The 144,179-nt window shown below is 36.9% G+C and overlaps 1 long non-coding RNA gene across 1 annotated transcript; it reads left to right on the top strand.

Annotated features, from left to right (window-relative positions):
- The first annotated feature begins 31,627 nt into the window (after positions 1-31,627).
- Positions 31,628-138,918, top strand: LOC132346040 (uncharacterized). The gene is made up of 3 exons (XR_009495760.1): positions 31,628-31,912; positions 121,345-121,427; positions 138,719-138,918. It is a non-coding gene; the product is annotated as an uncharacterized lncRNA (long non-coding RNA).
- Positions 138,919-144,179: the final 5,261 nt, after the last annotated feature.

The following is a 144,179-nucleotide window of genomic DNA, read 5'->3' as shown; positions in this document are numbered from 1 at the left end:
TTTCTCTACCATAGATTCTGTCACCAACCTATTTTATGGCAAACCCTTTTTTTAAAAAGAAAAGAAAATGCTCTCCAGCAACCTGAACGGTGTGGAGCTAGACAGAGATGAAACGTGGTGATGAATAACGATTTAGCCGACGATCCCAGGGACAGCATAGAAGGAGGTCACTAGGAGACACAGAGTCAATTTAGAAAATCGGAGTCCAGAAAGGAAGAAAAAATATTGGAAAATAGGATTTACAGTTGTTTTCCAAGAGGCAAGGTCCTAGGAACAATTTTAAGGTCTAACTCTGCTTTTTTTCTTTTGGTCCAGAATGACTTGTAACTGTGCCACATGTATGCATACAGAATCTTAAAGGCATTACTCTAATCTGCACCTGATCTAGGAAATTAACTATAGATGAATTTAAGTCGTATTTTATAGTCATATACCTTGATTAGACTTGTATGGAAGTCTTGTTTCCTTGACTGAAATAATATAAAACATCAGTTTTTATTATTAGACTGGAAGATATTCCAATTTAATCAGGCACACAATTAGTAAATTTTTATATGATAAAGGTCTACAAATAACTAGTATTACCCAGGTTATTATTAAATAAAAGGTAAATAATTATTTATTATATTAATAAGAATAGTTTCTTCATGTTTCTCTACATATTTGTGGAATATATTGTTGTAAAATATATTTTATTAATTATTTTTATTTAATAATGCTAAACATTAATTTCAGAAAAAGATATTATTTGGATGAACTCATGTTTAGGAGAAGAAAAACATCTCACCCTAGGGCACAGTGATATGCACATTACTTTTTTAAGATTTCCAGTAAAGAAATGAGCTTGTTTTAAAATACAAGGTAAGGACGCAGAATTCTGTGTTGCTTGCAATTCCTTTGCCGTGGCTCTCATTCACATATGTTATGGTGCCTTCACTTGATTAATGTTCTCCTTTTATAGAACTGATAGAGACCTCAAACACACACTGAAAAATACAAACAAAACCGTTCACTGAAACAAAGCAACACATTTAGAAATGCCACAGATAGAATTTCCACAGAACAGAGCATACAAATAAATAACCTGTACATTCATATATAAGGCTTCTTAAATTATATATTTATGACAATTATGGAAAATTCTATATTTATCTTACAACTTGATACAAAATGGTAGCTTAAGAGTCAGAAGGTCTAGTTAGTAATGGATGTGTCATTTGTGGACAACTGTGGGAAGATTACTTTGTATTTGTGAACCTTCAGAGAGTAGGTATTAAGCTAAATCCTTTCAACAAGCTTGTGCTAAGAGACTTGTGATCTGGGGTTATACATGTATACAGTGGTTTCTTTGGTTATATGAGTTCTTTGCACGTACTGTCTGTTTAGGAGTAAAATTCCCCTGAGGTTAGAGACTTCAAGTTTCTTATAATGCACCTTAAAAAGGTTAATATCCTTTTGAAAAATAAATAATTTTGAAAAAAATCATTTTTAATCCATAGTTTCAAACTGCGATGCTAAAACATTTCTTTTTTTGAAGGCTAAACTGATATCTACTATCAGTTTCTGTGATTTGCTTCCATCAGAGAGCAGCCTGACATGGATAATTGTATAATTCTTCATTTTTTATGCTTGTATGTCACCTGAAAAATTAAGGAAACTGTAGCATGTTCATGGAGGTTCTCTTCATGTCTACAAGGCCAATAGGCAATACTTCTCTTGTCCTAAATTAATAAGAATTTAATTGGATTATATTTCTCAATACATCTGCACCAATCTGTTCAGTTCAGTTTGGTCTCTCAGTCATGTCCAGCTCTTTGCGACCCCATGGACTGAAGCATGCCAAGCTTCCCTGTCCATCACCAACTCCTGAAGCTTACTCAAACTCATATCCATTTGAATTGGTGAAGCCATCCAACCATCTCATCCTCTGTTGACCCTTTTTCTCCTCTTACGTTCAATCTTTCCCAATTTCATGGTCTTTTCCAATGAGTCAGTTCTTTGCACAAGGTGACCAAAGGATTGGAGTCAGCTTCAGCATCAGTCCTTCCAATGAATATTCAGGACTGGTTTCCTTTAGGATGGACTGGTTGGATCTCCTTGCAGTCCAAGGGACTCTCAAGAGTCTTCTCCAACACCACAGTTCAAAAGCATCAATTCTTCAGCGCTCAGCTTTCTTTATAGTCCAACTTTCACATCCATACATGACTACTGGAAAAACCATAACTTTGACCAGACGGACCTTTATTGACAAAGTAATGTCTCTGCTTTTTAATATGCTGTCTAAATTGGTCATAACTTTTCTTCTAAGGAGCAAGAATCTTTTAATTTCATGGCTGGAGCCACCATATGCAGTGATTTTGGACATTCCAAAAAATAAAGTCTGTCACTGTTTCCACTGTTTCCCCATCTATTTGCCATAAAGTGATGGGACCAGATGCCATGATCTTTGTTTTCTGAATGTTGAGTTGTAAACCAGGCTGTTTAGTTTTTCTTTGCTTTCTGCCATATGGGTGGTATCATCCAGCTTGCGCTTCATCCAGCCTGGCATTTCAAATGATATACTATACATATAAGTTAAATAAGCAGGGTGACAATATACAAGCATGACATACTCCTTCCCTGATTTGGAACCAGTCTGTTGTTCCATGTCTGGTTCTAACTGTCCTAGTGCACCAATACTGTATGAGTATAAAATACATATGTTTTATGTCCATAAATGGGCTTCCCTTGTGGCTCAGACTGTAAAGCGTCTGCCTGCAATGTGGGAGACTTGGGTTCGATTCCTGGGTCAAGAAGATCCCCTGGAGAAGGAAACAGCAATCCACTCTAGCACTCTTGCCTGGAAAATCCCATGGACGGAGGAGCCTGATAGGCTACAATCCATGGGGTCGCAAAGAGTCGGACACGACTGAGTGACTTCACTTTCATGGCTATAAATATACGTGTGGGTCTATAGCAACAAATCTATAACTACATGTGTAACTGTGCAACCCCATGAACTGCAGCATGCCAGGCTTCCCTGTCCTTCACTGTCTCCCAGAGTTGGCTCAGACTCATGTCCACTGAGTCATTGATGCCATCCAACCATCTCATCCCGTGTTGCCTTCTTCTCCTCTTGCCCTCAGTCTTTCTCAGCATCAGGGTCTTTTCCAAAGAGTTGTCTCATTGTATCAGTTGAACAGATTACTGTAGCTTCAGCTTCAGCATCAGTTCTTCCAATGAGTATTCAGGGTTGATTTCCTTTATGATTGACTGGTTTGATATCCTTGCTCTTCTAGGGACTCTCAAGTGTCTATATGTATTATCAGTTCAGTTCAGTTCAGTCGCTCAGTCATGTACAACTCTTCGCGACACCATGAATCGCAGCATGCCAGGCCTCCCTGTCCATCACCAACTCCCGGAGTTCACTCAGACCCACATCCATTGAGTCAGTGATGCCATCCAGCCATCTCATCCTCTGTCATCCCCTTCTCCTCCTGCCCCAATCCCTCCCAGCACCAGAGTCTTTTCCAATGAGTCAACTCTTCGCATGAGGTGGCCAAAGTACTGGAGTTTCAGCTTCAGCATCATTCCTTCCAAAGAAATCCCAGGGCTGATCTCCTTCAGAATGGACTGGTTGGATCTTCTTGCAGTCCAAGGGACTCTCAAGTCTTCTCCAACACCACAGTTCAAAAGCATCAATTCTTCAGTGTTCAGCCTTCTTCACAGTCCAACTCTCACATCCATGCATGACCACAGGAAAAACCATAGCCTTGACTAGACGAACCTTTCTTGGCAAAGTAATGTCTCTGCTTTTGAATATGCTATCTAGGTTGGTCATAACTTTCCTTCCAAGGAGTAAGCGTCTTTTAATTTCATGGCTGCAGTCACCATCTGCAGTGATTTTGGAGGCCCCCAAAATAAAGTCTGACACTGTTTCCACTGTTTCCCCATCTATTTCCCATGAAGTGATGGGACCGGATGCCATGATCTTCATTTTCTGAATGTTGAGTTTTAAGCCAACTTTTTCACTCTCCTCTTTCACTTTCATCAAGAGGCTTTTGAGTTCCTCTTCACTTTCTGCCATAAGGGTGGTATCATCTGCATATCTGAGGTTATTGATATTTCTCCTGGCAATCTTGATTCCAGCTTGTGTTTCTTCCATAATCCAGCATTTCTCATGATGTACTCTGCATATAAGTTAAATAAACAGGGTGACAATATACAGCCTTGACGAACTTCTTTTCCTATTTGGAACCAGTCTGTTGTTCCATGTCCAGTTCTAACTGTTGCTTCCTGACATGCATACAGATTACCTAAGAGGCAGGTCAGGTGGTCTGGTATTCCCATCTCTTTCAGAATTTTCCACAGTTTCTTGTGATCCACACAGTCAAAGGCTTTGGCATAGTCAATAAAGCAGAAATAGATGTTTTTCTGGAACTGTCTTGCTTTTTCCATGATCCAGCAGATGTTGGCAATTTGATCTCTGGTTCCTCTGCCTTTTCTAAAACCAGCTTGAACATCAGGAAGTTCACGGTTCACGTATTGCTGAAGGTATATGTATTATACCTAGTTATAAATAATATACATTTTAGGGATCCAGACATTCGTCAAGAAAACAGCATAAATGTATGTTGTTGAAGTCATATGATGCATTTAAATATATACCACTTTGATATAGTTATTATATGTAAATATTTTAAATAATCATATATCATAATTATTTAGGGATGTATAGGTTAATAATGTGGAAAAGGCAATGGCACCCCACTCCAGTACTGTTGCCTGGAAAATCCCATGGATGGAGGAGCCTGGTAGGCTGCAGCCCATGGGGTCACACAGAGTTGGACATGACTGAAGTGGCTTAGCAGCAGTAGCAGCAGGTTAATAATGAATCCCCCTGGAAGGTTTAGCTGTTTACTGAACATAAAAGATTATTAAATACACCAAAGATAAAATCTTCCGGTTTCTAAATGTTTGATTTACCTGAAAATATACCTTTAGTAGAAAATATCTTCAAATCTTGGACATAATTTCATCTGTTAAAATTATAATATCATACTTGTCCAAGAGTTACTGAAATGATTAAATTAGAATATCTATGTATAATACAAACAAATTGTTTGAGGAAACACTATAATAATAAAACAGTAAAGCTGTGTTGAGGGATATGTAAAACTATTTGATTTATTTGTTGTGTTTAGAATGACTCATCCTCTAACTATTTGAAATCATGTTTTCAGTTAGTTTCCTGAAGTAAAATACTTGAAATTTTTGTTTTAATTTAACTGTTAAATTAAAAAAAAAGCACTAAAAATATAACCTAAATTTTATTCAGTTGCCTTTTCACCCCAAATTAATCAGTTATTTGATGAATGTTTAAAGCATCTAGTCATAATTCCATTGGGTTATTTGATGAATGTTTAAAGCATCTAGTCATAATTCCATTGGGTTGTTTGTTCAGTTTCTGCTGAAAAGTAATCAAGAAATTTTTATTTCACATTTGTTCCTAGATGAGTAGACCCTGCAATTAAGCTGCCTTTAAAATCTGTAATATAATAGATGTTTTGTTAGAATATTAATGTATTTTATAAATGCAGTGTATTTTGATGTTGTTAAAATGTTACATTAGCCATTGTATCTAATTACAAAAAGATTTGGCTCTTGTGAAATGTATACATCTTGTAGAGTGTGATTAAAGGCTGTTATTTTTAGGGATGTAATTTGGGGAGCAATTTTCTATAAAACTGCTTAAATTGTTACTTTATAAATTTGAAATCATTTGGCACAATATTCATTTAACCAAATTACTGTTCTAAGAGCAATTCCACCTTCTAAATGGTTTTCAAAGAGTTAGTGAGTATGTGGCTCTCATTAACCTCTAGCATTTATGGCTTGAGTGATGGTTGTCCTTCTCTGCACAAGTCATATAGTTTACTTAACAATTCTTGGTTCTGGCCTTTATCTATAGCTCCAAAAGTTGCTAACATTGATTGAACTTCATTTATATACAGTTTTTTCAAGGAGAAAAACCAATTTTCAAGGTTAAGATTCAAGTCTTCTTTTAACCAACCAGTAAAGTAAAATGGATAATTCATTTATTCTTCCATTAAAATTATTAAGAGCCTACTATTTATAAGATATTAGCAGGTGAATCAAATTCAAGGACACAAAGTTTAAGACTTTATCTTTAAGCAAAGCAGATTAGGGGAGAGTTTCTTGCAAGATGGCAAGATTGGAAAAAAGCTTTAGGAATGCTCAAGTTATAGAAATTAACCAAATGTTATAGAGGAAATGGCTTTAAAACTATGTTTGTAAACCAAGCTACAGGGTTGAGAAACTTGAGGATTTGTTTAGCATTGACAATTTGTAATTGTGTGGTGTTCAAAAAATGAGAAAAACAGACATGTAATATGTCAGTAGGGGCAGAATACAGCAGGTGTTATTAAAAAAATAGAGAGAGAGAGACTACAGATATTCTTCAGCAAATAGTGGCTTAACATAGATGTGAGTAGCAGAAGAACATGAATAGAGGCCCTGGTGGCTCAGATGGTAAAGCATCTGTCTACAGTGCAGGAGACCTGGGTTCAATCCCTGGGTCGGGAAGCTGCCCTGGAGAAGGAAATGGCACCCCACTCCAGTACTATTGCCTGGAAAATCCCATGGAAGGAGGAGCCTGGTAGGCTACAGTCCATGGGTTTGCAAAGAGTCGGACATGACTGAGCAACTTCACTTCACCTCATTTTGGTATGTATAGAATACATTTGGAATAGAGAAAAATAGAAATGTAAGGAGACTGAAAAAGGAAGATGGCACTAAGAATAGGAAAAGTATTTTCAAGAGACACTGAAGAATTGATAGGACTTCAGTTCAGTTCAGTTCAGTTCAGTTGCTCAGTCATGTCCGACCCTTTGAGACCCCATGAATTGCAGCACACCAGGCCTCTTTGTCCGGAGAAGACAATGGCACCCCACTCCAGTACTCTTGCATGGAAAATCCCATGGATGGAGGAGCCTGGTAGGCTACAGTCCATGGGGTCACTAAGAGCCGAATAGGACTGAACGACTTCACTTTCACTTTCCACTTTCATGCATTAGAGAAGGAAATGACAACCCACTCCAGTGTTCTTGCCTGGAGAATCCCAGGGACGGGGGAGCCTGGTGGGCTGCCGTCTATGGGGTCGCACAGAGTCGGACCTGACTGAAGTGACTTAGCAGCAGCAGCAGCAGGCCCCCCTGTCCATCACCAACTCTTGGAGTTCACTCAAACTCATGTCCATCGAGTCAGTGATGCCATCCAGCCATCTCATCCTCTGTCCTCCCCTTCTCCTCTGGCCCCCAATCCCTCCCAGCATCAGAGTCTTTTCCAGTGAGTCAACTCTTTGAATCACGTGGCCAAAGTACTGGAGTTTCAGCTTTAGCATCATTCCTTCCAAAGAACACCCAAGACTGATCTCCTTTAAATGGACTGATTGGATCTCCTTGCAGTCCAAGGGACTCTCAAGAGTCTTCTCCAACACCACAGTTCAAAAGCATCAATTCTTCGGTGCTCAGCTTTCTTCACAGTCCAACTCTCACATCCATACATGACTACTGGAAAAACGATAGCCTTGACTAGACAGATCTTTGTTGACAAAGTAATGTCTCTGCTTTTTAATATGCTATCTAGGTTGGTCATAGCTTTCCTTCCAAGGAGTAAATGTCTTTTAATTTCATGGTTGCAGTCACCATCTGCAGTGATTTTGGAGCCCCAAAAGATAAAATCTGACACTGTTTCCCCATCTATTTCCCATGAAGTAATGGGACCAGATGCCATGATTTTAGTTTTCTGAATGTTGAGCTTTAAGCCAACCTTTTCACTGTCCTCTTTCACTTTCATCAAGAGGCTTTTTAGTTCCTCTTCACTTTCTGTCATAAGGGTGGTGTCATCTGCATATCTGAGGTTATTGATATTTCTCCTGGTAATCTTGATTCCAGCTTGTGCTTCTTCCAGCCCAGCACATCTCATGATGTACTCTGCATATAAGTTAAATAAGCAGGGTGACAATATACAGCCTTGAGGTACTCCTTTTCCTATTTGGAACCAGTCTGTTGTTCCATGTCCAGTTCTTACTCAGAAATTAGAAGTAAATGAAAAGGAAAGTCAAATTTTATTTGATTTTGACAATTTGATTATCAGGGTTTCTGGTCTTACTAATAGAGAGTGATATCATAGAAATAAATAGTTGTTAGGAGAAATATTTCACATCCTGAATATTTTGAATGTGACACCTGGGCACATATGCTACTATGAGACTGAAGAGAGGTATAGTGAAGCCTTTGAGAACTATCAGGGTTGAAAGCAAACTTGTGTGAGTGATTCTAATAGAGGAGGTTACATGGAATTATGAGATTGCTTGAATTCTTTGAGGGTTCTTGGAAAAACAAAATCAGTCCAGGAATAATTTCTGGGAAAACATAACAGGTGTTTAGAAGCAAAAATGCAACAGAAAATAAGAAAAATGAAAACAGAGAATTAGGACAGTGAAGAGAGAGCGTCTTTCCTCAAAAGAAGAAGGAAGAAGGTTTTGAGGACTCACCAAAGTTAAAAGGAAGGGCCAGAATGCACCATCTCCTTGCATTCATAAACAAAAAGACTAATTGTTGAGCAGGGAGAGTCCAGTCTCATTAAGAATCTTGTGGACATTTTGACTCTCTTCCTAGGAAAATATAAACTATACAAAAAATTATATTTCAGATGACTGATGAATCTTTAAAGTTTATCCAGAGCCTCTAACTTAAGGAAATGTTGCAAAAAAAAAATCTTTTGATAACAATTTCAACAAGTTTCAAAGCACAGGTTAAGTTTATATAATGGATTATGGTTTTGTTTAGTCGCTAAGTGGTGTCTGACTTTTTGCAACCTGAAGGACTGTAGCCCCACTTCCCTGCATCCCCCGCCAGGCTCTTCTGTCCATGGGATTTCCCAGGTAAGAACACTGCAGTGCATTGCTATTTTCTTCTTCAGAGAATCTTTCCATACCAGGGATTGAATTAATGTCTCCTGCATTGGCAGGTGGATTCTTTACTACTGAACTGCCAGGGAAGCCCCATGATTCCTTATAGACCTTTCTTTTCAGATTCTATCTCATTTACAATAACTTACTTTGTTTTCAATTTTCTCCTGATTTATGATTAATTTTAAGACTTACTATAAGGATAGAAGTGTGTATGAATGGAATGGCCAGTGGTTCTGCTTTACAGCCCTCAGTTCAGTACATCACTCAGTAATGTCCGACTCTTTGTGATCCCATGGACTGCAGCATTCCAGCTGTCCTGTCCATCACCAACTCCTGAAGCTTACTCAAACTCATGCCCATTTGAAACGGTGATGCCTTCCAACCATCTCATCCTCTTTTGACCCCTTCTCCTGCATTGATATTTCCCAGCATCAGAATCTTTTCCAGTGAGTCAGTTCTTCTCATCAGGTGGCCAAAGTATTGGAGTTTCAGCTTCAGCATCAGTCCTTCCAATGAACAACCAGGACTGATCTCCTTTAGGATGGACTGGTAGGATCTCCTTGCAGTCCAAGGGACTCTCAAGAGTCTTCTCCAGCACCACAGTTCAAAAGCATCAGTTCTTCTGCACTCAGCTTTCTTTATACTCTAACTTTCACATCCATATGTGACTATCGGAAAAACCAAAGCTTTGGCTAGACGGACCTTTGTTAGCAAAGTAATGTCTCTGATTTTTAATATGCTGTCTAGGTTGGTCATAACTTTTCTTCTAAGAAGCAAATGTGTTTTAATTTCATGGCTTCAGTCACCATCTGCAGTGATTTTAGAGCCCCCCAAAATAAAGTCTGTCACTGTTTCCCCATCTATTTCCCATGAAGTAATGGGAAAAGATGCCACGATCTTGGTTTTCTGAATGTTGGGTTGTAAGCCAGCTTTTTCACTTTCATGAAGAGGCTTTTTAGTTCTTCTTCACTTTCTGCCATAAGGGTGGTATCACCTGCCTATCTGAGGTTATTGATATTTGTCCCAGTCAAGCACAAGCTTGATTCCAGCTTGTGCTTCATCCAGCCTGGCATTTTGCATAATGTACTCTGCATATAAATTAAATAAGCAGGGTGACAATATACAAGGTTGATCTACTCCTTTCCCTATTTGGAACCAGTCTGTTGCTCCATGCTCAGTTCTAACTTCTTTCTTAACCTGCATGCAGATTTCTCAGGAGACAGGTTAGGTGATCTGGTTTTCACCTCTCTTTAAGAATTTTCCACAGTTTGTTGTGATCCACACAGTCAAAGGCTTTGGCATAGTCAATAAAGCAGAAGTAGATGTTTTTCTGGAACTCTCTTGCTTTTTTGATGACCCAAAGGCTGTTGGTAATTTGATCTCTGGTTTCTCTGCCTTTTCTAAATCCAGCTTAAACTTCTGGAAGTTCACTGTTCATGTGCTATTGAAGCCTGGCTTGGAGAATGTTGAGCATTACTATGTTAGTGTGTGAGATGAGATGCTTCCCAAGGCCCCACTTGATTTCACATTCCAGGATGTCTGACTCTAGGTGAGTTATCACACCATCATGATTATCTGGGTCATGAAGTTCTTTTCTGTATAGTTCTGTGTGTTCTTGCCACCTCTTCTTAATATCTTCTGCTTCTGTTAGGTCCTTACCATTTCTGTCCTTTATTGAGCTCATCTTTGCATGAAATGCTCCCTTGGTATCTCTAATTTTCTTGAAGAGATCTCTAGTCTTTCCCATTCTATTGTTTTCCTCTATTTCTTTGCATTGATCACTGAGGAATCTTATCTCTCCTTGCTATTCTTTGGAACTCTGCATTCAGATGGGTATATCCTTCCTTTTCTCCTTTGCCTTTAGTTTGTCTTCTTTTATCAGCTATTTGTAAGGCCTCCTCAGATAACCATTTTGCTTTTTTGCTCTTCTTTTTCTTGGGGATGGTCTTGATCACTGCCTCCTGTACAATGTCCCAAACCTCCATCCATAGTTCTTCAGGCACTCTGTCTATCAGATCTAATCCCTTGAATCTATTTGTCACTTCCACTGTATAATCGTAAGGGATTTGATTTAGGTCATACCTGGATGGTCTAGTGGTTTTCCCTACTTTCTTCAGTTTACGTCTGAATTTAGCAATAAAGAGTTCATGATCTAAGCCACAGTCAGCTCCCGGTCTTGTTTTTGCTGACTGTATAGAGTTTCTCCATATTTGGCCGCAAAGAATATAATTAATCTGATTTTGGTATTGACCATCTGGTGATGGCCTAATCCCAGGAAAATTTCATTCCTTAGCCAATCACTGCATGGTTAAAATAGATAGAAGGAAATAAGAACACTCTTAAATGGAAATTGCAGAAAATACTGTATATATAGTCCTCAAAGCTGTGGAGGTTTGTACCTTTGATAACATTTAAAAATGGACTCTGTCTTTTTTTTTCTTTCCTGCTCAGTATTATCCTCTTTTAAGGGAAAGCTTCTGAACTATCATCTTTAACAATTCATCCACCTCAGGGAAATTTCAAAAAAGAGTAAAACCCTGTAAGAAATATTTGTGTACAACTGAATGATTTATTAAGGAAGTGCTTCTAAATGAAATCTGTAATGGAGTGAGAAAAGCAGGCAAGAAGTGGAAGAGGCCTAGAAGCGATTTCAGGAAAAGTGCCAGACTCAGCTTGTTTCATCAAGGAACTCTGGACAATACATTAAACCTCAAAATCCACTCCAACTGGAGGCAGGGAGCAAAACTTGCTAATACTGCTTCATCTGCATAGTTGCTAGTGTTGAAAGGCTTGGGGAGGGAGGGTTAATAGTAATCTCCAAGGCATTTAGAGGTACCTTCAATGCAGGCAAAGCATTTGCAGTGTTCCTTGTGTACTGCTGATGATATTGTTGAAACGTTGATAATATTATCCAAAGAATATTGTGCCTGGTAATATTCTTTTCTCTGAAATAAAGTTTGATATTAATATAGTCACTGTAGCTTTGTTTACCTGAGGGTAAGCCAGATAGAAGCTCAATTGGTAAAGAATCCACCTGCAATGCAGGAGACCCTGGTTTGATTCCTGGGTTGGGAAGATTCCCTGGAGAAGGGATAGGCTACCCACTCCAGTAGTCTGACCTGGAGAATTTCATGGACTGAATGGTCCATGGGTTCACAAAGAGTTGGACACAACTGAGCGCCTTTCACTTTCACTTTTCAACCCAGATAGACATTTTTTATCCTTTTACAATTAACCTATATATATTTTTATATTTTAAATGGATTTCTTGAGAGTGACATATAGTTAGGTCTTGTGTTCTTTATTCAAACTGGCAATCTCTGTTTTTAATTGGGTCATTTGAACTGATTGCTTTAAGTATGATTATTGAGATGATTAGGTTTAAATATATTACCTTGCTAAATCTTTATATCTTCTATCATCTGTTCTACATTCCCTTTTCTACTCTTACTACCCCCTTTTTTATTTTTAATGATCTATTTTATCTCCTTTGTTAACTTCATAGCTATAATTCTTTGTATTGGTATTTTTGTGCTTACTGTAGAATTTCGTCTAGATCTTTAATTCATCACCATCTACTTTTAAATGACATAATAGTAATTCATTGTAAGGTGAATTTTAACTTTTAAGGTGACTGATGAATACAATCACCTGAATATTAATTTCTATGTTTGAGCTTTGTTTAGGGATGCAGGTTAGTTATTTGGGAACAGTGTGATCATTTTAGGGTTCTGATTTTTAAAATTTTGTGAAGTGAGATTGGAGCAGTATCTGTCTAGGCTTGGACTGCAAGGAGATCAAACCAGTCAACCCTAAAGGAAATTAATCCTTGATATTTATTGGAAGGACTGATGCTGAAGCTCTAATACTTTGGTCACCTGATGCAGAGAGTTGACTCATTAGAAAAGACCCTGCTGCTGGCAAAGATTGAAGGCAGGAGGAAAAGGGGATGACAGAGGACAGTGGATGAGATGGTTGGAAGGCATCGCTGACTCAATGGACGTGAGTTTGAGCAAACTCTGGGAGATGGTGAAGAACAGGGAAGTTCGGCTTGCTTCAGTCCATGGGGTCCCAAAGACTCAGACACGACTGAGTGACAGAACAACAAACTCTAGAGGCAAAGTTCATTTTTGGAATGTTGTGGTTTTCCAGCTGGCTACTGGGAAATATACTATTTTGAATCCCATTTGAGCAATGGATACTGTTTCATTTAAACCATTTGATAGCTTCTTTTCAGAAGAGTTTGTAAAATATCTATCTTTTAAATTAGTTGAGACTGTTTCTGAAGTATAATTGACCTATAATACTATATTAGTTCCTGTTTATACAATGTAATGATTCAATTTAATATTTCTATACATTTCAAAATAGTCACCACAGGTCTAGTTACAAATTGTCACCACACTAAAATACTACGTAACTATTGACTCTGTTCCTCACACTGTACATTTCATACTCATGCTTCACTTATATAGCAAATGGGCATTTGTATCTCTTAATATCCCTCACCTATTTCTCTCCTCTAGCACCCTCTCCCTGCTGGCAACCACCTGTTCATTTTCTGTATCTATGACTGTTTCTATTTTTTTATGTCCATTTGTTGTTTTTTTTTTTCAGATTTGACATATAAGTGAAATCATACAATATTTGTCTTTCTCTGAGATATTTCATTTAGCCTAGTATCCTCTAGGTCCATCCTTGATAACACAAATGACAATATTTTGGGTTTTTTATGGTTGATTAATATTCTATTATATATATATTTTATATATATCATATTTTCTTTATTCATTCATCTATTGATGAGCACTTAGGTTGCTTTTTATCATGGCTATAATAAGTAATGCCATAATGAACATAGGGGTGCATGTATCTTTTCAAAATGTATCACTGTCTTTGGCTAAATACCCAGGAGTGAAATTGATGGGTTAATGGTAGTTCAAGCAGAAAAACAAACTTATAGAAAAGGAGATAAGATCTCTGTTTACCAGAGATGGAAGGATGAGGGGATTGAATGAAGGAAGCAGAAAGATATACATTTCTACTTATAAGATAAATAAGTAGTAGGGATTTAATATATAACATGATAAATATAATTGCCACTGTTATATTTTTTTATGAAAGTTTAAGAGTAAATCCTAAGAGTTCTCATCACAAGGAAATATATTTTTTTCTGCCTTTAAATTTTGCATTATGGGCAGATTCTTTATACCATCTGAGCCTCTGGAGAAACCCATTATTTGATGATATATATGAGTCAAATCATTATGTTGTAAACTTTATACAGTGCTATACGTGAACTTCCTGATGTTCAAGCTGGTTTTAGAACAGGCAGAGGAACCAGAGATCTAACTGCCAACATCCACTGGATCATGGAAAAAGCAAGACAGTTCCAGAAAAACATCTATTTCTGCTTTATTGACTATGCCAAAGCCTTTGACTGTGTGGATCACAAGAAACTGTGGAAAATTCTGAAAGAGATGGGAATACCAGACCACCTGATCTGCCTCTTGAGAAATTTGTATGCAGGTCAGGAAGCAACAGTTAGAACTGGACATGGAACAATAGACTGGTTCCAAATAGGGAAAGGAGTTCGTCAAGGCTGTATATTGTCACCCTGTTTATTTAACTTATATGCAGAGTACATCATGAGAAACGCTGGACTGGAAGAAACACAAGCTGGAATCAAGATTGCCGGGAGAAATATCAATAACCTCAGATATGCAGATGATACCACCCTTATGGCAGAAAGTGAAGAGGAACTAAAAAGCCTCTTGATGAAAGTGAAAGTGGAGAGTGAAAAAGTTGGCTTAAAGCTCAACATTCAAAAAACGAAGATCATGGCATCCAGTCCCATGACTTCATGGGAAATAGATGGGGAAACAGTGGAAACAGTGTCAGACTTTATTTTTCTGGGCTCCAAAATCACTGCAGATGGTGACTGCAGCCATGAAATTAAAAGACGCTTACTCCTTGGAAGGAAAGTTATGACCAACCTAGATAGCATATTCAAAAGCAGAGACATTACTTTGCCAACAAAGGTTCATCTAGTCAAGGCTATGGTTTTTCCTGTGGTCATGTATGGATGTGAGAGTTGAACTGTGAAGAAGGCTGAGCGCCAAAGAATTGGCGCTTTTGAACTGTGATGTTGGAGAAGACTCTTGAGAGTCCCTTGGACTGCAAGGAGACTTGGAATGCAACTGCAAGTCCCTTGGAATGCAATCAGTCCATTCTGAAGGAGATCAGCCCTGGGATTTCTTTGGAAGGAATGATGCTAAAGCTGAAACTCCAGTACTTTGGTCACCTCATGTGAAGAATTGACTCATTGGAAAAGACTCTGGTGCTGGGAGGGATTGGGGGCAAGAGGAGAAGGGGACGACAGAGGATGAGATGGCTGGATGGCATCACTGACTCGATGGACGGGAGTCTGAGTGAACTCTGGGAGTTGGTGATGGACAGGGAGGCCTGGTGTGCTGCGATTCATGGGGTGGCAAAGAGTCGGACACGACTGAGCGACTGGTCTGATCTGATATATCAGTTATATCTCAATAAAACTTGAAGCAAACAAAAGAAAAAAATATTACCTGACATGTACTTTATAGCATGTATATTCAGTCTCGGTAAATGTTTCACATGCATTTGAACAGTGATTAGATTTTACAGATGTTGGCTATAGTAAATGGCAGGTTAGGAGAGATGGTAGACAATAATATTCACTTTTTAAATATTTTTATTTATTTATTTGACCATTTTGATCACCTTACAGTCCAAGGGACTATCAAGAGTCTTCTCCATTTGTGTTTTATTTAGAGTTTATAGTCCATTTGTATTTAATATAATTATTGATATCATTAGTTTTAAGTCTGCATCTTCTATATTCATTTTCTGTTTGTCCCACCTGTTCTTTTTTCTTCTGTTTTCACCTATCTGATTCTTTATATATTTTTATTATTAGGCTTGATTTAGCACTTTAGTATTACATTGTATTTTCTTTATTATCAGTATTGTTAATGATATTTTATTGCATTATATAAAATATTATAATCTAATTACTGTATCTATGTTTCTATTAAGTTACTAGCTCTACCAATCAGGCAGCTCAGATAGAAACCTCTTGTTCTTGGACTTTAGTTTTAACTTACCTCTGATCAGGGTACCAGGTCTACTTTTACATTACCAAATCTTTTAAATCCATCACCTCGTCTTTAAAATTAATCAGTATGACTGCCATTGTTCAGGATCATATCACCTTTTACCTAATGAAGTATAATAGCCTAACTAGTTTGTCTTCTTAGTTGCTAATTCCCAGTCTATCAATTTCAGATTAATTTTGAGATTCATGGTCTCATATAATGAAATGGGAGATCAAGTGACATGTGAGATCAAAGTACTTTAAAGATAAGGTTTTATATGGATATGTTTGTCCTGTGGATTTGTTCTATAATGGAGAAGCTACTGTGAGAAAAGAAGAATGGACAGAAAGAAAAATTAACTGGGGGAAAAGAAAGAGAATATTGAGGACTCTTTTCAGTGAGTGTAGGTATTATGTGTAAGGATTATGTATAAAATCAACAGTGGTGATGGAAACCAACGGCTAGTGAGTGGCTAGAGGATCTCTTAACTGTAGGAGGAAAAGAGGATGCTCCCTGGAGAAAATCATCTTCAGTTTATGTTCTTTCTTTGTGTCCTTAATCTGCTCAATTTCATGGTTATTTGCAGATACTAATCGCTCTAAATGGTTTAGTGGAAAGATAACTAGATGACTAAAGATGGGTGAATAAATGAGACACTTTTGTTTATGTTTCATTTCACTGGGACTAAGGCCTGACATTTCCCCCCTAGTGTGGCAAAGAAAATTAAGGTTTTCAAAGGAAAGCATTTCTGGAATGTTGAGAAATGTAGAGTCATTGCCATAAAGTGAAGAATATCAAAAATGCAAAAATTCCAGATTGGTAGAAAGAAATATTGAAATGGCTAAAGGCATCGTGAATGACATGACATTTACACAGTGGCTACGTAAATTTAAATGGTATGTCATAGAATTCAAGTAAGTTGGACTTGTATTTTCAAAGTGTTTTCTTTCAAAAATATTGTATGTCTGTTATGCTAATTGTAGAAATTAAAAGGTGATACTAGCAAATCTATTTTAATCTGAATTAATGTCTGGCAATCTTAAAGTTCCAAATTAAATTCAAATATATTCATGTTCCCTCAACATTGCAATGTTCTTACGATCTGATAGTATTCTAAAGCTTTGGATATGTTATGACATGTTATTCATACAAAATTAATTATTGAAAAAAATTGAAAGACTTATCAACTGGATACTTAATAAGCAATATCATCTGGGATTTCTGCTTAAAATAGAAGTAGACTTTTTTCTTAATTTATCTGTATATATGTAAAAGAAAAGAGAATTCCATGGACAGAGAAGTCTGGCAGGCTACAGTCCATGGGGTTGCAAAGAGTTGGACATGACTGAGAAACTAACAGAGAAAAGGAAAGAAAGTGAAATTCTCTCAGTTGTGTCCAACTCTGTGACGCCACAGACTGAACCGAATTCTCCAGGCCAGAATACTGGAGTGGGTAGCCATTCCCTTCTCCAGGGATCTTCCTAACCCTGGGATTGAACTCAGGTCTTCCCAACCCAGGCATCAAACCCAGGTCTCCCACATTTCCGGTGGAGTCCTTACCAGCTGAGCCACCAGGGAAGCCCAAGAATACTGGAGTGGGTAGCCTATCCCTTATGCAGCGGATCTTCCCCACCCAGGAATGGAACCTGGGTCTCTTGCATTGCAGGCAGATTCTTTACTAGCTGAGCTACCAGGGAAGCCCCTTTTGGTAAGGTTTTTTTTTTTTTTTTTAATGTTTCTTTCCCTGACTGTACCCTCTGTGAAAGTATAGTAATTGCCAATTGATTGCTACCCTGCTTTCAACAATGCTCTGGATTATAACTGCTTCACAGACTGACCCAATCAAATTAAAGGTTTTTAAACCAATACATCCTGAGGTAGATGTAAGAGCTTTTTTTTCTAAATCTAGGAGGGCCCTTTTCAAACTTCTCCTTCCCCTTTTCTACCTTCTCCTTCCCCTTTTCTACCTTCTCCTTCCCCTTTTCTGTCTGGCAAATTAGCTGATCCACAATTTAGCCACTGAGTCTATCAATTCCTCCCAATTGCCCTTTCACTCAATCTCCACTTCTTTTGAGAGCAACCTTAGGTTTCTTAACTACTTAGCAAAGAAAAAACCCTGTGTCACTTTATTAGGCTTATAGTTGGACTTCCCAGGTGGTGTTAGTGGTTAAAAAAACAAACAAACAAACAACCTGCCTGCCAGTGCAGGAGGTGTAAGAGACACAGGTTCAATCCCTGGGACAGGGAGATCCCTTGGAAGAGGAAATGGCAACCCACTCCAGTATTCTTGCCTGGAGAATCCCATGGATAGAGCAGCCTGGAGGGCTACAGTCCATAAGGTTGAAAAGAGTCAGACATGATTGAAGCGTCTTAGCACAGCATGCACAGTAACATTTTATTCAAAGAGCTTTAAAATATTTTTTTCTCATTGCTTTTGTCTTGCATTCCTTTCTCTTGTGGAATAGCCATTCCATCAAGATGACCACAAGAACACATCATCTGTGTAAACTTCACCTGATTCTCTCCCTTGGGTGAAAACTTTCTGGGCCATGTGAGGCCATACATTCATCATTCCTTTGAATTCCTTTAGTATTTATTATATATCACTCTGCATTGTTATTTCCCTTTGTGTCCATATTCTTAACTGCAACCCAAAGAGATTGGGAGTTATTTTCTGGCATGTTCTATGTTTTGAAGACTTTGCTTAAAAAAAAAAAAAAAAAAAAAATTACGTACTTTATAGTATATTTATTGGTTCCCGTCACCCTTTGACTAACCATTCCTATTTTTCTATTAATATCTTCTTTTGAAATCTACATCCCTTTGACTACTCTAACCCATTCACATTTATTTGTTTTTCTTCTCTAATTTCATAGCATTTTCCCTTACATTTATCAATATAGACTATCGTATTTCTAATTTTGAACTGTGGTGTTGGAGAGGACTCTTGAGAGTCACTTGGACTGCAAGGAGATCCAACCAGTCCATTCTGAAGGAGATCAGCCCTGGGAATTCTTTGGAAGGAATGATGCTAAAGCTGAAACTCCAGTACTTTGGCCACCTCATGCTAAGTTGACTCATTGGCAAAGACTCTGATGCTGGGAGGGATTGGGGGCAGGAGGAGAAGGGGACGCCAGAGGATGAGATGGCTGGATGGCATCACTGACTCGATGGATGTGAGTTTGAGTGAACTCTGGGAGTTGGTGATGGACAGGGAGGCCTGGCCTGCTGCGATTCATGGGATCGCAAAGAGTTGGACACGACTGAGCGACTGAACTGAATGTAAATTTACATGTCTGCCTCTATATATTTAAAGGCAAGTATCCTGTCTATCGGAGAAGGCAATGGCACCCCACTCCAGTACTCTTGCCTGGAAAATCCCATGGACAGAGGAGCCTGGTAGGCTGCAGTCCATGGGGTCGAAAAGAGTCAGACATGACTGAGCGACTTCACTTTCACTTTTCACTTTCATGCATTGGAGAAGGAAATGGCAACCCACTCCAGTGTTCTTGCCTGGAGAATCCCAGGGACGGGGGAGTCTGGTGGGCTGCAGTCCGTGGGGTCGAATAGAGTTCGACACGACTGAAGCAACTTAGCAGCAGCAGCAGCAGTATCCTGTCTATGATTTATTTTGCAACCATTCTGCATTCACTGAGAGTTTTCTCTGATGCCAGTTATCATCCTTTTCCCCAACAGATACCAGGGATTGAGAGAATCTTAAACAGTTAGTACATGTGTTGTAATAGATAAATGTATGAAAAATATTTTATTCAGAACAAATATTTACTGATATTGTTCATGTTCAATAAATATTTTATTATTTTCTTGGATTAATAATAAGTATAGAAGATTCATGTATATTTGCAATTTTAGGCACCATTTATCTGACCAGTTGCAGTAGTATGAATTTATGAAGAATAGACTTAGCTACTGAGTACCTACATTTCAGTTAACTTGTTGAAATTATTTGTAATATTTAGTTTTCACTTTCCCAGTATATAAAATGAGGCATTTGGTTAACTGAAAGCTGTTGATTTTGCACTAAACAAATCATGTCTTTCAAATGAGTCTGAGTGAGAAAATTAAATACATTTTTTCCATGAGATTTACACTTTTATGTGCAAGTCAGAACTGGCCTGCATAGCGGGTGAAATAATGCTACATGGTTCAGGCTCCTAGGCCCCCATGTTTCATAAATGTCTATAATATATCTCAAAAACATTGTACACACTGTGACAGAATCCAGAATCCAATAACTCTCTGCCTGGGAAAAGTAGTTTCCCTTTTTTGAAAAGCTTGTCTGTTTTGGTGAAATCATATAATCACTGGATGAATAAGAAATCTGAAATAAAGGCACAGGCATCCTTCCTTTATCCTGACCTTGCTTCTTAACTTATCAGAGTCACCTAGTTGGCCAGCCAGCATGCTCTTTTTTTTTGCCAAATTTATTTTTTAATCATTCGATGTGACAAAAAATTGCCATTAGTACCAGAATACTTAGACAGCAATAATGGTTTGCCACATTGAAAGGAAATGTCTCTAGAGCTTTGTCTGTGGGAGATCAGAGTCCTGTCAAAACATTCTATTCCGTTGGATTAATCTCTTAAATATGTTAGAATACTTCCATTTATAGAACTCTCTTGTGACTTATAAGCAGTGATATTCAGGTACTGACAAATGGATTGATAAAATCTTTCTGTGGCTTAACGATAGAAATAGAGCAAGACAAGCTAGGCTTTTTCTTTTTCTTTTTGCACTAGTTATACAGGAATACATTGGTCTTAAGGGGTCAAACCATTTCTCCTTTGAATTTATATGATTCTATGATTTGCCCTTCCATTCTGTGATGCTGAAAGAATTTTTTAAATATTAGGCAGTGATTTTTTTTTCTGATATAGGAATTTTTAAAACAAATATTGTATGAGATTGTGTTTATCTTATGCCTAGGACATTAGCATCTGGAGACACATACTGTTATATATTATATGAAAACCACTGCAAAAGGTATTATAGAAGATAATACACTTCATAATTCCACATAGCATCCGAAAAAATTCCAAGATACTTCTTGACTAACCACCTTTTATTGCAATTAACATAAGTAGTGCTCCTTTTCTTAAAATCTGTTTTTATAAATATTTTAACACAATTATATTAAGATTTTTCATTCAATATGGCAAAGATATTGGCTAACCTCCGTAATAAGACTATTAAAATTGTAGTAGAGAAATAAAATGACATTATTAAAGAGACTATGAGGACAGCAATTTAGCAAATCTTTAGATTTTATAATATGGAAGCGACTTTTGCTTCCATTCATTATTATTTCATTGGTAAAGGAATTGACCCCCATGAAAGAAAAAACACTGGAAAAAAATACCTGAAACAGCTGTTTAGATATTGGACAAAAGGCAAACAAATGGAAAGAATGGAAACAAAAGAGGCCATATCTACTCTTACCCTGGCTTCCTACCTGGAGGCACTTTTGGCAACACCACAGAGAAGGGGAAAAACCAAGCAGAACATAATAGTTGTAATGGAGTTAGGAGACTGAGATCAAAGTTCAGCCGGCCTGGGACACTGGAAGATTACTGAAAGTGAAAGTGAAGTCGCTCAGTTGTGTCTGACTCTTTGCGACCCCATGGACTGTAGCCCACCAGGCTCCTCCCTCCATGGGATTCTCCAGGCAAGAGTTCTGGAGTGGGCTGCCTCTGAGCCACCAGGGATGTAACAGTGAAAAATAGGAGCTTCTGAAATCTGCCTAGGGGCCTACTGGAGTCTGTTGCTAAGTAGTTTATGCATAGGGCGAAATTCCCAAAACACAAAGCAAACTATCAGTGACATAAAATGAAATCACTGAACAGTATATAATGTTAGGAAATATTTAATTTCTAATTAAGTGGAGAGAATTTGTTGAAACTTGGGGCATTCTGTAGATGCTCCAAAAGGGTTATATTTTCTAGGAGGACTAAACACTATATACTCAAGAAATACCCTAACAAAGCTGATGTATAAACCTCAAGAGATTAAGCTGCTCTACAGTTAACTTTATTCCAAAGCAATGATTGCTTTTCAAAAACAACAGAATCCAGACAACATCTATTATTCACAATATCCAACATGTTCAAAAAGAAGGAAACTCTTAACCTAGCAAAGGACACCTATGCTTTGCTATGCTAAGTCACTTCAGTCAGGTCCAACTCTGTGCGACCCCATAGACAGCAACCCACCAGGCTCCCCCATCCCTGGGATTCTCCAGGCAAGAACACTGGAGTGGGTTGCCATTTCCTTCTCCAATGCATGAAAGTGAAAAGTGAAAGTGAAGTTGCTCAGTCGTGTCCGACTCTTATCGACCCCATGGACTGCAGCCTACCAGGCTCCTCCATCCATGGGATTTTCCAGGCAAGAGTACTGGAGTGGGTTGCCATTGCCTTCTCCTAGAGGACATCTATTTTTTTTAAAAAAATACATCTAACCTTGTATATATATATCACTTTCCTGGTGGCTCAGATGGTAAAGCGTCTGTCTGCTGCTCCTGCTGCTGCTAAGTCACTTCAGTTGTGTCCGACTCTGTGCGACCCCATAGACAGCAGCCCACCAGGCTCCCCCGTCCCTGGGATTCTCCAGGCAAGAACGCTGGAGTGGGTTGCCATTTCCTTCTCCAATGCATGAAAGTGAAAAGTGAAAGTGAAGTCGCTCAGTCGTGTCCAACCCTCAGCGACCCCATGGACTGCAGCCTACCAGGCTCCTCTGACCATGGGATTTTCCAAGCAAGAGTACTGGAGTGCGGTGCCATTGCCTTCTCCAAAAGGACACCTATTTTTTTTTTTTTTTTAATACATCTAACCTTGTATATATATATATCACTTTCCTGGTGGCTCAGGTGGTAAAGTGTCTGTCTGCTGCTGCTGCTGCTAAGTCACTTCAGTCGTGTCTGACTCTGTGTGACCCCATAGATGGCAGCCCAGCAGACTCCCCCGTCCCTGGGATTCTCCAGGCAAGAACTCTGGAGTGGGTTGCCATTTCCTTCTCCAATGCGTGAAAGTGAAAAGTAAAAGTGAAGTCACTCAGTCGTGTCCAACCCTCAGCGACCCCATGGACTGCAGCCTACCAGGCTCCTCTGTCCATAGGATTTTCCAGGCAAGAGTACTGGAGTGGGGTGCCATTGCCTTCTCCAAAAGTGTCTGTCTACAATGCGGAGAGATCTGGGTTCTAGCCCTGGGTTGGGAAGATCCTCTGGAGAAGGAAATGGCAATCTACTCCAGTACTATAGCCTGCAAAATCCCATGGGCAGAGGATCCTGGTAGGCTACAGTCTATGGGGTTGCAAAGAGTCGGACAAGACTGAGCAACTTCACTTTCAACCTTGTATATGGGCTTCCTTGATAGCTCAGTTGGTAAAGAATCCACCTGCAATGCAGGAGACCCTCATTCAATTATGATGAAAGACTATTTCTTAATTTAGGGAACTTGACCAGGATGTCTGTTCTCACTATTTACAGACAATAATGTCTTGGGTTTTCCAGCTATTTTAATAAGGTGATATAACAATATAGAGAATAGAAAATAATTGATAAATTTGTTTTTATTTTCTTTTATTTATTTATTTATTTACTTTACAATATTGTATTGGTTTTGCCATACATCAACATGCATCGGCCATGGGTGTACATGTGTTCCCCATCCTGAACCCCACTCCCAACTCCTTCCCCATACCATCCCTCTGGGTCATCCCAGTGCACCAGCCCCCAGCTTCCTGTATCCTGCATCGAACCTGGACTGGTGATACGTTTCTTATATGATATTATACATGTTTTTATTTTCAAATACCAATGTCATTTATGCAGAAGAGCCTAAGGAATCTCCAAAAAGCTATTATAACTGGTAAAGGAATTTAGTAAGTAATAATAAAGATGTAGAGAAACTAGAGCCCTCATACAATGAAAATGAACATGTAAAATGAATCAATCCCTTTAGAAAATAATTTAGTAGTTTATTAAAATGTTAAACATATACTTAACATAAAATCCCCAAATTCCAGAACTAGGTAGTGACCACTTAGGACATATGAAAACATATGTACATATAAAGACTTTCTGCGAATAATTATAATGGTTTAATTGTAATAACTCCAAATGGAAACTATCTAAATATATATCAACTGGCGAATGAGTAAGCTAGATCCACATAATGAAATACTAATTAGAAATAAAAACTATTGATATATGTATGTATAATATATAATGTATATATATGATATATAATATATTTATATATAAATATACATATATGAGGGTCCTGGAGTCTCCAGCGGGGGCGGGGGTTGGTGGCGGCCCACTGCAGGGTTGGGGGCACTGAGTATAGCAATGCATGCATGGGACCTTTTGAAGGAGGTCACAGTTATCCTCATTACCTCCACCATAGTTTGGCCTCAGGTCAAATAATAGGGAGAGAACACAGCCCCAGCCATCAACATAAAATTGGACTAAAGATTTACTGAGCAGGGCCCTGCCCGTCAGAACAAGACCCGTTCCCCCTCAGTCTCCCCCATCAGGAAGCTTCCGTAAGCTTCTTATCCTTCTCATCAGAGGGCTGCTGCTGCTGCTGCTGCTAAGTCGCTTCAGTCGTGTCCAACTCTGTGCAACCCCATGGACTGCAGCATACCAGGCTCCTCCGTCCATGGGATTTTACAGGCAAGAGTACTGGAGTGGGTGCCATTGCCTTCTCTGTCATCAGAAGGCAGACAGACTGAAAACCACAATCACAGAAAACTAACCAATCTGATCACATGGACCACAGCCTTGGCTAACTCAGTGAAATTATGAGCCATGCCATGTAGGGCCACCCAAATGGATAGGTCATGGTGGAGAGTTCTGACAAAATGTGGTCCACTGGAGAAGGGAGTGGCAAACCACTTCAATATTCTTGCCTTGAGAACCCTATGAACAGTATGAAAAGGCAAAAAAATAGGACACTGAAAGATGAACTCCCCAGGTTGGTAGGTGCCCATGTGCTACTAGAGATCAGTGGAGAAATAACTCCAGAAAGAATGAAGAGATGGAGCCAAAGCAAACCAATAGCCAGCTGTGGATGTGACTAGTGATGGAAGTCAAGTCTGATGCTGTAAAGAGCGATATTGCATAGGAAACCGGAATGTTAGGTCCATGAATCAAAGCAAATTGAAAGTGGTCAAACAGGAGATGGCAAGAGTGAACATCAACATTTTAGGAATCTGCAAACTAAAATGGACTGGAATGGGTGAATTTAACTCAGATGACCATTATATCTACTACTGTGGGCAAGAATCCCTTAGAAGAAATGGAGTAGCCCTCATAGTCAACAAAAGAGTCTGAAATGCAGTACTTGGATGCAACCTCAAAAATGACAGAATGATCTCTGTTCATTTCAAAGGCAAACCATTCAATACCATGGTAATCTAAGTCTAGGCCCCAACCAGTAATGCTGAAGAAGCTGAAGTTGAACGGTTTTATGAAGACCTACAAGACCTTCTAGAACTAACACCCCAAAAAGATGTCCTTTTCATTATAGGGGACCAGAATGCAAAAGTAGGGAGTCAAGAAATACCTGGAGAAACAGGCAAATTTGTCCTTGGAGTACAGAATGAAGCAGGGCAAAGACTAATAGAGTTTTGCCAAGAGAATGCACTGGTCATAGCAAACACCTTCTTGTGACCACACAAGAGAAGGCATCACAGGACATTACAGGATGGTCAATACTGAAATCAGACTGACTATATCCTTTGTAGCCAAAGATGGAGAAGCTCTATACAGTCAGCAAAAACAAGACCAGGAGCTGACTGTAGCTCATTACATGAACTGCTTATTACCAAATTTAGACTTAAATGGAAGAAAGTAGGGAAAACCACTAGACCATTCAGGTATGACCTAAATCAAATCCCTAATGATTATACAGTGAAAGTGACAAATAGGTTCTGGGGATTAGATCTGATAGAGTGCTTGAAGAACTATGGATAAGGTTTGGGACATTGTATAGGAGGCAGTGATCAAGACAATCCCCATGAAAAAGAAATCCAAAAAGGCCAAATCACTGTCTGAAGAGCCTTTACAAATAGCTGTGAAAAGAAGAGAAGCAAAAGGGAAATGAGAAAAGGTAAAATATACACATCTGAATGCAGAGTTCCAAAGACTAGCAAGGAGATATAAGAAAGCCGTACTCAGTAATCAATGCAAAGAAATAGAGAAAAGCAACAAATGGGAAATACTAGAGGTCTCTTTAAGAAAATTAGAGATAACAGGAACATTTCATGCAAAGATGGGCACATAAAGGACAGAAATGGTATGGACCTAACAGAAGCAGAAGATATTAAGAAGAGGTGGCAAGAATACACAAAAGAACTATACAGAAAAGATCTTCATGACCCAGATAATCATGATGGTGTGATCAGTCACCTAGAGCCAGATATTCTGTAATGCAAAATCAAGTGGGCCTTAGGAAGCATCACTATGAACAAAGCTAGTGGATGTAATGGAATTCCAACTGAGTTATTTTAAATCCTAAAAGATGATGCTGTGAAAGTGATGCACTCAATATGCCAGAAAATTTGGAAAACTCAGCAGTGGCCACAGGACTGGAAAGGGTCAGTTTTCGTTCCAATCCCAAAAAAAGGCAATGCCAAAAATTGTTCAAACTACTGCACAGTTGCATTCATCTCACATGCTAGCAAAGTAATGCTCAAAATTCTCCAAGCCAGGCTTCAACAGTACATGAACCGTGAACTTCCAGATGTTCAAGTGGATTTAGAAAAGGTAGAGGAATGAAATCAAGTTGCCAGTATCCACCATATTATCAAAAAGGCAAGAGAGTTCCAGAAAAACATCTATTTCTGCTTTATTGACTGTGCCAAAGCCTGTGACTGTGTAGATCACAACAAACTGGAAAATTCTTAAAGAGATGGGAATACCACACCACCTGACCTGCCTCCTGAGAAATCTGTATGCAAGTCAGAAGCAACAGTTAGGACTGGAAATGGAACAACGGACTCGTTCCAAAAAGGAAAAGGCGTACGTCAAAGCTGTGTATTGTCACCCTGCTTATTTAACTTATTTGCACAGTACATCATGAGAAACGCAGGGCTGGAGGAAGCACAAGCTGGAATCAAGATTGGTGAGAGAAATATCAATAACCTCAGATATGCAGATGACACCACCCTTATGACAGAAAGTGAAGAGGAACTAAAAAGACTCTTGATGAAAGTGAAAGAGGAGAGTGAAAAGGTTGGCTTAAAGATCAACATTCAGAAAACTAAGATCGTGGCATCTGGTCCCACCACTTCACGGCAAATAGATGGGGAAATAGTGGCTGACTTTATTTTTTTGGGCTCCAAAATCACTGCAGATGGTGACCACAGCCATGAAATTAAAAGATGCTTACTCCTTGGAAGGAAATTTATGACCAACCTAGACAACATATTAAAAAGCAGAGACATTACTTTGTCAACAAAGGCCCATCTAGTCAAGGCTATGGTTTTCCAGTGGTCATGTATGGATGTGAGAGTTGGACTGTGAAGAAAGCTGAGCGCTGAAGTATTGATGCTTTTGAACTGCAGTGTTGAAGAAGACTCTTGAGAGTCCTTTAGACTGCAAGGAGATCCAACAAGTCCATCCTAAAGGAGATCAGTCCTGGTTGTTCATTGGAAGGACTGATGCTAAAGCTGAAACTCCAATACTTTGGCCACCTGATGCGAAGAGTTGACCCATTGGAAAAGACCCTGATGCTGGGAGGGATTGGGGGCAGGAGGAGAAGGGGACGACAGAGGATGAGTTGGCTGGATGGCATCACCGACTCGATTGACATGAGTTTGGGTAAACTCCAGGAGTTGGTGATGGACAGGGAGGCCTGAAATGCTGTGATTCATGGGGTTGCAAAGAGTTGGATACTACTGAGTGACTGAAATGAACTGAACTGATACCAAAGTAAAACATGTATTTCTGCTTTATTGACTATGCCAAAGCCTTTGACTGTGTGGATCACAATAAACTGTGGAAATTTCTGAAAGAGATGGGAATATCAGACCACCTGACCTGCCTTTTGAGAAACCTGTATGCAGGTCAGGAAGCAACAGTTAAAACTGGACATGGAACAACAGACTGTTTCCAAAAAGGAAAAGGAGTACATCAAGGGTGTATACTGTCACCCTGCTTATTTAACTTATATGCAGAGTACATCATGAGAAATGCTGGGCTGGATGAAGCAAAAGATGGAATCAAGATTGCCGGGAGAAATATCAGTAACCTCAGATATCCAGATGACATCACACTTATAGAAGAAAACGAAGAAGATCTAAAGAGCCTCTTGATAAAAGTGAAAGAGGAGTTGAAAAAGTTGACGTAAAGCTCAACATTCAGAAACCTAAATTCATGGCATCTGGTCCCATCAGTTCATGGCAAATAGATGGGGAAACAGTGGAAACAGTGTCTGACTTTATTTTGGGGGCTTCCAAAACCACTGCAGATTGTGATTGCAGCCATGAAATTAAAAGACACTAATTCTTTGGAAGCAAAGTTATGACCAACATAGACAGCATTTTAAAAAGCAGAAGCATTACTTTGCAAGCAAAAGTCCATCTAGTCAAGGCTTTGGTTATTCCAGTCGTCACATATGGATGTGAGAGTTGGACTACAAAGAAAGCTGAGCACTGAATAATTGATGCTTTTGAACTGTGGTGTTGGGGAAGACTCTTGAGAGTCCCTTCGACTGCAAGCAGATACAACCAGTCCTAGAGGAATCAGTCCTGCATGTTCATTGGAAGGACTGATGTTGAAGCTGAGACTCTAATACTTTGGCCACCTGATGCGAAGAGCTGACTCATTAGAAAAGGCCCTGATGCTGGGAAAGATTGAGGGCAGGAGGGAAGGGGACCACAGAGGATAAGATGGTTGGATGGCATCACCGAGTCAGTGGCACATGAGTTTGGGTGAACTCCAGGAGTTGGTGATGGACAGGGAGGCCTGGCATGCTGCGGTTCATGGGGTCACAAAGAGTCAGACACAACTGAGTGACTGAACTGAAGTGAACTGATACCAAAGTATAATACCATGAAATTTCAGGGTACCAAAGAAAATTTTTCCAAGAAGAGTTAGAATATCACTTCACAAAGTAGTCAAATAAATAACTTGAAATCTGACTCTTAGAATTTTTATTAGAAACTTGATGATAAAAGAAAATCATGGAGACAGACACTGCAAAAAAGCTTTTTGAACTTACCAATGTTACTTAACAATATCTTTAATTATATTATTAATAATGGAACTCTGAAAGCATATTTTTAATGCACTTTTCTAAGAAAGTTTCTTAAAGATGTTTTCCAGTTAAACTGAAATAAATAGAAACACATGAGCTTACTATTTTACAAATACTGCAACTCAAGTCTAGATATAAAGAAAAGAATTTGGCCTTGATTACAATAGTTAGCAAATATATGTCAAGAAGAATGTCTTTAAAGAAAAGGCTGATGAATTCCAAACATAATATAGAATGACTGCTGCTGCTACTGCTGCTAAGTCACTTCAGTCATGTCTGATTCTGTGCGACCCCATAGATGGCAGCCCACCAGGCTCCCCCACCCCTGGGATTCTCCAGGCAAGAACACTGGAGTGGGTTGCCATTTCCTTCTCCAATGTATGAAAGTGAAAAGTGAAAGTGAAGTCGCTCAGTTGTGTCTGACTCTTGGTGACACCATGGACTGCAGCCTACCAGGCTCCTCCGTCCATGGGATTTTATAGGCAAGTGTACTGGAGTGGGGTGCCATCGCCTTCTCTGATAGAATGACTAGTAATAGATAAAAACTGTAAAAAGAATAACTTAAGTCCATCAACAAGTGAATGGAAAAACTGTAGTATTGGTATATGTGCTCAGTAGCATCTGACTCTTTTTGATCCCATGGACTGTAGCCCGCCAGGCTTCTCTGTCCATGGAATTTTCCCTGAAGTGGGTTGTCATTTCCTATTCCAGGAGATCTTTCCAACCCAGGCATCGAATCCCTCTCTCTTGGGTCTTCTGCATTGAGAAGTGGATTCTTTAACATTAGCACCACCTGGGAATAATAAAGGAATTACTGTTTTTTGCAACAACATGGATGAATCTCAATCACTATGTTGAGAAAAAAGGAAGTAAAGTGCCAGGTTTACATATTTTGTAAAGTTTTCAAAAATGCACATTAGCCTACACAGAAAGAAAGCTAATCAGTGGTTTCTTGGAGATAGAAGTGAAAAAAGGTATAGTTTACAAAGTGGCATGATGGAATTTGGGAATGTCCTGGAAAGATCTGTTATCTTAATTGTGGTAATACTTGCACAGGTTTATACATATGTCAAAGTAGAAGCAATTGTGCACTTTTAACAAGCGAACTTTAATACATTTCAATTATAGCTCAAAGAAACTGTAAAAACAAAAAAAATAAAATCATATTTGAGTTGAGAATACACTTGACTAGCTTTTCTCTTCTCCAACATGTCCCTGATTACAAAAATCCACTTGGTTATTCAGTAAGATGTCAAAGCTCTGGTCCTATTGAGCATCAAGGAAAGATAAATGTGTCTTCTATTATGCAGGTATGGAAATATATTTTGTAAATAACTTTTTTAAATAAGAAAAAAATCAAACCTTTGTAGTATACTAAGCACATTGTAAATGTGTTAATTCTCCATCTCTTGTAACCACTTAAGGACAGCCATCTTTTGGAAGGATGATTTTTGAGGGATTTGTTTTTAAACTCTGTAAAACTTTTTTTTTTTTTTTTGCTTGAATTTGAGGTTAAACTTTTAGTAATAAATCAGAGACTATAAGTGCATACAAATTTTTTATGTGTCCTGATGTTTCAGTTATTTATTGCTCTGTAACAAATGGCCCTAAATTTTCTTGTGTAAATAATAATAATTATTTTACTCAAAAATTTCATCTTGGACAGGAGTCAGTGGAAGCAAATCATGTCATTTCACAAGGTGTCACTTAGGCCAGCTCAACTGCTGCAGACTGAAATCACATGAAGACTGTCCTGTTTACACTTTTGTGGTTGATTTTGGTAGTCCGCTCGGATCTCAGCTGAAGCCCTCGGTCAGAACATCCACATATGGCTGCTCTGTATCCTCATAGACCGTTAGCTGGTTTCCAGGAGCTACCATTCTGCAAAACCAGGTGGACGCTGCTAATTAGTTATCTCGTGCTATGTAAATACCTCCAAACTTAGTGGACTGAAACTACAACACGTTACCTCGCAGTTTCTTTGGGTCAGGAATCTGAACATATTTTAACAAAGTGTTAAACAGTGCTGTGTGAGAGTGTTTCACAGGCTATAACTCAGGTGTTAACTTGGGTTTTAGCCTTCCTAAGTTTGGGGAAATTAGCCAAGATGGTATGCTCAGGCACTCTCGCCCACGTTTTGCTAATAAAGACTAACAGCTGAGCTCGCTGGTAGCACTGCGCATGCGCGTCACAAGGTACTCGCTTGGTCACGGCCTGCTTTGTACTGTAGGCCTGTATGCGCCCCACCTGAGAAGCAGCAGCATTACTGCTGCGTCAGGGCTGTGTCTGTTCAGTCATCCGGGAGAGGAGAGAATATAGCGTGTCTACTGCGTCACCCGGGATAGAGGCTGTGCTTGGCTGCCGTGCCAGCCAGGAGAGAATAAATGTATCTGCAGTTCCTACATCTCCTCGAGTCTCCTTCCGGCCTTAGTTCGTGCCTTGCCTACCCTGGTGTCAGCGCACCGTGTGAACAGCAAGACAATTGGCCTTGGCGTCAGGGACAGGATCAGCAATAAACTAAGGTTTGATTGGACACATTTCGTTCTAAACTTGCTCACTAGGTTGTTGGCACAATTGTTTCTAATAGGCTGTTGGACTGAAGGCAGTTGTTTCCCACTGGCTGTTGGCCAAAAGTCATCCTCGGTTCTTCAGTATGTGAGCCTCTGCAACTCGGTAACGTGCTCCAGCAATGTGTGCCTGCTGAGCAGGCAGTAGAGAGAAAGTCCAGTAAGAGAGAAATCAGTCTTCATTCCCATTATCTCATGACCATTAGGAATTCCTTTCTGAAAATAAGTATGATTATCAGTATCTTAAATATGAAGAAGAGAACGTTAGGAAATATTTGAGGATAAAATAGAAGACTTAAAAAAATATCTATTATTTTTCAGATTCTTTTCCATTATAGGCTATTATAAGATATTGAATAATGTTTTATATATGGTAGTATATATGTGTTAATACCAAATTTCAAATTTATCCCTCCCCCACCTGTTCCATTTAGTAACCATTAGTTTGTTTTCTATGTCTGTGAATCTATTTCTGTTTTGTAAACAAGTTCATTAGTATGATATTTTTAGATTCTGCATATAAGTGATACCATATGATATTCATCTTTGTCTGACTTCACTTACTGTGAAAATCTCTAGGCCTATCTATGTTGCTGCAAACGGCAGTATTTCATTCTCTTCTATGGCTTAGTGATATTCCATGTGAATAACATCATGTTTTCTTTATCCATTCATATGTTGATGGACATTTAGGTTGCTTTCATATCTTGACTATTATAAATAGTGCTATTGTAAACATTGGAGTGCATGTATCTTCTTAAATCAGTTTGCATCTTTTCCAGATATATGCTCACAAGTGGGATTGCTGGATCATATGGCAACTCTATTTTTAAAGGAAACTCCCTACTGTTCTCCATAGTGGTTGTACCAATTTACATTCTGACCAACAGTATAGGAGGGTTCCCTTTTCTCAGCACCTTCTCCAGAATTTATTGTAGACTTTTTAATCATGGCCATTCTGACCAATGTGAGCTGATTCCACATTTTCGTTCTGATTTACATTTTTCTTATAATTAGAGGCATTGAGCAATTTCTCATGTACCTCTTGGCCATCTATATGTCTTTTTTGGAGAAATGTCTGTTTAGATATTCTATTTTTGATTAGTTTGTTTGTTCTTTTGTTATTGATCTGTATGAGCTGTTTATATATTTTGAAAATTAAGCCCCTATTGGTCACATCATTTGCAAATATTTTCACCCATTTTGTAGATTGTCTTTTGTTTTGTTTATGGTTTCCTTTTGTATACAAAAGCTTGTGAGTTTATGTCCCATTTGTTTATTTGTGCTTTTATTTCTTTTGCCTTAGGAAACTGACCTATGAAACTACTGGTATGATTTCTATCAGAGAATGTTTTGCCTATGTTCTCTTATAGGAGTTTTATGGTGTCATGTCTTATACTTAACTCTTCGATGCGTTTTTAGTTTATTTCTATATATGGTGTGTGGACCTGTTCTAACTTCATTGATACATGTGTGGCTGTCCAACTTTCCCAACACCACTTGCTGAAGAGACTGTCTTTTCTCCTTTGTGCATTCTTGTATTCTTTGTAAAAGATTAACTGACCATTAATCTTGTGTGAACATATTTCTGGGCTGTCTGTTCTGTTCCATTGATCCACATCTTTTGTGTGTGCACCAAGACCATGCTGTTCTCCTTACTATAGCTTTGTAGTATTATCTGCAGTCTGGACGTGTTATGCCTCCAGCTTTGGCTTTTTTCTCTCAGGATTGCTGTGTCAATTTGGGGTCTTCTGTGGTTCCATATACATTTTAGAATTATTTGTTTGAGTTTTGTGAAAAATGTCATGGGTAAATTGATAGAGATTGCATTAAACCTGAGGAGAAGGTAATGGCACCCCACTCCAGTACTCTTGCCTGGAAAATCCCATGGACGGAGGAGCCTGGTGCACTACAGTCCATGGGGTCGCTAAGAGTCAGACACGACTGAGTAACTTCACTTTCACTTTTCACTTTCCTGCATTGGAGAAGGAAATGGCAACCCACTCCAGTGTTCTTGCCTGGAGAATCCCAGGGATGGGGAAGCCCGGTGGGCTGCCATCTATGGGGTCGCACAGAATCGGACACGACTGAAGTGACTTAGCAGCAACTAAACTTTGCTTTGAGTAGTATGGCCATTTTGACAATGTTAATTTTTCCAATGCAAGAACGTGGATTATCTTTCCATTTCTTTGAATCATCTTCAACTTCCTTTATTCATATTTTATAGTTTTCAGCATATGCCTTTCACCTCCTTGGGCAGGTTTATTTCAAAGTATTTTATTTTTTTTATACAATTTTAAGAGTTTTTTGTTTAACTTTCTCTTTTTGATATTTAATTGTTTAGTCTAAAGAAATGCACCCAATTTATATATGTTAATCTTGTATCCAGCTACCTTGCTGAATTTACCAATTCCAGTAGCTTTTGCATGGAGACTTTAGGGTTTTCTGTATATAGTATTATGTCATGTGCATGAAGTTTTACCTCTTTCCTTTCCATTTCAATACCTTTTATTTCTTTTTCTTTAAAAAAAAAAAAGTGGAGTATAGTTGCTTTACAATATTCTGTTATTTTCTGCTGTACAGCAAAGTGAATCAACTATACATATAGCCCCTCTTTTTTGTATTTCCTTCCCCCTTACATCACCAAAGAGCAGTGAGTAGAGTTCCCTGTGGTATACAATAGGTTCTCATTAGTTATCTATCTTATACATAGTAGTATGTATATGTCAATCCTAATTTCCCCATTCATCCTGCCTCCCTGTCTCTGTTCCGCTTGGTGTCCGTATGTCTGTTCTCTATGTCTGTACCTCTGTTTCTGCTTTGCAAATAGGTTCATCGCTACCATTTTTCTAGATTCCATATATATATATATATATATATATATATGTTAATATGCGGTATTTGTTTTACTCTTTCTGACTTACTTCACTCTATATGAGTCTCTCAGTCCATGTGTATCTCTGTAAATGGCACGATTTTGTTCCTTTTTATGGCTGAGTAATATCTCATTGCATACATGTACCACATCTTTATTTGTTCCTCTGTTGATCATTCTTATCTGATTGCTGTGGTTAGGACTCCCAATACTATGTTAATTAGGAGTGTTGAGGGTGGGTATTCTTGTCTTGCTCCAGACTTTAGTGGGAAGGCTTTCAGCTTTTTATTGTTGAGTATTATGTTGTCTCTGAATTTGTCATAAATACCTTATATTATTATGTATGTCCCCTCTGTACCTTTTTGGTAAGAGTTTTTATCATGACTAAATGTTGAATTTGATCAAATACTTTTTCTGCATCTGTTGAGATGATCATGAGTTTCTTTGTCTTTTCTGTTGCTGATGTTGTATATTACATCACATGTTGGGCCATCCTTAAAACCCTGGGATGAATACAACTTGCTTATGGTATATGATCCTTTTTATGTATTGTTAGATCTGGTTTGCTAATATTTTGTTAAGGATTTTTGCATCTATATTCATCAAATATGTTATCCTGTAGTTTTATTTTTTGGTAGTCTCTTTATCTGGTTTTAGTATCAGGTTGATAGTGGCTTCATAGATTAACTTTGGAAGTTTTCCCTATGGAAGACCCTTTAAATTTGCCAGGTCTAAGGTAAAGAAATGACTGATAAACTTCCTGTCCTTGAAGACCTAATAATCTCACACTTCGTAATGAGAAACTCAGATACTAGAATTTTTTAAAGAGAGAGCAACAAAATGAAACTGAGGAGAAGGAGTAAGATACAAAAACAAAAGTGCAGAAAGATGGAGAAATGTGGAGAGGAGACTCAGCTCTTGAGAGAGTCTTGTTCCACATTATTATCCCTTACATGGTCAATGTACCAGATGTTATAGATCCACACAAAACTCATCAATTGTGCTCTTAGCTTTGCCCCCACCAAAAAAAAATCATGGATTGAAATTAACATTCCAGTTTTATGAACTGAGTCTAGAAGCATAAAATACTTTAGTGAATACTAGCTGTAAAGAAAGCTGTGCTACACTGAGGTTTAATATCATCTCCCTACACATCAGTTCAATTCCGTTCAGTCACTCAGTCGTGTCCGACTCTTTGCAACCCCATGAATCACAGCACGCCAGGCCTCCCTGTCCATCACCAACTCCCAGAGTTCACTCAGACTCCCGTCCATCGAGTCAGTGATGCCATCCAGCCATCTCATCCTCTGTCGTCCCCTTTTCCTCCTGCCCTCAATCCCTCCCAGCATCAGAGTCTTTTCCAATGAGTCAACTCTTTGCATGAGGTGGCCAAAGTACTGGAGTTTCAGCTTTAGCATCATTCCTTCCAAAGAAATCCCAGGGCTGATCTCCTTCAGAATGGACTGGTTGGATCTCCTTGCAGTCCAAGTGACTCTCAAGAGTCTTCTCCAACACCACAGTTCAAAAGCATCAATTCTTCGGTGCTCAGCCTTCTTCAGTCCAACTCTCACATCCTTACATGACCACAGGAAAAACCATCACCTAACAAGCACACACATACATTAACCCAGAATTTGTACTGCTAAATCTTTACTTAGGAGAAATAAAAATTTATGTTCATACAAAAAATATGTATATTTATAGATATTTCATTCATAATTGCCTCAAATTGGAAATAATGAAAATGTGCTTTAATTGGTGAATGAACAAACTGTGGTAAATTCTTACCATAGAAAAATCATATGGCGATTAGAAGGAGCAAACTGCAATAATTGCATGAACTCAAATGGCATATTCCAAGGGAAAGAAATCAGATTCAAATAGCTATATGCTTTCTATCTTGTCTGACTGTATGGTTTGTAGGACCCAGTGCAAAATGGAAATATGGAGCCTATTGTTCACAGAGTTAAGACTTTCTGTACAATTACAGTAGAGCAGTAAACCAAGCACAGAGCCTTCTAAGTATGGGGTCCTGTACGACCGCCTTAGTCAGAATCCCTTGAATCTGGCACTGACTATTTCATTTCATTATTATGACATTCTCAAAAGGCACATTTTCAGGAAAGAAAGAAGATCAGTTGCTGTCAGGGACTAGAGTGAAAGGGAGGAGTTCACTACAAAGAACATAAGGGAATTCACGAGGATGATCAGACTGCCCTCTGTCTTGCTAAGCATGGTGGCTACAAAATTATATGTGTATGTCAAAATTTATAGAACTGGCCACTAAAAAAGGAAAATTTTTTCTATGTAAATAATATAAATCTGACTTTTAAAAACCTGCATATATAAAAAGAGTGTATGTTAACATTTTATTGAATAATTCCAGAGAAATATGCTCATGCTTATGAACATCATACAACTCAAAGAAACAAACTATAATGGAAAGATCAGGGATAATGAGCTGGGTTGAATATCATCTTGGCTTTTTACTAGCAGGATGAAATAACTTCTGTCATTTAACCTCTTCGAGTCACAATTTCATTATCTCTAAAATCAGATGGCAATAAGGATCATCAAACTTACAGGAGGCTTATAAGGATCAAATAAAATAATACATGTAAAAATATTTTTCAAAACTGTGATACTGAAGCATTTTCAAACCAGCAGTGGTAATAAAAGCACAAACTTAATACCGTCTTTTTTCCCACAGATTTATTGTGTCATTCATGGTGCACAGCACTCATTCAGAAAAGACAATCAATCACAAATTCACCTTAGCAGTGTCCTATAGAGATGTAACTTAATATATAACACATTTGAAACCTGGAGAGAATTACTTGTTTTCACAGTCAGAGGGATACAGTGTTGGGGAAGAATCGATTTTCTACCTGGAGAACTGTATTACTCGAAGTAGGGAGTATTTTCCTCTATAAGGCTAAAATGAATGTACAAAGCAATATCATTCTCCTTTATTTTTAAATGTCATTGTCTAATTTTGACAGGTTTGGAAAGCTTCAAGTAGTATAAATAGTGTGACTAAACAACGTGCTAAGTTGCTTCGGTCATGTCCTCCTCTGTGACCCCATGGACTATAGGCTGCTAGGCTCCTCTGTCCATGGGATTCTCCAGGCATGAGTACTGGAGTGGGTTGCCATTTCCTTCTCCAGGGGATCTTCCTGACCCAGGGATTGAACAAGTATTTCTTACATATCCTGTATTAGCAGGCAGGTTCTTTACCACTAGGTAAAGGAGAAGGCAATGGCACCCTACTCCAGCACTCTTGCCTGGAAAATCCCATGGACGGAGGAGCCTGGTGGGCCGCAGTCCATGGGGTTGCTAAGAGTCGGACACGACTGAGCGACTTCACTTTCACTTTTCACTTTCATGCACTGGAGAAGGAAATGTCAACCCACTCCAGTGTTCTTGCCTGGAGAATCCCAGAGACGGGGGAGCCTCGTGGGCTGCCATCTATGGGGTCACACAGAGTCGGACACAACTGAAGCGACTTAGCAAAGACTAAACAATAATTGATTATAAATGTATACAAGGATTAAATAGTTAAAATTTGCACAGTTGATACAATTCTTGAGATACTTTTCAAGAAATGTAACTGGATACATAATAACAAGTGTAAATACTGCAAATATGCAGCTTAACAATTATTATATTGGAAATTTTCTAACTAGACCTATGACTTATATACTTTTAACTTGGAAGAGGAAAAGAGCTGAGTTCTGAGTTGCTTTATGTCCCCTTTGTGCCTGATAATGTAATTTCCATATAGCACCTTATCACACTGCAATATAAGTGGTTTATTTAGTACATATTGATAACTGTCTGGTGTATGAACTGATCATTGCAGGGTATGAGCCTTGTTTATTTGCTTTTCAGCCATAATACCTTTCCTAAAACATTGTATTCGTATAATGATTTTTGCTTTCACAGTAAGGAAAACCTGGTATAATGACGTTGGCAAAGTGGCAAATTGGATAGGGTGCTGACTCGTGCCAAAATACTGTTATAACTCTGTTTTCTTATTAGATATGCAACATTGGTTATGAGATTTAACCTTTGTTGAGTCCCTGTTTTCTGAACAATTCAGTGCCAAGAAAAATACTTGACTTGCAGCAATCTCTGAGTAAATATCAAGTACTTTCCCTAACACATCATGATAGACTACTTCACAGAAGTGATAAAATGGTCAAGTATAATAATGGATGTGAAATACAAAAATACTTTTTTTTGAATGTAAAGCTCTATTCCCAGATGGAAAGAGAGAAAGACTATTAGCCTCTTGAGAAAAAAAGGCCTTGACCACTAACACAACTTCTGTTACTAACCAGCTAAATTACCTTGGATAAGCTTTATACTATCTCTGGGTTTTTACTATAAAATAAAGTGTTCTAAATTTAGTTCTAATTTCTGAAATATTTGCTCCAATTAAAAAAGCTAAATACACATTTTATATAATGCTATTTGCCTCTATTTGAAAATATACAACTGGACACTTAACTAGAAAATTCAAGATTAGTGAAATATAAAGTGCTTCAGAGATTCCATTTTCAAACATATTCAAATTTTGCTATAGTATACCAACAAATGATTTTGTGGCATTAAACCATTTTGATTCTTTTAGCATATGATAAAGTAACACAGATTTTGTTATGTTTTAGTTTTAGTTAAAAAAAAAAAAATGCATGGTGCTGAAAGAGAAATATACCAAGAAAACTGTTTTGTTGCTGTTGTTGCATATGGGTTTTCATCTTTTTGTTATTGTTGGTGATATTGACAGTTTGTTCATATGTTTGTTTTTTCATTCTTCTGTTGATGTTACAGGATTGGTATTTTTGTCTCAACTATATTATAGAATTCATTAAAGCTGGATCATGGGTTATATATATATTTCAAATCTCCACACCAGCTAGACAGTGTCTTACACTTAGTAGTTGCTTAACAGATGTGCATAGGTTTATGGATTCAACTCTGATGTCAGTGCAATTAATCATACTTTTTTGAATATTGATCCATGATTAGGTTCAGATAAAGGACAGGCTAGACAACAAACTCCTTAAATTTCACTGTGGAATTTAAAAACAAACTGCTTCAAATTATTTGAGATTATAATGAGCTATAATCAATTATAGTTATTCATTGTTGGACATCTAGGTCTATTATACAGTCCAGTGTAAGTGTAATTGTCTTATTATAATGATACAAAGAGAACTTCATAGAGATAAGACTAATGCATCTTCCCTAGACAATTACAGCCTTTTGTCCATTAGCCAGAATGAAGTAAGCTCTGTTTCCATCAGTCACAGCTTCTGACTCTGAAAGAGTGAGGGGGAAGGGGAGAACAAGATCTGATGCTCATGAGTAATTCCATTTGTCCCTTCTTTGGCTGGGCTCCAGTACCTAAGAGAAGGAAAAACTCATTGTGAATTGTGTCCTTTGTACTTCGTAATCAATTACACTTTACTGATAATAATGTCTTGCTTTTGCCTGAGACTTAGTGACCAATTACCTTCTATAAGTGATCTTTGCCACATGGAAGCCCTCATTTTGGGTACCTTAATTAACTTTCCAAGGACTTATAATCTGACTTAATCAGTTTATGTGATTCTTTAAAATTGCACAGTCAGTATCATCTCATTTCATTAATTTGGCTTAATTATTACACTTGCTACTTAGAAATTTTAGATTAATGTTAACTGAACCGAGGGACTTAGATTCTTTTCACTATCATTTCAGTTTGTTCATATAATCTTAAATAAAACTTAAATTTGCCCAATGTTAATAAAATGTTCAAACTTCCAATGTCATTAGCATCTAGAGTAGTTATTAAAAACAAGTTGATTTCAGAAAATGCCTTCTACGCATTTATAAATTGTCTTGAGTAACTGATTTTTGATAATAACCATGAATTAAAACATTGCACAGTGAAATGCATAAGAACATACTTTTAAGAACAGGCCGTTCACACTTTGGAGTATCAGGGCAAAGGCTTTGCTGGCTTATAGTAATACAAATGTCCAGATTGCAGTTCAAGACATGACCTTTATTATGCATAAATATTTTTTTCTTTGTGAGAAGTAACTTTGCACATAAAATTTTATGCGATTTTCAGGCTTTTTTTGACTACAATAAATCTTTTACTGAATACCCTTTATACTAGGATGGTGAACACAAGTGAGTAAGTCAGAAAATAGTTTGACTTAGCAAATCTGTAAAGTTATTACATGATAAGGAGGAATTTATGTATTCTGTAATCTAGCCTGGATAAGAGAGTGTGATTTGTTCCATCTAAATGATTTGTTTAATCTCCATTCTCAAGATGTATTCTGATTTAAAAATATTCCCACTTTTTTCCTAATCTTTGGGATGTAACCTAGGGAAAGAACATGGACTTGTGTTTTAGATGGTTATTTAAATGCTGCCTCCAATTTCCAGACCTTGATAAGTAATTAAGTCTTTCTGAGCTACAATTACTTCATTTGTAAGAAGAATATAGAATATAAACTCCACAGCATTATCATCAGAAGAGTGATGGCATATGTAATATGCCCAACACAGTACCATGTATATATATATATATAGTCAATACCCAATAAATGTCACTTCCTTTAGCTGTGGTTTCTTGTCTATGTCCTTTTGTTGTTCATAGCTCAGTCATGTCCACCTCTTTGCAACCTCACGGACAGCAGTACACCAGGCTCTCCTGTTCTTCACTGTCTCCCAGAGTTTGCACAAACTCATGGCCATTCGGTTGGTGATGCCATCCAACCATCTCATCCTCTGTTGCCCTCTTCTCCTGCCTTCAACCTTTCCCAGCATCAGGGTCTTTTCCAATGAGTTGAACTGTGGTGCTGGAGAAGACTCTTGAGAGTCCCTTGGACAGAGTGGAGATCAAACCAGTCTGTGTCCTAGTTTTACTGATCTATTCACATAATACTATTGTATAAGTTTTGCAAATTATTACAAATTACTTTTATGTCAGTTGGCTGAAAAAAGTAGGAGTTACCATCCTTATTATTTCTGGAATGATTCTAATCCTTTTAGCTATAAAAATAAAAAGAAATGACTATTATAATTCTTAGCTGAAAGTATGTCAGACACTTTGAGATGTTCAAGCATCTGTAATCTGGATCTATTAGAAAGATTTTAGTCTTTTTCCCACTTTCCTTTGGCCTTCACTGTACACTTAAAGAATTAGAGTCACTACCAGTTGTAGAAAAATATTAAAAGGGCAAAAACAGTCCTAGCTCTGGAAGCATTCATCCTTCTGACTATTGATAATAGAGTCCCAAATTGCCTGGCAGTAGGAAGTTGATTTTTTCAATAAGCAGATCAAGCATGTGAGAAGTTTAATGGGAAGTCTCTTAGATTCAATATTTGAAGAATGGAGAGGAAGAGAAGAGGTGGGAGAGAAGGGAGCAGACCAGGCAAAGGGAGAAGTTGGATAACAATTTATTTCAGTGGGAATATCAGATGACCCCACAGGAGTTGTAGCTGTTCCATGGGCTGAGGTGACTGGTTCTTTGTATGCATGTAATGCTCAGTCTTGGATACAAAATATTTGATAAGGGATGTAATCTAGAACAAGGGAGCACTCCTAAATTGAAGTGGTAGCCCGAGAAGGGTGGGGAACTGGAAACTGTGAACTGTCTTCTGGTAACACTGCCAGCAGCTCAGAAATAAATCCTTGACAATTGAAGGGGGATCAGTGTGGCACACCTTGTTGGCTTTTGAGACTTTTAACTTGTATGATGATTTACTCATTCTCAATCCCTCAATATATGTACATAACAACCTTCAGTCGTTTCTTCTACTTGTCTCTGCTGGCTCATCAGTTGAGAATTACCAGACTCCTATGAGTCCTGATTTACTGTCTGCTCAGAGTTTAGGTCTGTTTCATCTCCCAAGAGATAACTGAGTTCTTCATTTTGTGAGAGATCCTAAGTTAGGTTTTGCCCGAAACATTTCAGTCATGCAACCACCCATGCTTCAACAAAATAACAAAGTAGATTATGTTTTTCTCTGTCCTCATATCTGTCTACTAAATGTGTGTGTGGAGAAAGAAAAATTGAAGATAAATCTTTCACCAGGTTGTGTTTATCCATATGAGTAGGTAACAGTTCCAGGTGGTAGGTGCAGATATGGTTGTTTTATTCAGTGTGACAGATAGTTCAAATCTAGTATATATTAGTTCCTAGAGAAGGGGAGCGTTTTCCTTTTCCACAGCAGGATAGATATTGAAATTTTTATCCTTGGTGACAGTTGCTTCTTTGACTCATAGTCATAGGTGTGAATAATAATTATCAATGTATTATCATCCCTTCTGGAATTTTTGCCATTTGCAAGTACCTATTTATTTTCTTTTTCTGTACTCTTTAAACCACAGGAATGGACTCAAAAATAAAACCCCAATCTAAAATGGATAAAATAAAGAATTTCCTCATGCATGTGTGATCTGTAAGAACCCTATCTGTGGAAAGGGCTAACAGGTCTCATTAAGGGTGTACACTAGGGAAGATGAGGAAAAAGCAAATAAATGAAAGTGTAACTGGATAACAGAGGTCTGTAGTACCTTTCTAATTTGCCTTCAGTTTTCGAGCACTAGGGGACTACTGTTTTCTTTCCAATTGGCCTGAGAACACTGTAAACAAATAGGATTGTTTCAGTATAGAACAATTTTTTTCTCATTATGTAACAAGGTTTTTTTTTTTTTTTTCCATTATATAATTAGTTCCCATTATAGAACAAGTTCATTTGAATTTTTGTACAAGTCAAAATTTTCTCACATAAATTACATTTCTGGGGGGAACTGTTCAACTGAACATTTTCTGGATAGTACCCTTTCTCCTTGTAACATCACAACACTGATCTGATGTTATCCTTATCCTGTATTTTTCTAATCGGTACTATACTGTGAAAATAATAAGAAAACAGAGTGTCTAAGCATAACAAGTGGGAGAATACTATATCCAACAAGGATGCTCTCTTGTGGGGCTTTTTTAGTTCAGAAAAATACAGTGATCCCTGCAGTGTGGTTTGATATTTGAGGTCCTTGGTGTTTCTTTATTGCATGGTGTCTTTCAGCTTCAAGTTGGATAGGCCATTTGGATCTTTCATAGAAAATATGGCAAGATCATAGAATTTTTCTTTAAAAGTGCCTGATGAACTTTCTAAATCTTGACAAATCATGGAAACAATGTTGCATTGTGCCATATGACAAATCTATTTCATTATGGAATATTAAAGAAAACTTACTAACTATAAGGAAAATTGTTCAGCTTATGAATGAAACTTCATTCTACATCTTGTGATGTGAGTTTTTTCCCCTATTTTTGGCAATTACATTACTGTGCCAGAAATATTTTGTTTTCAGTTCTGTTGGTATCTTCTGATACTCTTCATTTTCTTTTTATGGCTTTTTAATTATTTCATTAATTTCACCTATCAGCATGAAGGATAATGCTCATTCAGAGAACGACATTTCTCCATTTGGCAAATTATTGCTATAGAGGGTATTGTGGGTTTGATGCTGAACTTGATAAAATATCCTATTTAAACATTCAAATTTGAGATTCACATAGTCTTTATATATGAGAACATTTCCTAGTAAGTATCATTTAGGAGGTCTTAACTTACCATATTTTATAGCAATCAGAATTAACAATGAAGAAAATAATTAGGAAGACTGGGATAGGAGAGACTGGTGAGTGTTCAGCTGAAACACAAAGTAGAAATAACTCAATTTATGGCTCTGTGTCGAAATCGCGCTTACAAGTCACCACGGGGAGAAATAGAACATGTGCTGCAGATGCATGTGATAACTGATGAAACACTGAATTTATTGTCTGTTTGGAGAGGAGTCACAAATAAAAATTCAAATATGTTATGCCTGGCAGAGAGGGTGACATCTACAAGTCAATTCAGTGAAACAAAGGACTCTGAAACTCTCCCATTTTTGAATTATCAGGTCAGCTTAATTCCATGGAGACTTGTCATTTCTGTGAGAAATGAAACCCAGCTGATGTTATTGCTAGATACAATCAATTCACTGCATACCATGAAGGCAAAGAACCATATTCTCCAGGGAAGAGATTAGTGGTTTTCTTCTTTTGGAGGAAAAATAAAACAATTTGAAAGTGACTTTTTGAGCAGAAAGAAAATGCAAGGACCGCCCAGGAAAAATAATAGGTTGAACTTAGTAAAGGGGAATGGGATTTACCAGACCCAATGAAAATTCCTGCAGTCACATTTAGGAAGAACTTTGGCCAAAGTGGATGGACAGATGGAGCTATTCCCCCTATGTCCCCTTCAAAAGGAAAGTAAAACAAATACTAATGTGTGACCATTCTTTTCTTAGTTTTGGTAAATAATTAACCAGTTCACAAATAATAGACAAAACTATATGTTAGGGATATAACCTCCCTAGGTTGGGAAGATCCCCTGGAGAGAAGGGCATGACAACCCACTCCAGTATTCTAGCCTGGAGAATCATAACTAAACCACGTGAAAGGTATCCTAATTCTTCTTTAGGTACCGGAGACTTCTCCAGAGAATGTAAATGATAGAAAAGAAAACCAACCTGGAAATTACAAGTTCTGAATTTTAAAACACTTAGAGCCTATTTAGAGCCTTTTTTTTTTTTTTTTTGGTTAGTCTATTCAAGGTTTTTCAATTTTGTTTTCCTTTCAAAGAATCGGCTTAGTTTTGTCAATCTTTTCTACTATCCTCTTGTCTGTTCCATTTCTTCCTACTCTAATCTTTATTTTTCCTAACTTCTGCTTCCTATGGGGTTAGTTTGTTCTTGTTTTTCTAGTTCCTTGGGATGTAAAGTTAGGAGTTCTTTATGCAAGATTTTTTTTTCCCCTTGATGTGTGTTATTATAAGCATTCTTATATATATAAGAATATATATAATATATATATATTTATATATATATATAATATATATATTTATATATATATAAATTTATATATATATATAAAAAGTTAGAACTACTTTTGCTGTTTTAGTATTTTGTGTCTTTTTTTTTTTTTTCATTTCTGTCAAGATTTTTTTTAATCCCCTTTGATTTCTTCTTTGATTCATTGTACAGGAATATATTTTTAATTCTCATATATTTCTCGATTTTCCAGCCTTCCTCTATTTATTGGTTTCTAGTATCATACCACTGTGATCAGAAAAAGTACTTGATATGATTTATAATTATATTACTGAATTAAATTATATTACTGAATTCTAATTATATTACTAATTAAATTACTGAACATGTGTATCCTAGAAAATGTTCTATGTGTACTTGAGAAGAATATGTATTCTATTGCTGTTGGACATAATATTCTATATATGTCTGTTAGGTACATTTGGTCTCCAGTGTTCAAAGCCACTGTTTTCTTATTGATTCTTGTCTAGGTTATTTATTCAGTGTTGAGAATGGACATTAAAGTGCTCAACTATTTTTGTATTGCTTTTTTTTTCCCTTAAAGTTCTATTAGAATTTGATTTTAATATTTAAGTGCTCTGCTACTGGGTGATAAATAATTAGATTTGTTATATCTTCTTGACAGTTTGACTCTTTTGTCATTATATAATGACCTTCTTTCACTCTTTTGTCTGTATTTAGCTTAAAGTCTATTTTGTTTGTTATAAGTATAGCTATTCCTACTATCTTTTGGTTACCATTTATTTACAAGAAATATTTTTCATTCCTTCACTTTGAGTCTACCTAAGTACTTAAGTCTAAAATAATCCTCTTGTAGACAGTACACAATTCAATCTTGTTTTGTTTTTTGTTTGTTTTTAAATCCATTCAACTGCCTTATGTCTTTTGATTGAATAATTTAGTCCATTTACATTTAAAGTAATCATTGATAGATAAGAATTTCATGCTGCCATTTAGTTCATTGTTTTCTGATTGTTTTATAAATTCTTTGTTCCATGTTTAGTATCTTGCTGCCTTCCTTTCTGATTTGATATCTTTTGGGAGTAGTATGCTTTGACCTCTTTATCGTAATCTTGTGTGCAGCTACTATTGGATTTTGCCTTTGTTACCATGAGGTTTACATAAAATATCTTATATTGATAAAGTCCTGTTTTAAACTGATAACAATTAACTTTCATTTTCATTAAGTAAAACCTACCTTCATCCTCAAGTTAATGTTCTTATAAGCATGAAAACCCAATCACTGCTACAGACTCTAAAACACTGTCCCAAGTCCTCAAGAGCTTGACTTTACTGTACAACACTATGCCTGTAATCAACAACAGTGTGTTGTAGACTTAAAAATGTAAGAAGGTATATCCCAGGTAAAGTGTTTTTATCACAATAAAATGCTTTTTAAAAATTTAAAAAGAAGACAGCATGATTCCCCCTGACCCCCTTCTCCCTTTTTCTTTTATAAAAATAAGGTACAATACAGATGACCGAATTATTCACAAGAGTTTCAAGCCTGGAAAGCCAAGAAAGATTCTGTTTTCTAGGTAGAGACAATCTGCTGTTGTGTTCTTTGCTGTACAGTAGGTTAATGGTCTATGAATCAACTCATTAAGGAGCTCTGTTTAATGCTCTTGTTAAATCCAATATCAGTTTTACCCCTCAGCCTCAGGCCTTTTTTTTTTTGGCTTTTACATTTCACTTGGAAACCTATCTTCAGAGACATGTATGGTATAATGAGTAGTGCCAATGGAAGCAGGATCATCTCACAAATTCACTGTTATAATGATAATGTTTCCTGAAACTCTTAGGGACTGTTTAGTTTAGCACTGGTCAAGGAACCTCTGTCAATATTTAATCTGTATTGGCCTTTGGCTCAATTACAATGCATAAATGCTAATTATATCCCTCTTCCCCTGTCGAATGATTACTTCTTGTGACAAAATTCTATTGATACTTTTGTCCTGACCATGCAAAGTTTCAAAAATGCTAGGGTTTTTACTTTGATGTACTGTATTAGTTTTCTCATACAATGCATAAAACATTAAGTTATAACAGTTTTACCCTTTGTGAAACAGAGTTAACAGGTCCCATCACAGTGTCATGTTACCATATTTGCACTTACTCTGTGGAGCATCATTCTGTAAATGAAAAAAAGAAAAGCATCTTTTTATTGATGTGTTTAACATCCATATGAAATGTGACCTTGCGAAATACAACGTTCTTGGAAACATTGTTTTAGCAACAGCAAACTGAATGAACAGTTTCTGCTCTTGGAGTACTGAACACTTTGTCTATGGAAAAACCACCTAAATGTACAGGGAAAGTTCTTCCTATTATAAATACAATAACTTGATAATATTACAAGTTTTAAGATAGCAGAATGAGACAGTGATTCATTTCCTTTCAGTTCAGTTCAGTCGCTCAGTCATGTCCAACTCTTCGTGACCCCATGAATCACAGCACGCCAGGCCTCCCTGTCCACAACCAACTCCCAGAATTCACCCAGACCCACGTCCATCGAGTCAGTGATGCCATCCAGCCATCTCATCCTCTGTCGTCCCCTTCTCCTCCTGCCCCAATCCCTCCCAGCATCAGAGTCTTTTCCAATGAGACAACTCTTCGCATGAGGTGGCCAAAGTACTGGAGTTTCAGCTTTAGCATCATTCCTTCCAAAGAAATCCCAGGGCTGATCTCCTTCAGAATGGACTGGTTGGATCTCCTTGCAGTCCAAGGGACTCTCAAGAGTCTTCTCCAACACCACAGTTCAAAAGCATCAATTCTTTGGCGCTCAGCTTTCTTCACAGTCCAACTCTCACATCCATAAATGACCACAGGAAAAACCATAGCCTTGACTAGACGGACCTTTGTTGGCAAAGTAATGTCTCTGCTCTTCAATATGCTATCTAGGTTGGTCATAACTTTCCTTCCAAGGAGTAAGCGTCTTTTAATTTCGTGGCTGCAGTCACCATCTGCAGTGATTTTGCGGCTGCGACTGGAGCACTAAGCGCTGCGTCAGCGGCTGCGACTGGCACACTAAGCGTGGCGCAGAGGAGCTACCCCATGTCCGAGGTCAAGGGCAGAAGCCGGGAGGACCCCATGCCTGAAGGGCGGTGGCCAAGAGGCGTTACCCCACGTCCGAGGTCTGGGGCAGTGGCCGAGAGTTCCAGGCTGCGACAGCACAGGAACGGCTGAGAAGAGCTACCTAAGTCTGAGGTCAGGGGCGGCGGCCGGGAGGAGCTACCCTATGCCCAAGGCCAGGGGCGGCGGCCGGGAGGACCAACCCCACATCCAAGGTGCAGTGGCTACGTAGGCACAGGCAGGCCTAGAGGAGCTATCCCACGTTGAAGGTCAGGAAGGGCGGCGGTGAGGAGATACCCCTCATCCAAGGTAAGGGGCAGCGGCTGCACTTTGCTGGAGCAGCAAAGTGAAGAGATACCCCATGCCCAAGGTAAGAGAAACCCAAGTAAGATGGTAGGTGTTGCAAGAGGGCATCAGAGGGCAAACACACTGAAAACATACTCACAGAAAACTAGTCAATCTATTCACACTAGGACCACAGCCTTGTCTAACTCAATGAACCCAAGTAAGATGGTAGGTGTTGCAAGAGGGCATCAGAGGGCAAACACACTGAAACCATACTCACAGAAAACTAGTCAATCTATTCACACTAGGACCACAGCCTTGTCTAACTCAATGAAACTAAGCCATGCCCATGGGACAACCCAAGATGGGCGGGTCATGGTAGAGAGATCTGACAGAATGTGGTCCACTGGAGAAGGGAATGGCAAACCACTTTAGTATTCTTGCCTTGAGAACCCCATGAACAGTATGAAAAGACAAAATGATAGGATACTAAAAGAGGAACTCCCCAGGTCAGTAGGTGCCCAATATGCTACTGGAGATCAGTGGAGAAATAACTCCAGAAAGAATGAAGGGATGGAGCCAAAGCTAAAACAATACACAGCTGTGGCTGTGACTGGTGATAGAAGCAAGGTCCGATGCTGTAAAGAGCAATATTGCATAGGAACCTGGAATGTCAGGCAAGGCAAATTGGAAGTGGTCAAACAAGAGATGGCAAGAGTGAATGTCGACATTCTAGGAATCAGTGAACTGAAATGGACTGGAATGGGTGAATTTAACTCAGATGACCATTATATCTACTACTGAGGGCAGGAACCCCTCAGAAGAAATGGAGTAGCCATCATGGTCAACAAAAGAGTCCGAAATGCAGTACTTAGATGCAATCTCAAAAACGATAGAATGATCTCTGTTCGTTTTCAAGGCAAACCATTCAGTATCACAGTAATCCAAGTCTGTGCCCCAACCAGTAATGCTGAAGAAGCTGAAGTTGAACGGTTCTATGAAGACCTACAAGACCGTTTAGAACTAACACCCAAAAAAGATGTCCTTTTCATTATAGGGGACCGGAATGCAAAAGTAGGAAGTCAAAAAACACCTGGAGTAACAGGCAAATTTGGCCTTGGAATATGGAATGAAGCAGGGCAAAGACTAATAGAGTTTTGCCAAGAAAATGCGCTGGTCATAGCAAACACCCTTTTCTTTTCCTTTCAGAAATCATCAAAAGTTATAATAAAAAGAAAAGTGCGTACTATATTGAGATAAAATTATGGAGTGATAATATATGAAGTAGGGGAGGTAAATGTTCTGAGGTGAAATGGAGATAATAGACGATGCCTGAATCTGCAGATTTGGGGCAAAACCAGCTCCAATACTTTGGCCACATGATACGAAGGGCTGGCTCATTGGAAAAGACCCTGATGCTGGGAAGGATTGAGGGTAGGAGCACAAGAGGGCAACAGAGGATAAGATGGTTGGATGGCATCGTTGACTCATGGATTTGGGTTTGTGCATTCTCTGCAAGACAGTGAAGGACAGGGAAGCCTGGCATGCTGCAGTCCATGGAGTCTCAAAGAGTCGGACACGACTGAGCGACTGTGCAACAATAACAGTGTTTGCCTCTGCAAGTGAGAAGGATATCTTGCAGGGGAAACTATAAATTACTTGTTTGAAAATGCAGACAAAATTTACATAGTTTGATGCTGAAAGATTCCTGATGCACTGTTGCACCAAAGAGAAGTGTTGGAGCTTCAGCTTAATGAGAAATCAAATAATTGAGTGGAAGATTGACTCTAGACAACTAGCATCCCAGAAACTGCTAATCTCTATTCACTGTGGAAAGATAAAAGCTAAAATAAATCCCACTTGCACATGCCAACAAGATATGCAATATAGTACAAGCATACTTATACATAAAAACCTACATAAAAACCTTTTTTCATAGTTTTTCAGCATCAAGAAAAAATGAACAATTAAAAGCCACACTGGGATGCTTGGTAGGAAAAAAAGAGACACTATTGAACAAATAAAATTCCTTCCAAGCATATTAATGTTACAACCCAAATAATTTAATCAGCCAAAGAACACTGAGGGCACATGCAACAAATCTGGGAAAATACAGAAAAAGATAAAATATGAACTATCAGAGTTCAGAAAAAGTAGTAGATGGTGAAATAAAACTGTTCTAAAATTTTAAGTCATACTGAGTGAGAGTTGCTCAGTTGTATCTGACTCTTTGCAACCTTATGGACCGTAATCTGCCAGGCTCCTCTGTCCATGGAATTCTGCAGGCAAGAATACTTGAGTGGGTAGCCATTCCCTTCTCCAGGAGATCTTCTGGCCCCAGGGATCAAACCCAGGTCTCCTGTATTGCAGGCAGATTCTTTACCATCTGAGCTGCCAAGCCACTTGTAAGTCACACTGGAAACAATGTAAGAGAAACTCTGCAGTATAGTTGTTCTCCAGTTTGTTGGGTCACCCACTCGGGGGTACGGAATTTGATTTTATTGTGAGTCCACCCTTTCTACCCATCTTGTTGTGGTTCCTTCTTTATGTCTCTGGTTGTAGAAGATCTTTTCTGATAGATTCCAGTCTTTTTCATCAATAGTTGTTCTTCAGATAGTTGTGATTTTGGTGTGCTCATGAGAGGAGATGGAGAAGGAAATGGCAACCCACTCCAGTACTCTTGCCTGGAGAATCCCATGGACAGAGGAGCCTGGCAGGCTGCAGTCCATGGGGTTGCCAGAGTCGGACATGACTTAGCAACTAAACCCCCCCCCCCCACCACCACCACCACTGTGAGAGGAGGTGAGCTGAGGTTGTTTTTACTTAATTATCTTGGCTGCTCTCCTGACCATTTAGTTGGCATTTCCCTGGCTGCTAATGAAGTAGATGATCTTTTAACATGTTTATTGACAATCCTATTTTTTTTATGTGAATTTCTTAATGTACTTCATCGTCTATTTTTATCTTGGTTGTCTTATCTTTCCTGTTTTTATTTGAAATCATATATACGTTTAAAATTATGTTTTATGAATATCTTTTCTCAGACTATGGATTGGCCTTCCACTTTCTTGTATTATTTTTCATTGACAGAAATGATTTCAATTTAGTTTAATTGCTCAGTCTTTTTCCTTATATAATCTGTGCTCTGTATGCCTCTTATGAAGCATTTCCTACTCTGCAAGTACACTATCTTCAATACTTTAATTAAAAAATCACTTTGAATATCAATAACCTCAGATATGCAGATGACACCACCCTTATGGCAGAAAGTGAAGAGGAACTAAAAAGCCTCTTGATGAAAGTGAAAGTGGAGAGTGAAAAAGTTGGCTTAAAATTCAACATTCAGAAAACTAAGATCATGGCATCTGGTCTCATCAGTTCATGGGAAATAGATGGGGAAACAGTGGAAACAGTGTCAGACTTTATTTTTGGGGGGCTCCAAAATCACTGCAGATGGTGACTGCAGCCATGAAATTAAAAGACGCTTACTCCTTGGAAGGAAATTTATGACCAACCTAGATAGCATATTGAAGAGCAGAGACATTACTTTGCCAACAAAGGTCTGTCTAGTCAAGGCAATGGTTTTTCCAGTGGTCATGTATGGATGTGAGAGTTGGACTGTGAAGAAGGCTGAGCGCTGAAGAATTGATGCTTTTGAACTGGTGCTGGAGAAGACTCTTGAGAGTCCCTTGGACTGCAAGGAGATCCAACCAGTCCATTCTGAAGGAGATCAGCCCTGGGTGTTCTTTGGAGGGAATGATGCTGAAGCTGAAACTCCAGTACTTTGGCCACCTCATGCCAAGAGTTGACTCATTGGAAAAGACTCTGATGCTGGGAGGGATTGGGGGCAGGAGGAGAAGGGGACGACAGAGGATGAGATGGCTGGATGGCATCACTGACTCGATGGATGTGAGTTTGAGTGAACTCCGGGAGTTGGTGATGGACAGGGAGGCCTGGCGTGCTGCAATTCATGGGGTCGCGGAGAGTCGGACACGACTGAGTGACTGAACTGAACTGAACTGAATTTTAGATACACAGGAAATTGCATAGGTAGGACAGAGAGCTCTCTTGTACCCTTCATACTACTTTTCTAGCAGATCACATCTTATATACTCTGTACACAGCAACAGCAGGAAATTAACATTGGAACACTGTGTGTGAAAATTTTATCATCTTACCACAAGTTACTTCATGTTACCACCACCATAATCAAGACACAGAAATATTCCTTCACCACAAAGTTTTCTCTTAAAATACACATTCATAGTCACACCCTTGCCTCCCACCTACCATTCTTAACTCCAGGAAACCACTAATTTGTTCTCCATATGTATACTGTGTATTGAGAATGTTCTGTAAATGGAGTTGTATAGTAGATGACCTCTTTAAATTATTTTTTCAGTCAGCATAAATCCATCTGTGCTGCTTCATTGATCAACAGTTTGCTTTTTTTATTGCTGATAAGTACTTTTTATTACTTATTTTTATTAAAATATATTATTTTTATTCCATGCTGTGGGTGTAGTAGTATATTTAATTGTCAGTCAATTGTAGGTCACTTTGGTTGTTCCCATTTTTTAACAATTACAAATAAAACATGAACAATCATGTAGAGATTTTTGTGTGGATATAAGTGGCATTTATCTCTCTGATAAATGCCCAAGGATGCCAAGGGGAATGATTCTTGAATTTTATAATGAATGTATGTTTATATATATATATATATATATATATATAACTAAAATGTTTTCAAGAGTGACTGTAGCACTTTAAATTCCCACCAACAGAGATTCGGTTTTACTGCATCCTTGTTAGAATTTGGTATTTTAATATTTTTTATTTTTAGTTCTCCTGATAGATACCCTAGTCTTAGTTTACATTTTACTGATGGCTATGCATTGGAGAAGGAAATGGCAACCCACTCCAGTGTTCTTGCCTGGAGAATCCCAGGGACGGGGGAGGCTGGTGGGCTGCCGTCTCTGGGGTCGCACAGAGTCGGACACGACTGAAGTGACTTAGCAGCAGAAGCAGCAATGATTTGAATATCTTTTCATGTATTCATTTGTCATCTTTATATTCACCTTAATAATAAAGTGTATATTTATGTCTTTTCATTATGTATATTATCTATATATACCCTTATATCACATATAATTATATATGTAATAAATAATTGTATGTTTTAAATACATGTAAAACTGAGATTTGAGAGTGCTTTGTGTCTTCTTGATACATCTCTTTTGTTGTATGTGTGATATACAAATATCTCCCGTTAAACCGCAGCTTGTCCTTTCACCCTTTTCTTGAAGTCTGTAACAGAGCAACTGATCATTTTTATGTTTAATTTGCTGTGTTCTTATATTGTCCATGCTTTTGGTTCAGAGTTTCATAAGTTTTCATTGAGCCCTAAGTTACAAAAATTTCTCTTACATTTTGTTTTGTGTTTATATTTAGTTTATGATCTATTTTAAGTTAATTTTTATATATAGAAGATACAAGGTTTACATTGTTATTATTTTTCATATGATTTTTCCAAATGCTCAATAGCATTTATTGAAAAGGCTATTCTTCCTCCAACGAATTGCTTTTTTACTCTGTCAAAAATCACTTGACTGTACTTCTTTGAGTCATCTCTGGGTTAACTATTTGGTTCTATTGATTATGTGTTCCTGTGTCAGGAGCACATGGTCTCGGTTATTGTAGCTATCTAGAAAGACAATATTTAATGTAATGGTTCTTCCAATTTTATTATTTCTTTTTCTAAAGATTGTTGTTAGCTCTTCTAGGGCCCATGCCCTTCCTTGTATGTTTCAGAATTAGCATGTCTGTCTACAAAAACTTATGGGTGTTTTGATAGGAATTACATTAAGTTTTTGCATCAATTTGAAGAGACTGGCATCTTTATATTGTTGATTATCCCAGTCCATGAATATTTTTCTTATATAATTTTCTACAAAATTTTCTACTTAGTTACCTGCGTCATATGCGTAATAGTCCATTAATTTTCTGGTTACGCACAGCAAAAATCTGCACACCTGATTCTTTTTCGTTTATTATGGGAATCTATATCCTGTTTCCTTGCTTAATTTGTATGCCTCTGCATCCACACCATAAGCTTTTAATTCTCATAGCTTTTTCTTAAACTTTTGTATCTGGAAGAGTAAGTACCTTATCTTAGTTTTCTACAAAATAATCTTTACTATCCTTGGACATTTGATCTTCCTATAAATTTTAGAATTAATGTCTTGATTTCTATGAAATAAAAGACTGAAACTGAATTAAATTTATAGGTTAATTTGGGAGAATATCAGCATATTTATGACAAAGAGACTACCTAACCTTAGGCATGGTATATTTCTTTGATTATTGAGTCTTATTTAATGTCTCTCAATAAAGTTTTATTATTTTCATTAAGGTCTTTCACATAGTTTATTAGATTTATGGCTGGATATTTAAAATTCAGTTACTATTGTAAATGTCATTATTTAAAATTAAATTTCCTAGCTCTGAATTTGGTATGTGAAAATCTACTTCATTTTCAGATATTGATCTTATATCCAGCACTATTTAGAAATTCTCTTTAATTCTATTAGATAATTGAGGAATAAACAAGAGTAATAGGAAGTGGGAGATGGTTGGGGTATGTAGTGTTGAACAAGGGGTAGAATCTTAAACTCCTGTATTTTTCTTCTGCTTTTCTGTAATCACAGACAATACAGTCTAATTATGGTTTTCCTTTTGTTTTGGCCACTCAAACACCAAAACCAAATTTGTCTACCTCTCACAAATGTGTGGATTGAATGCATTTTGTGTTTTTCTTTTATCTGTTATCTTCATTCCATTTCTACTGTTACTTTTCGCTTAATCCCAGTTTTTATATACAATAATAATTGCTGAGATTTTTTCACATATTTCAAGAAACTAAGCAAGTTGTCAAAGATCACACCAACCAGTAAGTGGCAGAGTCAATAACAGAATCCAGAAGATTTGGTTTTGAGACTTGTGTTCAGTTATTGAACTGCTATTAAGCACCATGACATAGTTTTCAATATGACAGTGCATCATGTTTATCATTAATACTGTAATCAGTGGGGAGATACAACATATGTTTACAAGTAAAGATGTGGCAGGCTCAGTTTCTTCCTCATTGACTGTGCCATGAATGAACGTGATGGTCATCAACATGAACCAGAGTGAGAAATTTAGAAAATATCATAGTAATTCAAGCAATGCTTCTGATTCTGAATAGGCAGCTTCCATTAAGACGAAACAGTGAAGCCTCATTTATGTGATAGTTCTATGGCAGAATCAGTGATACTAAGAAATTAATTACACGTGAGGAATGAGAGATATGTAGGGGGTGAATGTGATTATTAGGTTTTGTGACATGAATGATCAGGTACATGATGAAATAGAAAAGAGAGAACACAGACTTTTGTGGATAATCAGAGACCAGTTATGAATAGGTTAAGCTAGGATGTGTGCAAAATTCAAGGTAGGAATATATAGTGCAGAGTTAGAAACATGGGTAAAAGCTGGAAATTGGGGAGGCTTAAATATATATATTCCAGTTATTCAGCATGTAGGTAGCAGTTATAATTTTGGGCTCAGATCCATTTCTTTTGTAAGAAATATAGAAACAGAAAACAAGTACAAGGACAGGCCAGAGTACATCCCAGCATCTTTGATAATTTTTTTGGCTATGCTGCGTTTTCATTGCTGCGTGTGAGCTTTCTCTAGTTGCAGTGTGTGGGCTTACTGCAGTAACTTCTCTTGCTGCAGAGCACAGGCTCTAGGGCATGCGGACTTCAGTAGTTGTTCACAGGCTCCAGAGTGAGGACCCAGTGGCACATGGGCTTAATTGATCTGCAGCATGTGGGATCTTCCCAAATGAGGGCTCAAACCAGTGTCCCCTATATTACAAGGCAAATTCTTAACCATTGGACGACCAGGGAAGCCCCATTTCAAAGATTTTTTAAATGATTTTCTAAACATCAGTGTCTTGGCTTTGTCAGTTTCCTATGCTATGCATTATACAAGTTTCTCCTCTCTCAGTTTATCATCTATGAATAATGACATTGAGAATAAAAATTCACTTTCACTAAGCACTTATTTGGGCCAGACTCTGACCTGTAAAGAATTTCTCATGCACTATGTCATTTAAACTTCCTAACAAGCTATTACTACAGTGTACACTGTCCACGGTATTTTCCAGGCAAGAATACTGGAGTGGATTGCCATTCCCTTCTCCACGGGATTTTCCTGACCCAGGTATTGAACCCAGGTCTCCTGCATTGCAGGAGGATTCTTGAGTTTGGTGAGGGTTAAATGTGATCAAGCATGTAAAGTATTTAGCTTAGTTCCAGGTGTTTATTTCAAATAAAAATTTGAGTTATTAATGTTATAGTTTTGCTATGTTATTTCTTTTGATTTCTGTGGATACTGACTGGCTAATTCTAATTATTCCTATATCACTGAAATTATAATTTAAAAATTATACATTTAACAAAAAGCATCATTTTTATGTCTATATTATATATGCACATATACAAATGTATTGCATCCATATATTTTGTTCTCCATATTTTCTACCTTTTTAATGAGAGCTCAATTTTCCATCTGTTCACTATCATATTAAATTTAAAGAGAGACAATTTGCCTGTGTACTGCTTCTTTCACTGTATCTTCATTTGACCTGAAAATCTATTATCAAAAGCTGTACAAATTGAATCATTAGACTGACTTTAACAGCATATTTTAGTTCAATTGCAGTATCTCCGTTGCCTCTGAAAGCAGTTAAATTGAAAAGAAATCATGCCTTCATATTTTATGAACATGTAGTTTCTTGTCAAACCAACATATTATCAACTTACTTCAAAGAGTGAAACCAAACTACCAGAACAGATTCATTTCTATCTTGAAGCCTCACTTCAGTAGTTTGGCTAGAGTTCTGATTTCCAAATGCCCCATAGAATGACCTCCAGTAGAGGTTACTCTGTTTCTTCCAGTGAATGGCTGTCCAGTGACACTGACAAAGAAATAACTTTCAGTAGTAGTCATCTTAGATACTGCAACAATGGGTATGTCCTTTGCCACTTTACAAGTACAAAGCAATGTTTATATACCAGTTACCTGAGGAACTGCTGAATTAGCCAGTTTTGTAAATTGTAAACATCCCAGCTTTATCTTTTAACATCTGTTTGACCTTGGATGGGGTCCTTAACTCTCTAAGCTTTAGTTCTGTCTTCAATAAAATAGGGTTAATAAATTGTACCTTCGACTTATAAGAATTATCTAAGTCAACCTTAACTCTCTAATACTTGATATATGCCAAGTCCTCCTTCATCTCCACTTAAATCCCTCAACATTTCAACATTCCTCTGAGTTTATCCCTTGTTTAAGATGATAGTTCTTATGACTTGGAAATTCCTTATCTGTGAGAGCATTTCATTGAGATACAGTCCTCTCTCTTCTACTAGCAGTCTTTGCACTCCTCTGTCCACTTCACTGAGTGCTTTGCAGTTTACTGAAATATTTGCTCTTGCAGTTGCTGAGGTTTCCCACAAAATATGTAAAGACATCAATATAAAGTGATAAACTGAATATAAAACTGGAAAATGCACTGTAACACTAGCTAAATTGTCAACAACAGTTTACCTAGAAAGACAGTTCGACAGAGAAAAATTAAAAAAAAATAAAATTAAAAAAATCTCTATGTATAAAAGTGACATAAATTTGACCATTTATCTTACAATTGACAGGGATTGTCTACATGTTAACAGAGTATAACATAATTCTTAATTTGGGGAATATAAAACACTAAGGTCTAAACATAAGGTCTGAATTTCCTCAGTTCACCATGAGTTGGTTTTAAATAACTTTCTCCAGGTTATCAGTTCAGTTCAGTCGTGTCTGACTCTTTGCAACCCCATGAATTGAAGCACACCAGGCCTCCTTGTCCATCACCAACTCCCAAAGTTCACTCAAACTCAAGTCAATCGAGTCAGTGATGCCATCTAGCCATCTCATCCTCTATTGTCCCCTTCTCCTCCTGCCCCCAATCCCTCCCAGCATCAGAGTCTTTTCCAATGAGTCAACTCTTCACATGAGGTGGCCAAAGTATTGGAGTTTCAGCTTTAGCATCATTCCTTCAAAAGAACACCCAAGACTGATCTCCTTTAGAATGGACTGGTTGGATCTCCTTGCAGTGCAAGGGACTCTCAAGAGTCTTCTCCAACACCACAGTTCAAAAGCATCAATTCTTCAGCACTCAGCCTTCTTCACAGTCCAACTCTCACATCCAAATGTTACCACTGGAAAAACCATAGCCTTGACTAGATGGACCTTTGTTGCCAAAGTAATGTCTCTGCTTTTGAATATGCTATCTAGGTTGGTCATAAATTTCTTCCAAGTAGTAAGCATCTTTTAATTTCATGGCTGCAATCACCATCTTCAGTGATTTTGGAGCCCCAAAAAGTAAAGTCTGACACTGTTTCCACTGTTTCCCCATCTATTTCCCATGAAGTGATGGGAGCAGATGCCATGATCTTCGTTTTCTGAATGTTGAGCTTTAAGCCAACTTTTTCACTCTCCTTTTCACTTTGATCAAGAAGCTTTTTGTTCCTCTTCACTTTCTACCATGAGTGGTGTCATCTGCACATCTGAGGTTATTTATATTTCTCCCAGCAATCTTGATTCCAGCTTGTGCTTTTTCCAGCCCAGCATTTCTCATGGTATACTCTGCATATAAGTTAAATAAGCAGGGTGACAATATACAGCCTTGAGGTACTCCTTTTCCTATTTGGAACCAGTGTGTTGTTCCATGTCCAGTTCTAACTGTTGCTTCCTGACCTGCATGTAGGTTTCTCAAGAGGCAGGTCAGGTGGTCTGGTATTCCCATCTCTTTCAGAATTTTCCACAGTTTATTGTGATCCACACAGTCAAAGGCTTTGGCATAGTCAATAAGGCAGACATAGGTGTTTTTCTGGAACTCTCTTGCTTTTTTGATGATCCAGTGGATGTTGGCAATTTGATCTCTGGTTAAACATCTGGAAGTTCATGGTTCACGTATTGCTGAAGGCTGGCTTGGAGAATTTTGAGCATTACTTTACTAGCATGTGAGATGAGTGCAATTGTGTGGTAGTTTGAGCATTCTTTGGCATTGCCTTTCTTTGGGATTGGAATGAAACTGACCTTTTCCAGTCCTGTGGCCACTACTGAGTTTTCCAAATTTGCTGGCATATTGAATGCAGCACTTTCACAGCATCATCTTTTAGGATTTGAAATAGCTCCACTGGAATTCCATCACCTCCACTAGCTTTGTTCATGGTGATGCTTTCTAAGGCCCACTTGACTTCACATTCCAGGATGTCTGGCTCTAGGTGAGTGATCACACCATCGTGATTATCTGGGTCATGAAGATCTTTTTTGTATAGTTCTTCTGTGTATTCTTGCCACCTCTTCTTAATATCTTCTGCTTCTATAAGGTCCATACCATTTCTGTCCTTTATCGAGTCCATCTTTGCATGAAATGTTCCCTTGGAATCTCTAATTTTCTTGAAGAGATCTCTAGTATTTCCCATTCTGATGCTTTCCTCTATGTCTTTGCATTGATAGCTGAGGAAGGCTTTCTTATCTCTCCTTGCTATTCTTTGGATCTCTGCATTCAGATGCTTTTCTCCTTTCTTTTTCTCCTTTGCTTTTTGCTTCTCTTCATTAATGATGATATAAAAAAGTACTCCTTCATATAATACTTGCATCCTATTTGTAGCAACTTCTTTGAAGTCTGTTATTTACATTTTCTAAGCATTTTTTTTTTCTCTTTACCTAACATCCAGATTATCATTTTTTTCTCTCCCCTCATTAGCAGGACACTAAATACATAGTTTCTCTGTCTAGAGTTCAGGGTGAATTGTTAGGTCCTTATAGGTTGGGGTCTCACTAAACCAGAAGTTCTCTGGACCCTGTTGTTTAGAGGATTTTATAGAAGTTCAGTACATAGACATAATTGATGAAATCATTAATCATTGGTCATTGAACTCAATATCCAGTCCCTCTCCCCTCTCCACAGGTCCAGGTATGAGACTGAAGTTCCAACATGCTAATCACATGGTTGACCCCTCTAGCAACCAGCCCCCATCCAGAAGGAATCTATAGATCCATCAAAAATCATCTCTTATCCTATCACTTGTAACACTTGAGAAATTCAAGGCATTTAGGACTCTGTGTTAAGAACTGGGAACAATGAACAAACATATATATATGTGTGTGTGTTTGTGTGTGTGTGTGTATCTTATTGCATCAAACGTTAATTATGGGCTTTTCTTAGTACTTTGACAAAGTGTTAAGTCCTTGAGTTTGTCCATTGTTTGCATCAGATCTTGTCTCTATTAGTAAGCACCATTTTGTACCACTCTCACCTGGTCTTGCTATCCTGCAGGCACACTAGGTTTTCTGTTTCTGTGCTGCTCCATACCACTATACGCTCTTTACTTTTCATTGTCTTCTTAAAAAATCAAATATATAGTTTAAAACAGTTTTAGGTTTACAGAAAAAGTAAGCATAAAGTCCAGAGTTTCCCATATACTTCCTCACCCATTGACATACAATGTCTCCTATTATTAATATATACATACACATGTGTTACAATAAGTCAGTATTACTGACTAAAATCGATAGTTAACACTAGAGTTCACATGTCATATCATGTATGTTCTGACACGTGTGATATCTGTCTACTGTTATAGTGTCAAGTTATCTTGTAGAATATTTTGATTACTCTAAAATTTCCTATGCGCCATCACTTCCTTCTTCCCTATTGCCCTTCTGAACTCTTGGCAACCACTGATCTTTTAACTGTCTCCAGGGTTTTTGCCTTTTCCAGAATATCACATAATTGTGAATATACAGTATGTAGCCTTTGCAGATTGGTTTTCTTTCATCAATGATTTTCTTTCAGTGTATGCATTTAAGACTTCTCTATGTCTTTGGAGTATTAATAGTGTATTTCTTTTTGGTACTGAATAATATTCCACTGTCTAGATGTACTACAGTGTATTTATCCATTTGCCTATTGAAGGGCATCTTGCTTGCTTCCAAGTTTTGGCAACTATGAATAAAGCTGCTATAAACATTTGTGTGCAGGTTTTTGTGTGGACATACATTGTCACCTTCTTTGGATAAACCACAAGGAGTACTGAATCACAAGGAGTTGCTGAATCATGTGGTGAAATGTGTCTTGTTTTATAAGAAACTGCCAAACTGTCTTTGAAAGTGGCTGTGCCATTTTTAATTTCCACCAGCAATGAATGGGAGTCCTGTTTTTTCATATCCTCACCAGTATTTTACATTCTAAGTGTTCTGGATTTTGGACATTCTAATAGGTGAACTAATCACCATATATAAACTGTGTGAAAAAGGTGTCATCCTCAATGCCATCATCAGTAAAGATATTTTTTCTTGGTCTTTTGATCTCTTAGGTGAGTTACCACTAATAATGATCTATGCAAATTTGACCTTTTTTACAGATCATTATAGATATAAGTGAATAAGACCTTATAGATAAAATAGTGCCGTGTTAAACACTTATCCCCCAGTGCTCAGGATTTCCCACCAGCAATGCTGTCTCTAAATCCTGTACTGTAAGAGATTTGATTTATGATCTTCTAGACAGGAAAAAAAATATATCCAGAGAATATTGTAATCTAATTTTGCTTACAAACACAATACAAATATTTATATACGATTATTATTTAATAATGGCTTCCTTGGTGGTTCAGATGCTAAAGAATCTGCCTGCAATGTGAGAGACCCAGTTTGATCTCTGGGTCCAGAAGATCCTCTGGAGAAGGAAATGGCTATACCCACTCCAGTACTCTTTGACTGGAGAAGTCCATGGACAGAGGAGCCTAATAAATTACTTTTAATCAATGTGTGTAGAAATTATTAAGAGTATTCTGTAAACAGATCTTAATCTGAGTTCTGAGTATGCTTCTTATATGTTGTCATCTTGAAAATGACTCAATACCTTTGTGTTCATTGAACTCATTAATAAAATGTGTGGATTAAATGAATTAATGAATACAAACTAACATAATTACAGCCTCATGTTGTGTCCATTGAATGTTAACTATTGAACATTATTGCTATTCTCACACCATATCTTTAATTATGATAACTGCTGATGTATACTGCGAGTATACTACATATCACAGTCTAAACCAGGCCATTACCATCTTACACAGTGGTGGTGGCTGACCAGGAGGTAGCAGTGGGAGATCTTAGTGGTAGTCAACCTGGAAATCAGAGAAGTAGGGGAATCTCTTTGGGAACTACCTGGAGCTCATCTCTATGGTGTAAAATTATGACTGCTGAGGGGAAATATTGCTCACACAATAAAAGTTTTTTCTTTTGCTTTGGCAGTTTCTAATGAGAATCTATGCAAGGCGAACAGCTAGCACCTTTTCTCTTTGTTTATAAATTTAATCAAAGTCCCTGTTTTCCTCATTTGTAGAGTCAAATTAATTGTGATCTAAATTATTCCACATGAATTTTTGCCATATAAGGTAATATCTAAAATACAAGAAGTCACGCCCATTTGAAAAACGTATCTATAAATCAACAGTCTTGTACATATTCCATGATGTGTTTCCCTCTGGGCACTAGAGTAATATATATAGTTTCATCACAATAAATTTCATTTTAATAGAATGGCAGGAGTGGATTCTACAAATGCCTCCACAGGAAAATTATATAGTCACTTCTGAATTGAACACAATCTTAAAAGACAGTAATTTGTATAGATTTAATTCTGAACTCCCTGCCCACTTCTCCAAATAGTTATTTTTGTAGATTCAGTTCAGTTTAGTCACTCAGTCATGTCCAATTCTTTGCGACCCCATGGACTGCAGCACTACAGGCTTCCCTGTCCATCACCAACTCCCAAAACTTGCTCAAACTTATGTCCATTGAGTTGGTGATGCCATCCAACCATCTTGTCCTCTGTTGTCCTCTTCTCCTCCTGCCTTCAATCTTTCCCAGCATCAGGGTCTTTTCAAATGAGTCAGTTCTTTGCATCAGGTGGCCAAAGTATTGGAGTTTCAGCTTCAGCATCAGTCCTTCCAATGAATATTCGGGACTGATTTCCTTTAGGATTGACTAGTTTGATCTCCTTGCAAATGAAGGGACTCTCAAGAATTTTCTCCAACACCACAGTTCAAAAGCATCAGTTCTTCAGCACTCAGCTTTCTTTATGGTCCAACTCTCACATCCATATGTGACTACTGGAAAAACCATAGCTTTGACTATACCGACCTTTGTTGGCAAAGTAATGTCGCTGCTTTTTTAATATGCTGTCGAGATTTGTCATGGCTTTTTTTCCAAGAAGAAAGACACTTTTATTCCAGTGTCTTTTAATTTCATGGCTGCAGTCACCATTGGCAGTGTTTTTGAAGCCCAAGAAAACAAAGTTTCTCACTGTTTGCATTGTTTATCCATCTATTTGCCATGAAGTGATGGGACTGGATGCCATGATCTTACTTTTGAATATTCAGTTTTAAGCCAACTTTTTCACTCTCCTCTTTTACTTTCATCAAGATGCTCTTTTGTTCCTCTTACTTTTGCCATTCGGGTGGTATCATCTGCATGTCTGACATTATTGATATTTTTGTAGATATGTTTATGTATATAATGTAAATGTTGACCTTTAAAATATACAATTATTATATTAAATAATTATTTGTATGTTTAGTTTTCATTTAATAAGATATCATGTGAAAGTGAAAGTGTTAGTTTCTCAGTCATGTCCAAATCCTTTGCGACCCCATGGACTGTAGCCCTCAGGCTCTTCCCTCCATGCAATTCTCCAGGCAAGAATAGTGGAGTTGGTAGCCATTCCTTTTTCCAGGAGATCTTCCTGACTCAGAGATCTAACCTGGGTCTCCTGCATTTCCAGCAGATCCTTTACCATCTGAGCCACCAGGGAAGCCCAAGATATCCTGTACCTGCATGTTTATGTTTATTCTCAATTTTTATTCTAATAAGATTTATAGCCATATATTTACATTCTAAAAATAAAATCATCTGTCATTTAAAAAGTTGATGCTTTTCATTTATATCTATAATTGGAAATATTTGGCATTCTAAAAGAGCAAAAATTCCAACAGATGTAGATTCTTCCTTTTCTCTGGATTTTTATTTAACTTTGTTGGTTTCTCTTCTAGTAGTATTGGTGAAAGTGCCATCTTGTATTTTGAACACATAACTTTAGAGCAGAGCTTCCAAACTGTGTTCTGTAGAGCATTATTTTTTGCAGAATTGTAATAGATTTTACAAGTGTCCTATTTTCTCTGGAGTGGAATTAAGTCTGATGGGTTTGATGTACTCCTATTTATTTTTGCTTTATTGCCTTGCTTGAGGAGACAGGTCTAAAATATATATAGCTAACACCAGTGTCAAGGAGTTTACTGTCTTTGTTTGCTTCTAGGATTTTAATGGTTTTTACATCTTACATTTAAGTCTTTAATCCAATTTCAGTACTTTTTTTGGTCTGTTGTCTAGTTTTATTCATTTTCATGTAGCTGTCCAGTTTTTCCAACACCATTTTTTAAAACTTTTTTCAAACACTTGTATTGTTTCCAGTTTTTGGCAGTTATGAATAATTATACTGTAAACATTAGGGCAGAGTTTTTGTGTAAACCTAGTTTACACAAAATTGTGCAATTTGCACAATAATTGTCCTTATTTACACAATAATTGCCCTTATTTACACAATAATTGTCCTTATTTCTCTTGGGCAAAATAGAGTTTCTCATTACTATAAGTGAAGGTTTAACTTTAGAATAAACTTCTATAATGATTGTAGCATTTTGCATTCCCACCATAATACATGACATATCTCATTGTTCTACATGCTCACCAGGACTGGATATTTCACTTAAAACATTTTTACAAGTAAAAATCTCTCAATTAAGAGAGATAATATGAATTCAAATTTGCTGTGAATGAAATATATAATGTTTTAGGGTACAAGGTAATGAATCAGTAGTTAGCAAATTGTGAAGAATTTTCTTCTGCCATCTGAATCTATCTTTCATGACCTTGATTTATATCTTGACATATCAACTTGATGATAGCACTCTGGTCAGATAATATACTTGGTCGTTTTAAATAGCCTTTTCCTAATGACTGATCACATTGATGACCTTTTAATGTGTTTGTCATTCATATACCATCTTTGGGTTAAGTGTCTGTTCAAATCTTTTACCCAGTTCTTAATTGGGTCATTTATTTTCTTATTCTTGATCAGTTAACCTGTTAGTATAATCTTGATTTCTCTGGATTAGCTATACTTATGGCCCTGCTGTTTGGCTCTTCATGTCTCATTTTAGACTGTTGTTCAGCAAATAGATTGACTTAACCATTACTAAAGAAATGATTGTAGTGAAACGGCCATCATTCATTTATTATTGGTAATTGTAGAATTCTTAAAAGGCTATATCAAAAAAAGAAAAGATTTCAATCACACCTTACTTAATGGAGCAAACTCAACTAATGAGGACTTAAGGCAATTGCTTTAACTAACCATTTTACAGATGCTTGAGAAGCCAACATAAGTATTGGAAAATGTATTCATATATACACATATATGTGCACATTTAAATATATAAACCCCTCAGGCCCTCAGAGATAATTTACTCCTTATTTTAAAAATAATTCTAGCAGTTTGCATTTTCAGTTCTTAAATTGTTGACAAGAAATTTGAATTGAGGTAGAGACTGCTAAAGGCCAATTCAGTGCTTGTTATGAAGAAAGATTAGTGATAGTCTTTAAGGGAGATGAATAAGATTATAGATGCCAGAGGTTTTTTTTTTTTCCTTTAACCAAGCAGTTTGGGGTGAGCCCACTTAGAAATTTATATGTAATACATTCAGTACTTCTGTGCTGCAGCCAGATAATACTTTTTGCAAATGGTAAATGTTAAACATTGAAAGTAATAGAGGAGTGAGTGTAAATCATCTAAAATAATCTTCTCTAAAATATGGAAATTGTTTCATAACTGTTTATGGTGATAAAAAGTTAACTAAGTTAGTTCACATTTCTGGAGGCTATAGTCCTTCATATGTTACAAATAATTGTCTGACAGGGCTTCCCTGATAGCTCAGTGATAAAGAACCTGCCTGCCAATGCAGGAGATGTGGGGTTGATCCCTGGATCAGTAAGATCCCTTGGAGTAAGGAATGGCAACCCATTCTATCTTGGAAAATCCCATGGACAGAGGAGCCTGATGGGCTACCGTCCATGGGGTCCCAAAAGTGTCAGACACAACTTAGGGGCTAAACAGCTAATTGTCTGACAAGGTCATATAAGCCTAATTGTCTGTGTCATAACATTTAAGAAAAAGACTCTCTGCTACATTGGAATAATTTTCATGTTACTCTAAGCTACTGATGCTAAAAACAATTAGGATATTAAAGTAGCAGAGATATGTTAAAACAAGAAACATTATGGTAGAAAATAACATATGCTTATGCATATGTAGAGATTTAAAGAACTGCATGTGTATACCTGAAATTTTTTTAATTAAAAAAAAAATATTTGGAAAATAAATAAATAAATAAATAAATAAAATGGCCAAGATATCCTTTATGCATGTCTCCACTTTTGTATATTATTCTGTTTTTTTAGATGTCTTGGAAATATCCTGTGCACCTGTTCTGATGCTTCATTGCTGTCTCACCTCCTAGTTTCAGGATATCCAGGGAATGCTTTACTGTTGGTTTTAACTTATTCCTACTCGTTCTTAGTATTTTGGTAAAATCCAAACTCTTTCCTTTTATATAATTGATCAGTTTTACCTTTTTGTTCTGTATTTTTTTCAGTTTCAAGTTGTGATTTCTATTACCATTATGACATATTCTTTTATTTAATTTCCCAGCTCCTTCAAAGAACTAGACAGTTTCAAGAAAAAAGAACTTGGCATTTTGATTTGGGAATTAGAATTCCAAATAAGTCACAATGCTTCCCCTCTTTCATAATAAGTAAATATTGCAGGTAATTGCATATATCTTATTTCTTATAAATGATCTTTCCAACTTTAACCTCAGTGAATTCTCTAATAGTGACAGAAATAGAAGTGACTCATGAATCACCATGCTGCTGCTGCTGCTAAGTCGCTTCAGTCGTGTCCGACTCTGTGCGACCCCATAGACAGCAGCTCACCAGGCTCCTCTGTCCCTGGGATTCTCCAGGCAAGAATACTGGAGTGGGTTGCCATTTCCTTCTCCAATGCATGCATGCATGCTAAGTCGCTTCAGTCATCTCCGACTCTGTGCAACTCCATGGACAGCAGCCCACCAGGCTTCTCTGACCACGGGATTCTCCAGGCAAGAATAGTGGGTTGGATTGCCATTTCTTTCTCCAGAGAATCACCATACATCTAAATAAAAATGATCTCCTGGTTAATAGAGGTCATTTGAATTCATTGTACTTTTAACATGAATGCAATATTCATCTTTTTATTGGCAGGTAATTAATCAATATGTATCAAATTATGAAGAATTTTATCCCTGCCAACTACTTCTGATTTGTTTGACCCTGATGTATGTCTTTGTTGTACTAACTTAATTCAAATAATTTGCTGTCTTGGGTTAAATATGTTACTTCAATGGAAATATTCAAATAAGCAATACGAATTTTAGAGTTAAATATGTTCATTCCCAAACCTGAATTCAGCCCTACATGTCTGGGTAATTGTTGGCACTTTATGGCAAAACACTTAGCTGTGATCAATTGTAGCTTTCTCAGTAAAATCCCAGAGCTCATCTCTAGGAAGAACATGTGGTTAAAGCAAAGGGGATGGAGGGATGAAAGATGTTAAAAAATTGCTTAGCTGAGTCTGACATTTTACTTTTTAAATATTAATTATACTGTGGGCTTCTTCCTATTTACATACCTAAGTGTTTGCTTGGGACATAAATGGTACTAAATTGTCTTGAGAAAGCCATAGAGCAGCTTTGTTAGATAAAATTTCTTGCAGCTGGTAATTTTTGGCAATTAATATTATGAATGTTAATGCAATGGGGAGAAGGGAAGGCACTTCCAGGATGCCACTTATCTCTATAAAATGAAAGAAAATGTCAGAAGTGGTGAGCCTGCTGAGAGTATTACTTCTGGGAAGGAAATAGATGGCAAATGTTAAAATTATCATATTTATGGACAGGCTAGAATTTTAAGACTGGGATATCTGATAAATAGTTTAGTAAACAGAGTTTATTATAAATATTTTAAATGTTTGTTTTGGATTATTTAGTATTAACAATAAAGGTATTTTTAAAGTTATATTGAATATATTACTGGCCCAAAATAAGAACTGGAAGTTTACTCACAGAAATTAGGTCATTAGATTATGTCAGTAATTGGTGAGGAATTAGGGGCAATTCATTTGATGCTATAGGGTTAATTAGAGATAAACATTAAAATGGTATATGTATTAGGTACAGAGGAGCTTGATAGATAAAAATGTAAAAGTCTAGAGTTATAAGAAACAAAGTATCAGCAAATCTATTGAAATCCAGTACTTAGATATTAGAATTGTCATCATGTATTTCAAAGTATTTACATTCTTTTACACTTTCCAAGAGAATGTAAAAAGTAGCTGTTCTATCACAGCTCATTAGGCAATATGATTTAAACCAGACTAACTCTTCACTGGAAGGAATGTAGGAGGAGATCAGTAAGACGCATTATTAGCATACGAGTTGTTTATAATTCAGAAATGAAAATAAATTATATCATTTTGTACATTTTTATTTATGATTTGAGGAACTCTGTGTTTCAGCTTATACTAGTTACTCTATGGTTTCAGATTTCCAGGTAAATTAATTTCACAAGGATTTAGGAAATATATAATGTAAAATATCTTGGATTATATTTTTGACCCAGATGTAGGCTTAAATTATAGTGACTATGAGAAAATAGCATTTTGATTAGTAAGGGGAAGAGTATTTTATGTTAAAACATAGCAATAGGAATAAATATATTTTCTGTAGCCATTTTTCTATGCTCATGAGGAATGTTACTAATGTTAATGCTACTAAAATAAGCATTTCTAATTTTGTATGACAGTCTAAATCTTCAGTTTCAATTATTCTGCCCCATAATGCCCACAAGTACATTCACAAGGGGTATGTCATGTATGCTAATTTTTGTCTGTTAAATATAGTCACTGTTTAAAGAAAACATAAGAAAAGTAATATGTTAAGAAAATATCCTTCTTCTTTTTAATATAATTCATCAAGTCTTTATTAAACATCTGCTTTTTATCTTCAGATCTGCAAGGAAAAGGAAATAAATAATATTTTTCTGTGTTAGAAAACCTACTTAATTTTTTTAGGAACAAATTTATAAATGTGAAAAAATTAAAATGTAAATGAGTGGGCACTGCAAAGGATATATACTAAGACAGTCTCCTTAGTATATATCCTATAAAAGGATAAAATCTAAAAATTAAATCAAAATGGGTCATATGTTAGTTTATCAAAAAAAAAAAAAAAAAAAACCCTAAATGCTGTAAAAAAGAATTACAAAATGAAACAGGAAAAATAGTATTTTTGAATTTGAGTAAACATTTCTTACATACAACACCAAAAAGTAACCGGTAAAAGAATGAACAAATTAAACTTAATTAAAATTAGTAACTTCTCTGAAAAAGCTATTTAAAAAAAACTAAGGCTAGAAAAACATATTGACAAATATTTCCAGTAGAGGATTTTCACTGAGGATACATGAAGAAACATCAAACCTTAGTAATAAGATAACAAATCATATGAATGGAGATTTCCAAAAAATATATATGGTTAGCAATTAACACATGAAAAATCACTCAATGTGATGTTATTAAGAAAATGCAAATTAAAATCATGACATACACCGCACACCTATTTTATCACTAAAATTAGAAAGTTTGACCCTACCCAGTGTTGGTAAGGATCTAAGGGAACTCAAACCCTGGTTCTGATTTTTCTGGTGAGGATGTAAATACTTTATGAAAAATTGTGTTTTAATAATAATAACACCAACTACTCTGTGAAGTTGGTGGGGAGCAGTTGGGGAAGAGAGTGGGAGTGGGAACAGGGGAGGGAGAGAGAGAAATAAGAGCACACATGCACACACTGCATGCTCTGGTATCTTTAAAAAATCATTGGAGTACAGTTGATTTAGAATTTGTTAGTTTCGGTTGTACAACTCTGGTCTCTTCCATAAGCACACTAATCTCACCATAAAGCACCTACCCTCCTGACCTCAACTAAATCTAATTACTTCCCTAAGACACAATCTTCAAATACTATCACTTTGGTGTTAGAACTTCAACATCTGAAAATAGGGGGAACACAGTCCATAGTGACATAGAAAATTTTTTAAATATATATTTGTTGCATATTTGCATGGCAAATAATGTAACATGCTAAATAATAAAGGACATTGCAAAATACTAAAATATAATGTCTAGAAAAAGATAGATACAATAGAAAACATTAGCAAGAAAACCTCAAAGCTATTTCCATGAGAAAAGAATCTCAAAGATAAAAAAAAAAATGATTTCTAAGTACTTTCTAGTAGTATCCAACTTATCTGCAATAATTATATAACATTGGGAATTATAGAAATAAATGTATTACTAGAGGAGTATTAATATGACATTCTTTAATGAGTAATGCATATTTCAGAGTATTAAACTCATGGATTTGACATAATATTAAGAGGAAAATAATTGATAATTTTTTATGATGCAACAAGAGATCAGAAATTCCCTAGGCTGCTGGATCAAAGTAGAGAAGAAAATGGAAGCAGAATTCTGCATGGGAAAAACACAGTATGGGTTTTGAAGAAGTGAAGTTGCTCAGTCGTGTCCGACTCTTTGCGACCCCATGGCCTGTAGCCTATCAGGCTCCTCCATCCATGGGATTTTCCAGGCAAGAATACTGGAGTGGGTTGCCATTTCCTTCTCCAGGGATCTTCCCCACCCAGGGATTGAACCTGAGTCTCCCGCATTGTAGGCAGACACTTTGACTGGCTGAGCCACCAGGGAAGCATTATGGTTTTGAAGTGCTTCACTATTTTCAAATAAAAAATATCCTCACTGAAAACATTACTCCATTTTAAGATATCTTAAGGGGAAAAATTAGTGTTGACCAGAATTATGAGAATAAGTCTCATAAAACAGTAAATACTTGAAAGCTTCTGATGAAACTTGAAAGGGTTAGGAAAACTATGAATCTCAAGCAAAGTCACATATTAGAATCACTTAAGAAATTTTCAAAAATCCTTGTACACAGAGATCTTAATTTGCATGTGATGAGTCCAAGGATGGATATTTTAAAATGACTCCTAAATATTCAAAATATGCAGCCAGGATCGAGAACCACTGATGGCTAAGCATTCAACCCATACATTGGGACTAATTGCCATACAGTCTGAATGGATGAGAACTGGTATTTGACACAATAAACATTCAGGATGGCATCAGGGTCATTGGGTAGGTCTAATAAAAATTGTTTTCTAACCTTAGTTGGTTACTGAAGAATCTGAATCAAATGTAACTAATTTTTGTGAAATTTTGCATTATTAATTTAGAAATAAAATGAGGGGATAAAAAACATAAGCTATATTCTGTTTTATAAAAAGAGTTACACTCAGAGCTAATTGGCAATGTATGTGACTGTCACCTGATTAAATGAGTTGCATATTAGAGGAAGTGTCAGGAGTAGGCAACAAAATAGCCATGTAATTGAAATATTTCAGAATATTTTTAAATTCTTTTATTTTTTAAATGAGAAGCTAAAGGCAAAGGAAAAAAGTAAAGATATATCCATCTGAATGCAGAGTTCCAAAAAAGAGCAAGGAGAGATAAGAAAGCTTTCCTCAATGACCAGTGCAAAGAAAGAGAGGAAAACGGCATAGAATGGGTAAGACTAGAGATCTCTTCAAGAACATTAGCGATACCAAGGGAACTTTTCATGCAAAGATGTGCCCAAAAAAGGACAGAAATGGTATATACCTAACAGAAGCAGAAGATATTAAGAATAGGTGGCAAGAAACACAGACGAACTATACAAAAAAATCTTCATGACCCAGATCACATGTGATCACACGATGGTGTGATCACTCACCTAGAGCCAGACATCCTAGAATGCCAAGTCAAGTGGGCCTTAGGAAGCATCACTACAAACAAAGCTAGTGGAGGTGATGGAATTCCAGTTGAGCTATTTCAAATCCTAAAAGATGATGCTGTGAAAGTGCTGCACTCAATATGCCAGCAAATTTGGAAAACTCAGCAGTGGCCACAGGACTGGAAAAGGTCAGTTTTCATTCCAATCCCAAAGAAAGACAAAGTCAAAGAATGTTCAAACTACCACACAATTGTACTCATCTCACACACTAGTAAAGTAATGCTCAACATTCTCCAACCAGACTTCAACGGTATGTGAACCGTGAACTTCCAGGTGTTCGAGCTGGATTTAGAAAAAGCAGAGGAACCAGAGATCAAATTGCCAACATTCAATGGATCATAGAAAAAGCAAGAGAATTCCAGAAAAATATCTATTTCTGCTCTACTGATTACACCAAAGCCTTTGATTGTGTAGATCACAGCAAACTGGAAAATTATTCAAAAGATGGGAATATCAGACCACCTGACCTACTGTCTGAGAAATCTGTATGCACGTCAGGAAGCAACAGTTAGAACTGGACATGGAACAACATACTGGTTCCAAATTGGGAAAGGAGTATGTCAAGGCTGTATATTGTCACCCTGATTATTTAACTTATATGATGAGTACATCATGAGAAATGCTGGACTGGATGAAGCACAAGCTGCAATCAAGATTCCCGGAGAAATATCAATAACCTCAGATGACACTACCCTTATGGCAGAACATGAAGAGGAACTAAAGAGCCTCTTGATGAAAGTGAAAGAGAAGAGGGGAAAAGTTGGCTTAAAACTCAGCATTCAGAAAACTAAGATCATGGCATCCGGTCCCATTACTTCATGGCAAATATGGGGAAACAGTGGAAACAGAGACTTTATTTTCTTGAGCTCCAGAATCACTGCAGTTGGTAACTGCAGCCATGAAATTAAAAGACATATGCTCCTTGGAATAAAAGCTATGACCAACCTAGACAGCATATTAAAAAGCAGAAACATTACTTTGCCGACAAGGGTCCGTCTAGTCAAGGCTATGGTTTTTCCAGTAGTCATGCATGAATGTGAGAGATGGACTATAAAGAAAGCTAAACACCACAGAATTGATGCTTTTAAACTGTTGTGTTGGAGAAGACTCTTGAGAGTCTCTTGGACTGCAAGGAGATCAAACCAGTCAATCTTAAAGAAAATCAGTCCTGAATATTCATTGAAAGGACTGATGCTGCAGCAGAAACTGCAATCCTTTGGCCCCTTAATGTGAAGAACTGACTCATTGGAAAACACTCTGATACTGGGAAATATTGAAGGCAGGAGGAGAAGGCGACAACAGAGGATGAGATGGTTGGATGGCATCACTGACTTGATGGACATGAGTTTGAGTAAGTTTCGGCAGTTGCTGATGGGCATGGAAGCCTGGCGTGCAGTCCATGGGGTCTCAGAGTCAAACATGACTGAGTGACTGAACTGAACTGATTTATTTTTAATTGAAAGACAATTGCTTTATAGAATTTTGTTTTTTCTTTCAGACATCAGCATCAATCAGTTATAGGTATACTTTTTTTTTAATTTGATGAGGAGTTATATAACATGAATATTTGTTGTTGTTCATTCACTAAGTGTTAGACTGCAGTGCACCAGGGTTCCCTGTTTTGCACTATCTTCCTGAGTTTGCTCAAACTCATGTCAGTTGAGTCTGTGATGTCATCCATCCATCTTGTCCTCTGTTGTCCCCTTCTCCTCCCTTCAATTTTTCCTAGCATTAGGATCTTTTCCAATGAGTTGGTTTTTCACATTAGATGACCAAAGTATTGGAGCTTCAACTTCAGCATCAATCCTTCCAATGAATATTCTGAGTTGATTTCCTTTAGGTTTGACTGATTTAATCTCCTTACAGTCCAAGGGACTCTGAAGAGTCTTCTGAAAGACAGTTTGAAAGCCTTTAGCACTCAGCCTTCTTTATGGTCCATCTCTTACATCCATACTTGACTACTGGAAAAATCATAGCTTTGACTGAACAGACCTTTGTCAGCAAGTGATGCCTCTGCTTTTTAATACACTGTCTAGGTTTATCATTGCTTTTCTTCCAAGGAGCGGGCATTTTTTAATTTCATGGCTGCAGTCAATGTCTGCATTGATTTTGGAGCCCAAGAAAATAAAGTCTCTCACTGTTTCCATTGTTTCCCCATCTGTTTTCCATGAAGTGATGGGACCAGATGCCATAATCTTCCTTTTTTGAATGTTGACTTTTAAGCCAGTTTTTTTCACTCTTCTCTTTCACCTTCATCAAGAGGCTCTTTAGTTCCTCTTCACTTTCTGCCACTAGGGTGGGATCATCTGCATATCTGAGGTTATTTATATTTCTCCCAGCAATCTTGATTCCAGCTTGAGCTTCTTCCAGCCCAGCATTTTGCATGATGTACTCTGCATAGAAGTTAAATAAGCAGGGTGTCAATAAACGGCCCTGACGTACTCCTTTCCCAATTTTGAACCAATCTGTTGTTCCTTGTATGATTCTAACTGTTGCTCCTTGACCTGCATACAGGTTTATCAGGAAGCAGGTAAGGTGGTCTGATATTCACATCTCTTTAAGAATTTTCCATTTTGTTGTGATCCACACAGTCAAAGGCTTTAGCATAGTCAATGAACATGAATTTTTATGTACCTTTAAACTCTAAGATTAAAAGGACAGAGGAAAATGATGGGACAATAGACTTGAGAGCAAAGTTAAGACTCATTATTGGTAGTTTCTTCCCCCTCCCCTCCCCTTTGTAAATGTCTACTGCATAATGTACTTATATTTAATATGTTCCAGTAAGGACCTTTGTATTTGCAGATCACATGTGACCATAGGGCAAATAGCCTTTGAGGGGATAAACATGAACTCATGAACTCAAGTTTGATAAATGATGACTTTGAAGTATTGTTTTGTATTCATATTTGACTAATTTGAATACAATTTGAGAATTGATAGTAGGGAAAGAAAGTTTTGGGTAGAGATGCTGTGGAGGTAGTATAACTAGTAAACTTTGAACTCAGAAGAGCCCAAAACAAGAAGGTGTATGGGCAAAAGAGTTGGGATCTTCAGATAATTGATGGAAGTCTATTTGCTAAGGATCACTGAAAAGTCTTGATTTAATGGAGCATCAAGAAGATGGCAATCTGCTTTCCAGGATTTTGTTCCCTCAAATCTGTTCTATAAGCAAACAAGCAAGGAGCAGTAAAATGACATGAATTAATTGCAAGAGTATAAATCACTTACTTCACTTGCATGTATTGTAAAATGACTGAGAGAAGCAATTGCTGGACTGAAAAGCCTGTTAAAGATTTGGCTACATTATCTTGCAGTACACAGAGACCTACTAGGTCTCCAATAAATGTTTGACAAGAGAAATTTTAATTCCACCAGCATAACATGGACTCTAGATCTTGATAATTGTTTATCTCCTAATGTTTAACAATGGCAACCCACACCAGTATTCTTGCCTGGCAAATCCCATGGACAGAGGAGCCTGGTAGGCTGCAGTCCATGGGGTCACTAGGAGTCAGACACGACTGAGCGACTTCACTTTCACTTTTCACTTTCATGCATTGGAGAAGGAAATGGCAACCCATTCCAGTGTTCTTGCCTGGAGAATCCCAGTGACTGGGGAGCCTGGTGGGCTGCCATCTCTGGGGTAGCACAGAGTCGGACACGACTGAAGCGATTTAGCAGCAGCAGCCTTCCATATGACTTAGCAGGTAAAGAATCCACCCGCAATGCAGGAGATGTAAGAGATGCATTTTCATTCCCTCAATCAGGAAGATCCTCTGGAGCAGGTCATGGCAGTCCACTCCATTATCCTTGCCTGGAGTATCCCTTGAACAGAAGAGTCTAGCAGGCTATGGTCCGTGGGGTCGCAAAAAGTCGGCCATGACCAAAGTGACTGAGTAAATCTTTCATATAAATGAGACCTCGGCAATTTCAGAAAGAGTAAAGTTAAAACTTACCCACCTTTCTAGGGGAAGGCAAGAAAATTTTCCAGTCTCGAATAGGTTCTGGATAAACAAGTTAAATTTTCCCAAAGAAGTGGTCACCTTAATCTAACCCTCGGTATGATTGACAGAAAAATTCATATTGACTGTATAGCCCAGAACACTTCAAACTGAGAATTTAGTTTAAAGGAGCCATGAATAATGCCCTCAGGTGTGTGGTCACATGGCAGAAGCAAATAGAATCCACACAGAAATGAAGAACAAAGTTTGAATAAAACTTATTTTAAAGAGGCCATATACAAAAGGCACAGTTAAATGTTATAAAGCTGCAAAAGTTTGACAGTAAAAAAAGTGAAAAATAGTATATTGGAAATAATTAGGCAAAAGAGAATTATTATTGTCAAGTTCATGCTCAGTCCTGTCTGACTCTTTCTAACCTCATGGGCTGCAGCCCGCCAGGCTCTTCTGTCCATGTGATTTCCCAGGCAAGAATACTAGCGCAGGTTGCTTTCCTTCTCCAGGGAATCTATCCTGACTTAGGGATTTAACACATGTCTCCTGTGTCACCTGCATTGGAGGTGGATTCTTTACCTGCTGAGCCATCAGGGGATTGAGGAAAGAGGGTCAGTATATAATTATACATGTTTTAATTCACCAGGAACAGACAAATTTTAAACTTGTGTACATCTAATAACACACCCAGGAAATTAAATAGAATTTGACACAACTGCAGAGGAGATTAATCTACCACCCTATTTAGAGATACTATATACATATTTTAATAATTGATAAGTAGGCAAAAATAAGTTACAAAATATAGAAAACCTAATAATAATCACTTGGAGAATTATATGCTGTATTTTATTTATGCAAATAAATAAATAATGTGAAGTTAACATCTCATTTAACCATTCTAAATATACCCTTCATATTATTCCTACAATTGGAAAAAAGAAAATTCTAAGACTGTCTGGAGAAAAAGTACTCAACTGAATATCCCAGGAACATAGTTGGGCATTTGATGGGTTGGAAAAATTAGGCTTTTGCTAAATTAGAGTATTTGTCCTCGAATCCTAGACCCTTGGTGCCAGGACAGAACCATAATAGATTAAATGAATATTATGAAAAGTTTTCAGATCTAGTCAAAAATTCATTTTGAAAGCTTTGAAATAAAATTGAACAGAATCCTGACAGCTTTTGTTCTACATCTGTCACGGGTGCTTCTGAGTATTACAGGATACAGAAACTTGATGGGCCATTGAAATAGCTCAAATACTTCTTTCCATTTCTTCTTAACCGAATGGGATTGGGTTTCCCTGCCCTCAAAATATATCTTTCTTTTTCTTCACATATACTGATCTACTATTTTGTGTCTGTGTGTCTGTGGATTTTATTTAACTTTTTTTCTGTGTGACTTTGAGTACTTGAAAGTGTATATTCAGTTTCTTTCTTTTTTTTTTAAGTAGGAGATTTCTTCATTTTTGGTTAACCAGAGCAAAATTAAGAACCTCCCATTTTTTAATAAACCTCTATTTTCTTTTCTGTTCTTTTTGGGATCCTTGGGACTTTTTATACTACCTCTATGATTCTTAGCAGATGATGCTTTGTGATGTATTATTAAATGTTTGCCTTCCAATTCTACCCTTCCATTTCCTTTAGAATACAAAATGTGCCTTTTCTGTCTTTAATACTTAGATTCTCATATAGTTCTGTGTGTATTAAATAGTCAAAGAATGCTTATTGAATGGATTACTGCATGGATGTATGCATAAAAGCCTAGCTAGCTAGAATATAAGGCCTCTTAGCTTAGTGAATGCAACCTTTTGGTTGTGGATATCTTTCATTTTATACTGCACTGGCTGACTTCCCAGAGCCAGAGGTAGTGCTAAAGTTGAGACCTGAGTTCAATCTGATTTGTTGGAAAATGCACTGGTGAACTTTAATTAAGAAAATTCTTTCTTGGACATTAAAATAGGATGAAATGGCTAAAAAGAACTGGTACAATCATTTTTAGAGTTACAAAAGCCGTGTAAATAGTGTCCAAGATCTTCCAAAGGAAGAAATAGAGAGAAAAAAGGAGATATATTTTAAAAACCAAATAATCTTTCTAAATTCTTTCATGGTGTAGTTTATCATAACAAAAAATTTCTACCTAAAGATATCTCCTTCTGAAAATTTTTATTCTTGTAAAACCTCAGATTTATTAAATCAATCTTTGTTTTGTGTTTTTATCCTAATTATGCCTCTTCTAAAAGGAGATTTCTTCACATGATGAGCTGTAGCAATAGCAACATTTTGAAGCAGCTCAGGATACTTTTTTATCTAAGCACCCATTCTTTAGCTAAAGACAGTACACACACACACACACACACACACACACCACCCACCCACCCACCTGTTATTGAGTTTTACTCTAAGGTTTTACAAAGTGAAAAGTGGGTCACTCAGTCGTGTCTGACTTTTTGTAGCCCCATGGACTGGGCTCCTCTGTCCGTGGGATTCTCAATGCACGAAGACTGGAGTTTGTTGCCATTTCCTTCTCCAGGGGATCCTCTCAACCCATGGATCGAGCCTGGGTCTTCTGCATTGCAGGTGGATTCTTTACCATCTGAGCCACTAGGGAAGCCCTAAGGTTTCAAACGGGCCTATTTTCCTTTGGCAAAAGTAAGTAATATTGCATGGAAATGTCCAAATATGCTAGATAATTTCATTAGTAGTTTTACACATAAATTAATATATTTGCTTTGCATATTTACATACAGATATTTTTAAACACACATACACTAATACCACACACTGTGTCTACTTAGCTTGAGTAAGTGTCCCAGAGGAAGAAGGAACAAGTAATAGCCTGTATTATGGATATTAACATGAGTGGGTCTCAATGTTTGGAAATGTGTGCGTGTGTGTGTGTTTGCATTCTCAGTCGTGTCAGACTCCTTGTGACACCATGGACTGTGGCCCGCCAGGCTCCTCTGTCCATGGAATTTTCCAGGAAAGAATACTGGAGTGGGTTGACATTTAGTCCTCCACAGGATCTTTCCAGCCCAGGGATCAAACCCATGTCTCTTACATCTCCTACATTGGCAGGCAGATTCTTTACCTAGGGAAGAATCACTAGTGCCACCTAGGAAGCAGTCTGGAAGCACACCTATGTGTGTGCTAAGTTGCTTTATTTGTGTCTGACTCTTTGCAACCCCATGGGCTGTAGCTCACCAGTCCAGGATCCCATGGACAGAATCTCCTCTGTCCATGGTATTCTCCAGGCAGGAATACTTAAATGGGTTGCCGTATTCCTCAGTTCAGTTCAGTTCAGTTCATTCGCTCAGTCGTGTCCGAGTCTTTGCGACCGCATGAATCACAGCACGCCAGGCCTCCCTGTCCATCACCAACTCCCTGAGTTCACTCAAACTCATGTTCACCAAGTCAGTGATGCCATCCAACCATCTCATCCTCTGCTGTCCCCTTCTCCTCCTTCCTCCAATCCCTCCCAGCATCAGAGTCTTTTCCAATGAGTCAACTCTTCGCATGAGGTAGCCAAAGTATTAGAGTTTCAGCTTTAGCATCAGTCCTTCCAATGAACACCCAGGACTGATTTCCTTTAGAATAGACTGGTTGAATCTCCTTGCAGTCCAAGGGACTCTCAAGAGTCTTCTCCAACACCACAGTTTAAAAGCATCAATTCTTCGGCGCTCAGCTTTCTTCACATTCCAACTGTCACATCTATACATGACCACAAGAAAAACCAAAGCCTTGACTTTGTTGGCAAAGTAATGTCTCTACTTTTGAATATGCTATCTAGGTTGGTCATAACTTTCCTTCCAAGGAGTAAGCGTCTTTTAATTTCATGGCTGCAGTCACCATCTGCAGTGATTTTGGAGCCCCCCCAAAATAAAGTCTGACACTGTTTCCACTGTTTCCCCATCTATTTCCCATGAAGTGATGGGACCAGATGCCATGATCTTCGTTTTCTGAATGTTGAGCTTTAAGCCAACTTTTTCACTCTCCTCTTTCACTTTCATCAAGAGGCTTTTAGTTCCTCTTCACTTTCTGCCATAAGGGTGGTGTCATCTGCATATCTGAGGTTATTTATATCTCTCCTGGTAATCTTGATTCCAGCTTGTGCTTCTTCCAGCCCAGCATTTCTCATGATGTACTCTGCATATAAGTTAAATAAACAGGGTGACAATATACAGCCTTGATGTCCTCCTTTTCCTATTTGGAACCAGTCTGTTGTTCCATGTCCAGTTCTAACTGTTGCTTCCTGACCTGCATACAGGTTTCTCAAGAGGCAGGTCAGGTGGTCTGGTATTCCCATCTCTTTCAGAATTTTCCACAGTTTATTGTGATCCACACAGTCAAAGGCTTTGGCATAGTCAATAAAGCAGAAATAGGTGTTTTTCTGGAACTCTCTTGCTTTTTCGATGATCCAGTGGATGTTGGCAATTTGATCTCTGGTTCCTCTGCCTTTTCTAAATCCAGTTTGAATGTCTGGAAGTTCACTGTTCCCCTCAGTTTACCATAAATAATCTTAACAACTTTACAAAACATGTTTTCTTAGCTTGTGTTTCTTAGATACAGAACCTGAGTTGTTGATTCTTATACAAGTGATTGATGAGGGAAGGCTCACCATTGAAACCTGTAAGGGGACAAAGGAAGCAAATAAGGAAAGAAGTAGGCAAAGTTATGGGTTCAGCTAAAGTTCATAAGAAGCTCTGCAAGATAAAGTACCACCATTAAATTGTCATACCTTGAGGCAAGGGGCCAACTTTTTGTACTTTTAACTCAATTAGTCATTGACTTTTACTGCCCTTGTGAGAGTGTATAACTTCCTAGGCATTTCTTGGTAAGTGACTCCTCTAGGTCCTGAGTCATTGTCAGAAAGGGGAAACTATAACATCAGCAGATAGCACTCTCAAAAGTTAGGGGTTAGTTGCACTGTCCCAGCAGAGGGTTAGTGCGGAGCACCAGCAGCATCTAACCACCTACCCACTCTAAGTTTTCATCTGTGTATATGGGGAGCAGTCTTTGGAAGGGAAAATGTGAATGTTAATCAGAAAGGTGCCAGAGTAACCATCAAAATTGTGTCCTTTTTTTGTGTGTCATATTTCAAAGTTATCTGACAGTAATCCAGCTACGAAATAAGACCCAGAATCCACTCATTTGATACTTTTTTTTTGCAATGAAAAGTGATGTGCTCATGATAAAACAGATCTGGACTCCTTGAAGTCCCCTTCCTAACAAAACGGTATCAGCTCAAAGCCTTGATCCTGAATTGGAAATACATAGTCCTAGAGCCGTAACACTAGATCTTCAAGGAGATAGACCTGCCAGTTTTCAAAGGAATGAGAATTACACGTGAGAGAGAATTCCCATATTCTCTTATATCTTCTCCAGAGATAAAACATATTTAAGAAGGATCACAGCATTCAACTTAATGTGACTATAGAATCAAAAAAACTTAAATTGGGATAAACTTTATAAAGTTCCCCTCACTAAAGTTGCACCATTCCCATACTGAAAGCAAAGTCCACCAGAGATTAGACAGCCATTTTTGTGTTTTAAATATGACCACTTCCGTTGAATTCTTTCAAAGGCTGTCTCATATTTCTACTGGCTCATCCACGTGGTACTTAGTGTGCTTTGGTGTTTTGTTAATTTTGATTGAGTTCGTTTCTTCTTAGAACTTTTATTTTTTTTCTGTAGAATTTAATAAAATTAAATTTTATACAGTTTTAAAAATGTAAATGTATTTTCCATTTACAGTTATTACAAAATATTGGCTATTTTTATATTCTATTATTTTTATTTTCTTTAACTTTCATTTTGTTCTTGAAAGTTTCTTAGAGCATTTTTATAATCTTTGAATTTTTGTTTTTTTAAATTATATCTCTTTATATATACTTATACTTTAATAATTGATATAGTTGATAATTCCAGATCCAAGTTTGTTTGGATTTAATTCTATGTTTGTTCTTGCTGGCTTTCATAGTGGTAACTTCCCACATCTGTTTATAAGCTTTCTGGTTGTATTTATTTTATTATAGTGTGGATATTCTGAGGGACCTTAGATGAAGATACTTTCCTAGGAAAAATTCTTTCCTTCTTTTATATATATATATATATAATTTATTTTTAATTGGAGGATAATTGCTTTACAATATTGTTAATTTCTGCCATACATCAACATGAATCAGTCATAGGTATACATATGTTCCCTCCCTCTTAAACCATTTGTTTCTCCAAGGTGTGCTTCCAACTCAAGACCATTTTAGATCAATTTCTTACACTGTGGTTTCAATAACAACAGAGATTACATAAAATTTAAACTTGAAATATATATGATGGCAGAGTTGTAATTACATGTGTTCATGTGATCTTTTTTCATGAAGGAGTGGTGATAAAATGGAGGAATGAAAGAGGCATTTTTACTAGTCAGAGGTGAGGTCAGATCAGTAGGATTGTTTGTAACCTCCCATTGCTGGAAGGTATATTGTGTTTCTTTTACCCAACCCATTTATCAAGAAGAAAATTTTTTCAAAAGTTTCAGCTTAAATAGTTACAGTTGTAACTATAGATCAATCTGATACACATTAGATTCATTTTTTTTTTTTTTTACTAGTTTTCTATGGCTGCTAGGAGAAGGCAATGGCACCCCACTCCAGTACTCTTACCTGGAAAATCCCATGGACGGAGGAGCCTGGTAGGCTGCAGTCCATGGGGTCGCTAAGAGTCGGACATGACTGAGTGACTTCACTTTCACTTTCACTTTTCACTTTCATGCATTGGAGAAGGAAATGGCAGCCCACTCCAGTGTTCTTGCCTGGAGAATCCCAGGGACAGGGGAGCCTGGTAGGCTGCCGTCTATGGGGTCACACAGAGTCGGACATGACTGAAGTGACTTAGCATAGCATAGCATATGGCTGCTATAACAAATTAGTGCAAACCTGGTGGCTTAACACAACAGAAATCCATCATCTTACATTTCTAGGGGACAGAAATCAAAAACAGGTCTCACCGAGCTCAAATCAAAGTGTTAGCAGGACTTCATTTATATATGAAGGATCTAGAGTAATAATTTGCTTTTTTGTTCTTTGCTTTTTTCTATTTTCCTGCTTCTACAGGTCCTCACATGCCATGGCTCATGGTCCTCTTTCATCTTCAAACCAGGAATGCAGTTTGGGTGCTCACATTACATCATGTTCAGTCACTCCAATCTTGCTTCCTTTTCACATCTTCTCTAACATCTGCCTCTGCTGTCATCATATAAGGACCTTATACTTATATTGGACCTATCTAGATAATCTAGAATATGATCCTGTCCTAAGTTTAGCTAATTTATAAATTTCATCTCATAAATTTCATTTGTAACTTTAATCTCCCTTTACCATATGACCTAAAATACTCATTTGGTCAAGGGATTAGGATAAGAACATCTTGGTTGGGGTGGGGAGCATTATTCTTCCGATCACAATATTTATGTTTAAAGGAACTAATTTTCTTGTAAAATTATATGTGGCCAGTTTATAATTTCTATGTCTAAATAATTAGTGATTTTTTTAAAATATCATAAACAATATCATAATTTGAAGCTGCTCCATCCTAGTGACTTTCTTTTTCTTGAAGTATATTATATACATGAACAAATAATGACCCCCCAAATCAAATATAATGTTTTTTCTAGTGTTGATCACTTTGATACCTAACTATGCCAGTGTACTAGTGGGATAATATACATTTTGGGCAAATCATTGTATACATTTTAAAATGTATACATTGTATACACTGAAGTTGGCTTAAAGCTCAACATTCAGAAAACGAAGATTATGGCATCTGTTCTCATCACTTCATAGGAAATAGATGGGGAAACAGTGGAAACAGTGTCAGACTTTATTTGGGGGGGGCTCGAAAATCACTGCAGATGGTGACTGCAGCCATGAAATTAAAAGACGCTTACTCCTTGGAAGGAAAGTTATGACCAACCTAGACAGCATATTCAAAAGCAGAGACATTACTTTGCTAACAAAGGTCCGTCTAGTCAAGGCTATTGTTTTTCCATTGGTAACATTTGGATGTGAGAGTTGGACTGTGAAGAAAGCTGAGCACCAAAGAATTGATGCTTTTGAACTGTGGTGTTGGAGAAGACTCTTGAGAGTCCCTTGGACTGCAAGGACATCCAACCAGTCCATCCTAAAGGAGATCAGTCCTGGGTGTTCATTGAAAGGACTGATGCTAAAGCTGAAACTCCAGTAGTTTGGCCACCTCATGCAAAGAGTTGACTCATTGGAAAAGACTCTGATGCTGGGAGGGATTGGGGGCAGGAGGAGAAGGGGACAACAGAGGATGAGACGGCTGGATGGCATCACCGACTCGATGGACATTAGTTTAAGTAAACTCCGGGGGTTGGTGATGGACAGGGAGGCCTGGTGTGCTGCAATTCATGGGGTCACAAAGAGTTGGACATGACTGAGCAACTGAACTGAACTGAACTGATACACTGAAACTTAAAATTTCATACGTGTTATTAGTAAATCAGATACTAGTAGCCAATTTAATCTGCTGTAAAACTGTACAACTTGTTTTTAGTAAATCAGTATGAATTGTAAATGTTATATAATCATAGATTCTTTTCAGAGTTTTGTCCCAAAGCAATTTTCCTTGCGTCAGAAGTGGAAAGGGTATCTGGAATCCAGAATATAAGCACTTCTGTCTTACTCTACTATTAGTGTCCATAATTTAGTCATCATAAATTTTTGTCTGTAGTGATCCTCTAACTGGCTACCCATCTCCCATGATTACCTCCCAAATCTTATTTTCAGTGCATACTGTTGAATGATCCTTTAAAATGGCCCAAACAATCCTACAAAACAGTCAGGTTCCAATCATTCCTGTGTTTCAAACCACGCAAAGAATCCATATTTCAGAAAGAGACAAGTCAGAGTGTTTAAAATTTTATAGTATACATTTCCCACATCTTTGACCATGTCTCCCACTATCCTTCCCTTGCCTAATCCACTCCATAGTCCCTGGCTTTATGGTGATTCCTCAGACCTCAAGCTCTCCAGTTATAGTCCTCTCTTAAGAAGGCTTTCTCTCTGACTGGGCTGCCCTTCCTCCATATAACTGCTTGATCAACTTTTTGACATCTTTCAGGTCTCTGCTCCACTATCCCCTTGTCAGTCAGTGTTTTTCTGAGCATTCTGTTTAAAATTGCAACCCCATTCCATTTTTTTAAACCTAATTCCCTTCACTCTTTTGTATTATGTTTCTGTGACATTTATTTTTTCAACTAGTTTATGTTTAATGCTTAGCAGTCCTGTGTGAAGAATACAGAGACCTACATACTGTAAATATAATTAAGTGTTTTAAATCAAGGTAAAAATTATTAAATAAGATGCATTTTATTCCTCCACCTTGATAAGTTTAAGCATTCTTGAAGTCTGGTTTTGCATTTAAAGTAGCAGACTACTCAGTGTTCCAGCTCCTAGCTCAAATTTTGAATCCCGTATTATCCCTGTTCAGGCCCCATTCCTCACCACAAGAACACCTATGTTCTTCCTAGACAATAATTCAAGGCTTTGAGTTATACTTGCAGTACACAGGAACCCTTGGCTTCTTGGTCTCCAGGTACACACACAGGGAGGACTCTGGCATGGGATCCTTTTGAACTGGAGATTATAGGGTCTGAGTACAAGAATCATGATGGGTGGGGGGAATGCTTGGCTTGCTGGTGAGCCAGTCCCTTAGACCTGTAAACTGCTTGCCCCATAAGGAGGCTGTTTCCTGAGACATGCTAGAGTGGAGGCTTCTAATAGCACCCAGTGTTTTGGGGGAGTCTAAGGGTGGCAGTGTACTCTAACCTAATTTACTTAGTTATTGTCTATATCTCTCCTTGAGGAATGTGCAGTTGATTTATGTCAGCATCTTTTAATCTATTTTGTCACTGATTTATCTCTAGTGTCTAAGATAATGCTCATCACACTATACATGTTCAACAAGTATCTATTGAGTGATGAGCAAAGTGTTTGAAAAGGCCCTCAGCATAAGTTAGCTTCCTTTCTGCTTTTCTGCATAAGCTTCTGGCTTCTGTCAAGGTCCACTTCTAAGTATTGAGAATAGGCTAAAAGTATTTGTTTTATTCTGCAGGTAATTGATGCTCTATTATTTCATTCTGAAATAGGAAAAAATGTACCATTGTAAATATTCATAACTGATTGTTGAAAGAAAGTTTTTGATCAGAAGTTTCTACCAGTTTCCAAGGTTTCTAAAAGGAAGGGAGAGACATACAAAAATGCTGAAGAAAGATCAACAGATACAAACTAAGATTTGACAACACACTTATTCTACTCTTTGGGTTATGACATGTGATGCATCTAGAGTGCACAATTTAAAGAAACCTCCAGCAGTTAGGTTTTGCAAGTACTGACTCTGTACTCTCACAGCTCTGAGAGCAAGCTCTCCCTTCAGTTTTGTTCCCTGGGCACTTTACTGGCCACACTCTTGTCCTGGCCCATGTGGTTTATTCATGTGTACCTGCATGCCCCTGCAAATTACAGAAATGGCACATCCTTTTTTCAGGTTGTATTCAATCTCTTAATAATATCAGCGTCTCTATTGATTATAATTGTGCACATGTAGCATTTCCAGTTCAACTTAATTTTCTTCATCTGTAAAATGTGCATAATAAATCAACCTGACCAGGGATATTTGAATGATTTAAGGTAGGTAAAGGTATTACACACTTAATATGTGTTGTTTCCTTATCTTGTGTTTATTTTTATTTTTTGAACTAGAACTTTAGAAATTTGTATTTTGACAAATTAAAATCTGGAACCATTTATCTTTCATTACAGAATTAACTTCATTTATATTAAATAATTACTTTGCTTTGGGAGGATTAGCATTTAAATGTTTTATTATAAAATTAAAGTATTCGATGTATATGAAATTATTCTTTTTATCGAAAATTATTATATTTTCTAGAAAATTTATTTTATTTTCCCAATGGTCATATTTGAATGTATAGATCGTGAAAGTTGTATCTAAAAGGGTGATTTACTACAAAGAGAAACAAATAGACTCAATATGAAGTCAGCCTGAGTAGCTTTTATAAATGAGAATTGCCAAAATACTTATATATATACTCATAAAAATACGCACTTAATGTGGGAACACAGGAGTAAAGGTACAGGTTTGAGGTTAATTTTTTATTCTTATATTTTCCTTGTAAGACAAACGTCTTTAACTTTTACTCCCTCTTTTGATAGCATTTGCTTATGTTAGCTCTGTCTCAATCTGAGTGGTAAATCCTCTTTATTTTAAGCATTTGCTAAATTATTTATAGTAATTATATGCTTTAATCATGAATGAGAGCATATTATTGTTGGATTTGCCAAAATAGAATACAGAACACTAGAAATTCCCTTGAATAGCCTGAACAACGAGTACCTATTGAGAGACAAAGGAAATATAATTAGAAACATACCCTTATGAAAGTGTATTATTATTATTACTGGTTTAAATGATTCAATGATTTTTCCAAGAATGATCTTTTTCACAAAAACACACTCATAATAAGATTAATTATGGAAACCAGCTGTACTTTTAAAACTAATGTATTTCAAAGGAAAAAAGAAGAGTCAGTATCTTCCTCTGCTTTTTCTCTCCACTGAAAGACAGTTTTCAGAATCACTTGTTGTGAAAGTAGAGGTGTTTTGTAGCAAGTTGTTCGGAAAAGCTGGCTAACTAGCTCCCAGAGAGACTGCCATGTTATAGATACGAGAACTACAAGGTCATTTTCAGTTTGGAGGTGAATCTCATGTCCACATCATGTCCATGATGCTGGAACACTAAATATGTGAGGGCAATATAAGAACCATTGTTTCTCGTCATCTTAATTTAGCAACAACCGAAAGGTATACAAAGCTAATAACCATAGAGAGGTAATATATCAAATGTTCAAAAGGAAGTAGTAATGAGTAATAGTAAAAAAATATAAAAAACTTTAACATTCGTAATACATTGTTTTGAAACAGATACTTTTTTCTAGGGGGAAGGTCTCTCCAGTGACTCAGCAGTAAGGAATCTGCCTGCGGTGCAGGAGCCACAGGGAACACAGATTCAATCCCTGGCAACCCACCCCAGTATTCTTTCCTGGAGAATCCTATGGACAGAGCAGCCTGGTGGGATACAGTCCATAGGATCGCAGGGAGTCAGACAGGACTAAAGCTTCTGAGCATGCATGTACACACTTATTTTTCAATCATAATATGCATAAAATTGAAAAGAAAAGCATATTTTCTATTATCATTAACATGTGCACAGGTTATGACTGGGACAAAATTCATAAAAACTTCACCTTAGCTTTAATTTCCTATAATGATCCCTAGTTAATGTTGCCAGCAAACAGTTCCTTAGCAGGTTCTTAGTTAACCTTATGAACCTCTGTATGAGCCTAACTGCTGATTAACTTTTAGTAAGTACTCGTATGCTAATACGGCTGGTTATGTGTAACTACTTATATACACTGTGATAAAGGGTTATATGTATTATGTAACACAGTTTCATTTTCTAAACAATTATGTCTTCAGTTCAGTCACTCAGTCATGTCTGACTCTTTGTCACCCCATGGACTGCAGCATGCCAGGCTTTCCAGTCCATCACCAACTCCTGGAGCTTGCTCAAACTCATCATATCCATCGAGTCGGTGATGCCATCCAACCATTTCATCCTCTGTTATCCCCTTCTCCTCCTGCCTTCAGTATTTCCTAGCATCAGAGTCTGTTCCAATGAGTCAGTTCTTCACATCAGGTGGCCAAAGTATTGGAACTTCAGCTGTAGCATCAGTCCTTCCAATGAATATTCAGAACTGATTTCCTTTAGGATTGACTGGTTTGATCTCCTAGCAGTTCAATGGATTCTAGTCTTATTATCCTTATTTTATAAAAGAAGTATGTACTTTTTCATATTCAAGTTAAACTTCATCTAAGAGCACACAGTTAATGACAGAGAGAGTCAGAATTATAACTCACCTGCTCAACAATAGAAGATGTGCTAAATTGCTTCATACTTATCTCAGTTGCCCTGTCACCTACCCCAGTTTGACCATTTAAGAAAACTTTGTAAGATCCTGCTCCTGAAACCTGGGTCTGTATATCCTTCATATCTCTGACCATTTGATACCTATGTAGGACTCATCCTGATCTGAAGTAGAAAAGTTTTAAGGGCTTTAGACTGCCTCTTTGAATTTCAGCATCAAAGGTTTCCTTTTTTTGTACTCTAGATCTGACTGTGCACCTGATCTCTACTTTGTAGGATGTTGCCTTATTTTTAATCATGACCTTATACTCCAGTTTTTCTTTCTGGATTCTAATCTTGGTATCTCTCCCACCCTTGGTAATAAGATACTAAGAAGTGTTCTTATTCTTTGACACCAAAGGGCTTGAATCTTGCTTCTGAGCTCTGATCTCTAGGATGGAGGGACTTCCCAAGTGGCTCAATAAAAGAAACCACTTGCCATGAAGGAGCTGCAGGAGATGTGGGTTTGATCCCTGGGTCAGGATGTTCCCTTGGAGGAGGGCATGGCAACCCATTCCAGTATTCTTGCCTAGAGAATCTCATGGACAGAGGAGCCTGGCAGGCTATGGTCCATAGGGTCACAGTCGGACATGACTGAGCATGCATTCACACACTGGGTGGAACTTTTTTCCTGATGGGTCTTTTTAGATGCCTTTCCCCTGCTTCACTTACTCTTGTGCCATCCATTTCTTTGTTGAGAACATCCTCTCTTGCTGCTACACGTCTTAGAGACTACTACCTGATATCTGGGAAAGGCGCTTTAGCTTCCTTAACTTTAACAGCCTCTTCTTCCGAGTCTAATTCTTTCTTGGCCCTCTTTCCTCTGCTCCATTCCACTGTTTTTAATGAGACAATGTCATCACTTTTCTTTAAATAAATAAATACAACAAAGCAGGGAAAGCTGCTATTTTTTCATATTTTTAACATGTGTTGGTTGACTCTCATTTTTTTTTTGTCTGCCATTTTTGTCTTTCCATTTTCATAATAGGTTATTAATGCTCACTAGTTATTAGCCAGGTCATAACCCAGTTTGTATAAATCATGTTAAAAATAAAGCAGTCAAGTTTGTATATAAGTAGACCATACAGATTATGCATGCTTTTATCCTAGCCCCCTATTGTGTGGTAATTTATAAAAAGACCAACAATTCACTCACCGACACTGATGCAATTAAGACATATTAAATTAGGAAATGATAATAATAAGAAAGGCCAAACCTAAATGAAACAGTTCAAGTGCTTGTAAAGTATATATCTGCATATGCATGTAGTAATAAGGTGACATTTGTCCATTACCCATTAAATGTCAGAGCAAGTATTTTTGTAAGTGTCATTATCCTTTGAGATTGTCATTATATCAAAATGGGCTTTAGAACATACACAATAACTATTTTACATAAGGAACTAATATAAATAGAGTCATATTTTGCTGCTGTAGTACCAAAATGTTCTTATTAATCATGAATGCAGTCTTAAGCAGGATGATTTTGTCTTTTTATGCAAAGAAAATCTCTGTGTATCTGTCCCAGCTAGTAAGTGAAGAAGTGAAGTGAAGTCACTCAGTCATGTCTGACTGTTTGCTACTCCGTGGACTGTACTCTGCCAGGCTCCTCTGTCTATGGAATTCTCCAGGCAAGAATACTGGAGTGGGTTGCCATTTCCTTCTCCAGGGGATCTTCCCAACCCAGGGATTGAACCTGGGTCTCCTGCATTGCAGGCAGACGCTTTATCCTCTGAGCCACCAGTAAGGCTAGTCTCAACCCTTTGGAATGAGAATCTTAATATAAGTATCACCTACCATAGGCATTCATTTATTTTAAAAATTACTTATTGGGTATCTATGATATTCCATTCACGGGGGATAGAGTGATGGACAGATTAGACAAACATCACTGCTCTCCTAACGTTTATGCTAGCGGAATAGTTACTACCTGTGTTAGAGACTAACTGTGTTAGAACAAGTTCTTCTACTAAAGACTGTGTGACCATGGATAGAACACCTGTTTTGCCTCAGCAAAAACACAGAGGCAAAAACTTGAACTTTTGCCTCTCTGTTTCATTTCTACATTTTTCAAATCCTTAGCTTTATTCTACCGCATTGCCTATTGGTTTTATTCACCTGGCAATAAAGATGGTCATATAGCAAGCTTAAGACTCAGTATAATTTATGGTTATATGAGCCTATTACTTATATAAGTGCAGAAATTCTAGGGAAGAGAATTTTGGCCCAGCTCAAGTTAAGTGCCTATCTCTGACATGGTAAACACAACCAAGGGTAGGTATATGCAAGAGTATGTGACTTTTTTTTTTTTTTTTTTTAATGATGGCTATATGAATGGCAGTGAAGGAGGGTGGTTCTCGGAGATTGAGTTGACTCATACATTCTGAAGAGATATCTACTATAAAGAATAATGGGATCAGATATTGGGTTGACCAAAAAGGTCATTAAAGTTTTTCTTTAAGATGTTATGGAAAAACTCAAATGAACTTTTTGGCCAAACTAATATACATATTGGAGAAGGAAATAGCAACCCACTACAGTATTCTTGCTTGGAGAATCCCATGGACAGAGGAGCCTGGCAGGCAGCAGTCCATGGCGTCACAAGAGTCATACACAACTTAGCAACTAAGCCACCAATATAAATATAAGCATGGTTTACTGTTTTGCTCATCATTCTAACTATATGAGGAAGAAATGTGATTTAAAATTATACAATGGAAATGAACTCATGTAAGTTTATTTATTTATTTATTTGTGTGCACTTGTTGAGGAAGTACAAGAATTGCATTCTAGAGTAAAGACTAAGAGTGGATATAATTCTTTGTATTGTAGCCTACCATAGCTTGCAGAGTATTATGAGAACCAGTGGAGCAGTGTCTGTTTTCATGCACTGGGTGTGATCAACTTCTGGTACTTCTCACATTCTAATTCAGAGGCAGCCTAAAAATAGGACAGTGGATATAATAGTAACTTCAGTTTCTGTTGGGGAAAAAAATGTTACTAATATAGACATATTTTAAAGGTCATGCACTTTAGATATCAGCCCTGGTAGTTTTCTATGGCCTCATTCTCCAAAATATGTGTTTATCCTTGAAGGTAAAATCAATCAAATCTTTATGAAGTACTTTTATTGTATCCCAATAAAGAATATTACTGTCCTGACTTCTATTATTGGTTATTATAATCAGTTTATCACAGACATTCAGTTCTACTATCAGAAAATAGTTACTGTTTTACTCTCATATTTGCCTAAAAGTTGTTTATAAGTTATGAAACATAAGCTGAACTTCAGCTAAGATCAGTTGCAGATCTTATGGAAGTGCTATACCAAATACTCTTAGAAGTCAATGCTTCAAATAATAGAGTTTTCAAGATCCTGATTTCAATTCTTTCAGATAAATGCCTGAAAGTGAGATTTTTGGATCATGTGGTAATTCCATTTTAAACGTCTATCAACAGATACATGGATAAAAAAATATGGTGTATATAGATAGATAGAGATATATATATGAAACATATACATGCATTCAGTTCAGTTCAGTTCAGTCGCTCAGTCGTGTCTGACTCTTTGTGACCCCATGAATTGCAGCACGCCAGGCCTCCCTGTCCATCACCAACTCCCGGAGTTCACTCAGACTCACGTCCATCGAATCAGTGATGCCATCCAGCCACCTCATCCTCTGTCATCCCCTTCTCCTCCTGCCCCCAATCCCTCCCAGCATCAGAGTCTTTTCCAAGGAGTCAACTCTTCACATACATGCATTGAATAGAATATTTTTAACTTTAAAAAAGAAGAAAATACCTTCATATGTGACAACATTTATAAGACATTATGTTAACTGAAATAAGCCACAGTTTCTATTCATATGAAATATCTAAAGAAAACAAACTCATAGAAGCAGAAAATAGAATGGTGGCTGCCAGGAAGCAGGTGAAGAAGGAAATGCAGTATTGCTGTTGAGTGAGTATAAAGTTTCAGTTATGCAAGACAAATAAGTTTTAGAATCTACTAAACAACATTCTGTGTTTAGTTCACAATACTTTACACTTAAACATTCCAAAGGCTTGCGCTCATGGTGTATATGTTTTACTATAATAAAAATGCAAAAAAATAAAAAATAAAAATAAAAATGAATTGTAACTCAAAAAAGTCTTGGCACAGGGTTCTGAAGAGACATTGCTCAGACACTTTCAACAATACCAAGGTCTAGAATAGCCTTTCCAGAATGTGTTTTAGATCAGAATCAGATAAACTTCTTGAAAGCAAACTACTGACCTAAGATCCAGAGGAAAGAGAATTATTTACACAGATTTGAATAGACAGATTAAGGAAATTTGATTGTGGTTATTAACTTGAAATTGATGATATTTTAATGTTTTCTTTTCTGATGGACACATGAGTAAGCTCTTTCTTTTCCCTCTTAAATCACTGCTTTGTATAAATTCAGTAAGAATATTGATAGCATTAGAGCAGCTGATTGTGCAACCAAGTCCAAATCTCTTGTGCAATGTTTGAGAACAAACTCTGTTTCACTTAATCAAGCGTTATAAGCTGTCATTTAAGAACAAGGATATAACTTCATATGGAGCCAATGTCTCCATGCCCTTACTGGATTCTTGAATAATGGATAAATTTGACTTGCAAAGACAGACTTCTGGCTGCCTAGAGGACCAATATATATCCTAGAAATGCAGAGGTATTTGGCCATTGGGAGACAAGAATTTGGAGAAATCCAGTGGAGAAATAATTTACCTTTCCTCCAAAGATACATTGTATTGAGATGTGGTCCCATATAATTCCTCTAAAGATGACAAATAGTTTGAACCATCAGTTGTATTTGTTATAAATTTATGGTCATCTCAGTAATGAAGTAATAAATTCACTTGTATTTATTTCTAGTGAATACGTATAAACATGTATTTAAAAATATATTGTTTAAACCCAAATAATGAAGGAAGGTCAAATATTTGAAGTGGATATGGTTACAAAAAAAAAAAAAAATGGGGCTTCCCTGGTAGCTCAGATGGTAAAGAATCTGCCTGCAATGCAGGAGACCCAGGTTCAATCCCCAGGTCAGAAAGATCCCCTGAGAAGGGAATGGCAACCCACTCCAGTATTCTTGCCTGGAGAATCCCATGGATGGAGGAGCCTGACAGGCTACAGTCCATGAGGTCACAGAGTCAGATACAACTGAGTGACTAACACAATTACTATTACTAAGGTTAAAAAATAAAACTTCAGATTTATATGCAAACTTGTCTTCCTCCATCTTTTTTATTTTAAGTAATTGATTTATATAGTAATGATGTATTTTAAAATAATTTTTGGCTTTAATCAAGCATTTCCTGCAATGGATATTCTAGAGACTCCTTCCTCTAAAAATTGTAAAATAGAATGGCATCATGGAATAAAGTGCAGTAAGGAAATAGAACAGCTCCATTTTTAGTCTGGCAGACTGCAATGAAAATCACTTAAGAAATCAAACAACAATCTTAAGCTTAATCAGCTGTTTCTAAATACAAGGGGCAATTTCACAGAAATATATCCTTCTGGAATTGGCTAGACACTACATTGTTCTTCAGAACTTCAGTATTCCCTTGAGCAATATAGGAAAGCTTTTGATTTAATTTGAAAAACAAACTTTGGGAGACATTGACAGGAAAGGGGAGCAATGCAGTCAAGTAAACAGGAAGTTTTTTAGAGTGTATGATATTTGAAGATGGACTCTCTTTTGACATTAAGCATCTGAGAAAAGGGACCTCAATTTAGGAACTGAAGGATCAACTCATGACTCAAAGTATCATCCCTTACAAAGAGTGGACCTCTGATTTTGTACTTTGAACCCTAAAAATTTATTTTAAGCAGAAAACTTTATCTCCTTCCATACCCTGAAAAAATTTGTAACTTATCACACTATATTAAGGCAATGTATTTGGTATCAGCAGAGCCTGGAGCTATAGTCATGGAGAAAATCAAACGAAGGAGGACCTTTCATAGACCTTGTCCATGTCAGCATGGGTAGATCTGAGGCTTGAGCATCATTCTATCAAGCACATGTCCTCTGGGAGATAAAGCAATTTCAGCATCAAACTTTATGGTGGCAGGAGCAGCAAGTGTTAAGCCAGGCTGGAGCTCCAAACACAAGGGAACAGTGTGAGCTCAAAGAAACCTCTCCTAAGCAGATATCTCAAAAATTTGATAAGATCCAATTTTCTGCATATCCCGCTAAGTCAGAGGAAATAGACCTTCAAGACAAGGAAAAGAAATAAATGTCTATATCTCACTGAGATGTATTTACTTTTAAATGTGAAACTTTTCCAGCCAAAAAAGAGAGGAATCTAGGCATATGAATATTAAATCTGGCATTTTCACTAACTTTTATGTAGGAAACATAAATGTTTATGACCTCTATTTGTAACCTTAGCATTAAAAAGCCACCATGAATGGGGAAAGCATTACCAAAAGACAATCCATTTTGTGCTACAATTCCTTAAGCTATATTTCAAAACCTAAGTCTACCTGTTTCTTTGCTACTGTAATCATCTAATTTTACAAGCAATTAAATCCACACAATGTCCGACCCACTTGACCTCTTAATTATATTTAGATTACACAACATGTTATTAATATGGGGTCTTTTCATATCTGCATGCCCCTGCAACTCCTTAGCACAATTATTTGCTTGAGTTTCCTCAAAAGTAACCATGATTACATGCCCATGCCCTCTACCTTAGTTTTTTCCCAAATTCCCCTAAGGTTAAAAATTATCTGAAATACTTATTCAACAAATTCCCAAGCTTCATCTCACACTAACAAGCATAAAATACCTTTGATCCCATGACAGATCCATGGAAAGATATGTGTTTAATAAGAATTCAAACAAATTTTACATTAGGCAGATCTGAGAAGAGACTGTGCCTCCACCCCAGTCCCTTTGTGATGATCCTCTCTTACATGATTGCGGTAGTCCATGAATGTTGTTGATTTTTATTTTCCTCTCTCCTCCATTGTTTATACTGTGCACTACATAATCAGAATTTTCTTTTTATAGTTGAAGAGTTGATAAAAGCACTTACAATTTTAGATGTTTTGTTGCTGTATAATTACCAAGATATTAAAAGAAACATATTTTTATATTTGTGGTAAATTGTGATAAAATCCTCCCAAATCTGATCCCAAGTTGCCTAGACTTCCTCTTCCACCAAGTTCCTGTGTGCATCACATTTCTACCACTTTAGACCTCGAATTTGTTCCAGATTATGGTTTGTCCTGTTCGTATTTTTGCTATGGCTTTTGCCTCTGATTGGATTGTCTTCTCCACAGATCCCCTCCACGGACATACTACTTCACATCTCTCCCTAAATTTATCTTCTCAATAATCCCCTACCCCAGTCTCCAATTTCTTTAGTCAATGGAAATAATTCAGAGTCTATCTATCTATCTTCTTTCAATCTACCAGTCGTGTTTTCTATCCCCTCCATAAGATTACAGGAACCTTGGTGGTAAGGAGATTATATTTCTTTGTTATGTTTTTCCCTCAATATGAGGACAGTGTCTACACATAACAAGAGATTCATAATTAAGATACATAATTGAATGGATGGGTTAAAGGAAACACTTTAAGGATAACTTTCGTCATCAGTCCAGCTTATTTGGACGTAGTCTCTTTGAAATAATTAAACACGTGTTCTCCCTTCCCTTTGCTCCTACTCTCCTAGTCTCTTGAGCACTACCTTCGACCTCTCTCTCCTTATGTTTTCCTCACTTCCTGCCTGCAATTTTTAATACCTTTGCATCAGCTTAATTGCTTACTAAATTAAGTCCTTTTACAGGATTGTCAGCATAATTCATTTCCATGGAAAGAGAAGCTTCAGGGCTGACATACCTTTTGAGAGGCCATAGTGCCCACTCCAGTACTCTTGCCTGGAAAATCCCATGGGCAGAGGAGCCTGGTAGGCTGCAGCCCATGGGGTCTTAAAGAGTCAGACATGACTGAGCGACTTCACTTTCATGCATTGGAGAAGGAAATGACAATCCACTCCAGTGTCCTTGCCTGGAGAATCCCAGCGATGGGGGAGCCTGGTGGGCTGCCATCTTTGGGATCTCGCAGAGTCAGACACGACTGAAGCGACCTAGCAGCAGCAGCAGCAGCAGTGCATACTGGATGGTATGAAGGGGAAAGCTGATTTGGTGGCTTTGGAGGTTTGTTCAGTGGCAGGATGCTTTGAATTAACGTTGTGGCCCTCTCCTCAAGAATGCATTACTCCTGGGTTCTCTGCACATTTGGCTGCCTCGTTCTCTCAGCATTTCAGAAATTCTGGGGCTGCCCTCAGGTTATTTGTAATGTATGAATTTATATTTTTTGAATGATGAACTGTATTTAAATTCTTTTTAAACAAAGTTGACTTGAAAACAGCTAAATTCTTTGAAACTGCAAGTTGATTTTGCTGAGCGCCTTTCAGATTTTTAGTAGCCAACGGGCAGGGGAAGCCAAGAAAGATTGTTTGAAAAGACACTGAAACTTTAAAGATGCCCTACTTCCCCTCAAGTGCTGTCAGCTACTATATCAAATAGAAAGAAGCTTTCAGACAGGGGAGCTCTCTGTCTAATGCCATTCTAAGGAAAGAACTGAACAGGGAATTGTGGCTACAGGACGGGAATTACATGATCACTCTTTTTAAAGGTATAATACCTTGTAAGTTCCTAGGCAAGCAGCAATGCATTATTAATATTGGCGCTCAGTACTGTAGTTGGCCAATTGGCATTCCTTATTCTGACTTCCCTCAAGAGAAAAGTTTATATAGCAGGTGTATCAATGTTATGATATATCAAGACACTCGTTTCAGATTTTACCTAAAGGCCAAAACTTTAGACAACTCTGTCAAATTTCCTCTGTCTCTAGACTAATCCCCTGATACATATTTTCTTAAGGAAACAGGTGACAGTAAAGGACTAGAGTCAAAGAAGATGATGATGGTGATTTTGCTTCAGCCTTGAAGAAACATTTTCAAATATTAATACTAATGCAAGTGACACGAGATTCTGAGAAACATGTTTCAATATCTGAGTCAGATTCAGCTTAATCTTATTTTACTCTCTTAAAAAGGAGTTAATGAAACTGAGAATAAAGAGTCTAATATTTTTTAGTTGAATTACCATGGGAAACCTTAGTCTATCTAAAATCCTGTGTAGTGAGAAAGGATTGGAGAAATACAATTGGACCCACATGAGCATTTCCCCCTCTACTCTCCTGTTCTGTTAAGTTTAAATTTACTTTAATAATTTAGTGTCTCAAGCATGAAAATTTATCTGCATGACTGGTTCCATATTGGATTTAGGTGATATAAGCTAGATAGTTTTATCTATTAAATAATCACATGATCTAATTGACTGATCACAAATTCCAATTTTTCCCCACTGGAAAAAATTAGTACAATTCCTGGAGATTCAATAGAAAGAGTGAGTGAAAATTTCTATTAATTAAAGTGCATGCTTCTTTGAATGTAGATCAAGCATCATCAGAGAGTTCTGGAGGTGAAGTCTGGGAAAGAAGTGCATCTATTCTTAGTTGCCCTTTAGGGCTTAATGAAGTTTTCTTGTCATTTTCCTCACAGCTTGATAGAAGTGGACTAATGGTAAAGAGATCTGTGGTCCCGCTCTGCAGCCTCCAGGCTAAATAAAGCTAATGAAGTAGAAAAATGATATTGATAAAACTATCCTGCATTTTATAAGTATGCCCATCAGATGGAAACTGTTCAGGGTTTGTGTTTAATCTGACCTGACCACAATCATCTTTTCCTGACTTCCAGGTACTAAATTGGTAATTTGTTATTTAGACTCAATAAGCTTAAAAATAATCCCATTCTAAGTCCCTCACAATGCTTCAGTGCAGCGTACAAAGACAGAACCAATAGAATACATGTGTTTTTAATCTTAGATGGTAAAAGGATTACATAGAGGTTTCATGACTGCTGAAAACGTCTTAGAAATAACTGTTTTTATATGATAGTTTCATTATTGTAAATGCTCTGACTCCTGTTTCTTCAGATACAACAACAAACTAAAAAAGGTCTTTTGCAAAATTGTTTGCATAGGTGTATTAAATTGAAAAGTGTATCCCAATTCCATGGGATTCTTGAACTGAATGGAAACTTCTTGACAGCAGAGGCTTTATTTTATTTTCCACTGTATCTCCAAGAGTTTAGAGAAGTTCTTAACACATGGTAGGCACACAAAAATACCTAATAGATTTCAAGAACTATGATACTTTACTGCACTGCCCATTTGTTGATTTCTTAATTTTGCCACTATCTGTTCAGAGAATGCTTTATTTTACTCTTACATTTTATTTTAAAAACCAGTGTTATTTTACAAACCAGATAAGTATCTTTAATTCGGGAAAGAATCAAATTATGGGAAAAGTGAGTAGGATATGGTAAATCATTTTCAAGGGCAATTCAACATACTTGCCTTTAAGTTTCAATGGAGAATTTATTGAACAACACTCAAAAATGCCTAAGAGTTACCTTGTAACTCACCCAGAGAACTATAAGACTTCACCACTTAAACCTTGGCATTCCTGTCTAGTGATATGCCAAATAGGACTACAAAAAATAACTGTGCAAAGTGGACCTAGTATTTATATCAAAAATATTGGGTAGGGATATCTGAAAAATGGTGAAATCCTTCCAGAGATTGTATTGAATATCTAACTATAAGGTTGGTTATAAGAAGGCGAGGCTTATAAACATATTAGCTTCAAGAAATTACAAAGGGATGACAGATGCAGCAATACACTTTTGTTGAAATTTACCTGGAGTACTTAAAGTTTCCCTAACTCACTGACTATTAACAGTAATTCAGATTTTTATTCTTAGGCATTTAATAGGGAGGGACAAAAATATGTCATGTTAAACAAGAATCAGTAAAAACATTTGAATTTATAAATTAATAGGTGACAGTTTTCATCAGAAACTTTTCTTTTCAGTAAAAATAAGATGCTTCTCTTGCTGTTGGGTTTTTTAATTGACTTTTGAGAAGAAACAAATACAGTTCATTTAAAACAATGGTAGATATTTTGAGGGGCTTCCCTGATGGCTCACTGGCAAAGAATTTGTCTGCTAATATAGGAGACGTGGATTTGATCCCTGGTCTGGGAAGATCCCTTGAAGAAGCAAATGGCAACCCATTCCAACATTCTTGCCTGGAAAATCCCAGATAGAAGAGCCTAGTGCGCTATAGTCCATGGGGCACAAAGAGTCAGACATGACTTAGCAACTGAGTAACAACAGCAGATGTTTTTCAGAGACATCTTTGTTAAGGCTTGGCTCATCTACCCTGAGGTATAGGGGTTGATCTGAAGTTTTCAAATTAGTTCTGTTGTGACACTTTATACTGTAATTACTGGCTTCTTTGTTTAGGGAACTTCTTTTAATATATTAATTCAGTAAGATATTGGTCCTGAAATCTTACTTTGTGGCAGGAACTCAACAAGACAAAAAAACACTTTTGTTTCAATAGGCATTAAAAAAATTTTTTTTGAGCTGTGAGATTTAGCATTGGCATGTTGGAAGGGAGTAGATATGCACATGGTAGAGTATAGAATATTTCCATTGTTGTGTGTTTAGAATTTTTTATGTTAAATCTGTCAAATGGACTGGAACTAAAAGTGTGTTGTTTTTGCTGATGGGTGTTAGGGTGGTCAGTAATAATGAGGACACTATTTACTTAGCTTCTACTCTGTATCCCAAAAGCTATATGTGCTAAGATTACCTTTTTACAGATGAGGGACATAAAACTCAAGGTAATTGATATTTGCTCAAGCTCCTGAAGTTACAGAGTGAATGATCTCAAATCACAAGCATGATCTGCCTTAGTCCATAGCTTATTATTTTAGCCTGTGTTAGAACTAGAAATGGCAGACTAATGTGAGAGTGCTGAGGAAGAAAACTATTTACATTGTCACTGGAAATAAGATAAAAATTGTGAAAGAAAAATTGTCATCATCCCTTCTCCAAACTGCATCCCTCACTAATGTAAATGAGATGTATGAGAATGTTCCAAAGTGATAGCAGTCGAGATTTTTTAGTAATTCATTATTTCAGTGATTCATCAGATAGTCTATTTCCTCACCTTTTTTTTGTGTTTAAAGAAATGAGCTACATTTCCCTCACATTATGTCTATGTAAATTTCTTCTGTGCCTTTTTGGCTGGTTTTGTGTATATATTTACAGGCCAGTTTTTAACTATTTGAGAGAAACAGATTTCTGGCATTTTAATGTTCTCTAAACCTTAAACTCTTTCAATTAAGGAGTTAAAAAAAATAGTATATCAAAGTTTCATTTTCTCTTCATCCTAGCCTACAGTTATTATAGTCATATTTTAATTTTAGCCACTCTGATGAGTGAGTAGCAGTATCTCATTATGGTTTTAATGTGCATTTCCCTGATAAATAATAATGTTAATTATCTTTTCATGTGTTCATTTGCCATGAGTATATGTTTTTAGTTGTCTGTTCAAACTGTTCAATTTTAAGTCAATTTATTTCCTTCTCTTAATTAAGTTTTAAGAATCATTTGTTCTTAATCATATTTCTCCAGGTAGCTCAGACAGTAAAGAATCCACCCGCAAGGCCAGAGACCCAGGTTCGATCCCTTGGCTGGGAAGATCCTCTGGAGAAGGGAATAGAAACTCACTCCAGTATTCTTGCCCAGGAGCCAGGTGGCTACAGACCATTAAGTCACAGAGAGTTGGACACAACTGAGTGACTAACACACACACACACACACACACACACACACACTTTCTTTCTGCATTTTTAAAATGTTGCTCCACTGTTTTCTAGCATTTGTAGTTTCAGAAGAGAGCCCATTGTAATTTAAAATAAATGTTGCCCTGTATGTCATGTGCTTCTTAAGATTTATTCTTCATTGACTTCTTAAGATTTATTCTTCACTTTCATTTTAACCAGTTTTCCTATGATATACCTGTACATTGTTCTCTGAATTTATCAGAGCATGGGGTTCTCCATGATTCCTGAAACTTAAATTTATACAGTTTCATTAAATATGAGAAGTTTGGGGCCATTCGTTTTTTAAGCAGTTTTTTCTACTTATCCTAACTTTGCTCTCCTCAACAAACTCTTGTGACCTGCATGTCAGACATTTGATGCTATCCTATAGGCCCCTGAGGCTTTCTTCATTTTGTGAAAATTTTTGCATTTATGTCCAGTTGGATAATTTATATCAGTCTGTCTTAAAGTTCACTGACTCCTTTGTCATCTGTATTTTGCTACTAAGCCAGTGAGTGAATCTTTTACTTAATATATTACATTAAATATTCTTGTTAGTATCTATTTTTTAATTATAAAATTTTATTTTGGTTCTTATGTTTTTTATTATTCTATTCTGATTTTATATTTTCATTTCCTGTATCTTTCTTTACTTCACTGAGCTGAGGTCTAATAGCTACTTTTTAGTCATTGTCTGATAAAATCATCATGGGGTTACCATGTATTAAGTTTCTTTTCTCTTGAAAATGGGTCACATTTTCTTTACTCTTCTTAAGTTTGGTGATTTTTGCTCTGTCCTGCACAATGTGAATATTAATGTTGTATACACTCATGATTCAACTACTGCGTTCTTCTTACATGTGTTGATTTTTGTCTGGTTTTGATTCAATTCAGACTTAGCCTTGGCCAAGCCTGTAGTGGAAGGTATCCTTAGGGAGGTGTCCTCAGTTTAGTTCTTTAAGGCTTCACTGTAAACTGCTTTCAGTTTTAGCTTGTGCTGGCATGCTTCAGGATTTAACCTAAAATTTGGCCTTAATTTATATAAAAGTTAGGTTCCTCTTCTGATGCCTGTCTTTTCTGGAGTTCCTCATACATATTTTAGTGTCTCTGGTTGCTGTGAAATTCCTTGATCTGGTTTTAGAAAGACAGTGGGGTGTAATTGCTATGGGAGATTTAGTCTCCCTGAGCCACCACCACTTAAACTGCTATCACCTTCAGGTGTAACCTCAAACGATGGAGAAGACAATACTGCAGATTTCTTCCAACCAATTCTGATTTGTAAAGATTTTTTTTATTATGTTTAGTTTTATTTTGTCCATACTTTGTAACTATTGCTTAGAGAGGCAGAGGTGTACTACAAGCTAATTCTCTAATCTTTCTTTTTTTTTTTTCTTTTTATTTTTGCCATATGTTTTAAAGTTCTTGTTCATCATTTTCTTTTCAACTTTTATGAATCTCTGTATTGTAGAGACATCTAAGTGTATGATTTGCTCTAATTCCCTTAACATACTTAATAGAGTGTTGGATTCCCTGGTAGCTCAATTGGTAAAGAATCTGCAGTGCAGATTCAATGGGTTCGATCAGTGGGTTGAGAGGATCCCCCAGAGAAGGAAATGGCAAACTACTCCAGTATCTTTGCCTGGAAAATCCCATGGATAGAGGAGCCTGATGGGCTGCAGCCCATGGGGTTGCAAAGAGTCAGGCATGACTAACCAACTAAACACACACACAGCTTCCCTGGTGGCTCAGACCATAAAGAATCTGCATGTAATATGGGAAACCCAGGTTTGATCCGTGGGTCAAGAAGTTGCCCTGGAGAAGGGAATGGCCGCCCACTCCAGTATTCTTGCTTGGAGAATTCCATGAACAGAGCAGTCTGGCAGGCTACGGTCCATGGGGTTGCAAAGAGTCAGGCACAACTAAGCGACTAACACTTTCACTTAATGGAGTAGAGTAATGTCTAAAATTTGGAATATTTAGAAATGGATAAATGTTTAATTTACAAAAAGCACTTGAACAATTAAACACAAACAAGGCCTTCAAAATTGAGGCAAATACATACATGTACAATCTAAAGAAGATAATCCACTTCATGTCAAACATGAGGAGACAAAATAAATAAACCTCACTCAGAATACAATGATAGTATTATGTTTTCTACAGAGCATTCACTCCAGTGCTCTTGCCCGGAAAGTCCCATGGGTGGAGGAACCTGTTAGGCTGCAGTCCATGGGGTCGCTAAGAGTCGGACATGACTGAGCAACTTCGCTTTCACTTTTCCTTTTCATGCATTAGAGAAGGAAATGACAATCCACTCCAGTGTTCTTGCCTGGAGAATCCCAGGGACAGGGGAGCCTGGTGGGCTGCCGTCTATGGGGTCGCACAGAGTTGGACACGACTGAAGCGACTTAGCAGCAGCAGCAGAAGCAGCACCAATTGACATTCCCACCAATAGTATAGGAATGTTCCCTTTTCTCCACACCTTCTACAGCATTTATTTGTAGACATTTTGATGATAGCCATTCTGACTAGTGTGAGGTGATACCTCATTATAGTTTTGATTTGTAATACTCTAATAATTAGCAGTATTAGGCAATGGCACCCCACTCCAGTACTTTTGCCTAGGAAATCCCATGGATGGAGGAGCCCAGTAGGCTGCAGTCCACGGGGTCGCTAGAGTTGGACATGACTGAGCGACTTCACTTTCACTTTCATGCATTGGAGAAGGAGATGGCAGCCCACTCCAGTGTTCTTGCCTGGAGAATCCCAGGGATGGGAAACGTGGTTGGCTGCCGTCTATGGGGTCGCACAGAGTCGGACACGACTGAAGTGATGCAGCAGCAGCGGCAGCAATAATTAGCAGTATTGATCATTTTTTCATGTGTTTGGCCATCTGTATGTCTTTTTTTAGAGAAACCCCTCTTTTGAACTTGTGCCCATTATTTATTTGTTTTGGGTGTGCTGGGTCTTCATTGCTTTGTGCAGGCTCTCTCTAGTTGAGATGAACAGAAGCCACTCTTTATTGTAGTGCGTGGGCTGCTCAATGCAGTGCCTTCTCTTGTTGTGGAGCACAGCCTCTAGGTGTGCGAGCCTCAGTAGTTTGGCACACGGGTTCAGTAGTTGCAGCTTGTGGGCCCTAGGGTACATGGGCTTCAGTAGCTATGGCATGTGGGCTCTAGAGCAGGGGCTAAGTCATTGTGGCTCATGGTCTTAGTTGCTCAGTGGTGTGTGGAATCTTCCCAGACCAGGGATTGAACCCATGTCCCCTGAATTGGCAGGCAGATTCCTATCCACTGTGACACCAGGGAATCCAGACTTATGTCCATTTTTTGATTGAGTTGTTTATATTTTTTTAATATTGAGTTGTATGAATTGTTTGTATATTTTGGAAACTAGCTCCTTGTTGTCCCCATAGTTTGCAAATATTTTCTTCCTTTCTGTAGGTTGTCTTTTCATTTTATTGATATTTTCCTTTGCTATGCAAAACCTTGTAAGTTTGATTAGGTCCCATTTGTTTATTTTTATTTCTTTCATCCTGAGAGACAGATCTAGGAAAATATTGCTAAAATTTATGTCAAAAATATTTTTAATTAATTAATTTATTTTAATTGGAGGTTAATTACTTTACAATATTGTAGTGTTTTTGCCAAGCATTGACATGAATCAGCCACAGGCACACATGTGTTCCCCATCCAGAAGCCCCCTACCACCTCTCTCCCTATCCTATCCCCCAGGGTCATCCCAGTGCACCAGCCCTGAGCACCCTGTCTCATGTATTGAACCTGAACTGGCAATCCGCTTCACAAATGATAATATACATGTTTCAGTGCTAACCTCTCAAATCATCCTACCCTCGCCTTCTCCCACAGAGTCCAAAAGACTGTTCTATACATCTGTGTCTCTCTTGCTGTCTCGTATATAGGTTCATCGTTACCATCTTTCTAAATTCCATATATATGCATTAGTATATTGTATTGGTGTTTTTCTTTCTGACTTACTTCACTCTGTATAATAGGCTCCAGTTTCATCCACCTCTTTAGAACTGATTCAAATGCATTCTTTTAATAGCTGAGTAATATTCCATTGTGTATATCTACCACAGCTTTCTTATCCATTCATCTGCTGATGGACATCTAGGTTGCTTCCATGTCCTGGCTATTGTAAACAGTGCTGCAATGAACATTGGGGTACATGTGCCTCTTTCAATTCTGGTTTTCTCAGTGTGTATGCCCAACAGTGGGATTGCTGGGTCGTATGGCAGTTCTATTTCCAGTTTTTTAAAGAATCTCCACACTGTTCTCTAGAGTGGCTATACTAGTTTGCATTCCCACCAATAGTGTAAGAGGGCTTCTTTTTCTCCACACCCTCTCCAGCATTTAGTGTTTGTAAACTTTTGATAGCAGCCATTCTGACTGGCATGAGATGGTACCTCATTGTGGTTTTGATTTGCATTTCTTTGATAATGAGTGATACCGAGAATCTTTTCATGTGTTTCTTAGCCATCTGTATGCCTTCTTTGCAGAAATGTCTGTTTTGTTCTTTGGCCCATTTTTTGATTGAGTCATTTATTTTTCTGGAATTGACCTGCAGGAGCTGCTTGTATATTTTTGAGATTAATTCGTTGTCAGTTGCTTCGTTTGCTATTATTTTTTTCCAATTCTGAAGGCTGTCTTTTCACCTTGCTTAGAGTTTCCTTCATTGTGTAAAAGCTTTGAAGTTTAACTAGGTCCCATTTGTTTATTTTTGTTTTTATTTCCATTACTCTGGGAGGTGGGTCATAGAGGATCCTGCTGTGATTTATGTCAGAGTGTTTTGCCTATGTTTTCCTCTAGAAGTTTTATAGTTTCTGGTCTTATGTTTAGATCTTTAATCCATTTTGAGTGTATTTTTGTGTATGGTGTTAGAAAGTGTTCTAGTTTCATTCTTTTACAAGTGGTTGACCAGTTTTCCCAGCACCACTTATTAAAGAGATTGTCTTTTCTCCACTGTATATTCTTGCCTTCTTTGTTAAAGATAAGGTGTCCATAGGTGCATGGATTTATCTCTGGGCTTTCTATTCTATTCCATTGAGCTATATTTCTGTCTTTGTGCCAGTACCATACTGTCTTGATGACTGTAAGCTTTGTAGTATAGTCTGAAGTCAGGCAGGTTGATTCTTCCAGCTCCATTCTTCTTTCTCAAGATTGCTTTGGCTATTCGAGGTTTTTTGTGTTTCCATACAAATTGTGAAATTATTTGCTCTAGTTCTGTGGAAAATGCCATTGGTAGCTTGATAGAGAGTGCACTGAATCTACAGATTGCTTTGAGTAGTGTACTCATTTTCACTATAGTGATTCTTCTGATCCATGAACATGTATATTTCTCCATCTGTTTGTGTCACCTTTGATTTCTTTCATCAGTGTTTTATAGTTTTCTATATACAGATCTTTTGTTTCTTTAGGTAGATTTATTCCTAAGTATTTTATTCTTTTTGTTGCAATGGTGAATGGAATTGTTTCTTTAATTTCTCTGTTTTCTCATTGTTAGTGTATAGGAATGCAAGGGATTTCTCTGTGTTAATTTTATATCCTATACCTTTACTATATTCATTGGTTAGCTCTAGTAATTTTCTGGTGGAGTCTTTAGGTTCTCTATGTAGAGGATCATGTCATCTGCAAACAGAATTTTATTTCTTCTTTTCCAGTCTGGATTCCTTTTATTTCTTTTTTTCTTTGATTGGTGTTGCTAAAACTTCCAAAACTATGTTGAATAGTAGTGGTGAGAGTGGGCACCCTTTCTTTTCCTGACTTTAGGTGAAATGCTTTCTATTTTTCACCATTGAGGATAATGTTTGCTGTCGGTTTATCATATATGGCTTTTATTATGTTGAGTTATGTCCCTTCTATTCCTGCTTTCTGCAGGGTTTTTATCATAAATGGATGTTGAATTTTGTCAAAAGCTTTCTCTGCATCTATTAAGATAATCATATGGTTTTTATCTTTCAGTTTGTTAATGTGGTGTATCACATTGATTGATTTGTGGATATTAAAGAATCCTTGCATCCCTGGGATAAAGCCCAGTTGGTCATGATGTATGATCTTTTTAATATGTCATTGGATTCTGTTTGCTAGAATTTTGTTAAGGATTTTTGTCTCTATGTTCATCAGTGATATTCTCCTGTAGTTTTCTTTTTTTGTGGCATCTTTGTCTGATTTTGGTATTAGGGTGATGGTGGCCTCATAGAATGAGTGTGGAAGTTTACCTTTTCTGGAAGAGTTTGAGTAGGATAGGTGTTAGCGCGTCTTTAAATTTTTTATAAAATTCAGCTGTGAACCTGTCTGGTCCTGGGCTTTTTTTTGGCTGGAAGATTTCTGATTACAGTTTTGATTTCCATGCTTGTGAAGGGTCTGTTAATATTTTCTATTTCTTCCTTGCTCAGTTTTGGCAAGTTATACTTTTCTAAGAATTTTTCCATTTCTTCCAAGTTGTCCATTTTATTGGCATGTAGTTGCTGATAGTAGTCTCTTATGATCCTTTGTATTTCTGTGTTGTCTGTTGTGATTTCTCCATTTTCATTTCTAATTTTGTTGATTTGATTTTTTTCTCTTTTTTTCTTGTTAAATCTGGCTAATAGTTTGTCTATTTTATTTATCTTCTCAGAGAACCAGCTTTTAGCTTTGTTGATTTTTGCTATGTCTCCTTTGTTTCTTTTTCATTTATTTCTGCCCTAATTTTTATGATTTCTTTCCTTCTACTAACCCTGGGGTTCTTCATTTCTTCCTTTTCTAGTTGTTTTAGGCATAGAATTCGGTTATGTTTTGCTATGAACCTTCCCCTTAGCACTGCTTTTACTGAGTCCCATAGGTTTTGGGTTGTTTCATTTTCATTCATTTCTATGCATATTTAGATTTCTTTTTTTATTTCTTCTGTGATTTGTTGGTTATTCAGAAGCGTGTGGTTTAGCCTCCATATGTCTGTGTTTTTAATTGTTTTTTTTCCTGTAGTTGACATCTAATCTTACCATATTGTGGTCAGAAAAGATGCTTGGAATGATTTCAGTTTTTTTGAGTTTACCAAGGCTAGATTTACGGCCCAGGATGTGATCTGTCCTGGAGAGGGTTCCATATGCACTTGAGAAAACAGGTGGAATTCATTGTTTTGGGGTGAAATGTCCTACAAATATCAATTACGTCTAACTGGTCCATTGTATCATTTAAAGTTTGTGTTTCCCTGCTAATTTTCTGTTTAGTTGATCTATCCATAGGTGTGAGTGGGGTATTAAAGTCTCCGACTATTATTGTGTTACTGTTAATTTCCCCTTTCATACTTGTTAGCATTTGCCTTACATACTGTGGTGCTCCTATGTTGGGTGCATATATATTTATAATTGTTATATCTTCTTCTTGGATTGACTCTTTGATCATTATATAGTGCCCTTCTTTGTCTCTTTTCACGGCTTTTATTTCAAAGTCTATTTTATCTGATATGAGTATTGCTACTCCTGCTTTCTTTTGGTCTCCATTTGCGTGAAATATCTTTTTCCAGCCCTTCACTTTAAGTTTGTATGTGTCCCTTGTTTCGAGGTGGGTCTCTTGTAGACAGCATATATAGGGGTCTTGTTTTTGTATTCATTCAGCCAGTCTTTGTCTTTTGGTTGGGGCATTCAACCCATTTACATTTAAGGTAAGTATTGATAAGTATGATCACATTGCCATTTACTTTGTTGTTTGGGTTCGAGTTTATAAACCTTTTCTGTGTTTCCTGTCTAGAGAAGATCCTTTAGCATTTGTTGAAGAGCTGGCTTGGTGGTGCTGAGTCCTCTCAGCTTTTGCTTGTCCATAAAGCTTTTGATTTCTCCTTCATATTTGAATGAGATCCTTGCTCGGTGCAGTAATCTGGGTTGTCAGTTTTTCTCTTTCATCACTTTAAGTATGTCCTGCCATTCCTTTCTGGTCTGAAGAGTTTCTATTGAAAGATCAGCTGTTATCCTTATGGGAATCCCCTTGTGTGTTATTCGTTGATTTTCCCTTGCTGCTTTTAATATTTTTCCTTTGTGTTTGATCTTCATTAATTTGATTAATATGTGTCTTGGGGTGTTTCGCCTTGGTTTATCCTGTTTGGGACTCTCTGGGTTTCTTGGACTTGGGTGGCTATTTCCTTCCCCATTTTGGGAAGTTTTCAACTATTATCTCCTCAGGTATTTTCTCATGGCCTTTCTTTTTGTCTTCTTCTTCTGGGATTTCTATGATTCGAATATTGGGGCATTTGACATTGTCCCAGAGGTCTCTGAGGTTGTCCCCATTTCTTTTAATTCTTTTTTCTTTTTTCCTCTCTGCTTCATTTATTTCCACCATTCTATCTTCCACCTCACTTATCCTATCTTCTCCCTCAGTTATTCTACTGTTGGTTCCCTCCAGAATGTTTTTGATCTCAGTTATTTCATTATTCATTATTGATTGACTCTTTCTTATTTCTTCTAGGTCATTGTTAAACATTTCTTGCACTGTCTGAATCCTTGTCTCCAGACTATCTGTAACTCCATTTTGTTTTCAAGATTTTGGATCATTATTCTGAATTCTTTTTCAGGTAGAGTCCCTATCTCCTCCTCTTTTGTTTGGTCTGGTGGGCATTTATCATGTTCCTTTACCTGCTGAATATTTCTCTACCTTTTCATCTTGTTTAGATTGCTGTGTTTGGGGTGGCCTTTCTGTATACTGGAAGTTTGTGATTCCTCTTTATTGTTGAGGTTCCTCCCTGTGGGTGGGGTTGGACAAGTGGCTTTTCAAGGTTTCCTGATTAGGGAAGCTTGCGTCAGTGTTCTGGTGGGTGGAACTGGATCTCTTCTCTCTGGAGGGCAATGAAGTGTCCAGTAGTGAGTTTTGAGGTGTCTATGGGTTGGGTGTTACTTTGGGCAGCCTGTATATTAGTGCTCAGGGCTATGTTTCTGTGTTGCTGAAGAATTAGCATGGTATGTCTTGCTCTGGAACTTGTTGGCTTTTGGATGGAGCTTGGTTTCAGTGTATATATGGAGGTTTTTGGATCAGCTCTTGTTGCTTAATGTTCCCTGGAGTCAGGAGTTTTCTGGTGTTCTCAAGTTTTGGATTTAAGCCTCCTGCCTCTGGTTTTCAGTCTTATTCTTACAGTAGCCTCAAGACTTCTCCATCCATACCACACCGATGATAAAACATCTAGGTTAATGGAGAAAAGATTCTCCACAGTGAGGGACACCCAGAGAGGTTCACAGAGTTTCATGGAGAAGAGAAGAGGGAGGAAGGAGATAGAGGTGACCAGGAGGAGAAGAGAGGGAATCAAAAGGGGAGAGAGCAATCTAGCCAGTAATCAGTTCCCTATGTGCTCTCCGCAGCCTGGAACACCAAGAGAGGTTCACAGAGTTACACAGAGAAGAGAAGAGGGAGGAAGGAGATAGAGGTGACCAGGAGGAGAAGAGGGGGAGTCAAAAGGAGAGAGACAGATCTAACCAGTAATCAGTTCCCTAAATGTTCTCCACAGCCTGGAATACCCAAAGAGATTCAAAGAGTTGGGTAGATAAGAGAAGGGGGAGGGAGGAGATAGAGGTTACCTGGGGGAGAAAAAGGAGAGTCAAAGTGGGGAGAGGCCAATAAAGCCAGTAATCACACTCCTAAGTAAAACTGGGTGCTGAAGAGTGGATTCTTAAAGGTACCAAATTGGTAACAAATACCAAAAAAACAAAGATTAAAAATCTAGTGTATAGGTTAGACTCTCAAAAATACCATATTAAAAAAACAAAGCAAAACCACAAAAATTATAAAAAATATATATGAAATGTGCTGTAAAAATCGGGTCTTTTTTTTGCAAGGTAATAGTAGGTTATAAAAATGAAAATTAAAGGACTTAAAATTTTTTTAAAAAATTAAGTTTTAAAAATGGTAATAGTAAAATATATCTAGGAATTTCTCTTGAGCTGTTGTGGGCAGTGTGGGGTCAGTTCAGTTTCAGATAGTTCCTGTTCCAGCTTATACTTCTTTTTGGGGTCTATAGGCCCCTTCCAATGTAGTTGGTGCTAACTACAGGGTTTTAATCTTTGCACCTGTCACTCCAAAAGTGGTTCCTTCTGTTTATTTTGGCTTCTTCTGTTTGCAAGTCTCTTCAGTGTCTAATTTCCACCCTGACACAAGGAGGTGGAGGTGGTCACTTATTTAGGCTCACTTGTTCAGTTGTGCTGTGGAGAGGGAGGAACACTGCAAACAAATATCACTGGCCTGTGTGGGGAGTGCTCACAGTATCTGGGCCACATCGGGTTTGCCCCCGCTCACGGCGTGTGTGCTTTCCTGGTCTACACTGCTCAGACTCCAAGTTGCTCTGCAGGGGAACTGTCTAAAACAGGCTCTGAGTTGTGTACATTTCCCAGGTCTAAGCCACTCAGGTTCAGGTTCTCAGGTACTCCACAAAGGCACAGATTCGGTTGGGCCTGAGTTTTGTGCCCTTCCCAGGTCCAAGCAGCTCAGGCAACCAGGTGCTCAGCGAGCACACTCTCCCCAGGTGGGGCGGTACGTCTTATTGCCTCCCCTGTCCCAGCTGCTTGGATTCCTGGATGCACAGCGGGAGTGCTGTCTCAGGTGTGCCGTGTGTCTCCTCTGGGGAGCTGATCTCTGGCTGCGACCCTCCTGGCAGATGTCAACCTTCCAGGATCCCAGGAAGACTTGGTTAGCAACTGGGGGCCTGCTCACAGTTTGGTGGAAGATGCCATCTCTGGGGCCAAGATTGCCCCTTGCCTTCCTGCTCTAGCTGTAGCCCGCCTGCCTCCCTGCCTCTGGTGGGGAGGCAGGGAGGCAGGCCTCCTCTCCTCTGGTATTCACTCAGTGGTTTGTTCTGTGTGTGGGCCCAGCAGTGCCTTAGGTTAGAGCTTTTTGCAGGAAAGTTCTCTCTCTCTCTCTTTTTTTTTTTTTTTTTTGCCTCTCTGCCTATCCTGCAGTTTGGGTTGCTATCTCACATTAGTTTCCTCAGGTTGTCCTCAGGGCATTCAGGCCTGTTCCTTACCCTAAGCAATACAGCCTGTGCCTCCCTGTTAAACCCCCACTGGCTGGTGGAGGACGTGAGTGTCTGGGCTACTTCTCCGCTGGGAGTTGCAGTTAGGCTTTTATTTATTTATTTATTATGGGTTTTATTTATTTATTTTTTTCCTCCCGGTTATGTTGCCCTCTGAGATTCCAAAATTCCCCACAGACCCACCAGTCAGAGGGTTTCCTGGTGTTTGGAGACTTCTGTTTCATGACTCCCTCCACGGGACAGGTCTCCATCCTCAACTTTTTTATCTCTCTTTTTATCTTTTATATCTTTTCCTACTTCCTTTCAAAAACAATGGGCTGCCTTTCTGGGTGCCTGGTGTCCTCTGCCAGCGTTCAGAAGTTGTTTTGTGGAATTTTCTCAGTGTTCAAATGATCTTTCAATGAATTTGTGGGGAGAAAGTGGTCTCCCCGTCCTATTCCTCCACCATCTTAGGACCACCCCCACGTAAAAAATATTTTGCCTGTGTTTTCTTCTAGAAGTATTATGGTCCTATGCTTTATTTTTAAACCATCCTGAATTTATTTTTGTATATGATGTGAGGAAGTGTTCTAATTTCATTGATTTACACCTGGCTATCCAACTTCCCCAACACTGGCTGCTGAAGAGACTGTCTTTTCTCCATTGTACATTCTCACCCACTTTGTTGAAGGTTAATTTACCATACGTGTGTGGATTTGTTTGAGTTCTCTATTTTGTTCCATTGATTAATGTCTGTTTTTGTGCCAATATCATGCTGTTTTGGTTACTGTAGCTTTATAGTATTGTCAAAAGTCTGGGAAGTTTATGCCTCTAACTTTGGGTTTTGTTTCCCCCCTCAGGATTGCTTTGGTAATTCTGAGTCTTTTGTGATCCCTTATAAATTTTAGGATTATTTTACTCAGTGGACATAGGTTTGGGTAGACTCCAGCAGTTGGTGATGGACAGGGTGGCCTGGTGTGCTGCAGTTCATGGGGTTGCAAAGTGTTGGACACTACTGAGCAACTGAACTGAACTAGTTCTATTATAAATATCATGGATAATTTAATAAGGATTGCACTAAATCTATAGAGCTTTGGATAGTATAGCCATCTTAGCAATATTAATGCTTCCACTCCAAAAGCGTGAAGTATAATTCCATTTCTTTGAATTTTCTCCAGTTTCCTTTGTCATTGTTTTATATTTCTTAGTATATAGGTCTTTATCAGGGCACGATGACCTTATAAAATTACTCTGGGGGAATGTCCCTCTTTTTCATTCTTCTAAAAGTGTTTGAGAATGAAATTCTACCAATCATTTGTTTTGTAGAATTCCCCAGTGAAGCCATCATGTCCTGGATATTTGTTTGCAGTATGTACTTTGTTTTTAAATTACAGATTTTGTTTCATTTCCAGTGATCAGTCCATTCAAATTGTCTGTTTTTTATTGACTCAATTTATGCAGACTGTGTTTCTAGACACTTGTCCATTTCTTCTTGGCTGTGTAATTTGTTGGCATATAGTTCATAGTATTTTCTTATGATTTTTTTTTTTTTGTATTTCTGCAGTGTTATTGCTTATTTTGTTTATTTGGGTCTTCTCTTTTTTGTGTGTGAACCTAGGTAGAGGTTTGTTGATTTTGTTTATCCTTTCAAGTAACCAGCTCATAGATTCATTGATCTTTTATTTATTTATTTATTTTTTAATCTCTATGCTTTTATTTCCTCTCTGGTATTTATTATGTCTTCCCTTCCGCTAACTTTAAATTTTGAATGTTCTTCTTTTCTAATTATTTTAAATGGTAAGTTAGATTGTTTATTTGAGATTTTTCTTACATCTTGAGTGTGACTTGTATTACTATGAACTGCCCTCTTAGAACTGCTTTTTATGCATCCTATTGAAAATGTAAGGTTGTGTTTTCATTGTTATTTATCCTGAGATATTTTCTAATTTCCTCTCTGATTTCATTGTTGAAGTAATTTCTATCTTCTTAAATTTGCTGTGGCTTACTTTGTATGTTAATATATAGTCTATCCTAGAGAATGTCTCATGTGTGCTTGGAAAAACTTGTATCTGTATTTTTTTAGGTGTAGTGTCCTACAGATATCAATTAAGTCCAACTGTTCTGTTGTGTCATTTAGGAGCTCTGTTGCCTTATTGATTTTTGTCTGGAAGATATTTCCATTGATGTCAGTGGGTGTTAAGGTCTGTTGTTCTTATTATATTCCTGTCAATTCCTTCCTTTATGTCTGTTAGTGTTTGTTTTATATATTTAGGTGTATCTATATTGGGTACATACATGTTAATGAGTGTAATATCCTCATCATGTATTTATCCCTTTATCATTATATAGTGTCCTCCTTTCTCTTTTATTATTTTAAAGTTTATTTTGTCTGATATTAGTGTTGCTACCCTGGCTTTCTTGTGTTTCGGTTTGTATGAAATACCTTTTTCCAATCCCTCACTTTAAATATTTATGCATCTTTCACCCTAAAGTGAATCTCTTGCAGGCAAAACTTTGTAGGTTCTTGTTTCTTTGTTTCCCAATCTAATCCACCCCTCTATATCTTTTAGTTGGAGCTTTTAGTCCATTGCCATTTAAAATAATTATTGATAAGTATGTATTTGTTGCCATTTAAAATTTTTTTCAGTTGATTTTAGAACTCTTCTTTGCTCTTCTCTTCTTTTTTATTTTTCCTTTTGTGGTTTGATAGTTTTCTTTTGTATTTTAGTTGAATTTCTCAATTTCTTTCTCTTTGATTATAGTGAATCTGTTGTGTGTTTTTAGTTTGTGGTTACCCTGGTTTTCAGTATTAACCCATAACTATATCTACTTGCTTTATATTGATAGTCATGTAAGTTGAAATTCATTCTAAATGATAAACATTTGGGGATTCCCTTGCAGTCTAGCAGTTAAGATTCAGCACTGTCACTGCTGTGACCTGGTTTAGTCCCTGGTCAGGGAACTTCTTACAAGCCATGCAGCACAGCCAGAAAGCGGGGAGGGGGCGGGTAGCAAGCTAAATTTTATGCATTATTTTACTACCCTCCTCCATAGTTTGTGATTTTGATGTCCTATTTTATATCTTCAGGCTTATCTTTTTGCTCTTCATTGTATCTAGCATCACTTTTAAAAGACTTTTGTTACATTTTAATCTGGGTGCTAGCTTATTTAAGTGATCTTCAATCATTTTATATATTTGCCTTTCCTCTTGTGTCATCCTCTTTCCTTTAGATTCTTCCTTTCTATTTAGAAATGATTTTTCAGTTTTTTTTTTTTCAGAATAGGTTTAATATTGCTGTATTCTTTTAGCTTTTGCTTATCTGAGAAGTTTTTAGTTTCTCCTTCTATTCTAATGATAATCTTTATGGGTAGAGTACCCCAAGTTTCAGGTTATTCCCTTTCAGAACTTTGAATGAATGTAGAGCCTATTAAACAAAGTGAAGTAAGTCAGGAAGAGAAAAACAAATAACTTACATTAATGCATATGAAAAATGGTATTGATAAACCTATTTGCAAAGAGAAGGAAAGGAGATGCAGATGTAGATAATGGACTTGTGACTATATCATGACATGGCCTTTTGGTCTGTAAAGTTTCTGTAAAGAAATCAACTGATTGCCTCATGAAGGTTCCCTTGTAACTGATTTTTGTGTTTTCTTTCTTATTGCCTTTAAATCCTCTTTAATTTTTGCCATTTTAATTATGTTATATCTTAGAATGTGTCTATGTAGTTTCACCTCATTTAGGACCCTCTGTACTTTCTGTACCTGGATATCTTTTTCCTTCTTTAGTTGGGAAATTTTCAGCCATAATTTCTTTAAATATATTTTTGATCCCCTTTATCTTTCTTCTTCTGGAACCTCTATTACACATAAGGTGACAAACTTTACAGTATCCCATAGATTTTGTATGTTGCTTTTATTTTTCCTTCATTTGTCTTCTGTCTGCTATTCTGATTAGGTGATTTACATTATTCTGTCTTCCAGATTACTTATTCATTCCTTTGCATATTTAGTCTGCTGTTTATTGCCTTTAGCTCAGTTTTTATCCCCACAATTGAATTGTCTAATTTGATTGATTCCTGTTCATAGTTTCTTGCTCCTTGTTTTAGTGATCTGCCTTTCTATCAGTATTCTTCTTTAATTCCTTTCAGTTCAGTTCAGTCACTTAGTCGTGTCTGACTCTTTGTGACCTGATAGACTGCAGCACGCCAGGCCTCCCTGTCCATCACCAGCTCCCAGAGTTTACTCAAACTCATGTCCATTGAGTCGGTGATGCCATCCAACCATCTCATCCTCTGTCGTCTCCTTCTCCTCCCTCCCTCAGTCTTTCCCAGCATCAGGGTCTTTTCCTTTAGCACTTTCATTACCAGCTTTTTGAACTAGGGATCTGCTAGACAGACAGGAGAGATCTGTTTAATTGTTTTCTCAAGGAATTTCTCTTATTCTTTGAATTGGGAATGTTTCCTCTGCTTTCTCATTTTACTTAAATTTTTCTGACTCTGTGAATTAGGGGACACAGTTATCTACTGTGATTTTGAAGGACTGCTCTTATGTGGGAGACTTCCTGTGTAGATTGTCCAACATTTTTGGTGTGAGGGCTGTTTTTGATATGGATTCCTGCCACATCTTCCTCATTGTCCCCTTGATAGGGGGTGTATTTGGTATTGTGGTTACCAAAGCCTGCACTAGATGTTGAGTAAGGCCTTCTCTTTATTCTGTGGCTGTAAGCTCTGTTGAAGGGCAATGTCTGCCCCCTAGTTGTTTAAATAGAAGATCCTGGATCTCATTCTATGCTGCAGTGAATGTAGGCGGGACATGAGTGCTCCACTGAGAAAAGAGCAGCTGTGTGTCATTCTCCAGGGACTGTCTCCTGGGGCCCTGCAATTTCATGACACCACCGGACACCGGTGTGCACCCTGGTGCTGCCAGAAGAGCTGACCCTGGACCTGCCCCTCACTGAGGGAGCACTGATCACTGGCTCAGATGTTGGCTCTGCCCCTGAGATGTGCAAGCTAACCATGGAGCCCCAGACCACACTTCAGTTCCTTTAGGCTTCCTCTGCACAGCTAAACTGAGTCCTCTCCTTGGGTCCATCCACTAAAGCCTGAGTTTCAGTACCTAGGCACTGCATGTACTAGCAGGAATTTGTTTTGAGTCAAGATGTGTGATGACATGGTAGCTGTCAGTGCTGGTCTCTCTCTGCCCTGTTTGTTAGCAAGCCAGCACTGTGCACACTCTTCTTAAGCAGAGTCCAGTTCACTCCAGCTGTCTATTCTAATGCACCTCCTAGCCAGTGAGTTCCTAGGGCAACCAAATCTTTCCTTTCTCTCACAGCTCCCTCTGAAGAGCATGAGTCCTGTCCTGATTTCTTTTTTTGTTTATTTGTTTTCTTCTCTTTTTGTCCTACTAGGTTATATGGGGCTCTTTCTTTCAGCTTTGGTTTTATAAGAAATCTTCTGACAGCCTTCACTTGTTTTTTTGTGTGAATTATTCCACATGTAGATATATTTTTGATGTGTTTTTGGGGGGACGTGAACACATTTTTGTACTCTGCCATCTTGATCTCCACTTTTTAAAAAATTATTTCAAAAATTTTAGTTGTGTTGTAAACACAAATTTATTTTTTTTAGGTACCAGGCACTACCTAAGATTTCCACAAGTATCATTTATTTTAATCCTCAGCATAACTCTGAGTTAGGTGCGTCTAATCTCTGCAATTATAGTTGAAGATACTGATTTACAGAGATGTTAAGTATCTTGCTTGAAATCACAACTGTAGATTGAAGACTACATATTAATTAATTAATAGACTGAAGCCACATATTCTTGCTCCAGTGTCAGTGTTTTTAACCACTGCTACATCATCTATAAAACAATTTGTTACAAATTAATACAGTTGCTAACACTAGTCTGTTCATCAAGACCAATGTTGGCTGTGTCCCTTTGCCTTACAGCATATTTAGTGTTACCTTTCCTTTTTTTTAAATTATAGACCAGACTGGCCTGTTAGATGATAATATTTCTCCACTTTCTATGAAACTTCCCTTGCTTATTAGAACAGTTTGCCCCAAGTAACCTTGAGTAGCTTCTTGGATGGGCTAGACTTGTTATTCTCTCCTGGGGCAGAACATTTAATGTCCACTGAATATCCATGTATTCTCCCACATTCCGCCACCTTCTTCTAATCAAGCAGGACCACTGGACTAGTTCTGACAAATAAATTTTGAGAGAAAGTGATACATACCTCTTCTTGGCAGTATAAACATCCCATGCAATTCTCTAGCTTTTCTGCCTTGCCTTGCTTTCCCTCACCTTTCTTTTCTTTTCCTTTCCTTTCTGATTAAATTTCTGATTTTTGGAAGAGCAATGAGAAAACTGCTTGTTGTCAGTATATAGTGTTAATAAGCTTTTGCAAACACATTTATTCAGTTATCTAATTGCTAAGTATATGATGATTTTGCATTTCATCATTTATAACCTGAAATAGATTTGAATTAACAATTTAGTGACTTGGTCAACCAAAATGATTGAGACTCTACTTGATACCAAGCACTCTTGGTTAGTACCAAACTTGTAAAACAGTGTGTGACTCATAGGACTTCATTATATATATATATATATATATATATATATATATATATATATACACACGCACACATATATATACACACATATCATATATATATGTATACATATATATGATATAAAAATAATGTATTAAGGACCACAAGAGGAACATAAAGTATAGTGGAAGGGTAGAGGAAAGAATTTGAAAAGGAGTGGATACAACTGAACCTCTGTGTTGTACACCTGAAGCTATCACAACACTGCTAGTCAACTATATTCCAATATAAAGTAATAAGTCAAATAATTTTTCAAAAAAGGACAATTGTCTATTCATAACTGGCTCAATAAATGAATTAATATTTGAAATATATTTAATTTTCTAAAATCTTGATTTTAGTTTATCTTCTTTTTATTTGTCTCAATTATAAAAAGTGGGCTTTTTATGGATTTTTTAAAAATAAATGGTACATGTTTAAGGAGTTGTTTCACACTGCTATTTTTAAGAGATAGTGCTGGTGAACAAAAGTAGATGAATAGAATTTTTAAAGTATATGCTATTATTTGGCACTTTTTAAACTTGCTTTCCTTCTCCATTTTTTTTTTTTCCTCCAGTATAGACCATACTTTGGTTCCCCCTAAGAAGTGGACACTTACAAAGAAATTTTGACATACATGATCTGCTTTTAAGATTTAAGGTAAGAAAACATTTACTCTACTTTGTATTTTATATGTGAAAGAAATCAAAACAAGAGAAACTCAGTGAATTATCTCGGGCATCGCAAGTGATCCTCCTCTGCATCACTCTATTAAGAGAAAATACAACTATATTAGCTATAGATACAGGATGTAACTCAGGTGAAAGCAAGGCATGAGCTTGAACCATAAAGGGCTATGGAATAAATAACAGAAGATAGTGTAAATCTAATCTAATCTAAATGAAATAGATGAGAACTATGTTTGCTTCATCTGACCGATTCAAAACTCACAAGCTGAGGGAAAAAAAAAATGGCAAATTTTTCTAGGTTTACATACTGTGAGTCTAACATGAACTTTTGTATCTTTTATGATGATAGTTCTGAAATCATATATTTACTTATTTTTCTCTCTCTGTTTGCCCTTCCTTCAAAACCATCCAGTTGAGTTGCTGATGTAAAAGTCTGGGTACATTTTAATGTAATAAAAAATGTAATACAAAGCCCACAAAGCCAGTAAATACCCTCTTTGTCTCTGATGCATGTCAGGAAATTGAAGTAAATAGATTTAAAACTCTAACATTACAGACTATGAGATTAGAAAGCCATTAGCAGTCATAAGCCCATTAGAACTCTGGGCACCCAAAGACTGTTACAGAGAAATTTCTTGACCAGATTAAAAAAAAAAATGTATCGATATCATCCTTCTTTCATTATTCAATGAAAGGTTTTATTGGATGCCTTGTTAGTATTCTGTTCCTTTCTGTAATGGATGCTTTTAAACAGAAAAAGTTTCATGAGTGTCCTCTTTAAAGAAAAAAAATAAAAGAAAAACAAAAGTGACCGCTTGTTTCTTTGACATCGTAAGTGAGATGATGTTATTTAACAGTCTGGGTAGAGGAAAAAGCTTGACTATCTTCAATTTCTGTCTGTTTTCTTAGTCTTTTCTCTTGCTGCCGTGTTATTTGTCCATATTCTTCACCAGAGACCTATGATAACTGGATCAATGAACATCTTCTCGAGTCTCCTAAACGTAGTACTGTGTACTCCAGAAGATGATAGGGAAGACAGCGTGTCCGTTCTTATTGCTTCCTCTCAGAGTTTTCATTCAAAAACTGGTTTCAAATTGAAATGAAATAACTGTAAGCCTACTGTTTAAGTACAGGATCAGAATGGTCATTGATGGGGAAAAGGAGATTAAGGATAAAAAAAAAAAAAACAACTGGTCAATAGGTGTGATCATCTAAAGCACTGATGGACTGAGATAATGAATAAACCGCAATGTTTTAAAACAGTAATTCATTCTATTTGTGAAAGTTACCATGTGACATACGTACTAGAATTTCAAATCTTTCTCTAAAAGAGGAGTGCATGAATTTTACTATACTGAACTAAACAAAACCTTTACCAATGAGTGCTTGCATTGAATAGTGTACTATTTGCCACTCCCATCCCTACAGTCCTGGAAAAAAAAAAAAAAAGATATGACTGGACAACAGTTAACACTGAAGGGAAATCATGCCATAAGATGACTGATGATAATTATTGCACTTGGCACAGTTCTCTTTATTGATACTTCACTTGCATCACTGCAGTTTCCAGTTCTTTCCATCATTTTATTTTATTAATTTTTCAGTTTGCTCCATCTACAGTTATTTCTGCGTCATTTGAAATCTCCATCATTTTCACTCTGGATTACAAGCATTGCCATATGAAATACAAAGGCTAGGGAATATTAACAATTACAAAAGCAACCTTGCAATTCCACAAGAAGCTTTACTTTTATTGCATTAAAAAGGCACCGACTGAAAACTGAAACTCTATTCTTCCTTTCAACAACCTGAGTCAAAATTATTGTTTAATAATTCATATCAGAGTTCAGTCAACATATTTCTTTGATCAGTACACAACTATATACTGGTAACACAGTAGGATTTAAAAAACATGACTACTTCATTACATACCTAGTTGTAGTTTGATTATTTACTAAGTTGACTGATTGTTGGATGAAGCTAGTAGATGCCATTTTGTGTAAATGGGAATGCATTAAGTATACAGTTTAAGAATTTGACTTGAAATTTTCAGGGGGAAAAAAAATTGTTGCCTATTGTCTTATAGTTAGGATAGCACTCTTAGAGGTGATCTAATCAAAATGCTTTCTGGATATCTTCCAAGTAGAGGATGGGCTGGGGATGATGTTCCAGTCTTTGGTAAGCAACTAATGAGCTACCTAAGTGCTTTTATCTACTCCTGGCTTAATATGAGGCCCAGAAACTATAGAACCAGCAATTGGTGGTACAGGGCCCTGAGCCTCTTGGTTTTATCATACTATACAGCCAATCCATTACAAACGTGCTAGCCACACACATGGGGTGTTAATTGGAGCTTGGCACCCCCTGGAGCATGACAAATTAATTCTCCACCAGTTAGAAATAAACAAATCCTCAAAGGACTTGTATTAACTACTATGAATTTGGGACTTTTTAACCTTTTATAAACTACTCCATTTATTTAATACAAGTTTAAATGAAATTAAAATCCCAAAAATGTGCCTTTATTCTGAAGATGCAAAAATGCACTAAAGTAAAATTATGGTTAATATGTGAATTGTCTGATATGCTTTACTGATGTATGGTTTGATTTCTTTCCTTATTAATTGAAAAGTCATTCCAAAGTTGTTTTCTTTCTTTAAATGTGCTGTAGGGTAATCTCACTCTAATGCAATACTGCATAATGATTAAGAGAGTATTTAAAAAGGCAAGCAAATTTAAAAAGGACTCAGATTTTACAAGTCTGAAAACTGTCTCTACCAATTATTTTACTTGTAGCCTTGAGAAGCACCTATTCACTTTGTCCACACATGTAAAATGAGAAATCATAGTATTTTAGGATTGTTGTGAAAATTAAACGTGAACAGCACACACACTGCTGAATATAAAGTCTTTGTATATGGATCATAGCAATTCAAATGTGCAAATCATGGATTATATTTGGAAAAAATTCACACATCTTTCCCCAGAATATTGCACTAGGGGAGCATGTATTTTTAAATATCCTTTCAACATCTGGCAAGACTGAAAACCTTCTTTTAGTCAGGTTAACCCATTATAAAAGTTTGCATACCTGCCTTTGCATGCATGCCAGAATATATTACTTCTCCGTACAAGACTCTTTCCAAAAGCCTTTCATCCCAACCAAAGTTAAAGCCATATATTTTTAGTAGCTCATTCGTGTTTATATTCTCTACTGTTCTCTATCTACCTCTTTTTCTACTCCTGCTATACTGGCCTACTTCTTGGTATTCTAACTTTCCAGGGGAAATAAGCTCCTACCTAAGGATTTAAATTTTTGTGTTCCCCAGATTTCTACATGATTCACTTCCGTATTTCCTTAAGGTTTTTGCTCAAATGTCACCTTATCATAGAACTTTACTGGCCTCCTTATATAAAAGAGAAAGTCCTTCATCTTGGATCATCCCTCCTTTAAGCCATTTTTTAGTAGCCTACACCAGAATACAAGTTCTGTAAAAGCAGGGAATTCTTTTTTCCTCTATTGCCTACAACAGTTCCTGATATATAGAAAGAACTTGAAATAGCTTGACTAACAATTACAAAATCCAAAGTATCAGTGAATTAAACAAAACAGTAACCTGTTTTGCTCTCACAGAAGTCCCCCATACATATCCAGGTATGGTAGGACATTCCCATGTCAGACTATGGGTTTCTTGTTTTCAGAGTCTTAAGCTGCAGGATAGATACTTTAACTCTAACTCCAGCTCTCCACCTGCCATGTCTGTATTCTAGTTGGCAGAAAGGAGAAAAGAGAAGGCCATACCTCTTTCATTTTAAGGGCATTTTGCAGAAGTTTCAAATACCACTTCTAATATGTATCATTGGCGATTAGTCATAAACCAAACTTTATTACAAGAGATGTTGTAAAATAAAGTGTTTTGGGGCAGTCAGACATATAGCTAAAATCCCATAGTTCTGTTATTATAAGAGATGGGAAGAATAGATATTGATGGAAAGCTAGTGGACTCTGGGACATTTCTAAGTGAATATTTGTAGGAAGACTTTTTTCAGTTCAGTACAGTTGCTCCGTTGTGTCCGACTCTTTGTGATCCCATGAATCTCAGCACGCCAGGCCTCCCTGTCCATCACCAACTCTAGGAGTTTACCCAAACTCATGTCCATCGAGTTGGTAATGCCATCCAGCCGTCTCATCCTCTGTCATCCCCTTCTCCTCCTGCCCCCAATCCCTCCCAGCATCAGCGTCTTTTCCAATGAGTCAGCTCTTCACATGAGGTGGCCAAAGTATGGAGTTTCAGTTTCAGCATCATTCCTTCCAAAGAATACACAGGGCTGATCCTTCAGAATGGACTGGTTGGATCTCCTTGCAGTCCAAGGGACTCTCAAGAGTCTTCTCCAACAGCACAGTTCAAAAGCATCAGTTCTTCGGCACGCAGCTTTCTTCACAGTCCAACTCTCACATCCACACATGACCACTGGAAAAACCATAACCTTGACTAGACGGACCTTTGTTGGCACAGTAATGTCTCTGCTTTCGAATATGCTATCTAGGTTGGTCATAACTGTCCTTCCAAGGAGTAAGTGTCTTTTAATTTCATGGCTAAAAAGGACTAATTTTTAAATTTTATTTTGATTCCATAAAGGGCAAAACCAGTTAATTCTAAACTAAAATATCATCAGTTATAAGGAGTTATGATGATTTTGTTATTGTTCAGTCACTAAGTCATATCCAACTTTTTGTGACCCCATGGACTCCCTGGGGTCAGCACACCAGGCTCCCCTGTCCTTTACTATATCCCAGAATTTGCTCAGATTCATGTCCATTGAGTTGGTGATGCTGTCAAACCATCTCATCCTCTACCACCCACTTCTCCTTTTGCCTTCAATCTTTCTGAGCATCAGGAATTTTTCCAGTGAGTCAGTTCTTTGCATCAGGTGGCCAAAATACTGGAGCTTCAGTTTCATCATGAAACAGTTATGATAGTGAAATGTTGTTTTACATTCTTAACAAATCTTTGCAAGAATGAATGCTGAGTATTCATTGAAATATTTCATTTTGATATTGGAGAAAAATGCTGTCTACAAAATCTAAATACATGAGTTGAACTCTTAGTTTTCATGTAGATTCAGAGAATAATATTTCCTAACTCTGTCTTTCATTCTTTTTGATCCATGTGATAAAGAATAGTGGTTGATTAGCGCAATCAGGTTACCTAGAGTTCAATAAACCCTATTCTGTTCCATTATATTCTACATCTTGAAGTTATTAAAGTCTGCTTTTAAACAAACAACAACAACAAAAAAAGACTACTTAAAAACAATCTTACTTTCTTTAAAAAAAAAAAGAGCTTCAGTGAATTTCCCCTGTCAATTGCATTTTCTGCCTCTGAGGCTTCTCTGAGCTATTTCCCTGATCTGTGAGGCAGGGGATTCTTCCTGCCAGCTTCCTGAGCAGATCTAGGGGGAAATTAACACATCCACAACTGAGTTCAAGCATTGCTGACATCTGCTTTACTCATTTTCACAGCACACTCGCACTGCACCCTTATGCACTGTTTTATCATGTGGCTCATTTCAAGAAAATGCATTTAACTTTTAGGTACTACTCTGTGGTATGAAGTGTGGCAAATAGGAAGTAAAATAACCTTGAAAGAGCATTTCCACCTATATGCAGCTATAATAATCACTGAGTCTCAAACCTCAGTGCTTATGATATGCTCCGTTTGGTAAAAGCTTATGAAGCCAGGGTCAATGTTGATACCTAAAGAAACCAATCTCACTTTTGAAGAGAAAACAACAAAATATCAACAACAAATCATCTCTTTACGTGGACTGGAATTTATTGCTTCCCAGAAAGATAGTAAGCAGTCACTTTTACAGTCATTTATTTAATGGGTCTGTTTTGTTTTAATAGTAGGAAAATGAAACCAAAGTTAAAGGCTTTGGGTTTAATTTTGAGTTCTACCTTTGAAAAGAATTCTGTGTGTTTTCTGTGCTCTAATTTATTTCAGTTGTTCCATTTACATATAATTTAAAATTGAGAAGACTCTTTAATGTAGATCCCATTTAATTTAGAATATATGATAAAGCAAATTGTACTAAAGACTGCTTTGATTCTATGGATACAGGCTTTGCTAAGAAGATGTATATTGTAAACAAGATTTTTATTATAGCATAACATCTACAGTGAAAGACATAATGAATGAATTATTAGTGCTCCATCACTAATAGCAAATTGACAGAGAAGGTCTGCCAAAAATAGCTTAATCCAAATTTTTCCAAACAGTATTATTGACAATATACTTAAAAATGTCTCTCAGTTCAAGCTTTAATAATTGTGATTTGTTCTTCTGTTCAGTCATTAACAGTGTATTCTTGAATCTTTTTTTTTTAAGATACATTCTTTTTTAAATATTTTAAATAAAAAACATTTATTCTTGGTTTGTATATGAATATCAACTCATATAACATTGTTATGTTCTTTTATAAATGAAGTACAGGAGAAAGAAGGAAAATATAATTATTACAGTGTAACATTTCCAAGAAATTGATTAATTTGTAAAACCAAGAGGTTATTTAAATACCTGTGAGATATTTAACAATATTATCAACTGTCAATTGTTGCTTTGAAAATTATAATAAATGTGTTCTCACAACAGTAATCTTTAGATAGAAATGTGTAGGCATAGATAGGTTGAGGGTGGGTGTTAAATTCAACCATATTCCCTATATAGTCATTAGGAAAGTCTTTAAAATGCAACTTAAATTTTATTACAAATCTTACATTTTAGTTGTAAATTTAGTTATGCAGTTAATAAAACTACACTTGTAAGAGGAAATCTTTCTTTTTTTGTTAATAAAGTGTTAAGATATCTAAATTTAAATTATAGTGAATAACAACTTCAAAGGAATAATAATAGTATTTGGAAAATAAGACTAGTACATAAAGTCAAATTATCTAATAAATAAAGTTTTTTCTGTATCATTTTGCCATCCTGAGTCTCACTGATATGTACATTTGTATCCATGAACGATGTTGTCATGTTTTGTCTCCTGAAGAGACCACCAGAAAAACCTTTTGATCAAAAAGTTAAGTTTATTAGATCTACCCCCTTAAGGAAGAACCCACCTTGCTTCCTGTGCGGCTCAGATGGTAAGGAATCTGCTTGTAATGCAAGAGACCCAGGTTGGATTGCTGAGTTGAGAAGACCCCCTGGAGAAGGAGATGGTTACACACTCCAGTATTCTTGCCTGGAAAATTTCAGGGACAGGGCAGCTACAGGACAGTGGGCTTCAGTTCATGGGATCACATCAAATTACCTTTTTTTTTTTCCCACTTAAGGGAGAACCCATCTTGAGTCTTAATAGTGCCTTAGAGGGAGGCATCAGAGGAAAACATGTATAGAGTTTTAGGGCCTAGAGTTGATTATTTTAAGGTAGATCCTGCAAGGAAGGGTACTGGTTAGGGTTGGTCAGCATTTTTGACATGATAGTTTAGGATTGGCCAGCACAGCAAATCAAGGATTTTGAAGCATGTCATGATGAACAAGCTCTTAGTCTTGAAAAGTACAAGAGCTCTTTTTAATGCACTGTTTTAATTGGTTCACAGTCCTTTTTTCCAGGGGCCAGTATTTCCTGGAGCAAGCAGCTCAGTTATTTTCACTTATCCTCATATTGTCTAGCATATGAAACTCTACCTGTTACTTCTGTTATTTAACATAGGAGCAGGTAATTTTCTCAATTTAAAGTACCTGTTTTGTATGAGCACAAACAAAAATTATTAATTTATGCTAGATACTTTTCACACCTTGGTGTATCCCTAGATGCAATCATTATATCTAAAACCTATTTAGATATACTTTTTCTTCTCTGTGCTATCTCTTTACTTCTTTGTCAGTTCACAACACAAGGGCATCCTGATTTATAACACTCCTATTATCAAAACTGATCAAAACCTAAAAATAAATGAAATTTTAATCTTGAAAATTAATTATCATGAAAAGTATAAAATTCATAACAGTGATACTTTATGTGGACTATGTTATTTGTCATATCCTGTTCTATTATTATCGCCATTTAACATGCACTGATACTAAGGCAGATGCAAGTTAAGTAGCTTGCAGATAGACTATGTGTTAATTTCTTTAACCTCTATGGTTAAAGAAAATTTTATAGGTAAAATAAATATAATCAATAATGAATAAATTAAAGAGACAGATATTAAAAGTTTTGAGTGGACATATTGGTATTTCTATGCCGAACAAAAGTCTAAAGGTTTTCTTCTAAAGAAATGGAACTAATTATTTAGAATACCTAAAATATTTAAATATGTGAAAGAATAAGAGATTTGGTTAGAATGTGAGCTTTCCAAATCCTGGATTCAGTTAACCCAGATTTGTGGACAAATATATCCCTCTTATATTCTATCGTACGTATAGTATGCAGCTTTTCTTGTACCCTACAAAACATTTTGGATCCCCAATTAGAAGTAGCTGTGGATCCCTAATCTAGGGCTATGGCTTTCTGCTTCATGCATTTATATACACCACTCCTTAAGTTGCTTTTCTTGTTATCACATGTATTGACAGTTTTCATGGGTTATCTATGTTCTGCATTGCTCTATCTCAAATATTCTTGCAGTTATTATTTCTGGGGGCTTATATTTAGTAATTCTACTATATGATCATACCTTTTGAACAAATCTGGCTCTTGAGGAATATGGATTAAAAGATGGAGTGATTGGTCTTGCTGCTCCTTTATCCCTTAGTGCCATCCTCTCTAAATCATCACGTTTCATGCCATGTATCTGACTTAAAATAATTAGTGTTTTTGCTAGTAGGAAAAATCATTGGAAAATATAAGATGAGCTCAGTGGATAGAGCTTGCCAATAGAGTGTTCTGGAGAAAGATAATACTATGGAGTTGGAAATTTCACTTGTTAGACATTTAGTTATCCTGGGCCTTTAAGGACTAATACTTCTGCATGTGTTCTTAAGTCACCCCCACCAGAATAAACTTGTTGTCTCTAAATTTGCTTATAGCAATTAGAGGGCAAAGAATTGAGAATGCTTTGCTGTAAACATTAATATAAACTTCTACTTTCAAATGGAAGTAGAAAAAACTCCCTAGCAAAACTATTGATAAAACTGGTAAAAATTACTTTAAAAAAAGCATTTACTGTCTGAGGAAATTGTCCTAAGGGTACACAGCTAATGAAGAAACATTTATCCAAAATTGAAATGAGAAGTAGATAATTCAACAATAGTTGGAGAATTCAGTGTTCTACTTCCCCTAATGGATAGAATTGCTAAGCAAAAGATCAACAAGGACATAGCTGATTTAAATAATGGTACAAAGCAATTAGATTCAATAGATATCCATAGAACATTCCATTTAACGACAGTGGAATAAATATTCTTCTCAAGAGCACATGCAATACCATCTATGAAAGACAATATATGAGGCCATGAAATATGACTCAATGAATGTAAGGTGCTAAGATCATAGAAACTATGTTTTCTAATAACAATAAAATTAAATTGAAAATCCAAACCCACAAAGAAATTTGGGGAGTTAATAATTATGTAGGCATTAAATACTACTTTCCTAAACAACAAATGGGATAAGGAAGAAATCACAAGGGGAATTAGAAAATACTTTGTGATAATTAAAAATGAAGACATTAACATCTTTCAGTAAAAGCTGAAAAATATTAGTTCACTTTGGTGAAATAGACAAGTCCCAAGAAGGTCACAAAGTACTGAAAGTCACTTGAAGAAATAGAAAATCTGAATAAATCTATAGTAGTGAAGAGATTGATTTAAAAAACAAACAAAGTACCCCTAAAATGCCCAGAGTCAAATGGCTTTACTGGTGAACTCTGCCACATATTTGAAAAGTGATTAATATCATTTTCTTACAAATTATTCCAAAATATAGACGAGGAAGGAATACTTCCCAACTCATTACATTAAGCCTATATTTCCTTGTATGGAAAACATTTTGGCAGTTGTTTAAAAGGTAAAAACATAGAAGCATCACCTGACCCAGCAGCTCTACTAGATAAACCTCAAAGAAATAAAAACATACATCCACACATAAACACATACAGAAATATTCCTAGCAGGGTTACTCAAAGAGCCAAAAGGTGGAAACAACACAGATGTCCATGAACTGATAGATGTTAATTAAGAATTGTATATCCATTAAAGGGAATATTATTTAGTAATTAAATAAAGGAATGAAGAACTGTTGTTGTCGTTTTAGTTGCTAAATTGTGTCCAACTCTTTTGGGACCCCCATGGATTATACCAGCTCCTCTGTCCATGGGGTTCTCCAGGCAAGAATACTGGAGTGGGTTGCCATTTCCTATTCCAGGGGATCTTCCCAACCCAGGATTGAAACTGCATCTCCTGATTATGCTAGAACTTATGGTGGTAATAACTGCACAACTCTGTGAATATATTAAAAAACTTTAAGGGATTTCTCTGGTGGTCCAGCAGTGAAGACTCTGCACTTCACACAGGAGGTACGGGTTTGATCCCTGGTCAGGGAACTAAGATCCTGCATGCTGTGTGGTGTAGCCAAAAAATAAAACATAAAATAGTACACTTTAAATAGGGAATTGTATATATGTATGTGAATTATATAAAGCTATTATAAAAAAAGTCAAACTTTATATTTTGGGGCTCCAAAATCACTGCAGATGGTGATTGCAGCCATGAAATTAACAGATGCTTACTCCTTGGAAGGAAAGTTATGACCAACCTATGCAGCGTATTCAAAAGCAGAGACATTACTTTGCCAACAAAGGTCCATCTAATCAAGGCTATGGTTTTTCCAGTGATCATGTATGGATGTGAGAGTTGGACTGTGAAGAAAGCTGAGTGCCGAAGAATTGATGCTTTTGAGCTGTGGTGTTGGAGAAGACTCTTGAGAGTCCCTTGGACTGCAAGGAGATCCAACCAGTCCATTCTAAAGGAGATCAGTCCTGGGTGTTCTTTGGAAGGACTGATGCTAAAGCTGAAACTCCAATACTTTGGCCACCTCATGCAAAGAGTTGACTCATTGGAAAAGACTCTGATGCTGGGAGGGATTGGGGGCAGGAGGAGAAGGGGACGACAGAGGATGAGATGGCTGGATGGCATCACTGACTCGATGGACATGAGTTTGAGTGAACTCCGGGAGTTGGTGATGGACAGGGAGGCCTGGCGTGCTGTGATTCATGGGGTCGCAAAGAGTCAGACACGACTGAGCGACTGAACTGAACTGAATTATAAAAATAATACCTATTTCACTCATTTTTGTGATGTATTTAAAAACAAGCCACACTCAGTCACTTCAGTCATGTCCAACATTTTGCGAGCCTATGGACTGTAGCCCGCTAGGCTCCTCTGTTCATGGGATTCTCTAGGCAAGAATACTGAAGTAGGTTCCCATGCTGCCCTCCGGGGGATCTTCCTGACCCAGGGATAGATCCCTAGCCTCTTATGTCTCCTTCACTGGCAAGTAGATTCTTTACTACTAGTGCCAGTAAGCAGGGATCTATGTTTACATGTACTTGGTAATAAATTTATGTGTGGGAGCAAAAGTTAACAAATACATATATGTATGAAGGAAAGTCCAATGCACACTGTGTACATCTTCATGTGATATTTGGGATCTGAAGGAATTGTTTACCTTCATGTAAATGAACACTAAATTTCCTGAGTAAGAGTTATTCATTCTAACTTATAGAATCAGTTCCTACTAAGTGAACATGTTCACCCTTCCAGGAGACTTCTGATGGTTAGCAACGAAAATCCCAACTACTGAGTTTTTATCATTATGACTAATAAACCCATGGGGAAGACATAAAAAATAAGAGCAAAATTCCATGATATTTTAGGATTTCCTTGTAGAGATATTAATTTTGAATAAAACATGAACATTTTGGTCCCCTGGTTTTTAAACAAATGGTTGCTTAATTGAAAATGTGTCCTAAAGCACTATAGTGATCATCTCACTTCCATAATATTATTGCTTCAAGCACATGCATTTTGATACATATTCTGACATTTCACAATATGTACATACTGCATAATCAAATGGCATAAAATTTTCAGATAAAGCATAAGACATCCAAACAATGTCTTGAAAAGTAAGGTTATGACAAGTGTGTTATTAGGAGATTATATAATATATATATGTAAGAAAAAACTGAGTTTGTTTACATTATTAGTATTTTGCAGGATTTATGCTTTTTTTTTTCCGGCAGGAATACTGTATGTATTTTTCCTTTCATTTACTGCAGCTGAGTTGATAATTGTTTTTCCAAATGTCACAGCTGCAAGAACATATTTCAAAAATGTTATAACCACAGGTATTAAATTCACCTCCTACTTCTTGGGAGTTTATACTTTTTAGCCTATAATTATAGAATCTGGTCTTTTAGCCTTCTTTTCACTTTTTGAGTTAGTAGCGGGCACCAGCGGTAGCTCATCTAATTTTGACAACCTTGAATGTGTTTGAATATCTAAGGAAACACTGTGATCTTTGCTCAGAATTTTCTCCGAGATTGTCTTCTTTTCTAGCTTGCGTGTGTGTGTGTGCATGTGGATTTTTCCTAAAGCAAGAAAGCTGAAGTCAGAAATAATGTGCAGTGAAAGAAAATAAATCTGGCCTTTTTGATACAAGAGAAAAAAACTGCTTCTTTTGTGTAAATACGCTTTTTCCAATTTTATTTATTTTTTAAAATTTGTATTGAAGTAGAGTTGATTTACAATGTTGTATTGGTTTCGGGTGTGTGTAGATGTTTTATTTTCATTTTTAAGCTGGCAAATTACTAGGAGAATGATAATAAACACAGTAGTTGCAGTGTTCTGATTTGGTCCCACCCAAAACAATTGTGGTTCCCTTCGTGGCTAAGATGGTAAAGAATTTGCCTGAAATGCAGAAGACCCAGGCTCAGTCCCTGAGTTGGGAAGATTCCCTGGAGAAGGAAATGGTCATCCACTCCAGTAGTATTGCCTGAGAAATCCCATGGACAGAGGAGTTTGACGGGCTACAGTCCATGGGGTTACCAAGAATCGGACATATCTGAGTGATTAACACACATACAAAACAACTGTATATTTTATCTTCCACGAAGGTTGAACTGTAATGACTAGCAGTAAGGCCTAAAAGTACTGAGGTAATCTAGTTCCAGTGAACTCTTCAAGGCACCTTTCTTACTCAGGATGGTGTTAAAATTAAACAGGGGAAGGACCACAGGAAAGCAGGCAAGAGTAAGTCCAAATAGAAGTGGAAGTGAAGTGAAGTCGGAGGGCAACAAAAGAGAGAAAATCTCAGAAAGCAGTTTACCATAGTTTTTAGCACTACCCTCTCAGGGGTTGCGCAGAGTCGGACACAACTGAAGTGACTTAGCAGCAACATAACAGAAGGGGGAACTATGGGAAGTTAAAAACACTTCAGTTCAGTTCAGTTCAGTCGCTGAGTCATGTCCAACTCTTTGCGACCCCATGAATCACAGCATGCCAGGCCTCCCTGCCCATCACCAACTCCCGGAGTTCACTCAGACTCACGTCTATCGAGTCGGTGATGCCATCCAGCCATCTCATCCTCTGTCATCCCCTTTTCCTCCTGCCCCCAATCCCTCCCAGCATCAGAGTCTTTTCCAATGAGTCAACTCTTCCCATGAGGTGGCCAAAGTACTGGAGTTTCAGCTTTAGCATCATTCCTTCCAGAGAACACCCAGGGCTGATCTCTTTCAGAATGGACTGGTTGGATCTCCTTGCAGTCCAAGGGACTCTCAGGAGTCTTCTCCAACACCACAGTTCAAAAGCATCAATTCTTCGGCGCTCAGCCTTTCTTCACAGTCCAACTCTCACATCCATACATGACCACTGGAAACACTCTTAGTCAATCCCTTTTTTTCTGGGTTTGGGAAAATTAAATTCAAATAGGAATGTACAACAGAAAAGTATCAAGGTTAAATTTCATAGAAAATTATTTGAAGAAAAAAGAATGTAGAGTCTTCTCCTGGAAGTACTGAAGTACAAAGTAAAAACAAGAACAAAATTTAAATATAAAGTAACAAAGGAAGTGATAAAAACATTGCAGAGATGGTGATAAGTACTGAAGGTCAATAAAGAGTTTTAGGCATACAAATACTAGAGTTTCTAAAGGACCTAAGAAAAGCATCAGAGAAAATTATGAAAATGTACATTTCAAGGAAACTTTCCTTTAAATAAACATTTAAACTTTACATTAAAAAACAAACTGTGAACCTGAGAATATTGACTATGATGACCAACAAGAATTAGTCTAGTAAAATTATTGTCCTTAAAATGAGGGAAAATTGAGAATGTGACTTGAAACAGGAAATAAAACTAGATCATCACCTGATTTTCAGTAACTATTTTTATGTAAAATTGAGTATAGTACTCAACTTATTCAAGGAAAGAACATAAGAACCATGGATTTTGTGTCCAGGAAAATTGACCTCCATGTATAAAGGACTTTGTAAAGGATACTGTAAAACTAATATCAAGTGACAAAATCTCAGAGAATACAGTTCTTATAAGACTCTCCTAAATATTTTACTTAAGAATAAGCTTCAAAAAAACAAAATGACTAGAGAGACACATAATAGAGAAGAGATTAGCATTAAATAGGTAATTCTTATACTAAATGAGAATTAAAAGGGGAGTAAATAGCACACAATTCCCATCTGTCGTGATGATTTAGTTAGAGGACAATGATTGAAAATGAGGAGGATGAGGATAGCATATATCAACTATCAGTAAAAAAAAAATAGTTATTGGTAATACAAAAGTACTATTAACATTGTTAGTCTAAAACTGTTATATATGAGAAGACACTGAAAATATGTAATTATAGTTCATTTGAATTCCATCATCCCTATTGTTCTAGAAAACTAGAATTCTCTTTGTGAAACTAAGGAGATTCAGATGTATTATAGAAAAGGTTAAGTAGAAAACCCTGAATGCTACATATGTAATTGGAATATCAGTATAAAACATGAAATATTTTACCTTTATATATTTATACATAACTTATATACACATATGTGTGTTATATATGTATGTCTATGTAAATACACACACAAGATTTCAGCTAGTATATATTCCTAATAAATATCCTTAGCTCTGTCCTTCAAAAACATGATAGAAACAATGACCAGCTCAGCAGTAGTTTGCTTCCCAAGCCCTAATAATGATCCTGATTTATCATTCCCCATTAGAAGAAAATCAGGTCTTGTAGAGAAACAAATGATTCTTGTTCTTGGGAAGAAAATATACAAGATGAGCCTGGGACATCTTGACATACTAGTTCTCAAGAAAGTTTTCTAAGAAAATAAAAGGAGTTAGGAACCCTCTCCCTCTTAGGGGGGGGGAAAAAGCATTACTGAATACAGATATTAGAAACTGAGTATTTTAGCCATGTATTGGGTTAAAAAGATACAGTGTATGAAGTAAGAGGGCTTCCCTGGTGGTTCAGTGGTAAAGAACTCTCCTGCCAATGCAGGAGATGCAAGTTCAATCCCTGGATAAGGAAGATCCCATGGAGAAGGAAATGGCAACCCACTCTAATGTTCTTGCCTGGGAAATCCCATGGACAGAGGAGCTTGGTGGGCTGCAATCCATGGGGTTGCAAAAGAATCAGACACTACTTAGCGACTAAGCAACAACAACAAAGTAAGAACTTGAATTGAGACAAAATTTCCACAGTAATTAATATGTCCTTGTTGGTAATTTCTTTGAGATTCAACCTCTGTGATAAAAAGCTGGCTGATCTCCCAAAATATGAAAGATTTGTTTCATGGGCCAACTCTTAAAAATAATACTTAAATATTTAAGAGATAGTGTCATAGCTTGTTCACTGTATACTCTAGAAACACAAATTGATTTTTATACCATCTCCAACTGATTAAATCATTCTGAAAAGGTCAGTGTTTTAGTTTATTTTGAATTTAGGTTATGTATCAAAGAAGTTCCATTTCCCTAGTACAGGTCATAAAAATTTGATACCTTGTAAGAGGGATTTAAGAAAAATTCTCCAATGAAGTATGAATAAAATAACAGATAGATGTTTGTAATTTAAAGGATTCTACTAAAAACCTGTGACTTCCCTACTGAATACCTATCATATCCAAATTGTAGTGAATAATTGATATCAATAACATAAAATAGCTTTAGTCATAAAGGAAAACACATACATTTGATTATATGTCTATATTATGGGACATCAGTAAGCCGTCTCCCATTTATTACCTTGACTAGCACTCAATACAATGTAAAATTTTAAACGGACACAGCCAATGAATAACTGTGACTCCTGCATCTCACATACCAACTCATCCAGCTGCTGAACCATGGAGGTTCTTGTTATTTTAGTTTTGTAAACAGAGTCAAAAAATAATTTTTTTAAAATTGTTACATGCTTACTATCTTAGATCTAAACTTTAATGGATCCATTAAAGAAAAAAAAATAATTTGTAGCATTACTAGGAATCAGGCTTTAATTAAAATAGTTCTGAAATTGTGAATACTTTAGCTAACTAATTAACATATAAATATTAATTTTTAATTATTAGAATAATCTAGAAAGAAGCACAAGTCTAGCTTATTATTGATTGCATCATCAACTCCCGATGACTCTAGAAATATCATCTCCCATCTTCTTGACTATATCACTGCTCCACAGATTTGATGTCTCCTGTAGTAAGCAATGTTTGCTTGGAAAACTCCATGACAGAGGAGCTTGAGAGGTCACAGTTCCTGGAGTCACAAAGAGTTGGACATGACTGAGGAGTAAACACTTTTAGCCACCTTACCAGTAACTACCTCAACACTTGCTTATTTATAACTACACTTGTCTGGTTTACTTTGTATGCACAGAAGTCCCTTAAAATGTTCACACTTAACCCTTCTGCTGTTCTACAATTTAAAAGAGAAAATGCTCTATAAAAATGGTGTCATATAAGTCAGCAATTAGAGAAGTAGGTCAACTTGCTGACACCATCTTCAAGTAATAGTTTTATTTATTTTGAAGAAATAAGTGGTTCATTATTTGTCTTGAAGCATAGCTTAAAGATACTTGCCATACCCATTTAAATGTAAATACAAAACATATCAAAAAGTTAAAATATGTTATCTCAAACCAAACCTATCATAGCATCTTCTGAATTATGTATTTGATTTTGAAAAATACAGTCTCATTTACTTAATACAAATCCTCCTGTGTTTTCTCCATTGAACACAGGGAATGATGACAAGAAATCCTTTGTATCTGAAGTGATTTCAGTTCTTATAAGCCGAAACTGGTCATATTCATCTCCAGCTGTGGATTAGAAACAGAACTTGGATTTAAGAAGATAAAAATGACAGATTCATGAGATTAGAACTCCTAAAGTGATATCCAATGAGTAACAGTCTGGACCAGAAAGGGAACATACCCTACTGATGCAGGTAATACTCATCAACTTGTCTGAACGTTGAATTTGGGTAGAGCAGTATTTCTCCTGAAAAATCTTAGTCTAAACCAGATCTTCCACTATATTGTCAAATTTTTATGGTCTGTAGTGTTAAAACCAACAGAAAAAAATTATATAAAAATTACTTCCAGGTCTGTTTTATATGTATAACATTTAGTTCTTATTTCAACCTGGTTCTCTGTCTGCCATGGAACAGATCATATACATGACCAGAAGATGATTTAAATTTTATTTTTACACTCTGAGATGAATCAGGATGTTGAGTTCTTTGGTTTGGCTTTATTTGTATGTATATATGTTGCTGTTCAGTTGCTAAATTGTGTCCGACTCTTTGTGGCCTCATGGACTGTAGAACACCAGGCTTCTCTGTCCTTCACTATCTACCTGAGTTTGCTCAAACTCGTGTCCATTGAGTCGGTGATGCCTTCCAACCATTTCATGCTCTGATGCCCCCTTCTCCTCCTGCTGTCCATCTTTCACAGATCAGGGTCTTTTCCAATGTATCGGCTCTTCAAATCAGGTGGCTGAAGAATTGGAGCTTCAGTATCAGCCCTTCCAATGAATATTCAGGGTTGATTTTCTTTAGGATTGACTGGTTTGATCTCCTTACACTCCAGGGATTCTCAAGGGTCTTTTCCACCACTGCAATTTGAACACAACAGTTCTTTGGCATTCAGCCTTCCTTAAGGTCCAACTCTCATATCCATACATGACTACTGGAAAAGTAATGTCTCTGCTTTTTAATATACTGTCTAGGTTTGTCATAACTTTTCTTCCAAGGAGTAAGACTTTTAATTTTGTGGCTATAGTCACCATCCTTAGTGATTTTGGAACCCAAGAAAATAAAATCAGTTACTATTTCCATTTTTTCTCCATCTATTTGCCATGAAGTGATGTGACCAGATGCCATGATCTTAGTTTTTTGAATGTTGAGTTTTAAACCAGCTTTCAGTCTCCTCTTTCACCTTCATCAAGAGGCTCTTTAGTTCTGCTTCTCTTCCTGCCATTAAAGTGGTATCATCTGTATATCATAGGTTGTTAATATTTCTCCTGGCAGTCTTGATTTCAGCTTGTGATTCATCCAGCCCTGCATTTTCCATGATGTACTCTGTGTATAAGTTATATAAGTGGGGTTACTATATACATCCTTGGCATACTCCTTTCCCAATTTTGAACCAGTCCATTGTGCCATGTCAGTTTCTAATTGTTGATTCTCGATCAGCATACAGATATCTCAGGAGGCAGGTAAAATGGTCTGGTATTCCCATCTCTAAGAATTTTCCAGTTTTTGTGATACACACAGTCAAAGGCTTTAGTGTAGTCAATGAAGCAGAAGTTGATGTTTTCCTGGAATTCCCTTGCTTTTTCTATTGCCCAGTGGATGCTGACAATTTGATCTCTGGTTCCTCTGCTTTTTCAAATTCAACTTGTACTTCTGGAATGTCTCAGTTCACATACTGTTGAAGCTTAGCTTGAAGGATTTTGAGCATCATCGTGCTAGCATGTGAACTGAATGCAATTGTGTTGTAGTTTGAACATTTTTTGGCATGGCCTTTCTTTGGTGTTGGAAAGAAAACTGAACTTTTCTAGTCCTATGGCCATTGTTGAGTTTTCCACATTTGCTGACATATTGAGTGCAGCACTTTAACAGCATCATCTTTTAGGATTTGAGATAGCTCAGCTGGCATTTCATCACCTCCACTAGCTTTTTTCATAGTAATGCTTCCTAAGGCCCACTTGACTTCACACTCAAGGTTGTCTGACTTTAGGTGAGTGACCACAGCATTGTGGTTATCCAGGTCATTAAGACCTTTTTTATATAGTCTTCTGTGTATTCTTGCCACCTCTTCTTAATATCTTCTGCTTCTGTTAGGTCCTTGCTGTTTCTGTTCTTTATTGTGTCTATCTTTGCATGAAATGTTCCCTTGGTATCTCAAATTTTCTTGAAGAGATCTCTCATCTTTCCCATTCTATTGTTTTCCTCTGTTTCTTTGCTTTGACCACTTAAGAAGGCCTTCTTATCTCTCCTTGGTATTCTCTGAAACTCTGCATTCAGCTGGGTGTATCTTTCCTTTTCTCCTTTGCCTTTCACTTCTCTTATTTTCACAGCTATTTGTAAGGCCTCCTCAGACAGCCATTTTTTCCTTCTCGTATTTCTTTTTCTCAGGATGGTTTTGGTTACCAAAACCATCCATATTGGGATATTACGAACCTCCATCCAAAATTCTCCAGGCCCTCTATCAGACCTAATCCCTTGAATGTATTCATCACCTCCACTGTATACTCGGAAGGGATTTGATTAGGTCGTAGTTGAATGGTCTAGAGGTTTCCCATACTTTTTTCAGTTTAAGCCTGAATTTTACATATGTGTGTATGTATGTATTTTGTTGTTGTTATTATTGTTTTGTTGTGTTTGATTGGTTATTTAAAAATTTTAAATATTTTTTATCAACATGGTATTTTAAATGGAATTCAGTGAAAATGGTGGACTGTCATATGAGAATTAAAATTTCAGCCAGTTGTTTCTTCTGAAATTTGGCTACTTTGCATTAGGATGTTTGACAAAGAAAAGAAAAAAATCTCTTTCAGAAATCATAAATTTCTATAATTTGATTTCTTTATCATGAGTGTAGCTCTAATAACCCAGAATTTCAGGCTGGAGGCCACTTCTGGCTGGTTGACTCAGGAAGAGAAACTCAGCGGCCTTGGTGATAGTAATGTAGCTATTGTACCTATTTTTAAACTTTATATCTAAATATTTCTCTTTTTAGTGGTAATATAAATGGTATTTTATATTTAATTTCAAATTACATTGTTTGCTGTTAGAATATAAGAAAGCAATTGACTTTTGCATATTTAACTTGCGTCTGGTAACTGTGTTATAATCGCTTATTAGTTCTGGTATAATTTTGTTGATTCTTTGTGTTTTCTTAGTGTACAGTTATATCATCTACAAACATAGACTGTTTTACTTCCCAATATGGGCTTTTTCTTTTCTTTCTTTTGGTTTTTCTGTATTAACTATGACTTCCAATATACTGTCGAGTAGGAGCCGTAAAAACAGATGTCCTTGCCTTGTCCCTGATGTTAACAGAAAACCATCTAGTTCCTAACATTAGTTATGATGTTAGCTGTGAATTTTTTGTGAATGTTCTTTATCAAGTCAATGAAGTTCCCTTTTATTCCTAGCTTGCTGAGTTTTTTTTTTTTTTAATTATGAATGGGTAATGAATTTTGTTATATTTTTTGCATATGTTGATATGATATTATTTTTCTTACTAATGTGTTGTTGTGATGATTGCATCAGTTGATTGTCAAATATCAAACCAGCATTGCACACCTGAGGTATATCCCACTTGGTTATGTTGTATAACTATTTATAAATTTTTTAATTAAATATTTGCTAATATATCATTGAGGATTTTTACTTCTATGTTTGTGAGGATTATTGGTCTGTAGTTTCCTTGTCTTGAAACATCTTTGTCTGGTTTTTATATTAGGTTGATGTTGGCCTCATAGGATGAGTTAGGATGTATTCACCCTGTTTTCTAGGAGTCATAGTTGAAAATTGGTGTAATTTCCTCATTTTTTTGGCAGAATTCACCAGTGAAAACATCTGTGCTAGTATTTTGTTATGTAAGGTTATTAGTTATTGATACAATTTCTTTAGTAAATATATGACTATTAGGATTATATGTTTTTCCTTGTGTAAGGTTTGATGGGTTCTGTCTTTCAAGGAATTTATCTAAGCTTTCAAATATGTGGGCATAGCCTTGTTCATAATATTTATTTATCATCCTTTAATGTTGAAGGGATTAGCAGTGATCTCTTTTAATTTCCTATATTAGCAATTTGTATCTTTTCTTTTTTCTTAACTTGGCAAGAAGTTTATCAACTTTATTGAGTTTTCATAAAAAACAGTTTTTGGTTTTGTTGATTTTCTTTATTGATATCCTATTTCAAATTTCCTTGATTTCTGGTCTATTTTTTATTAGTTATTTCCTTCTGCTTGCTTTCCATTTTATGCAAGCTCATTTTAGAGTTTCTCTCAATATTTCTTTACTATATTCTTCCATTCTGAAATACATTTCCAATACATTTACTGATATTTGGTTTGGAACATATCAGCATTTAAATGTGCTATTTCATTGTTTTGCAACTTAATTTCTGATGAGATGTCACTGTCATTTTATTTTTTAATTTTTGAAAGTTAGATGTCTTATACCAGCTTTGAGATTTTCTTGTTTTTGCTTTCTGTAGTTTGACTTATATAAGCCTAGGTACATTTGGAAAAGGAAATGACAACCCACTCCAGTTTGCTTGCCTGGAGAAGCCTTTGGACAGAGGAGCCTGGTGAACTATAGTCCATAGGGTCACACTGAGTTGGACACGACTGAGTGCCAGCACTTTACTTTTATGCTTCTTTGTTCTCCTCTTAGGTATTTTCAACTTGTGAACTGGTAATTTTTTTTCAGTTTTTGAATATTCTCAGGCATCATCTTAATTATACATTCAATTATACATTCATAAGAACTTTCCAGTGTTTTTCATTTATTTATTGTGCAATTTTCTTCAATTTCCATTTTTCTTCTATTATTTTGCTTGAACATAAGACAATCCTGTCTTATGCTAATTCTATCTGATATTCTAATAAAACACTGTCACAATTTTCATTCACATGGCAAACTTGGTCCTAGCCAGATATTTAAGGCAAGTAAAATTATAAAGTTTAAGAAAAAACATGTGAAGTTATCACTCTTTGGCAAAAATATGATTGTTTATATAGAAAACCTAGTGAGTCTATGGATATACTTTTCTAATTGACAGTGAGTATATCAAATTTATTGAAGACCAGGTCATTGTAGAAAACAAACAGAAAAGATTTTAAATAGTGTCATTTATTACAGCTTTAGAAAACATCAAATGCCTATGAGTAAATGTAACAAAATATGTACAAAATTTCTACACTTCTGTAAAAGATAATTAAATATGAATTTTTAAAAATCTAAGTAAATTTCTTGAATTAGAAAATGTTTTAAGATTTGAAAACACTATTTTAGAACTGTTTTATAAATTCAATGAAAATATATTCAAATCATATAAAAGTTTTTACACTTATGTAAATCCCAAATTTCATTCTAAATTGATAGTTAAAAGTCCTGAATAGTCAAGGAAAACTCAAAAAAAGAAATACAAAGCTGGATAAATTAAAGATTTAGATATAAAAAG

This window comes from Bos taurus, chromosome 8 (assembly GCF_002263795.3).
Source record: "Bos taurus isolate L1 Dominette 01449 registration number 42190680 breed Hereford chromosome 8, ARS-UCD2.0, whole genome shotgun sequence".
Lineage (NCBI taxonomy): Eukaryota > Metazoa > Chordata > Mammalia > Artiodactyla > Bovidae > Bos > Bos taurus.
The sequence above is the reverse complement of the archived record's forward strand: the minus strand, read 5'-3'. Positions and strand labels throughout refer to the sequence as shown.